The 144179-nt window shown below is 43.1% G+C and overlaps 9 protein-coding genes across 9 annotated transcripts in view; 6 read left to right on the top strand and 3 right to left on the bottom strand.

Moving 5' to 3' along the window:
• Positions 1-11884, top strand: part of abcf1 (ATP-binding cassette, sub-family F (GCN20), member 1) — a 17573-nt gene extending 5689 nt beyond the window's left edge. Inside the window, exons 7-27 of the mRNA XM_080525850.1 lie at positions 413-463; positions 804-905; positions 995-1063; positions 1420-1509; positions 1675-1770; positions 1948-2070; positions 3474-3574; positions 4222-4307; positions 4396-4535; positions 5092-5240; positions 6073-6156; positions 6371-6495; positions 8117-8229; positions 8818-8989; positions 9332-9406; positions 9555-9625; positions 9732-9764; positions 9877-10045; positions 10543-10607; positions 11121-11193; positions 11353-11884. Of these exons, the coding sequence (XP_080381976.1) occupies positions 413-463; positions 804-905; positions 995-1063; positions 1420-1509; positions 1675-1770; positions 1948-2070; positions 3474-3574; positions 4222-4307; positions 4396-4535; positions 5092-5240; positions 6073-6156; positions 6371-6495; positions 8117-8229; positions 8818-8989; positions 9332-9406; positions 9555-9625; positions 9732-9764; positions 9877-10045; positions 10543-10607; positions 11121-11193; positions 11353-11519 (2154 nt within the window). The 3' untranslated portion in view covers positions 11520-11884. The remainder of the gene's footprint in view (positions 1-412; positions 464-803; positions 906-994; positions 1064-1419; positions 1510-1674; positions 1771-1947; positions 2071-3473; positions 3575-4221; positions 4308-4395; positions 4536-5091; positions 5241-6072; positions 6157-6370; positions 6496-8116; positions 8230-8817; positions 8990-9331; positions 9407-9554; positions 9626-9731; positions 9765-9876; positions 10046-10542; positions 10608-11120; positions 11194-11352) is intronic.
• Positions 11869-14629, bottom strand: mrps18b (mitochondrial ribosomal protein S18B; the record flags this gene model as incomplete). Its single annotated transcript, XM_080525851.1, has 7 exons — positions 11869-12494; positions 12726-12785; positions 13147-13213; positions 13366-13434; positions 13718-13815; positions 13925-14087; positions 14549-14629. The coding sequence occupies 7 exons, from the start codon at positions 14627-14629 to the stop codon at positions 12301-12303; spliced, it is 732 nt and encodes a 243-aa protein (XP_080381977.1). The 3' UTR covers positions 11869-12300.
• Positions 14630-19779: 5150 nt separating this feature from the next.
• On the top strand, positions 19780-25177 carry ppp1r10 (protein phosphatase 1, regulatory subunit 10; the record flags this gene model as incomplete). Its single annotated transcript, XM_080525347.1, has 16 exons — positions 19780-19886; positions 20172-20258; positions 20432-20619; positions 20785-20874; positions 21006-21146; positions 21336-21444; positions 21559-21662; positions 21843-21949; positions 22092-22251; positions 22428-22574; positions 22722-22962; positions 23186-23261; positions 23441-23722; positions 24102-24228; positions 24419-24799; positions 24996-25177. The coding sequence occupies 16 exons, from the start codon at positions 19780-19782 to the stop codon at positions 25175-25177; spliced, it is 2529 nt and encodes an 842-aa protein (XP_080381473.1).
• Positions 25178-34294: 9117 nt separating this feature from the next.
• On the top strand, positions 34295-36009 carry agr2 (anterior gradient 2; the record flags this gene model as incomplete). The annotated part of the gene is made up of 7 exons (XM_080525799.1): positions 34295-34412; positions 34660-34723; positions 34888-34940; positions 35334-35410; positions 35512-35575; positions 35720-35803; positions 35960-36009. 7 exons carry the CDS (start codon positions 34295-34297, stop codon positions 36007-36009), a joined length of 510 nt encoding a protein of 169 aa, XP_080381925.1.
• A 2220-nt stretch (positions 36010-38229) lies between these two features.
• tspan13b (tetraspanin 13b) lies at positions 38230-44867 on the bottom strand (the record flags this gene model as incomplete). Its single annotated transcript, XM_080525463.1, has 6 exons — positions 38230-38304; positions 39066-39176; positions 39982-40095; positions 41191-41271; positions 42913-43080; positions 44805-44867. The coding sequence occupies 6 exons, from the start codon at positions 44865-44867 to the stop codon at positions 38230-38232; spliced, it is 612 nt and encodes a 203-aa protein (XP_080381589.1).
• A 3461-nt stretch (positions 44868-48328) lies between these two features.
• Positions 48329-59863, bottom strand: bzw2 (basic leucine zipper and W2 domains 2; the record flags this gene model as incomplete). Its single annotated transcript, XM_080525254.1, has 11 exons — positions 59797-59863; positions 58157-58333; positions 54933-55036; positions 54414-54479; positions 54119-54254; positions 53729-53838; positions 52473-52643; positions 51544-51690; positions 48938-49076; positions 48531-48653; positions 48329-48357 (listed from the first exon to the last, which is right to left on the bottom strand). Exons 1-11 carry the CDS (start codon positions 59858-59860, stop codon positions 48329-48331), a joined length of 1266 nt encoding a protein of 421 aa, XP_080381380.1. The 5' UTR covers positions 59861-59863.
• A 5210-nt stretch (positions 59864-65073) lies between these two features.
• Positions 65074-84765, top strand: LOC308154178 (ankyrin repeat and MYND domain-containing protein 2-like; the record flags this gene model as incomplete). Its single annotated transcript, XM_080527351.1, has 10 exons — positions 65074-65140; positions 65444-65508; positions 67807-67945; positions 68908-69006; positions 69288-69448; positions 72799-73013; positions 74742-74877; positions 83556-83684; positions 83889-84012; positions 84614-84765. The coding sequence occupies 10 exons, from the start codon at positions 65074-65076 to the stop codon at positions 84763-84765; spliced, it is 1287 nt and encodes a 428-aa protein (XP_080383477.1).
• A 3036-nt stretch (positions 84766-87801) lies between these two features.
• On the top strand, positions 87802-88851 carry sostdc1b (sclerostin domain containing 1b; the record flags this gene model as incomplete). Its single annotated transcript, XM_080527350.1, has 2 exons — positions 87802-87926; positions 88409-88851. Exons 1-2 carry the CDS (start codon positions 87821-87823, stop codon positions 88849-88851), a joined length of 549 nt encoding a protein of 182 aa, XP_080383476.1. The 5' UTR covers positions 87802-87820.
• A 24044-nt stretch (positions 88852-112895) lies between these two features.
• Positions 112896-121132, top strand: meox2b (mesenchyme homeobox 2b; the record flags this gene model as incomplete). The annotated part of the gene is made up of 3 exons (XM_080525572.1): positions 112896-113379; positions 117679-117851; positions 120914-121132. 3 exons carry the CDS (start codon positions 112896-112898, stop codon positions 121130-121132), a joined length of 876 nt encoding a protein of 291 aa, XP_080381698.1.
• Between the last annotated feature and the right edge of the window lie 23047 nt (positions 121133-144179).

Here is a 144179-nt window from a genome sequence, read left to right as displayed (position 1 = left end):
TACAACAAAATCTAAGTTAAAGTGATTACAGTGTGTTTTATTGGCATTCTAAAAAAAATCTTTTTAAATTCTCGCGATAATATCGTGGATCGCGATTATTTTGCCCACGATAATCGTGACATGACATTTTCTAATCGTCCCACCCCTACTCTCAACATTCAACATCAGTATCTCCACTGATACCTATAGTATATCATTCCATTGCATTTCATCGTACAATTGTGTATGTTTTTGATCAATTTGAATTGGCCAGGAGGGTTGGGACATGCAAGACACTTGGAATATAATTATATTTCTTTCAGCTACAGAGTGTTTTCGTTAGACAATGTTGGGCCTACGATATGAAGGGTGCAGGGGAAGCTCTCCTATTAAGAAATTGGTTTGTGCGTGTGTCTGTGCGTCTTTGATACAGGAGGTGTCTAAGGGCAGGAAAAAAGATAAACCTAAGCCCAAGAAACCCAAGGTTGGTAACGGAATGTGTTTCTACTTTCTCCATCTTTGCCTGAAAAATACCTCTCCATTCTTTTTATCCCTTCCCCTGCTTTTCTATCAATTTCAATGCACCAGGAACAAAGGCAGCACAACTCTCAAACCGCACACTCCTTTCTTAATTTCAACACATTAACCCTTTTATTTCATGCTGTTCACACTAACCCCTCCTCCTCATTCACTTGAATTACCACCTCATTCATTTGCAGCTCTAACTCTCTGAATGGCTCAACCCTGATTCCCCTCAGTCTGATTTCAGTCCCTAAATGAAGAGGCACTCTGTTTCTCACTCTCTCTTTCTGAAATCAAACCAGGCTCCCTCTGAGGATGAGGAGGAGGAGGAGGCAGAAAAGAAAGATGAGAACGAGAAGAAAGCTGTGAAAAAGAACAAGAAACCAGAAACCAAACCCGCGAAGGTGACAAGCTTTCTCTCTCGTACTTCCTGTGTATGTCTGTCCCCCTGGAGGACTATGAAATGTGCTCACATTTATGTTCATGTACTTAGGCGCTAGAGGAAGATGAGGAAAAGGAAGAGAAATCCCAGCCAAAGAAAGGCAAAAGAGAACAGCCCATGGTAAGTAGAGTAATAATAATAATACATTAGACTTATATAGCGCTTTTCTAGACACTCAAAGACGCTTTACAAACTGAGAAGATCAAGTAGTAATAATAAAAAGAAACCAAAAAATAAATAAAAGAAAGTATAGGGGCTTAATTAAGGTAGTGCTGGGGACACATGGGAAGGGGAGGGGGAGAGGGTTAACTGGTGAAGGCAAGTTTGAAGAGGTGGGTTTTGAGGGCCTGTTTAAATGTAATACAGAGTACAGTTTCCGGCAGTTGCCGACTTGGTTGAACCCCCTGAATGTAGGAAACGGTCATTTGTAGCATTACCTTCTGAACCCATAATGCAGTTCTACTTGTCCCACTTAGAAGGGGAAACCTGCTCGTCCGCCTCGCAGTGAAGATGAAGATGAAGACGAAGACGAGGACGAGAACAGCGACGAAGAAGACACTATGATGGTATGGGTTCAAACGTCTAATCCTGAGTAGGAGTTGTGAATAATCATTACCACCATCAAGCATCTCTGAAGGTGTCTCTTACTCTCTCTCCTTCTGTTGTTCTCCTTATGCTATGTCTCCCTATCCAACTATTATCATCTCTTTCTCTCCCTCTCCAAACGTTAGTGCGCAGAGGACGTTATAGCTGAGCAGTGCAGGGACAAGGATGACGACCCCTTCGCCAACATGAGCAAAAAGGAGAAGAAGAAAAAGAAAAAAATGGTAATCTGTCCACACTGACTCTGTTTAGAGCCTTTGGACCAAGCCCATGCACGTTATGCCCATATTGGGAGCTTCTGTTTGTTTGTAGCTGTCACTCCAAAACTGCGCTAAACTGTTTACTGCATGTATGGTTTCAGAGCTGAATGCCTGTCTCCTTGTGTGTTTGTGTGACTGCAGATGGAGTACGAGAAGATGGTGGCCAGTGTGCGCGCCCAGAACGCTGAAGACGGAGACTTCTCTGTCTCTATAGCTGAGATGTCGTCCAGACAGGCCATGTTGGAGAACGCCTCTGATATCAAGGTGACACTCAAAACTCCTCTAGACCGTCTTCATACAGTGAAAGTGGGAGGCTACTGAAATTACAGTTTATGTTTATTTATTGGAAGGATCCCCATTAGCTATACCCATAAGCATGAGCTACTTTTAGTGGGGTCCACATTTAGAACATACATTACAAATAACATTTGACATATAAAACATACTTCAATTACAAATATCAAACATTAAAAGATATCATACATCATACAATTTTACATTTGGCATAATATAAAACACTTATATTTCTACCGTATTTTATGGACTATAAGTCGCTCCGGAGTATAAGTCGCATCAGTCAAAAAATGCGACATTAAGAGAAAAAAACATATATAAGTCGCACTGGACTATAAGTCGCATTTATTTAGAAATATATTTCACAAAATCCAAGACCAAGAACAGACATTTAATCTGGAAAGGCAAGTTTATTCAACTACACAATAGCATAAAGAACATACCTGGGAGGCTGAATAGGCTAAATGAACATAATGTAACCTCCAGTAATTCCAGGTTCCCCTCAACAAAGAGGCACTGAGAGCGTCTTATAAAAAAGTTCAAGTTTATTACACAGTTGTAATAAAAGGCTGTTCTCAGTTAGCAGATCAGGTGCTGTGTGCTACGTGCTAGGTTCTTAGCTCCAAGGAAACAGTGACATGGCTAATGAGATAGATAGCCCCCGAACACACTGAACAAACAATGCGCCGTGTTGTGGCTGCTACTCGGCGTGCACACCGAATTTCGGACTTCTAAAACTGGCGCTCCACTTCCTCCTTTTCACCCCCGGCCTCCTGTTAACCGTAATCCCTTGACTAGGAGCGCACGGGTCACAATAACAAGCCAGCGACAGTCCAACAAGCAAGTTACCAGTAAGCAAGTTCACCAAGCTACCGTTTGCTTAGCTTCAACAAGCTAATGTTTTAGATAACTTCTTCAGGGGTATAGGAGGAGCATATAGTTGTCACAAGCCCAGAGCGGCCCAGAGCGGCCCAGAGCGCCTTCTGTCGGCTGTAGACGGTAATGTTTACTCCTTGGTTCATGTCAGTCAGTATGCAATTATATATATATATTGATATATAAGTCGCACCTGACTATAAGTCGCAGGACCAGCCAAACTATGAAAAAAAGCGCGACTTATAGTCCGGAAAATACGGTAGTTGGGGGTCCACATTTAAAACATACATTACAAATAACATTTAACATATAAAACATACTTCAAATTACAAATATAAAACTTTAAAATATATCATACATTATACAATGTATAGTACAGTATATAGTCTTTATAGAATGCAAGTGGGAGTCTCCTCAAGATTTACTCCATAGCTAATTTACAGTCACTTGTGACTCTTTCTAAGGACACTTACCTGATGTCTTTTTTTCCCCCTCAGCTGGAGAGGTTTAGCATATCTGCTCACGGAAAGGAGCTCTTCGTCAACGCCGACCTTTTGATTGTGGCAGGAAGGCGTTATGGTCTGGTTGGACCAAATGGGTAAGTCTTTACCGACCCGACCAAAGATTTGTCTTTGTATTTGTATTAGTTTCCTAGTTTGTATTAGTAGAACCTCAGGCACTGATCCCAAAAATTATAGATTGATCCCCCCCCCCCCCATACTGACCGTCTATCCTACTTTCCCCTTAACTGGCAAGTAGCTGCTATACCATCACATACGTAAGAGTTGTACCTTCTTTTTTTTATTCAGTATTTAAGTTTTGTTTTTAGTTAAATGTTTAGCACAAATAGGAAAATAAAGTTGGTACACACTACACAGAGTTTAGGGCCCTCAATCAAGACGGGCAGCTTGTTGTAGCTGTCGATTCCTCACTGTGGCCAACATGAAACTCTTCCCATGGTCTGTTGGTTTTCCCCCATATGTTCAAAGGGGATAGTCAATTCAGTTGGAAGGGACAAACCCCCCCCATTCCTTTAAATGGAAATTGATTGATTGATTGATTGATTGATTAATTGTCAGAGCAGTCATGTGTTGAAAAACCAACCTTTACAGAAGGCTCCTACTTTGGAGTCATTAGGCGTCCTTGAGGCTTACCGTAGGTTTCGACGAAATGTTGAAGATGTGTCTTTGTTGTTGCTGGTTGTGAATGGTCTGGCCCCTAATGTTGTCCGTCTCTCCTTTCCAGCAAAGGGAAGACCACTCTACTGAAACATATCGCCAACAGAGCCCTCAGTATTCCTCCCAATATTGATGTGCTGCTCTGTGAACAAGGTATATGACCTGTCTCTCCCACAATTTCGCTCTCTCTTTCTCTCCCTCTCTCCCCCTGACTCCACTGCCCCTCTGTGCCCGTCCTCAGAGGTGATTGCTGATGACACCCCGGCGGTCCAGGCGGTCCTGAAGGCGGACACCCGCAGGCTGAAGCTCCTGGAGGAGGAGAGGCAGCTGCAGGCTCTGCTGGAGAAGGGAGAGGACAGTGTCGGAGAGAGACTAGAGAAGGTGAGGGGGGGCGGGGGGGGGGCATAGCCAGCACTTGAGTTGAGGGGGGATGGCATCCCCCCTGAAATAAAAACGGTCAATCATCCCCCTTCTAAAACTGCCTTCCCCCCTTTCCATCCCTTATGTCATTTTATCAATGAACGTGGTATTACTGCTGCTTACTGCTTACTATTCAACATTTAGTTTTGCGCATATTGAGTAAAATACTGTGGGTGAGGGGGCACGCACACATGCAATGACATTTTTACCCAGTCACTGACATTGCAGTCACTGACATTGCAGTCACTGACACTGTAGGGATGCTAACATTGTCCCCATATGATAAAACCACCATCCCCCCAGATTTTCTTTTGCAACTTGAGTACTGAGCATAGCATGAGATCTGGGGAAGTTTCGGAGGCCATGCAATATTGAGAATAACGTCAGATATGTCGCTGTATAAGTATCCGTCTTTACAAATTCCATGTCGCAGAATGCTGTCATTCACTGGCTATGACTGACAGTATGACCGAGGCTAGACTGAGTTAACGTCCATGTGTGCTGTTGTCTCTCTCAGGTGTACGAGGAGCTGAGGATCATCGGAGCCGCAGCAGCCGAGGCCAAAGCGCGTAGGATCCTGGCTGGTCTCTCCTTCACCCCCGAGATGCAGAACAGAGCCACAAAGAAGTTCTCTGGAGGCTGGAGGATGAGAGTCTCCCTGGCTAGGTACACTATGTACCATCACATACATAATAGTTGTAACATTTTCTTTTTTTTTTACCAGTGGTTTTATTCAGTATTTAAGTTTTGTTTTTAGTTAAATGTTTAGCACAAATAGGAAGATAAAGTTGGTACACACTACACAGAATTTAGGGCCCTCAATCAAGACGGGCAGCTTGTTGTAGCTGTCGGTTCCTCACTGTGGCCAACATGAAACTCTTCCCATGGTCTGTTGGTTTTCCCCCATATGTTCAAAGGGGATAGTCAATTCAGTTGGAAGGGACAAACCCCCCCCATTCCTTTAAACCCAGATTGATTGATTGATGTATTGATTGATGTATTGCTTGATGTATTGATTGATTGATTGATTGTCAGAGCAGTCGTGTTGAAAAACCAACCTTATATATATATGGATTATATATCCTTACTATACAATAAAACACTGTGCTGTACTCTATGCTATGCTATAAATATCCTAACTTTTCCTATATCTGAACCTTATGTACACAAGGGTTGTCATATTGCACATAGTATTGTTGCACATTCATTTAAAGTATTAATGCATTTTAACATTGAGACATATATTTTGTATTGACTATAAAATAGTATTAATGCATTTAAACATTGAGACAAGAAGCTGTCTTTTGTACCCGCTCTCCCAATATCTCAAACTGTGACCCCCCTCCCCAAGAAAAAGTTTCAGGCACAGGATTTTTTCCCACTTTAAGCCCTGACCTTTACAGAAGGCTCCTACGTTGGAGTCATTAGGCGTCCTTGAGGCTTATCGTAGGTTTCGACGAAATGTTGAGTCTCTGTGTTGTCCCTGTGTCTTTCTTAGAGCTCTCTTCATGGAACCCACTCTGTTGATGCTGGACGAGCCCACCAACCACCTGGACCTGAACGCCGTCATCTGGCTCAACAAGTACAGTGCAGAATTTTACTCTATCTTCCTGAGTTGGTCTTTCTGTGAAACATAATTTCTCACCCTCTTGTCTTCGTAAACAGTTCCTTTTCATGTGGCATCAGGTAGCTTGTTGTGTGGGCCTCTCACCTGTTGTGTGGGCTTGTTGTCTGTCTGCACATGTGAATCATTGAGGTGAGTCGTCTAACATGTGAACCTCTCTTTTAACTTCAAGCTACCTTCAAGGCTGGAAGAAGACCCTTCTTATTGTGTCTCACGACCAGAGCTTCCTTGATGAAGTGTGTACAGACATTATCCACTTGGACATGCAGAAACTGTTCTACTACAGGGGAAACTACTGTAAGTCTACACTGTTACAAGCACCGTTGTAAATGTGCACAAATACCCTCAGTTGGCTTCTCTGTCCATTGAATGTAGTCATCATGAAGAAGCACACAAGTTAGTGATGCGTCTGCTTAGATCAATCAAAAAAAAAGTGAGATCAGGTCCTCTAAAATTTAAAATGATAGAATCTTTTTATGTTCATTCAAGAGTTGTATTCTGCTTATTTACGCTACTGACCGTCTATCCTACTTTCCCTACTGGCATCGAAGTAGCTACTATACCGCCAAATACGTTTAATAATTGTACTTTTTTTCTTCTTTTTGTTCTACCAGTACTTTTATTTAGTATTTTAGTTTTTGTTTTTAGTTAAATGTTTAGCACAAATAGGAAGACAGAAGTTGGTACTAGGCCTGGGCAAACGATCAACATTTCTTTTTCGATAATCACAAGAATTAACGATCAATTATCGATTAATTGATAAGCTTTTTTTTCATTAAAACAACGCCTAGGGCAGAAATAACAAGCATGTTTTCCTTGGGGGAAAAGCGTTATTCTTGTATTCCTTCCAGGCATTCCATTTCACAAAGCATTTAGAAAGAAAAAAATATCTGCGAGCCATAACGTTAGCCCAGTAGGCTGCCCACATGCTGAGTTGCTATTGCACACATTCATTCATTCACATTCAAACTAGACACTACAGTCAGATAACAATCCTCTTAAACAAGGCAGTGAGTAGCCTAAATTGTTTAACTTAAAAACACATTTTACGTTATAAATAAAAATATAGTAAAATAAGTAACTCACCATAGGAGCAGTAAAAAAAACAGTTACTCACAAATAGGAGGATGACTGAAAACGTTAGTGTCCTTAAGAACGTCCAGCTTAACTTAAACTTAAAATCCAGCGAGAGACTGTAGGCGGCAGGCCTACTGGTTCTTGTTCAGAAAGATGATCATGTTAACATGTTCAGGGGTGAGAGACGAACGCAATCTGGTGACAGTCAGGCCAGCCGCAGAAAACACTCGCTCCGAGGCCGTACTGCGTTGCGAAATTCAATGCGAAGGCAAATGCAAAGTTCATTTCTCACACATAACGTGGACAAACTCATTTCCCCTCAATTTATTAATGATTATCGAGCAAAATATTTTGTGATCGACCAAGATCCTTATCAATCAATTATCGATCGTTGATAATTGATGTCCACCCCTAGTTGGTACACACTACACAGAATCCTTTTTAGGGCCCTCAATCAAGACGGGCAGCTTGTTGTAGCTGTCGGTTCCTCACTGTGGCCAACATGAAACTCTTCCCATGGTCTGTTGGTTTTCCCCCTTATGTTCAAAGGGGATAGTCAATTCAGTTGGAAGGGGGCGTTTTTTGTTGATGTATATAAAGAGGTAGCCATCTAATCGGCATAGCTACTATACCGCCATATATGTTTAATATTTGCGGGTGCGGGTCAGGTTCGGGTCGTTGTTTTATCTGCATGATAGCGGGTCAAGCGGGCTCGGGTAATGTCTATGAAACTGTGAGTCCATAAATAGCCGACCCGCAAATCACTACAAGGGGTGATGTGTTTTACCAGTGGTTTGTTAGATGTACGTTCATCATGAGTCATGCTCTGCCCGTCTCCTAGTGACCTTCAAGAAGATGTACGTGCAGAAGCAGAAGGAGCTCCAGAAACAGTATGACAAACAGGAGAAGAAACTAAAGGACCTTAAGGCCGGAGGAAAGTCTACCAAACAGGCTGTGAGTAAATCTCTCTTTCGCTGTGTCCCACTTGACCTTTATAATAATAATAATACATTAGACTACACACTACATAGAATCCTCTTTAGGGTCCTCAATCAAGACGGGCAGCTTGTTGTAGCTGTCGGTTCCTCACTGTGGCCAACATGAAACTCTTCCCATGGTCTGTTGGTTTTCCCCCATATGTTCAAAGGGGATAGTCAATTCAGTTGGAAGGGACAAACCCCTTTTGAAGCCAAATTCTTAGAAGCCAATGATGGCAGCCTTGGCAAATTTGTATTATATTTGTTGATATCCCTAAGTATGTAGTCGTCCCAGTATGTGTGATGTCCTTTTGCTGACCTTTATAATAATAATAATACATTAGACTTATATAGCGCTTTTCTAGACACTCAAAGACGCTTTACAAACTCAAAGATTGAGTAGTAATAATAAAAAGAAACTAAAATAAATAAAAGAAAGTATAGGGGCCTAATTAAGGTAGCGCTGGGGACACATGGGAATGGGGGGGGGTTAAGTTTTTACTCTACCCCTGTCGCTGTATACCTTCTGTTATCTCACACTGTGACATCCCCTTGACTCTCACAGGAGAAACAGACCAAGGAGCTCCTGACCAGGAAGCAACAGAAGGGAAAGAAGAAGGGAGTGGAGGAGGAGAGTCAGGAGCAAACAGAGCTGCTGAAGAGGCCGAAAGAGTACACCGTCAAGTTCACCTTCCCCAACCCACCCCCACTCTCTCCACCCATCCTGGGGCTGCACAGTGAGTACTCAATGTTTCCTTCCTCTTCCCCTCTCTCTCTCACACGCTCTTCCTCAGCTCCAGTGGAATCCAATGGGAGCAGTCCAGGCCAACTACATTGCAGTCAGGTGGTGCACATCAACCAATGGTTGTGCAGTACGCCACAGTCGGCCATCAGATTGCTATGTCATATGATGCAATTAGTTGCATGCTGAATATGTATCCAGGCATTGTGAGATCTGGCAGGCGACAGCAATGCAGTCGGACTGGAATGCGCTCAATTTGATATTTAATCCCGGAGAGGATGTGTACTATGAATGAGTAATACAACGGGTGATACTGTTCCCTCTCTCCCTAACACAGGTGTTGACTTTGCCTTTGAGGGTCACAAACCGCTGTTCAAGAACGTAGACTTTGGAATTGACATGGAAACTAGGAGTAAGTAGAAATACTTTCAGCTTGCAGTCCTACACAGTATATAGAAGGCACCCTAACTCAAATCCCCGGGTTGGCTCTCATATTGTTTGTTTCCATTACGTATCTCAGTTTTGTCATTTGTCTAATGTACGTGGTTTTCTTGTTCCAGTTTGCATAGTTGGACCCAATGGAGTCGGGAAGAGTACCCTACTACTGCTTCTCACCGGCAAATTAAATCCAGTGAGTGTGCATTTGAACGGATACTACACAAAGTCGCCGCTGTGTGAAATTACTGTGTACTGATGTGTGGAGTCGTGAGTGAATTTGCTTTGTTTTCGCCTTTCAGATAAAGGGGGAAATGAGAAAGAATCATCGTCTGGTGAGTAACCCGTCTCCTCTTTTGCTCTTGCACCCTCAAATGGGTCTTTATCAGTGCCGTGCTCTCTGTCATAACCGCCGTCTCAATATAATGTTATTCTGTCTGTCCGTAGAAAGTGGGCTTCTTCAACCAGCAGTATGCTGATCAGTTGAACATGGACGAGGCTGCCACAGAGTACCTCCAGAGGAACTTCAACCTACCCTACCAGGACAGCAGGAAGTGCCTGGGTCGCTTCGGTCTGGAGAGCCACGCGCACACCATCCAAATCTCCAAACTATCAGGTATCAAAAATAATAGTATGAGTTTGTGGTAGAATGTAACAGTGGGTTGTAAGAATTGTTTTACCACTATTTAACTCATTTTATTTTTAGTCAGTAAATGTTAAGCACAAATAGGAAGACAAAGTTTGTACACACTACACAGAATCCTCTTTAGGGCCCTCAATCAAGACGGGCAGCTTGTTGTAGCTGTCGGTTCCTCACTGTGGCCAACATGAAACTCTTCCCATGGTCTGTTGGTTTTCCCCCATATGTTCAAAGGGTCAATTCAGTTGGAAGGGACAAACCCCTTTTGAAGCCAAATTCTTAGAAGCCAATGATAGCAGCCATTGCAAATGTTTTATTATATTTGTTGATATCTGTATGTAGTCGTCCCAGTATGTGTGATGTCCTTTTGCTGAGCCACTCTACCTGTAATGTCATAACGTCATCTGGTAATATGGTGGGTGAAGAGATCCATGTCTGTGTCTAAATCTCCTCTTTTATTTCTCCTTTCTCAGGTGGTCAGAAGGCTCGGGTGGTGTTCGCTGAACTCGCCTGTCGGCAACCTGACGTGCTCATCCTGGTAGGTACCTGTGCTGCCATGTTCAATGTCTTAGTGAAAACAATAAGTAAATAACTCACTCTATTTCCTTGTTCCATGCACCCACCAGCCAAATCTCCAAACTATCAGGGATCAATCATAATAGTATGAGATTGTGGAGATGTAACAGCGGTGGGTTGTAAACATTTTTTACCAGTACTTTTATTCAGTATTAAGTTTTGTTTTTAGTTACATTTTTTGCACAAATAGGAAGATAACGTTGGTACACACTACACAGAATCCTCTTTAGGGCCCTCAATCAAGACGGGCAGCTTGTAGCTGTCGGTTCCTCACTGTGGCCAACATGAAACTCTTCCCATGGTCTGTTGGTTTTCCCCCATATGTTCAAAGGGGATAGTCAATTCAGTTGGAAGGGACAATCACCCCCCATTCCTTTAAACCCAAATAGTTATGATCATTGATTTTGATCTGGAGATGATTTACTGTAGCCTCCTAACTGTCATGTCTATTGTCTCTGTGTAATTTCTCCACCAGGATGAGCCTACTAACAACCTGGACATTGAGTCGATCGACGCCTTAGCAGAAGCCATCAATGAATACAAAGGAGGTAAGCAGTCATGCATACGTATAGCCTGAAACTGGTGCAACCCCTCCCATGATGAATGCTTCTCACATCAAACACATTACTTGCATGCCATGAATGAATGCCGTATTCAGTCTGCTTCTGTCGAGGTAACATACTCTTCCTTTGGTCTTGTCCCACTAGCTGTGATCATCGTGAGCCACGACGCCAGGTTAATCACAGAGACTCAGTGTAACTTGTGGGTGGTGGAGGATCGCGCCGTCAACGCCATCGACGGAGACTTCGAGGACTACAAACGGGAGGTGCTGGAGGCACTGGGAGAGACTCTGGTCAACAAGATCAAGGAGTGACCACAGCAGAGGCCAAAATATAAATGCAATGCAATATAACACGCTTAAAGCAGGCCATATCATCGGCCCAGTGCTGGTGTACTGCAGTATCCTCTAGGCCTATGAGATAGCTACACTCTGGATTAGTGGGCATATTTCACTCTGGTGACATGGGCAATGGGATGGAAAAAAACTGCAAGATGTTGAAGTCACTTGTATAACATATTGAGAGGAAATTGCAATACCTTAACGCTGGCTCCATTTATGTAGAAATAATGCTCTTATTAACAGGGATTGCAAATGAATGTCTGGGATTATATGATCAAGAACAGTATTTGCAACAGACGAAAGAAACGCAAAGACACATAAATGGATTTTGCATCTTACATGTTGTGGTTTATTTGTACAACTTGTTCTTATAATACACAGTGATACAGAACATTTTGACAGGAATTCTCACATGCTCCATAGTATCATAATTACATAAGCTGAAGTTGTAGCCTGTGAGCTTTAACAAGAGAAAAGGGCCAAGTCAGTGTTGTGTGACATGATTTGGCCTGATGTTTAATTAAGCCATGACATTTTAAAGGTAATAGTAGCTCTTCAAGGTCCAAAGATAAACAGACAATCATGTCTGACAAACTCTTTCGATACAGTTCTTGAATTGGTGTAAAAAGCATGAATGTTGGACTGACCCAACAGTTGAGTCTGCATAACAATAGGACATTCCCACTATATCCAGAAAGCCCACATGATACAGTATACATACAGTAAACACATTATCCCACTGATGTACACATGTCTATTTCAGATAGGCCTTGTACATCTTCTTTACTTTAGCCACTTCTTTCTCGTCGGGCTCAATGGTGTCATACCATCGATACCAAGGGTCACCAGTAGTCATGGCTGGTGGAGGTGTGCTACCTACTGCATCATGGGAGTTGGAGTAGTCCTCTCCTGAGAAATTGACATGAGGAACCTGGAAGGCCAGCAATCCTAGAAGAGACACATTGGATAGACCATATTCAAATAGAGAACGTCTTCCTTACATTTATTTAGGATATAAAATTAATATACATTTTTTATTCATATACAATTTTATTAATATAAAAAATGATTTAGGATATAAAATTAATATAACAATTTTAGGATATAAAAATTAGGATATATATTCTCTGCACCTTGTTGACTGAATAATTTGCTTACTCATGGATTGGTGCTACTTACCATAGCTTTTTGCAGTGTCGATTGCCTGGTTTAGTTGCTTTTGCTGTTTCATACACACACCTGGAACAAACACAAGACAAGCAGGAGAGTTATTACACAATAATGTGCTTGGATCATTGTGATGAGTGGAGGTTAAGGGGAATGTCAAGTTCAGTCCTTAACTTAGCAGAGGGCTATTGGCTTTGTAACAAATAGTTTATGTTTTATGCATGCAGAACTGTTTGCAACACTTAAAGTTGTGGGTTAAAGGGCCAGTTGTGGGTGTGTCAATTGTGTTTGCTCAAGTGGTAGTGGGGATTAGTCTAATCAACAAAACTCCCTACTATGAAACCAACATGACCCAGTGATATGTTTAATTCATGGCTTTGATATGGAACCATTAACAGACTTGTTCAATTGTCTCACAAGCACAATGGGGTACCTGTTCGTGTGGGGTCGTACAAAATTCCTGTGTACGGACTGATGAACTGCTGCAACAGTTTCACATTCTGAGGAAAGAAAACGTCATGTGTCATTGATTAACAAGGATTCAATTGAACACAATATAACTCAACCTCAATGATGAAATCACTCGTAAATAGTATGTTTTGCTCTTTTCTTTGTTAAAAGAAATTGTATTACAAAAGGAACTGTAAGAGACCTGATAATGGATGATGACATTGGGATCTCTGCAAATCGGACAGGGGTTCCCACAGATGTTGTGTCCTCTCTGATAAAGAGAAAACAGAAATATTGATGGAAGTTGGTTGGCTCCATAGTGGCTGCTGAGGAATTCAATAAATGCATCCATATTTGTCTAGCTATGTACGCAATACGCATATTGGTCTAATGGGAAAGGACAACTACCAGAGACAGGTGCATTCCAAAGCAATGCCAGACAAAGAAGTAGCAATAATATTAGGAAATAGTCAGCAATCATAAGACAGTAGTCAAAACTAGAGAGAGCGAGAGAGAGAGAGAGCGAGAGAGAGAGAGAGAGAGAGAGAGCCTACAATGCAAGTCTTGCGTGTCTTTTGAGGGGGAATTCCTCCTTTATGGTTCCTCCTATAACCAGACCACACTGGACTTGTTCCATAGCGCTCAATGTACTCTGTAAACAGGTGAGGAAGACCGAATCAATGTCAATGCTGGAGACAGACAGGGTAGCAAAAACAACAGTGAATGAGTAAGTAACATATCATGATATAGAGTGAGAGTACCTTCACTCTCCAGATAATCCCATGGTCTGTCTTTGTACCGGGCTAGAACCTCAACTGCGGCCCCGGCATCACCGTGGCTCTCAGGTGATGCTGCCGTGCACAGAGAGTGGCTGGACTGCACATGTGGAAACACAGCCTGAACCCATACCCTGATAGGTAACGGCTGTTAAGATGGAATAACACATATACAAGTTGACTACAGTCATAATCTATTATATCCAGGTTCTGACCCAATATGATTAGGTGATAGCCATTAGTGACTAGCCATGCATGGTATTTTGTGAAATATGTGCATACTCACCCATATGTAATCAGTCAGTACAGAACCCTAATACGCACAACATGTCCTTGCCATATAGTTATGCGCGGTCTGTTTCAAGTGTCAAGGGTGAAACACGCATTTAGGCATGTTGCATGTTGCATAAAATGCATTGTTTGTGTTGTATGTTGTTCTGTAGCTAGCTAGCTGTTTATTAGCCAACGTTAGCAAGCTAGTAGCTACACTTGCAGATCACTGCTTGTCACAATAAAACTGACAGCTTAATGTGCAACATGTCTATAATAATGTATGGAAGTATATTTGCTTATCAGACACACTTTATAAGAAAATATGTAGACATCTACCTTACTGTGATGAATATTCCGTGAAAATAAGGGTGACACTCGACACAAGATCCTTCCAATGCCTTGCATGGATGCTGCCATTTTTTCCTAGCTTAGGCGAGCCCAGGTTGAAAGGTTACAGGTGAGAGTTGAAGTGGAAGTACTTTTATTAATGTGTTTATATATCAATGTGTTGGTCAAATAATGCGACATTGGTATTGACCCTATTTTATTTTTCGCTTCATTATGATTTTTTATCCTAAAGTGTTTTTGTCGATTTTACTGCCTGACTCTCTTTGGTCACATCATGTATCAGACAGCATGCTTTGTGCAGCCATTTTAATTTCTGTAATGAATGCATACCCAAAAGCGATATAAGATATAAAACCTACGATATAAGATATAAATAAATGTTTTACTTTAAAGTACTTTTATTATTTGGTATACTGTTATTATGTATGCAACACCAGGAATAGAGATGTAAGAGCAATTGGAAGAATCTGTGGAAAACGTGTTCAACGCCATTTTTCAGCCCTTGAAAGGACAATGAAGGTCATTCTACAACATCGCGTGACTGGAAAAACTCCATTTTGTACACGAAAACCCCTCGAATCACGTGCATATGACGTCAAAAACGTCATGGGGTATATAAACAAAGTCCCTCCCTTTTGGAGTCATTCCTGGATTTGTTCTGAGGTGAGTAACGTGTAAAAAGATGTGGCAATTTTAAACAAAAACGACTGCGCATTTAGCAATTTTGTCCATATATCATCATTAGACACCTCTTCCAAGATTCAGGTGTGTATGAACACACGGTGAAAATAGGTAATGAATATATTTTAAATGTGTTTTTCGTTGTGTGTCCTCTTTTACAGGTCTGAATTGTACCGCTGAAGATTGGGCGTCGAGGACTTTGAAATTCTATATTTCATATTTTTTTCTTCAAGTAATGGACATTTGATTACTATTTTTGCCTCAAGTTTGTTCCAGAAGGAAAAGCTAGTAGCTTTTAGCTACCACAACCCCGCCCATAAAAGCAGTTTTCAGCCATTAAGATTCTTATAAAACCATGACGGTTAACGCTATAAAACTGATGTAACAAGATATCTGTTGCTGTAAAGCACAATATAATATACCCGAGACGCTGAGGAGAGGTATTTATAGTAAGTGTTACATTTCAAACGAATTTGAACCTAAATTCATCAAATTATCAAATGTATAGTTGTAGATGTGGGCTAGCCAGTCTCCGTACTGGGGCTAGCTGTAACGTTAGCTTATGAGCTCACACAGGAAAGTGCGGAGTCCAAAAATCTCCGTTTCTTTGTGTGTGAGACGGATTCATTAACCAAATTATGTTAGCGATGAGGAGAAATACACCAGGTAGTACAGTCTTAAATTTATCATAAGCAATCTATTCATAAAGATTGCCGTAGGCGTAGTCAGGAAGCATTTTTTTCGCCTGTGAATTTGGATTTTTTTTTCTCTGCCAAATTGATACTGAATTGAGAGGGGAGAGCTACGTGGAACAAACACCCAGCGCAATCTATACATAAAGATTGCTTAGATTGAGGATTACGGACTTCCATTTACTGGGGGGGAAATGGGTCATTCATCGTGCTAGCTAAACGTATATGTCGTCGATAATGATAGAGAAAAAGACAAATCTACCTAGGTGTTTTGATATATTTATACGGCAATCTGAGGATAAAGATTGCAGGATTGAGATGCTCAGGGGGAAATGTTTCGAAAAACAACTAACAGGCTTTCGGAGTAGCAACAATATGGCGGACTGGTTGTCGTTTTGTCCTGTGAGAACACCAGAGGCAACATGGCTTCACTGTTTCTGGGACGAAAAGTCGGGAGAACTGAAATGCGGAACGAGTTTAAAAAATGTTTTCGCTCTCGCATCGCAGATGTAGCTAACTGTCTTCAGTCGGTGTAGCGACTCTAGTTTTATGTGGTAGCAAATGTGTTGATGCGTCCAGTTTTATAGGCATTCATTGTTCTTTCTACTCGAGGTTTGAGGCTACCCTACGAAGTGGTTAACAAAAACAGGGCAGGGCTTAGATGTATTTTCGGTGAATCACGAGTGTTTTTTTCTTTTTTCCTTTACGACACCCTCCCCCTGAATTTAGTGGACGAGAGCCTAGTTCCTCCTGCTCGGGCTGTGCAATGACAGATGTCTGCTTTCCCGTAGGTCTTATAAAGGCTGCGTGAAATGTCATTATGTAACTGTTATTTATAAGACGCCTCCAAGAAGGCATGAAGGCAGTCATTTATTTGAGGTTATTTCTCCCCAATTATTCTTGTTTTTAGGAATTTATTTGAGGAAGGGGATTTTTGATCAGACTATGAAAAGAAGCATTATGCTTGCAATTAATCATTATTGACTAGGTTTGGGGATTTAGTTTTCCTTATAGGCCAGGGATACGAAGGGATTTCTTGGTGTCGGTCGCAGAAATGTGTTGAAATATGACGTTTGAAGTGCTTTTTACTTTGTAAATAATTATTGATGATATAACTAGTCAGCGAGATGCCCCTTCAATTGAATTCTCGTCTTTAAGAAAATACCCCATAGCATTGTACCTCAGTGTATGAACATCCATTGAATTCCCCCCCCCTTCCTTCCCCCCAAATGAACTAAGCAAGTAGACTCATGTCTTTCAAATAACTTCTCTTTATTGACTGTGTACGTGTGTAACAGTTGTGACATTTACAGGAGTTGTGTGTTATATCCCGTGTTGTGGAGTTCTGAGACAATATAAAACTTCTACTACAATTAAACGGGTAAGACCAAACTGATTTCTCACATCATGTAAAAGTACATTAGAGAAGATCCTTGTACTACTTGGACACCGTAATTCAGAGCATTTGGTGATGACAATTACAACCAAATATTGATAACTAAAACTAATTAGCATAAACATTAACATATACATTATGCGTTGTAAAAGATAAAATGCATGTCGTTAAAGTCCCGCCCCCTTCTTAATCCTTATGAATCAGATGATTTACGCAAAAGTTGTCATAGCCCAAACACAAACTATGCTAAATACTATACTACTAAAATATGTGCGTGAAATATCTTCATAGTCCTAGTTATCCTCCTTCAAACATGCAAATTAAATGTTCTGCAATTGTTTGATTGCTTAGTTGAGATTTGAAGTGAAGACCGTTTTGTAGTGTTGCCTTTATTGAGGCTGGGCCAAAAGACGCCGTCGGATTACATTTATTTATTTTTGTACAACAACTTCATCCACTCACCTGCTCAGTAACACCCATGATTTCAATTATCGTTTTAAATATGCAATTTAATTGACATTGTAGGTATTAATTAACACATTTATAATTAACTCGTTTGAAGTAGGTGAATCTGAATGTTACAGTCACCTAATTTTCTTAGATTATAGTATTGCAGATATATAGGGCATTGTACATTAGTTGTTGTTATTCTGTAAACTAACCTGTAGATGGCAGCAATTTATCATGAACTGCTATGAGAGAAAGTCTTGAGATTAGTTGGCAACCTGTTTTGTTAATAGTACAGTAAATGTATCCATGGTTTTGGACTCTTAATTCTATATAAATTGGCAATGTGAATCATTGGCAATTTACATACTTGTTAATGTGTTATGTGATTTGTTTATGAAAGTACAATTTATGCATTCAAATGCAAAAAAAATTATTTATTATTTTCCGTTAGTAATTTGAACAAGATAGTAGTATTATCATTTATCATAGAGTACCTCTGAGTCCTGCCTGACCAACAGAACTCCTGGGAGTTCTGCTGACACCGGAGACAAAATAGTTATTGGTGACAAAGACTGCGGCTTTTCTTTTCCGTGGAGGTGGCTCTTTCTGAAGGAATCTGCGCATCTCCAGGCTTCACCTGCACCCTCACATGTTCTGTGCAGGTGTTTGTCAGCCATTCTAACAACCAGTGGTTTGCACATAGTTTAACAGTGTACACCTGGAACCTAATAGGTCTTCAGATTGTATGTATGTGTGTTCAACAATTCAACTTTTTTTTGTGTGTAGATTTTTTTATGTGGGATATTTTTCACCATCACATGGGATATATTGGGCATATATTGTTGTCTTGTTGTATCTTATCCCACATCTCCAGAACGGTATCAGTAATGTAGTTTTCACAGCACTCACCAACAATGACCAATTCCATACAATCTTTTTCAGGCTTATAATATTTCAGTAAATAGAGCAGCACATTAACAACTAATGACTCATTTCTTCCCAATATCCTAGTATTCAAGCTAATTTCCAAGACAACTTACACCTCTGTTTTTATTTCATTTTGCTATGAACATGTATGGCTACACACTTTGTGAAAAGACAGTCAATGAGCAATTCTAATGAACCACAAGATTTTGTTCACGCTTATTTGTAAAGTTATACAAACTGTTGAATAAAGCAGCTATTTGAATGTATTACCTTGGAGGAGTCCACATGAACATGAAGTAAACAACAGTGCTGGAGTCTCATCATTTGACAGACTAATGTGCTTAACTGACTCACTGCACCTCTACTGCCTTAGAGGCCCAACTCAGAACCACAGTAGATTATTTTTGCTGAAAGAAAGTAAACTCATAACCTGTAAATACCCCAGATCTTTTGTATGCACCCAAGCCTTGGAGAGGTCTAACAACAGCGAGTTGTTGAACAACAAAGGGAAGTTGACTGCCCTTCCTCTTCTCCCACAGCTATATCCCATAACAGACAAGAGTCAACCCTCACAGAAGATGCAAATATCTAAGTATGAGGGAATACATCAGTGAGTCATGAAGCAATTCAGCAGTACACCAAGGAATGCTGAAGCAACACAGCATTAGATAAGGGCCCGGCCGCTGAACATGTTTTTCTTGTGGGCACTGGGGATTGAACATGGATTGGTGACATTGGCCTCTTGATCACTGCAGTACTGCTTTCGGCGTTGTGGATGGAAACCATGCAAACTTGTGCTTTGGGTTTTTGGTTGTGTTCATCAGACGGGAAGGTTTTTTAATGGTTTAGTCCGGCGTGATTTATTGTAGGCGCTTTTGTACAGGATCTATACCGTGTTTGTTCCACTCAACTCTCCCAAAACAGGCCCTAGAGGACATACCAGTGCAAATATTACATTTGCATACTTATCCTTCTAGATGAAAGATTGCTTTTGTAAGTAATGTACGTATGAGTATGTGGTAACCTGCTTTGGTTGGTGTGCTAAGTTTCCATGTTGTGTGTGTCCCTCAGGAATGGCGGTGGGCCCAGTGGACCCCAGGGAGGTACTGAAGGGAGTGGAGAATCTGCTGGGGAAAGATGGAGAGCTCCGCAGCCTGGAGGGAGTACCCAAAGTGTTCAGGTAAGGAGTAGGAATTGTGACATTCTTAGGAGATACATGGCTTAATCTGACCCCATTTTGATTCCTTAACCTTCAATGTCAACCAGCCTACTATCAGACCTTCTAGAATTTATTTTGAACCTTTCTGCTGAAATGAACAGATTTCTTTAATTGTATTAAATGTTTATAGCTGCATATATTTGAATGCAATTTGTTTCTACTTCAGTGAACTAAATTAAATTGTTGACATATGCAGTAGTAATTGTCCTTTGTTCTGACTGGTCTCTTTCTCGGTTTATTCCACAGTCTTATGAAAGCCACTCACAAGATGGTCAGTAGATGTATGTACCTGAATATCCTACTACAGACCAAATCCCATGATGTTCTCAACAGGTAAGCTCAACACAAGTCTTTTGTTCCTATTGATTTGTTTGCTCTTTTTAGCTGTTGTGTTTGTGACGGTTGTGGTCTTTTTAGTTTTAGAGGAAACTTGAATAGCCCATTTGAGTGTCTTTTACGTTTTGCTGGCCTGTTTCATGATTGTCAGTTGTCCAACCTTCCTCCAGGTTTATCCGAGTGGGTGGCTACAAGCTGCTCAACGCCTGGCTCACCTACTCCAAGACCACCACCAACACCCCCCTGCTGCAGCTCATCCTGCTCACGCTGCAGAAACTCCCCCTCAAAGTGGACCACCTCAAACAGAACAACACAGCCAAGCTGGTCAAGCAACTGAGCAAGAGTGGGGAGACTGAGGGTAAGTCTCCGCACCTTTTGTTTCTCTACTCCTTTGTCTCTACTCCAATGTCCCATTATCTCCATACACAACTCGTAGATAGACCTCTGTGAAGTGTATCCACACAGCGGTATGCCTGCTTTCCAAGGTGATGTGTTTCTAATGGTGTCTCTGTCTCTTGCTCAGAGCTGAGGAAGCTGGCCTCTATTCTGGTGGAGGGGTGGATGGCCATAATTCGCTCCCAGAGTGTATCTGCCAGTGGCAACTCTCCTGCAGGTACAGACTCCTACCGTTGACCCCTATCACTGTCCTTTTCCTTCCTCTTCCATTTAAGTTTGTAGTCCAATGCCTTTGTCACAGCTACTCTTTCTCCCTGTCTGATAACACCTTTTATGTGTCTCTCTCAGATAAGAAACGAAAGAAGGAGGAGGGCAAAGTGCCGACCCGAGATTTGAAGCTTGAAGCAGCTAAGGCAGCAGCAGAAGAGGAGAAGAAGAAGGAGAAGCCTAAAGCCCACGCGCCCAGTCATGCCAAGTCACGCTCCACAGGTATACTTCACTTCACTACACTCTCTCCATCTTGTGGAACCCCTCTTGCTCTGGTCCGTACCATTATTCATACATTGACATAATATTGTCCCGAAGTTTGTGTCGTTTACTTCTTACCCCTAATGTAGATGAGTAAGTTACATCTCTCCTGGTATGTCATGTTCTGAACCTGTGTGTTGTGGTCTCCAGGACTGGAGATGGATACTCCTATCCCCGTCCCAGTCAAGAAACCCCCCCCTGTTGCGCCCCAGCTCGGGGACAAGTACAACATCAAACCCGCTCTCCTCAAAAGACCCAGGTAAACTGCCTTTACAGATTGTCTTGTGACATCGAATGAAACACTGTAGACGTTTGTAAAGCTGCCTCCGGGTGATTTAAAAAAGGTACTTACCTGTTTGTTTTACCCTCACAGCTCTGGTCCAACAGATGTCCCACCAGTGGAAAAGAAATACAAACCTCTCAATATATCTACCAACGCCACCAAAGACATCAAGGTCAAGATCATCCCTGCTCAACGTAAGTCCTCAACAGATACATGTAGGTGATCATTTTTATGGATACTTTTTCTAAAAATCAAGAAAAAAATCACGTCACGAAGATACTGTTTTGGAGTAAGGCTGATAGTGATATCTACCTGAACTACCACTACGTTCTTCCAACAGTCAGTCATGGTTCTAATCAGCCTTTCCTCTACAGCCCTCGAATGCACAGGGTTCTTGGATGCCCTGAATTCTGCCCCAGTGCATCCCAAGCTCAAGAAGAAGAAATCTGGTTCCAAGGCCGTCTCTCCAACGTCTAATAAGGTACTAAAAGCTCATGTGTTACACCACAGAGATAAACCCTTACTCTGATACTGAATGAACCTCAATATGTGGCCTACAGCAGCGTGTGTACTAATGTTCCTGAGCACTCACTGATCTCTCTCTCTCTCTCTCTCTCTCTCAGCCGTGTCCTTTCGACATCAAACCCTCGTCCTACCCAGCCTCCCAGGCCAAGCCCTCGTCTCCAGAGGCCGCTGCCTCTACCACGCCTCCCCATGAGACCCAGGAGCTGGAGCAGCCTGGCACCCCTGTGCCCGTGGAGGACCCTGAGGCCATGGACACTGGTGAGACTGAAGCTCTTTCAAACCCACTGCACCCAAATAGGGTGTATAATACTATCATTTAATTCCCTTACACCTCCGTCTCTTCAAACAGAGGTTTTGGATAACGAGGTATTCTGTACGCTGTTCTTCATTAACACATCTCTCTCTCTCTCTCTTTCTTTCTCTTCGTCTCTTAGGTGAGAAGCCCAATGCTCTGGCAGAGCCTCGCGGGGATGAAGAGAGTCAGCTGACCAAGAAAGGAAAGAAGAAGAAGAGTGTTCGCTGGGCGGAAGAGGAGCAGCTCAAAGAGTACTTCTACTTTGACCTGGACGAGACCGAGAGAGGTAAGACAACAACAGTTTCATGTCAAGTTTTTGTTAAGTAGTATTTCATTTTCAAAGAGATTCAATGTACGGTATGTCTGGTTAACATAACTTTATTTATCGCTCTCTCTCTCTCCCTCTATCTCTCTCTCTCTCTCTCTCTCTCAGTCAATGTCAACAAGGTGAAGGACTTTGGTGAGGCGGCGAAGCGCGAGCTGATGATGGACAGACAGACGTTTGAGATGTCCCGGCGTCTGTCTCACGACACCATGGAGGAGAGGGTCCCCTGGACGCCCGCCCGTCCCCTGACCCTGCCCGCAGTCAGCTACGGCGCCAACAGCACAGAGAAACAAACCCAGAAGGACCGTGAGATGGGCATCCTGCAGGAGATCTTCCTCACCAAAGAGAGGTAAGGGTCCCTGGTCAGAGGTTCACTGAGTGAAGAGACCTCCTCGTTCCTTACGGTGGCTCAGAGGAGAGAAGCTTTTCTGAAAGGGGGTGTACTGACTGACTCTCTCTCTCTCTCTCTCTCTCTCTCTCTTCTCTCTCTCTCTCTCTCTCTCTCTCTCTCTCTCTCTCTCTCTCTCTCTCTCTCTCTCTCTCTCTCTCTCTCTCTCTCTTTCTCTCTCCAGTGTGCCTGACAGTCCTCACGAGCCCGATCCAGAGCCGTACGAACCCATGCCTCCACGTCTCATTCCCCTGGATGAGGTAAGACGCCCTCCATAATGTTATTTTACACACACACACACACACACACACACACACACACACACACACACACACTCACGAGCGCACGCACGCACACTTGACACACACAAGACAACGGTAATCTTCCGAGTCCCTTTCGTGTGTCCAGTTCATTAACTCTTCCCCCCGTCTCTGTGCAGGACTCCACCATGATGGACGACAGTTACATGGAGCCCATGGACACCAGCACCCCGCCTGGCTCAGCCCTGGGCCCCGCCGAGACCTCCAAGCTGCCCCCTGTCCTGGCCAACCTCATGGGCAACATGGGCAACTTAGGCAACTTAGGCAACTTAGGCAACTTAGGCAACCTAGGCAACCTAGGGAACATGGGCGCCAGCGGACGCAGTCCCCAGGCAACGGGAACGCCCGGAGCCCCCGTCACCCCCGCCGTCAACGTACAGGAACTCCTCACCTCCATCATGGTAAGAGAGAGACATGAAATGAAAGAAGCGTTCTACCATACCACACCTCTGAGTCTCTTAGCCTGTCAGGATGAACTTGGTTCACAACTCCCAACACCCTCCCAACATTTAAACAACCCCTCAAAACCCACCTCTTCAAGCTCGCCTTTCCCAGTTAACCCTCTCCCCCTCCCCTTCCCATGTGTCCCCAGCACTACCTCAATTAGGCCCCTATACTTTCTTCTATTTACCTTTTGTTTCTTTTTATTATTACTACTCAATCTTTTTAGTTTGTAAAGTGTCTTTGAGTGTCTAGAAAAGCGCTATATAAGTCTAATGTATTATTATTATTATTATTATTATTATTAACTCTTGTCTCCCTCTTGTGTCTGCCGTCCAGGGTGCTCAGGGTAACCAGTCCACTGAAGACCTGATCAAGCAGCCCGACTTTTCAGACAAGATCAAACAGCTACTGGGTTCCCTGCAGCAGACCCAGAACCAGAACCCTCCAATGGGACCCCCACCAGGTAACTAGAGCTCCACCTCACCATCAACAGACTTATCTCCCATCATATCCCAAGATCTAGATATGATACAATGTTTATACAAAAGTCCAAATAAATACTAAGTCCCTAACCCCCCCCCCCCCCCCCCTACTAAATGTTACCCTATGATAGCATTATTAATGAGGGTATGATTCTTTTCTTGTGTCTTCAGTCACTGGCTTGCTTGGCCACGGTCCCGGGATGAACAACATGAATATGAACAACATGAACATGCAGATGCCCATGAACGGAGGTTACCCCAACAAGCCCCCCGGCGCCCCCCACTACAACCACCCCCCGCCCCCACACAACCACGGGCCCCCCTTCAACGCAGGCGGAGGCCCTCCCCGCATGATGGGACCCCCGCCGCCCCAAGGGCACGGCGCCGACAACGGCAACTACTGGGGGGGAGACGAGTCGATGGGGAGGGGGGGTCCCCACAGGGGGGGCGGAGGAGGGCCCTTCCACAGGGGCCGAGGGAGAGCAGGGGAGCAGGGCCAGGGGTTCAGAGGGCGAGGCCGGGGGGGGCCGAGAGGAGGCCACAACATGTCAGGTGAGTCCAGACGTCCGTTAGTCTGTCCTTACGGTTTTCTTTGGTTGTAGTGGGAGTGTTGTGTTTTCTGCGGGTGTTATGGCAAAGCTGTGACTGCACAACGATATCATTTTAGGGCACCTAACAGGTGCCTGACAGGAACAGGAAGTAAAAAAAAAAGTGTTCTAATTCTCCTCTCTCTCGTTATTTCCCCCAGACATGTCCAAGAGGCCTGTGTGTCGGCACTTCATGATGAAGGGAAACTGCCGCTACGAGAGCAACTGTGCTTTCTACCACCCCGGGGTCAATGGCCCGCCCCTGCCCCCAAACCACCCCGCTTACAACAACCAACACAACCAACACAACCAGCACCCGCCACATCCGCAGCATGGACACTAAAACGTGCCACGTCCCCCCGGGGACTACCACTAGGTGGCGAACAAACTCTTGAATTAAGATGGTTTATACCACTGGAACTGAGCACAGGCCACCACCGAGGCAGTCTGCTACCTGACTGGGTGGTCAACCTCCTCATTCACACTGCTTTAGTCTAAAGCTGCCACTACTGCTCTCCTGCTTAACGTTGACCCAGGACTTCTCTGAAGGCACGAGTAGGAGTCTAGAAACACAGGAGGGGATTCTCGTTCCTCCAGGCCCCACACACCCTCAGTGGCAAGAATGTCTGCCAAGAAATTCTGTATTTCCTGTTCATTTTTTGCTCTGCTTGCTCTGATTGTACGTCAATCGGGGATAGAGGACATTTGCTTACACACACACACACACACACACACACACACACACACACACACACACACACACACACTGAACACACACTGAACACACACTGAACACACACCCTCTCTTTGTAAAAGTAGGTGCTCAATAGCTGTGAGATGATCATTGATAGGTTTGTAGGGGGGTTTTGTGAACATTTTTAACACAGTTGCTTCAGGTTGATGAAGATGTTCCACACTCGATGACCACTATGACAACATTGCCGATTTCGGTTGCTATATCAGCGTGCCCATCTTATATATCGCATAAGTCTTCCCAATCCCTCCCCCTTTCCATCCTATTCCTGTACCCTAGTTCAGCACTGAGTGAAAAGATCAGCAATGAAAACCAATATATATCCAGGATTCCCCAGTATTAAGTCAGACCCCATCCTCATAAGGGGTTTAGGTTGAAATAAGCTTACAGGTCGTTGTGCAGTGTTGCCCATTGTCTCTACAGCCCCATGTTCACAAGACAGGACAGACTGGCAGACCTACTGTCAGGTCCAGAATTAATCCGATTTTCTCCCTCCTGAGTGGAGGTTGCACTGTGTTCAACTGTGGTTCCGCTGGTTTTCCTCTGTTGTTCCTCTATTGTCAGGAAGATGTTTGAATGTCCACATTTTACAATTTACTACCAAGTGGCTTACAGAGATTTCTGGTTTTAGGATTCAAACAGAAGAAGGCAAGAAAATGAATGTTTAAAATCTACCAAATAATTCATACGTAGTAGTTCGACATATTAGACCGTTTGATATTGTTTGCAAGGTTCCCTACTCTTAGAAGGGGGAGTCTTGGTTGTTTTACACCCCCAGAGAGACTATTTTTTCTTGGTCTCATTTCCATTGTCACATTTTCATAGACGAAGACGAGAAAGAGCCTCAGTTATTATAGTTTTTTTTTTTTTTTTTTTTTTTTTTTTAGATCTCAGAAGTGAGAGAGTGAGTTAGGAAGCACTTTAGAAAGATTATAAAAAATTCCAAATTCCAACTGTCTCCCACGGGCCTGACAGGAACAGGAAGTAACCATGGCCCCGCCCACCTCGTGCTGCTTGTGCTGTGTTATATATCTAGCTACGCTTTAGAAAGGCTAGGCCTCTGACATTTCCTGCTAAAGAACAAATGATATAGCATTGAGAACATATTTAATTGACCTCCCCATATGAATGGTCTCCGCACTTAACACTGTCAATGTTTATTAATTTTACTGGACTGATGCTAACAGCCATGTCAAAGTGCTACTTTCCCCCCCCTTGAAGTGACTGGCATGAATGTCAAAGGGTGTGAATACGTTTGCCTGTTAGAAGAGAACGAACAGGGAAAAGCCCTGCTTGGTGTGACTGAGCCTTGTGAACAAGGGCTTTCCTACCTTCCAGTCAGGCTTAGCAGTGTACTCTGTCTCACTCTTTATAAGATAGGGTGTATGATATATAACATATTATGATATATGTTATTGGATTAACACCAGTAACAAGCTTCATCAGCTTTAGACCAGACGTATGTTAGATATCACAATCATGACGGTCATATTATGTCCTTGATGTCCTGAGACACTGAGGGCTTACACACCGGCAGTTCCGAACGCCGGTTCGCGTTCGCGTGCCGAAACCTCCGAACGTTGGCGCTGTCTGGCGAACGATACCACTGGTATGAACGCGGGCTCGTTCGCCAGACATCGCCAACGTTCGGAGGTTTCGGCACGCGAACGCGAACCGGCGTTCGGAACTGCCGGTGTGAAAGAGGCCTACAGAGACACAGTCCCCATACAAGTGCATTTTCTGCCTATGTCTGTCACTACTTGTGTCCTTGGTTGCGCCTAAACCACACGTACGCTCAGCGTGTGGTCAGATTCACCGGCATTGGCTTTTGTTTTAGTTTTGTTATGAATGTTCTGTCAGTGTTAATATGAAGTCCAGCCAGGAGAGGCAAATCATTTTTCTGGGTCAACTATTTCAAGTGTTTTCTGTGAAAACAGTGGCCTCCATGTCTCTTGTTGGGACTGTTATTATGTCGTGTTTTTTTTGGGGTTGGATTGTTTTCTTCCCGTTTTTATTTTGATACGATGATACTGATGAAACGGATCTCTTTCCAATTGAGGTCCAGTTTTTTGTTGAGAGAGATGTTTGTATTTGTGTATGTGTGGAATGCATACACACATGAATACGCATACATATTATCAGTAGAAGTATTTTGTACATGTATTAAATAAATGTCAGAAAATGACTTCCATGTGTGTTGCTTTATGTCTATTTTGGGGGGTTGAATATGAAAACACTCCTCCTTAACCGTAACTGTTTCTAGTTCTTCGTATCTTATTTTATTTTTATTTTAACATAACAGCCATTATTAATATACATCATTTAGCGCTGCAATGGTGGAATTATCCGTATTTATTTTTGATACAAAGTTGATATTGATCTCTTTCTGGATGAGGTCCAGTTTTTGTTGGAGAGAGATTTGTATCTTTGCATCTGTAAATGCATGTACACACATTCATATGTATAAAATGTATGTTTTTACATCTCTCAAATAAATGTCAGAAAAATTAGTTCATGTTGCTTTGTCTTTTTGGGGTGGTTGTTGGGCTGGTAGGGGGGTTGGATAAAAAAGTATACAATTAGCATAACATCGTTTCTTAGATAAGATTAGATAAACATCTTCAAACATTAAATATTAACAGTGTAGATCATGGCAAAGAGCCAAGTCATGACAGTTTACAGTTTTTTCCGATTGCTAAGTCGCAGGGTTCAAAACTGAAGTCATTGTGTTTAAAACTGTGAACACATTCAAAACAGAACGATTTGGTGCATTTTTGCAGTAATCATATTGAAATGTCTAGAAAATATTAGCAGAATATATACAATTAAATTAAATAGACTAATTAGTTCAAACACTTTATTTTCCACTTTTCGGTAGGGTGCTTTGAAGTAAATGTAGCATAACTTACTTTCTGCAAAGAAAAAAGAAAAAAAAGAGAAAAAAAAAGAATACATTAAAGGATAGAAGCAAATTGCTGCGTTTCATTGATTCATTTTTGTTGCCTAATACTTTACAGTTGTACAGTCAACTATTCTGTCTATGATTACTATAAATCAAACCTTTCTTATAATGAAATATTCATTCTTGTGAAAATCATTCAAACTATGTAATGCTCCCTGTTGTTAGTGTTTTGTAGGTCAGAGTGTTATGAATGACTGTGTATACTTTCTGAGTGGACATTTGTTGCCAGTGTATGGTTGAACAGGCTTCTTTTGAGACATGTATGAAGTGTTTTGGTGGTTTGAGTGAGTTTTAGAAATAAGAAGTGTTTGGCCAAGATGCATGTTAGTAATGCAGACTGTATGAAGAGTTTTGACAATGTGACTTCAGTTTTGAACACTGCGACTATAACGGAAAAAAAGCTTTCCAATTCTGTTGTCGTATAGGCCTACTATTGTCCCATTTCATTATGGAATGGAATGGATGGAATGGAATGGACTTTATTTGTCATTGCTACAGTACAGGTACCAAACAACGAAATTTAGGAGGGGTGGCTCCCTGGTGTTAGGAAAGAAAAAAAAATGCATTTTAGAAAAAGCACAAAATCACAAGGCAAGGTAAGGAGCTGGTTTACATAAATAAAGGCTATGTACACAATCCACTCTACTATACTGCACAGATAGTCAACTAGGGTTGTCATATTGCACAAAAATATTTTTTCACGTTATTTTAAAGTGTCACAGTTTGCAAGCTTGAAATGTACATGTTTGTGCCTCAGCACTAGCTGCCATACAATCCGTCCGGACTGTCCTGGGCCCAGAACTTAGGCCTTTGCTGTGTTCAGGGACTTGACGGCCCAGTGGTAGAAGCAGTTCTTCAGTCTGTTTGTCATAGCGGCCGGGGTCCTGTACCTCCTATTCGAGGGCAGCCTGATAAAGTGTACGTGCCTAGGGTGGGTCGGGTCCCTGGAGATCTTGGAGGCCTTCCTGAGACAGCGTGTGTTGTACAGCTCTTCCAGAGAGGGGAGGGGGGCGCCGGTGATCTTCTGTGCTGTTCTCACGACTCTCTGTAGCGCGTTTCTCTCCGCTGTTGTGCAGCTGTGGAACCAGTTACAGATGCCGTAGGTGAGGATGCTCTCCACTGCGCCGTGGTAGAAGGCCACCAGTATCTCCTGCTTGTTGTGTTCTTTCCTGAGGCATCTCAGGGTGTATAGCCGCTGTTGTGCCCTCTTGATGGGGCCTTTTGTGTTGTCCTTCCAGGCCAGGTCATCCCGCATGTGATGTCCCAGGAATCGGAGGGTTGAGACTCTCTCCACGCTCTCTCCGTCGATGAGCAGGGGCTGGATCTCTGACTTTTTCCTCCTGAAGTCTACGATGAATTCCTGGGTCTTTGACTTGTTTAGCAGCAGGTTGTTAACCTTGCACAGCTTGCTCAGTTGCTCTACCTCATCCCTGTACGCCGCCTCATCCCCCCCCGAGATACATCCCACCACGGTGGTGTCGTCTGCAAACTTTACGATGTAGTTGCTGGGGTGGACGGGGGTGAAGTCGTGGGTGTAGAGGTTGTAGAGGATGGGGCTTAGCACGCAGCCCTGGGGGGACCCAGTGCTGAGGCTGAGGGCTGTGGAGGTGTGGGGGCCCACCCGCACCCTCTGGGGGCGGTCGGTCAGGAAGTCCTTGATCCACGCACATATAGAGTGTGATAGACCCAGGTCTAGTAGTATTAATTCCTGCATCCAATATCTTTTCAGCCAATCAGCAGAACCAGAAGCAGAAACTAGCCATTTGGTAGTGTGTCTGGTAGAGCCTGGAGATCCGTGTTCTCAGGGCAGGGCTCAGACCAGATGGTTGGTGCAATGTATGAACAGGAGTGGCTTTTCACCCTACCCACCAGTTCAAATATTGACACGGTACTATGACAACACTTAGAGAGGTAAGGTGACGTATATTTAGTGTTAAGGACACCTCAGCACTCTACAGCTCCAGTGTCCATCCATACAGTCATGATCTGTCGTGTTGTATTGGTGAGAAAAGTAGATGTAACTTTGCTACAGATGATGTGAATTGTACAGGTCTTGTATGAGTAGCCGAAGTGATTTGCAATCACACTCTTGCGATGAGGTATAGCCCTACCTGACAACTCAAGTGTTGTCCTCGGACCTTGAGGATTCCCTCTTGGCCTAATGGTAAATGCTTGGATCTTCCATGTGGGAAACCCCCCCCCCCCATAACCTATGTATGTATGTATGTATGTATGTATGTACGTATGTATGTATGTATGTATGTATGTATGTATGTATGTATGTATGTATGTATGCATGTACAGTAATGTACAGTAATGTAGTATGCATAGTAGTAGAACAGTAAAGCATGTTTTCTTCTTTTGGCTCTACACACCAAAACATGAGCACCAAAGAGGTGTCAATGAAAGTCAAGGAAGCCATTATACGGTTGAAAAATATGAGAAGATATGAAACATAGCTAAAACCTAAAAAAAAAAGGCTTGCCACAATCAACAGTTTAGAACATAATTAAATAGGTAACCACTTGATAGGCCAAGGAAGAGTTCCACAGTAGATGACTGAAGATTGCTCACCATAATTAAGAAAAAACGTCCAAAACCACTGTCCCACAGGAACACTCTCCAGGAGGTAGGCGTGAATGTGTCAGAGCCAAACTACAGAGGCTTCACTGCAAGGTGTAGACACTAGGTGCACTAGTTATCCTCATAAAGGATGGTCAGGTTACAGTTGGCTAAAAAAAGTACCTAAACAGCTTGCAGAGGTCTGAAAAAAGTTATTGTGGACAGATAAGATGAATGATATCATGGACCAGAGTGATTCCAAGGAGAAAAAACTATCCGCCCAAGATTTAAATGGACTGCACTTATCTAGCACCTTATTCCAAAGCACTTTACAATGGCCTCTCATCTACACACACATTCACAGCAAGCTACCATGCAAGGCGCCGGACCACTCATTGGGAGCAATTTGGGGTTCAGTGTCTTGCCTAAGGACACCTCGACACATGGATAGGAGGAGCCGGGGATCAAACCGCCGACCTTGCGATCATTAGACGCCGGCTCTACCTCCTGAGCCACAGCCACCCCAGATTTACAGCATACCAACTCGTCTGTGAAACATGGTGCAGTGGGTGTTAGGTTTGTCTCCTCGAGTGTAAGAAAATGCCTCCAAATTCATTGGATTCATTTCCTGATGATAGGCAAAAAGACATCAAAACTAAAAAAACCTGACAATGGTTACAGTACAGGCCTGGGAGAGCAGCACCAACAAAGATGCCCAGTGTCAGGTGGGGTCAATGGGTCTCAGACTTCAGGCAATTATTGCATGCAAAGGATTGTCCATCAAATACTAAACATGAATGCTTGATTTGGACATTTGATATATCTGTCCTATCACTTTTGGGGACTATGCATCACAAGTGGTGTAATTTCTGAATGGTGAAACCAATATGTACATACATACCATCAAATAAAAGCTGAGAATATCTACCTAAGTAATTGTTTGATTTCAAATCCAAACCTCTGGAGTGTAGAGCCGAAGGAAGAAAGAACGCATTCATGAGCTGCAAAGCCTGCACTGAGACTTGGTATGGTAATAAAGTATTGAATCCAGTTTCTGATGTATGTTTGCCTGTACGTATCTCTAATAAAGGTCATCATCATCATTATATTACGCGACACCGAGTTGGACCTCTGACGTTACACGAAAGAAGAAGAATCATCATTATTATGTCTTACAAATTCTTACTACATAACATGTTCACAAGTGTAACACTTGACTGTCTTGGAATGTGTCCAATTGTGGCAGGCGGGAGAACAGTTTTGGAAAACATCCAGCCATCACAATGAATGATATTTATTTGACCTTTGTCAATATAGATATGTCAACAAGGAACTACTTCCTGTGTGTAAGCCTGGCTTCCTGTCTGGCAGCTATTGTAGATTACATTGGGAATGTCTTTAGCCTAAAATGTTTTTTGTCAGTTTTACTCTCTTGAATGAAGATTCAATATATCAGGTTTTGGTTTCAGCTTCCCTATTTAGATTGTACAGTTCAAATATTTTGGATAGTAGTTAAATATAGTTAAATAGTTAAATATATCGTAGTAAGGGCAGTAGGAGAGAGACATATCAAAGGACTGGCTCGTTCAGTCTGAGGTGTGCAGTATTAGTTGCTGAGGAGGCCCTGCCTTGGTGGTGTCCTGAACAAAGCCTGCATTGATCCACTGCATGTCACATTATCCCTGGGGGAACACAGGGGCCGAGGCTGGAGGGGGGCTGGAGGGGGACACACTGTTGAACTGAATCAAGATAAACCTGAGGTTGGGTAAGGTGACTCACAGAGAGAGAGTCAGTCTTTCAGAGTATTAGAATGAACACACTTAGCTTCAATCAGTTGAGTTTGACCCAGTCATAGAATGGAGCTGGAGGAGGAAGAGAGAGGGGGGAGGACTTAAATAGTTAAAACGTTAAACACACTCACCCATTTCTCAATGTAATTACTGAAAGGAAGGTGAAATCAAATAAAATCAATTACAGTTCGTCTTATCTATCTTTATCTATAGCAGTTTGTCTATATATCCAGTTTTATCTAGTCATCCAGTGCCCCAGGTTGCAACAGCCTAGAGGCAGGGGATAATCACTTACATTAGTCACTTATCTGACTAAGGAGTTCCCTCACTTCCTATCCTCACATCCTATTCAGTCGGCTGCTCAGAGACATTACTTCCTCCTTCCAAGATTCTGTAACTGTGTAGATTCTGTTTCAGGTTACTTGTTTTTTACGAATAAATGCCTAAATGTTTGATTAATATGTGAGCCTATATCTATCAAAAATATTTACATCATGTAAGTATGCTACCAAATACGTAGAAGAGTAGAATACTATTCAAGTAGGATAAAAAGGTACACATTAAAACAATACGGTAAATCCTTCTAAACCTTTTTTTAATCAATCTGTTTACTCTATCAAAGCTTATTCATAAAGAACGTCAACCTCATGGATCTGACGTGAGCCAATCATGAATAGACTAATCTCCAAAGTGTCAAATCAGATTCCTCGGTTTTAAGATGACTTGTCCTTGGCTCTAAGCCAAACCCCACTATACAGCAATACTGTCACACCTTTTTACTAGCACCCATGTCCAAAAACATGAATTTATGACAGCGTAACCATGTCCTACTCTTGCTTAAAAACCTCAACAAAGCGTAAAGAACATTAAAAAAAAATCACATTTACAAGTCTTTAATGTGTGATAAACGAAGGAGAGAGTGGAGAAAGTAGAAGTCTGACAGTTGGGCTTCTACAAACATTCCATGAGAGGAGTAAATGGGTGTGGCTAGCGGGTGAGCAGGTGTATAAAGGCGATCCAGGTAAGAGTAGCGGGACACAGCGGGTACTGGAGCTGCAGTTGGAGTAGACACAAAGCTGCCACTGAGAACAGGTAAGTGATCCGACCCCGACCAACAAAGGCCTCCTTCTTCTCTGCTAGACATCTCTCTTCACCTTCTCTTATCACCTCAATCTTTTTTTTTTTTTGTAAATGGACCTTTCAATATTGTAACCTCTTTCAGGGCAGTCTACAGATAACTCCACAACTACAAATAAATGAGCAATTATTTGTAATTCCATCAAGCTTTCATTCATTCGTTTCTATTTGCTCAAAGGTACTTTTGAGATGAAATGCTAGGATGATAAGAAACAGCCTAACAGTTCGGTGTCTTCTTCCAGAAAGCTTGTCAGGATGATCAAAGAAGTGTTGTCAGCGCTGCTGGTCCTGGTGGCCGTGTCTTCAACCCTGGGAAAGCCTGAGAGCAACGTCCCCAAGAGGGGGAAGAGGATCCCTCAGACCCTCTCCAGAGGTACAACTCTCTCCTTTTCCTCGTTCCCATGTACTTAGCAGAGTTATGCTGTAACAATATACTGCAGCCCCAACATGCTATAGCTGAATAGAAAAAGTTAGTGTTTATTCTAGATATTGATTGTAACGTTTGACCACAAAATCATTTTGTGGTTTTGAGATTTCATGTTTCAGTGATTGCATATGGGCAGCAAATGATGCCGTCAAACTATTCAGGTGTCATAACTCTGACGATCTTTCTCCTGTAGGATGGGGTGACCAGCTGATCTGGGCACAGACATATGAAGAGGCTCTGTTTTGGTCCAGATCACAGTGAGTAAAGGACGTCTTTACAGAGTAGAGATGCATAATGTCCATGTACAACATATTTGTTATTCCTGCTATTGTTTGATGAAGAGAAGAAGTCTCTACCTTGTCCTCTGCCACTGTGAGTGAAAAAATGTCACAATGAAACTAACGATCCTGTGTTTCCATAGGAACAAGCCCCTCATAGTCATCTTTCACCTGGAGGACTGCCCACACAGCTTGGGTAAGGCCTGACCTCTGACCTCTCTAATAGGCTGCCCTTCTGTTACCTGGCCAAAGTCCCTGGCTAGTTTTGAATGGGTACTGGGTTAGTTATGAATGGGTAATGGCTGCACATCAAATGAAAATATGCAAATATCAATGCGTCACATGTTGTCGTAATTATGCGAGTGTGGCGCGACACACCCTGCAGGGCATGCGTAATCAAACAAGTGATAGACAGAACAAATATTCTTCTGTTTGCTAAGTTAGGAAGTCAGACGTTGTAGCCAGCAGTACATCCTGGAGCAGCTATGTGGGGGAGTTGACTATAGAAATACCTTGTGGGTGATAATGAATTACTCTATAATGAATGGACACATCATCAGTAAATATAACATGTTTCTCATACATGCAGCCATGAAGAAGGTCTTTGCCGAGGATAAGGAGATCCAGAAGATTGTTGATGAGGACTTCATTCCTCTCAATCTTGTGGTATGTTACAATTAGTGTCTAGGTACTTTTTCTTTTTCTTTAAAAAAAATTGTGAACAGTACTGATCATTTATGGCTACATTTGTCTCCGTATGATATTAGTATGAAACCACAGACAAGCATCTCTCCCCCGATGGCCAGTATGTCCCCAGAATCATCTTTGTTGGTAAGTGATGTCACTTGGCTGTCATATTGCCCATGAATGAACTAACCATAATCTTGTCAATGACATCATCCATGATGACATCACACACTAATCAATTCTCCCTCCCTCCCTTGCTCTCCCTTCTCCTCCCCAACCTTTCCCTAGACCCCTCTATGACAGTGAGAGCTGACATCACAGGGCGGTACTCCAACCGCATGTATGCCTATGAGACAGCTGACGCCAAGCTCTGTGAGTACAACTATTGGATCTTCTTATTGACTATTTAGTGACTACGTGTTTAAATACATAGAGAAAAAAATGAAAAAATGAAGAGTGTTTTAGTACTTTCATTGGTAAGATACAGCAACTGCTTGAATGTCTTTTAATGTGTCCTTCCCATCGTAGTGTTGAGCAACATGCAGAAGGCCAAGAAGCTGTTGAAGACTGAGTTGTAAAGCACTGGAATGTGACCCATGACCATTGACCTCTGACCTCTTCTTCAAATTCTCTCACTAAGATGCCAATGTCATGCTGTCACCAAAGTTCAAGCATGTAAAATTAAGCACTGGAAAGCTCTTCACTTTTACACAATTCTTTGTTTGAAATTGTATTCTGTTACTCTTTCTTTCCAACCAAATTGTAACGTATTGCTGATGTCGTTTTAATAAATGTAGCCCTGTTCTTAAAGGATGTGTACATATTGACTCTTTATTCTTTTGTTGTTGGCAGTTTTTTTGCCATGAATCTTATTCCTCAATATCATGTTCCAAAAATGCATTGAATAGAACCTGGTTATTTGAGTCTTTCATGCTAATGTAGACAAAGACTCAAGTGACAGGTGCTTTTAAAAGGGCTTTGTGTGTGTTAGTAATATATGGTTAGGTGTAGACAAACATGCCACGAAGGAGAGAGTTTGGTGTGTTCTGTTGACTGGACCTCCGGGCTCACATCCTGGTTGGGCGGTGCCAGAGAGGAACTGAAAGGACTTTTCCTGAGTCACCGGGTTGCTTGGTTACCCAACCTCAACTGAAGCTTTTGTTTCCTAATGAGTTTCTGGCTTCACTAAGCTGTGAGAGTGTGGTGGATTCTGGTTGGTCAGGAGTTGGGGAACACTCTTGCTTCCCTGGGAATCTGTGCTAATGATATTCCTTAAAGCGATTAAAAGCATTCTTTTGTGCCATCCATTTTAATGTGATTTTAGGGTAACTTGAAAATGGTTTACGACTGTGAGCTCGGTGCTTTGCAGTGTCGAGTTGAACTTCAGGAGGGGAAAAAAGGCACATTTATATGCATTGCATGAACTAGTTAGCTTTTGTTGGTGGGTAAGACAAGAGTGACAGTGTATAAAGTTGTTCTTTTCCATTTGTATTTTATTGTGATTACAAAGGCTTGGGTACTTAGTTCACAGAACCGTAAGCTCGGTAGCAGTAGCACACGTCAGCAGAGGATTCATGCAAGTGGCCAAACTCACATTCAGTCAGAAGCCAGGTTAACTGTACAGCAGTGGGTGAACCCAACACACACACACACACACACACACACACAGGCACCCACACACGCACCCACGCAGGCACATGCACACGCACACACACACTCACAAGCAGACGCATACACACACGCACACCCAAAGGCACACATCCACAAGAGAGAGCTGAGCGCACAAAATCTACCACCACACTTTCAAACACATCAGAACACAACCGATAGTCTGTTCTATCATTCAAGTCAGTTATTCACATTTTTTCCCTTACTGACCTCTACAGTTCATTGGGTTGAGGTTCTAACAGCCAGCAGGACCAGTTGACTAGGTTATTGCATTTGCAGAACTGCCTGTTTTGAGGATTTCAGATCCAGTAAAAGTTACACCCAAATTTACAGTACAGAAAAAATCAACAAAGCACATCAGGGCGAAAAACGTTCAATGTCAGCAAACAACAGGCCACATAAATAGTTATAGAATAAACAGCATAAGATTAACAACAGCAGGTTATAGCCCTTCTGTTATTGAGTATCAAATCAAATGTACAAATATATTCACTGACATGTTCTCTGTCCACATGCACACAAAATACTAACTCTTCTTCATCATATCAGACCATCATCTGTGATCCAGTAGTCTTTCTCCATACTGCCAGTCCACATGCTCTAATACACTACTGAGCATAGTGAACAGCTGACCATCAAGGACATATCAAACATATCTGAAAAGGCTGATTTCGTGAGAAAACTAGCAACGTTTGCTAACAGATTCTAGGTATTTAGTGATCCTAAACATGTTGTTTGTTGTATTGAGTGGGCTCTTCAACACTTCAACTTTTGTAATATGCAAAAAAACGAAAATAAAATAAATACGCGTTTTGCTGATTTGCGGGACTTGATAATTGCCGAGTTGCGGCCCAAACCACCAGACCATGTCACTTTTGTCCTCAGAGTGGTCTCACGTGTCCTATTGAGGATAACAGGCTCATACAGCATCTTAACATACATACACCATAGTTCAGAACACAAACCTCACTTTTAAAATCCAAGCACTTCACTTAATACCATACAGGCCTGCTGCTCCACAGGTTAAAAACACACAAGTCACTAGTTTATTTACAAATAAAGCCCATAAAATGTCCGAAGGTGGGAAGTGACAGTGCAGACTACTTGGGTGTCCAGAAGGTAACTTAAGCCTAGAGGAAGGCACTGGGGTTTGCACGGGGGTCCTTCTGATTCCTGTACCTGTAAGTTAGCCACACCCCCAGAATCTGAAACAGGAAGAACCAAACAGCGAGGGGTCAGACATATTGTATGTTCCCTGAGATGGCATTCCTAATGACAGATGGTACACTCCTTCACTCTTACAGTGTTCAAACTACAAATACCATGGTAAGGCCTTGAAATGACTACATTTGAGGCAGAAGTTCTGATAGAAGTTTAAAAGTTGCACAGCAATATTGGATATATTATTGGAAAACAATATTGGACATATGTGTTACATAGGTCTAAATCATGAATTCAGGTGTTGATCATCAAACCTTTCGGGTAATACACACCACACAATTTGATGAGTTTTATTCAACAATCCAATCCCACTGACATACAGAGAGTGAACACTTACGTTTGTAGTGCCAATTATACATAAAAAAAACAGGTCTAAGTACTCGAATACATTTCCTAGACTGTATCTGATAGAGAGAGAGAGAGAGAGAGAGAGAGAGAGAGAGAGAGAGAGAGAGACACAGAGAGAGAGAGAGGCTGGGGGGAGAGGGGGAAAGAGAGAGAGAGAGAGAGAGAGAGAGAGAGAGAGAGAGAGAGAGAGAGAGAAAGAGAGAGACAGACAGAGAGAGACAGGGAGAAACAGAGAGAGACAGAGACAGGGACAGAGAGACACAGAGAGAGAGATAGAGAGAGAGAGAGAGACACAGAGACAGAGAGAGAGACAGAGAGAGAGAGAGAGAGAGACAGAGAGAGACAGAGAGAGACAGAGACAGAGACAGAGACAGAGAGAGAGAGAGAGAGAGCTCACCTCAGTGAAACTGAAGAAGAGTCCGATCCCTCCCACGATGCGCAGCACCTCCCCAGCGTGCTCCTGGATCTTATCAGCACATGGCGTGCAGGAGTGGTTAGGGAAACACGCCTGCAGAGGGCCACAGAGAGACACCACACAGAAGAACCAGTCAGGTAAACGGCTCTACAGCAATGACGCTGTCCCAGTCAGAGAAGTCTCTGAGCCATTGGCCTCTCACTGGCACAGCACCAGAATATCTGAAAGACCTTTTGCTAGCATATCAGCCCAATAGAACTCTCAGGTCTTCTGACGTTGGTTTTCTCTGTGTAGGCTGGTGAGGCTGCATTCTCATTTTATGCACCCAAATTGTGGAATGCACTGCCAGTTTACATTAGGGATGCAACCTCAGCAAATATGTTCAAGTCAAGACTAAAAACCCATCTTTTTAATTTGCATTTAAATGAAAAAATTATTAAATTATGATTATTTAATGATTGGAGCACTTTGAGCTGCAACGTTTGCAGGAAAAGCGCTATACAAATAAAAAGTTATTATTATTATTACTATTATTGATACAAAAAGAGATGTCTGTCTAATAACCTATTACATTGAACGGTACTTATCATTTCGATTAGGACAGACTGTGATTATGTACGTGACATGCACAAACAGGCCATGTGAGACCAGCAGGACGAGGGCCACGTCAATTCAATGCACTTGCACGTATACTGACTTTATATTCATTTACTTATACTCACTGTAATACTGTATACTGTCCCTGTGTCCCACCATGCACTGTCCATACATTCATGTCTTTTGCACTATGCACTATCTGATTAGACACCGACCTGCGTTTCGTTGTCTTAGTACTTGTACTCTTGTCAATGACAATAAAGTTGAACCTAATCTAATCTCGTCATTCTTGAAGTCTTACAGCATCGCAGGTGCCGTTGTAGTCAAAGTGTTTGAAGCCGCAGCAGTTGAGACTCTTCTCCACGTCTCCCTGAGTGGTCCGAGAGTTGTTCCACCCCACCTCCAGCAGCTCATCCTGCAAGGCACAAGACAACCAGTGACTGCCACTGCTACATACAGTAGATTGTGTATATTTAGTGATCTGCAGCACAATATAAGTGTTATATGTCTGCACACTGGGTTAGCAGTGATGCATCAGAGTTCGAATAGCAGTGCTTGATCGCGCTGCTATTGTGGTGTTATGCCTGAGTGATGTGATGTACTATTGCTTTGTTCTATGTCGGAAGAAAAAAAAATGCACGTTGAGTTGATGCTACGACTGTGTCATGTAGTAAATATTACAAACTAAATAATAAGATCAGCGCAGGATGAGAAATCCTAACAAAAATCTGGATGATCTCATCTTATCTAATTCGTGTCTGCTATTTCAGACCCAGACCAAGATTGAGGTCAGCCTGAATAAAAGTTATTTTTTACTCAAAAGCTGCAAAGTGCTTCTAAAAATACACTTGTTCCAGGTGGCAGTCAGTCAGAACAGAACAGACAGACAGACTGCATTGCGGAGTGCTTAAAAGCCTCAGTAAGGTCCCTGGCTCTTTAACATGACCACAAATTAGCTACACTTCATTAGAGACACATCCCACGTAATGGGTGGAATGGGAAGAAAGCTGATATTCAACATTTTCATTATCAATGCTATTTCAATGTAATATAGAGGCTAATGTGGAGAGCTTTAAAACTGTCACAGAGAAAGGTTATTACAATGTGTCTGTGCACTGGTCATCAGTCTTTATTTTGGTGTCACTTAAATAATGTCAATTTCTGTATTGTGTTGACATATAGAGGATGTTTGTTTCAATGTAATTCACATAGGTTGTGTGCATTAGTAGTTAGTCTTTAATCAGGTCTACAAATAGCTGTTGTGGTTTGTATTGTAACTGGAGGTCCTCAACAGTGGAGGCTGGTGAAGGTAGAAATCGGAGGACGGGCTCATTGTAATGCATGGAATGGAATCAGGAATTGTACCAAACACACATGTGTTTATGCCATTCCTCATTCCATTTCATGCATTACAATGAGCCCGTCCTCCAATTTCTACCTCCACCAGCCTCCCCTGGTCCAGCACCTAGAGGAGGGTGGTTGTGATTCAGACAGAGGATATGGCTCCTACCTGTTGGTCTTTGTTGATGGCCAAACAGGCACTGGAAACAGAGAACTGTACTATGAACACCATGAACAAGATGATCATGTACTGGGATTGTCCGTCAAGGAACAGCACTGTCCAATATATTACACACACACACACACACACACACACACACACACACACACACACACACACACACACACACACACACACACACACAGTGACAACAAGGCTAGACATAACTGAGGTAACCCAGTCAAAAGTAGGACAATGACATGACTGCTATACTAACATCACTCTGTGTCTTTTGTGTCTTTGCAAATGTACATCCATCTTAACACTATCGAAATGACCTGCTTACGAAGGCGGTGAGGACATACAATACATACAATAGTCCATGGACTCTATTTATTTTACATTTCTAAACTTCTGCATTAGTAATATGGAATATTCCAGAGTCAAAGTGTAATACACTAGTCATGACAGTCGGTGAAAAGAAGCCTTTCAGTGTATTGTGCCTCCATCACCAAACTGGTAGCAAGCAGAGAGGGTAAGCCGCATCACAATGTGAAATATGATGCGGCTCTCACAGATCTTATTAGATATTCATGCATGAATGGAAAAAGCAGCATGGATTTTCCACAGCATATGGTAGGATACCCCACCTGGATAACAAGTACACTAATTTGACAGTCCTTTTCTCAGTTAAAATACAGTACATTCTGTCATCTGCCTACATCGTTTTGTTTACCAAACACTCCATATGATAAACAACTTATTTGCTCTGCAGCTATGGTTACAGGAGAACGTTACTTTCTTCAAGTCGTTGTTTATGATACAGATATAAGAACAGCTTATTTGTCTGTATGATCCATAGATATATGCACTCACTGAACACTTTATTAGGAACATTCTACTAATACTGGGTAGGGCCTCCCTTTTTTAGGAACACTATACTAGGGTTTCCCTTTATTAGGAACACTATACTAATACTGGGTAGGGCTTCCCTTTATTAGGAACACTATACTAATACTGGGTAGGGCTTCCCTTTATTAGGAACACTCTACTAATACTGGGTAGGGCCTCCCTTTATTAGGAACACTATACTAATACTGGGTAGGGCTTCCCTTTATTAGGAACACTATACTAATACTGGGTAGCTCTCAAAACAGCCTCAATTCTTTGTGGCTTCCACAAGATGTTAGAAACATTCCTTTGAGATTCTAGTCCATGATGACATGATTGCATCACGCAATTCCTGCAGATTTTTTTCAGGTGCCCTTTCAAGCTGAGAATCTCCCGTTCTACCACATCCCAAAGGCGTTCTATTGGATTCAGATCCGGTGACTGGGAAGGCCACTGAAGAACACTGAACTAATTTCCATGTTCATGAAACCAGTTTGAGATTACTTTTGCTTTGTGACATGGTGCACTATCATGCTGAAAGTAACCATTAGAAGAGTGGCTTAGAAGAAGGTAAATTGTGGCCATGAAAGGATGCACATTCCCCACACCATTACACCACCTCCAACAGCTTGGACTTCTACGGTTGTAATACTGTAACAACAGTATTAATGTTCCTAATAAAGTGTTCAGTGAGTGTAGGTATGATAGGTATGACAGCACAACAGCTCAAATGGTCCTTTGGATATGAAGAAAAAAACATTCATCTTGTCAAAATCCTACCAAACGCCCAAATCAATGCCATGGCGTCATCAATGTCCAGACTGCCTTGGTTAAGGATACGAAGAAGAGAAGCACCTGGTGGTGTTTCATGGCTCCGATCAGGCCCACCAGGGCCACGAAGAAGAGGAAGACCCCCACTCCGATGACCCCACCCACCACCTGGAAACTGGACACCAGACCAAACCACTTCCCCCATGCTGCAATGCCAATCATCAGCAGACTCACCATCTGGGAGGGAGGGAGGGAGGGAGAGAGACATAGAGAGAAAGCGAGAGAGACAGAGAGAGAGAGAGAGAAAGAGAGAGAGAGAGATAGATAGAGAGAGAGAGAGAGAGAGAGAGAGAGAGAGAGAGAGAGAGAGAGAGAGAGAGAGAGAGAGAGACACACACACACACACACACACACACACACACAGACACACAAACACACACACACACACAGAGGGTTGGTGGGTGGTAGGGAGATATCAGCCAGTCTGCATTGATGCTGGCTGATACTGAGAGAGGGAGTACTGAATGTCCCATTCCAACTCTGATTGGCTATTCTCCATGGATAGCATTGTCAGAATGTTATGGGTTATAGGTGTATAAGTAAAAGTAAAAGTTAACATGTTATAAGTAATAATAATAATAATAATACAATAGACTTATATAGCGCTTTTCTAGACACTGAAAGACGCTTTACAAACTAAAAAGATTGAGTAGTAAAATAAAAATAAACAAAAATAAATAAATAAATAAAAGAAAGTATAGGGGTCTAATTAATTTTTAGATTACTAAATCTAAATCTAAGCGTCTTTGTAGGACAATCTACTCTGTATATATAACTATTCTATCTTTTCTATATTCTATATCTATATCTATATATATTCAAGTAACCTTGAACCTTGGATAAAACTGAATCAACAGATGTCTAATCACTTCCTGAGTGTTACAGAAACAAGATAAACAAGCAATAAAGCTGGTTAGGACATTAATTGTCTACACAGGAGTTTAAAAGGGAATACATGCACATTAGATCTGACATGTGCAAGCACAATAACCCGTCATCCCCTGTTCATTATTTGATCATTTCAGAAAGTGCTGTTGTGTCCAAGAAAGTACAACCCAGTCTGTCTGTGTGTGTGTGCTGTGTAGATGTTGACCACAAACTGACATACAGGTTATGGTGTGTAATAAAATAAAGGCAGTGATGTAATAGGTACAACGTACACACACACACACACACACACACACACACACACACACACACACACACACACACACACACACACAGCGACAACAACAAGGCTAGACATAACTGTAACCCAGGCAAAAGTAGGAAGGCGTCGGCAATGACATGACCGCTTTACTAACATCACTCTGTGTCTTTTGTCTTGCAAATGTACATCCATCTTAAAACTAGGTCACCAGTCTGCTCTGCTTTATTACCATTCATTGTGTATCTTTCGGTGCTGACTGGACATCAGACCCTATATGTTGGAGGAGTCCAGGATATGTATGTATGGTAGGTAGGTTATGCTCTTATGTCTAAAAACACACCCACCCTATCGCCTATAGTCTTGCTTCTTTTACAACCACTTGATAATGCATCAGGGATGGTAGGCAGAGCAGAACAACGACAGGACGTGGGCTTGGATTGAAAAGTGGAGGAAAAAGGAAACGAGATAGGAAAGCCAGAAAGGAAAGACACTGCAAATATTCAGTCAAATAATATTTTTGACGCGCCGAGGTTACCGCTGTAGACGCAGATCAAATTCCAGACAATGAATCAGTCTGAATAATTGATAGAAGCGATGCCTGCTTTGACCCAGTGTATTGTTTACAACAGGCAACAACGCGACAATATTTCCTATACAAACACTCTCCTAGACCGTATAAAAAGCGGCAATTATTGACGCCCTAAGCATGTTCTTATGTTCCATATGGCAATTTCTAACAGCGCATACTTACAACATAGAGGATATTGAGCGCACATAGGGAGTGTTTGGAGCAGGTGAAACCAGCGCAACCCATCTTGGCAATTTCAGATAATTCCAAACGAATAAAAGGATACCGGAATTACAAAATTACAAATCACACACACACAAAAAGAAGTGGTCCAAAAGCAACATACGGATTCCCCACTAAAAAGGCTGGTAGTGGTGGTAACCAAATTGCATGCCTGTCTGGGAGGGGACACTGGCGAGCATAGTCAAAGGAGGCTGCTCCGGAGCCTCCACAGTTCGCTGATTGGTTACAGGAGCGTGTTTGTCATTCATATGCAAATCATTGCGGAGATGCGGTGGTGGCGGGTGAGCGCGTCTTGGACCATCCAGCCAGCTCGGTGAATGGCGTTTGTGTTCCATCTCTGGGCAGGTGCAGGTACATTCATCCCACCAGATCTGTCTCGTTCTTGGCTATCAAATCGTTCAAGGTATACAGAACAATCAATCAATTATATTTAAATCAATAAATATCCACTTGCTTCTAAAATGAATATGTTTTATAGTCAGAAACAGATCATAAAAAGGCTGCTCTTAACATCTGTTCAGTGCCTTCGGAAAGTATTCAGACCCCTTCACTTTTATGGACTCAATAAAAAAAAGAAGAAGAAAAAAGGTAAACTTATTAAAATTGAAATACATAAGTATTCAGAGCATTTTCTATGACACTCGTAATTAGCTAAAATCCATCTTAATGCAATAATATTAGTTAATGTAATTTTGGAATAGATATCTTTGTTTTTATTGGGTCTCTGATTTGCATAGGAATCAATTGCACACTGTGTAGATTAGGATGTCACTCCCAACTCAGCAAATTTAATAATTTTCTCTTGATCCTGACAAACTCCCCAGTCCCTGCCAGTGACAAACATACCCTTAACTTGACGCAGCTACCACTATTCTTCACACAAGAGATTGTGCAGAAATTGCATTTAATGTCCTGGATTTGCACTAAACGTAATGCTTTGTAGTAAAACCAAATAAACACATTTCTAACCACTTCTTTGCTGCATCACTTGAAGTTATTGTTGCAAACACAATTATGGATATGAGATATATTATTTTCCATTAAGGGGAGATGATGTTGTCCCATCGATTGTGCTTTTTCCTCTTCATCTTTCAACTTTGTTGATTTTTGTAAGTCTCCCCAGGCCTCAGGGTCACATTCCTGAGCAGTTTTGTTCCTCTCCATTTGCTTAGTTTGTAATGACAACCTGGTCCACACTATTCCACACTGATTCCTATGCAAATCAGACCCTATAAAAAAAATGAAAAAATAAAAATCCTCCGTCTTCTAGCATTATGACTGCCAATGGCCCCTGGCCCAAGCGTAGAGTATTTGTCCTGCAATGACTGATGGATAGATGATTAATTTACTTAGTATTTGATGTAAGTAGCTTTGGATAAAGGCATCTGCTAAATGCCCAAAATGTAAATGTAATTCCAAAATTACATGAACTATCATCCTTGCATTAATATGGACTCAGTTTAATTTATTGACTGATTTGTTGATGACATTTTAGCATTTTAGCTCATTTTAAGAGTGTCATAGCAAAGGGTCTGAATACTTTGTATATATAAATGTATATATATATAATGTAGGTCACTAGACAAATCTTATCCATTTTCCATTGGAACACGGCATTGAGGTTTTTGGCCACCTAATTAGTTGGGGTGACAACCAGTGATAATGTATGTCTGCCATTACTCACATTACACCGGTAGTTCATACATGATTCATTATCCTGGTTGAGATTAAAGGAACACAATCCTCTCTGGGACAAACCCAGGGATCTCCCATGCACATCTAAACACAGCAAAATAAAAGAACATCACATTTCAAGTTCAAGTTTCTAGTTTTATTGTTACATCACATTACACATGTGTAAGAGAGTAAAACTCATAGGCTTGGGTTCCTGACATTGCAGCACAAGACAATAAGGCATCAGCCAAGTAGGGGAAGAGTTGCAGACCCAGATGCATCTAATAACAACATAAGATCCTCTAATGAATAAACCACAAATGAACACTCACAGCGTGCAGAATCATGAATACTATCACCCTCAGCTCTCTCTCTCTCTCTCTCTCTCTCTCTCTCTCTCTCTCTCTCTCTCTCTCTCTCTCTCTCTCTCTCTCTCTCTCTCTCTCTCTCTCACGCTCTATAACAAATGACCTTGGCACCATTAGTCTTCGCTCCCATTGTATAAACAAACATGTATAGATAATAATCCTTAATATATAATGTAATACATTTTTATTACAGATGTAACTTGCTGCTCTGAAAAACATATGATTGCAGTTTGTCCTTGTGTAATTTATGTTAAGTTTATGGTCACACCAGAAATCCCTGTCTCCTATAAACTCTCCTATACATTTTTGTTTACCTATGCGCCATTAAACCTAATTTCCATATCTCTGAATCGTGAGCAGAGGTCACCAGATTGCCTCAGCATTCCTTCCCCTGCTCGGTGCATGCAGCAGGTGCGTAAAGGTCATTGGAGGCTGGTGGAGGTAGAAAACGGAGGACTGGCTCGTTGTAATGCATGGAACAGAGGAATGAGGAATGATATCAAAGACAGTACACATGTTTGATACCATTCCTCATAACATTCCATGCATTACGATGAGATCATCCTCCATTTCTACCTCCACCAGCCTCCCCTGATAACGGTTGAGTAACACAAGGACTGGCTAGACTTCATCTCATTATCTCCCATTCTAGCCAGCGCAGACAACCAATCTCTGGTTAAAGGACTTAAGTCAACCACTCTCTGACTTAAAAGACACCAATCAACCAAAGTTGATTCAACGGCAGTACTGTGAAATGTACAGTCTAAATGTTGATTATTACATTATTATGAGATTATTCTATTTACAATGTGTTGTTGCTAAATCAAAGACATATTCGAAGAACCCTTGTTTACCTTCACTTTCACTTTGACTGATTTCAAAGCCAATCTAGAAAGAAAAAAATACACTATACAATTGCATATAAAAACACTTTATTAATAAAAAGATAAAAGCATTGCCATATAAGTTACATACACAAGTGAGTTCCATAAAACAAGAGAGACAATCTACGGCAGATTCTGAGGTCTTTCTCACTATACCTGAACAAAATGAGTAATCGATTCGTTGCTGTATGTTTGCATTTTTGACTTCATATAAAAGGCTATATGGATGACGTCTTCCTGTCCCCTATACTCCTACAGTGGAGCGTAGAGATCCAGTGGGCAGTGGCTTGTTCCTGGGGCAGGACTATAAGGAGTCTATTACCCTAGTTGGACACTATGCAACAGACACTACATGTACACTGACATCAGGCGAGGTTGGTGGAGGTAGAACGTGTTTGACACGTGGTGTGATACGTTCCTTATTCCATTCCATGCATTACGGACCCGTCCTCCGATATCTACCTCCACCAGCCTCCCCTGGACTGACATACAGGTCACAGGCTGCAGACTTCAGAGTGAGCAACTGCAGGCTCCGCCTCTAGTCCTCCTCTCCTTCAGACTCAGATTCTATAGGAGAAACAAGGAGATTATGTCTAAACAGCTCCCTCCGGTGGTGAACATATAAAGTACCCAAGGGAAACTTATTGCTGTTCTGCAGTGGTGAGCTGGACAGAATTTGCCACACATTTTCATCAGGCAGTGTTTTTTATTATATATGATATGAATATGAATAAACGTACCTTCTTCTGCATTCTGCAGCCACTCAACAAACTTCTTCATCTGCTCCAGAAAGACACTCTTCCCTTTGGCAGAGTGGGCGCTTTTGTACCACTTCAATATGGCCTCCTCGCTCAGCACATCAGCTGGATGGAGAGAGAAGGAAAGAGAGAGAGAGAGAGAGAGAGAGAGAGATAGAGATAGAGAGAGAGAGAGAGAAAGAGACAGGGGAGGAACATTTAAACACAGCGTTATCCCTCTTGACATAGGCACAGGAGACAAGAGAACTGAGATGAAGTACTCACAGACACAAGTCAAATGATTGGCAGCTACTTGTCAATCTGGCTCGGCAGTTGACATGCCCTGTCTTTGTGATCATCCGTTCAAACACAACACTGATATAATAATGCTCTCTGTGTGTGGAACACACCTTTGTAGAAGAGCACCACTATCTTGGAGAAGGACTTCATGAAGTGGATGTTTTCATAGCAGTACTCCTGGATCTTGTGCAGCAGGACCAGCTCAGACTGGCCTTGGGTGCTGAACACTGCCAGCAGGGGAGCATAGTACTGGGGTGGGGGGGGGGGGAGAAGAACACTGGTGTTCATGATGATGGACGTATGGACATACATTGTACAGATGGGTTATGAACATCTGAACAAAAATTGTACAGGGGGGTTTCCTTATGGTTCATACAGTACAATATATGACATATATTTAATACTATACTATAAAGTGTAACTGTTATTCCAGGTATGAAGTATGAGAGATCCTGTGAGGTATATGAGCCGTGTATTAGTGTTCCCTGATTGAAGTTGTTATGGGGTTATCTATGTTACATATTTGTTTTAGTGTTGTTTTGGGGGAGATTTCATTAAAGTGTTGTAATGATAACGGGACCTGCTGTGTGGTGTTACATATGGCTGTGAATCTGTACATGTATGTTGTTCTTGTATATACGTAACTGTTCTGTCTATAGCTGTTTTGTACTCTGTACCCCAGAAAGAGTAGTGGCTGCATGTGCAGCAGCTAATGGGGATAAACATATATATGTATATATCAGGGTTTCCGTTAGAAAAATTTGCCGTCGGACATCGTGTCCGGGAAGAATTCGATTTACCGGACAAACGTGATATATTCCGGTCATCATATTAAAATATAATAAAAAAAAATAAATTCAAAATCATATATTTTTTTTATCCAAATCTAATATAGCTGTTTGTCGCGGTGATTACTGTTGTGTAGCGGCCTATATATGCCATTTAATGTCTATTTCTCATCCGATACGATTAGATGCGAGCTATATAATATATAATAATATAACATGATTTGACGCATGCGCGCTATGCCATGCGTCAAATCCAGCGCTGAACGGGTCCAGCGCTGAAGGGCGCCTCACTGGGAACTGAACAGACAGCATCGATCAATGAACGGACTCCACATTACGTTAACTGAAGTTTGTTAAATTGTTTGGGATTAATGTGAGTTTTCTATTTTCTCTTTACAGTTTTACCCTTTTTTTTAAAATCAATAAAACAACGTCATTTCTATAAGTCTCGCTGGTTGGGAAGGCATTTCGTTTAGCTCGGGAGTATGACAATGGGAAGAACATAACTGTTTATTGAGAAACAATTGATAGGCAGTCTGGGATACGTATATAAAGAAATACCACAATGTCTAGATGTATAACATTTTATTGAACAGTAACAGTGCAAGCATGTAGGCTACGGGGAATAGGGATTTTGGTCAGTAGGTCCTTTGTACAGAGGGCGTTTCTCTCCGACAACGCGTTCCCAGGTACCATGGAAGTCATAGGTAGTCCAGCACACTGACAGAGAGACAGACAGACAGACAGACAGACAGACAGACAGATAGACAGACAGACAGTCAGCTTACTTCTACCCTTTTGAGTGGAATTACTCCTTTAATTAGCTGTTAGCCATCTCAAAGCCCCCTGAGCTGCTCGTCAACACTGAGAATAGACCACATTATAGAAACCAAAACACCGTTTTTTAAATCCACAGGGAATAACCGAGAGTGTAAGGAAAGGCACACCCAGCGCTGTCAGTGGTGGGGAGACTTGAAGTGGCTTTGCTTGATTTCCATCACAGATTCAAGGATTGAAACACTGATGAAAATAGGGAGTAATAGTGATGGGATTATTTTAGATTATTTTAGATTAGATTAGATTAGATTAGGTGAGATTCAACTTTATTGTCATTGCAGAGTACAAGTACCAGACAACAAAATGCAGTTTAGCATCTAACCAGAAGTGCAAATAGTGATATAAAAACAAACACTTAATTTTCGGGGAAACTGCTAAAATAAAATAAATTAAATAAATTAAAAAAGAAAGCGACTATTAGCACCGCCGAATGACAACAAACGTATGAGTAATGAGTAAAACAATGTCACTTTTATAGTATGTTGTTTAACTTGCCGTTCGGTCGCCATGGCTCTGGTGTGTGTAGCAGCTTCAGCTAGCTGGCTGGAAACTTCTAGGGGTGCGTTCGTAAACACGCTCTGAGAGCGCCGGAGCGCACGCTGGCTTCGATGTCACAGAGCGACCGAGTCGTTCGATTGGACGAGAGGCGTTCCGCGAGTGCTGATCGGATTTCCAGAGCGTGTTTACGAACGCACCCAGCCAGCTTTAGCGAATTGTATTCAAAGGGAATTATTTTCACCGGACAATATGTCCGACGACTTTTCAATGTGTCGGACTTCACCAAATTTTACCGGACAAAGACCGGTAATTGCCGGTTAACGGAAACCCAGGTATATATATATACTATGTTACGGTACATGTGGGAATACGGTACATGTGAGAATACGGTACATGTGGGAAAACTAGGGTTAGGGTTAGGTGCTAGGGTTAGGGTTAGGGTTAGGGTTAGACATGCCAGCATGTACCAAGTCGACGTTTTATGCTGCCATGTCCCCGGAAATGCCGTAAAAACCGTATTCCCACATGTACCATAACATATATACATATATATATATATATATATAATCTAAGGATAATGTTGACTGACTTACTTTCAGGTGTTTGAGAGCCTGCTCAGTAACCAGCTCCTCTTTCTTGTTCCACTCCACAACGTTCATCAGACAGGACCACAGCAGACCAATCACAGCATGCTCCTGCAGATCACTCCTCTTCATCTCCTCCTTCACGTACACCACCATCTACAGCAGGGACAAACACACATAGATCACTCCTCATCATCTCCTCCTTCACGTACACCACTATCTACAGCAGACACACACACACACACACACACACACACACATAGATCACTCTTCTTCATCTCCTCCTTCACGTACACCACCATCTACAGCAGACACACACACACACACAAACACACATAGATCACTCCTCATCATCTCCTCCTTCACGTACACCACTATCTACAGCAGACACACACACACACACACACACACACACATACACACACACACACACACACACACACACACACACACATAGATCACTCCTCTTCATCTCCTCCTTCACATACACCACCAACTACAGCAGTCCGTTTGTAGACCAGCCTCTAGATTAAACGTTATTGCCATTCTACAGAGTACAACAAAATGTACTTTTTGCTCTGGGCACAGGGTCCACCATAGTCAGCACCCCTGGAGCCATTACGGGTTAAGTGCCTTGCTTAAGGGCACAACAGCAGTGGTAGGCACCTTAGACCAAGCCAGCAACCCTCCAGTCACCAGCTCACATCGAGCTCCCTCCTGAGTCGTGGATTGGACCAGCGACCTTGCTGCGGCCTCTCTAACCTCTAAGCTACCTGCCGCCTCTGCCCTACGGTAGGCCTACCTCTGGTATGGGTTAGGGTTATGGGTAGGCCTACCTCTGGTATGGGTTAGGGTTATGGGTAGGCCTACCTCTGGTATGGGTTAGGGTTATGGGTAGGCCTACCTCTGGTATGGGTTAGGATTATGGGTAGGCCTACCTCTGGTATGGGGCACTCCTGAGACAGGCGCTCCTGCAGCTCTTTCTGCAGCTCCTTGCGGGTTCCCAGGGTCTGCTGCACACGCAGGAAGTCTGACAGCTCCTTCAGCCCGGCCTCGTTAAAGTACTTAGAGAAGTGCTCCACATTCTGCTTGTTGGCAGGGAACAGTTCCTGGAAGAACACAACACAGCCAAGAATGCTACACCAACTGTTCCATTATTTCCCAATAGTTTTGGGACTTTTTAATGAATGATATATCGCCATTGAATCCTTAGGAATGTAACGTATAAACGCCTCATGAGCTTATTTCACTTTAGCCCATCAGAGCCCGAATATATGCTTGTTTTACTCCATTGTTTGTAAACAATGCAAGTGCAAACAAAAACAGTATAGCTTCACAACATGGTTAAAACTATCATGTTGATGACATGGATGGTCAGTCCTTGCATCCATACAGTCTATGCATTTGAGAGTGGTTACATTTCTCCAGCCCCATCCCACAGCTGTTTACCAAAAAAGTGGCACGGAGACCGCTTTGTTATTGTTTGAATCCCAGATTGCCCCTTAATCAGTTTGTACAATGAATGATATCTGAAATATAATCACTATAGTTTATCTTCTACTTTATTCAAGTCTAATCAGAATCCTTGATCAAAGGCAGTTTGGTATATTTTAACTACAATTGAGCGTCAACCCCTTAAAACTGAAGAAAACGTCTCCCTCTAGTGACAAAATAGTCAATGAACACAACAGGCTGACAACGTGTGATGAATTAACACCATTGTACAAAGCAAGATTGTTTACATTCATTGGAATTATTTGGCAGTTTGAAAAGACATAACAGATTTAACACAGAACTCAGCTGAATGTACAGCAGTAGCAGAGGGATTATCAGTGACAGGGGAGGCTGGTGGAGGTAGAAATCGGAGGACGGGCTCATTGTAATTCATAAAATGGAATGAGGAATGAATGGTCCTGTATTGCTCATTCCATACCATGCATTACAATGAGTCCGTCCCCCGATTTCTACCTCCACCAGCCTCCCCTTGATCAGTGAAAAGCTGGAGGCCTCCTCTTCATAAATGCACATCATGCGGAACAGCATGGTACATTGGATGCAGCAAGCTCAGAGCTGTCAGGTGAAAACAATCACCATGGATACGCTCTCTAGACACCAACATTCCGCTTCCAGAAATGAACTTCTAAGTTCTAAGTTCTATGATTTTATTCACCACAAAGGAGACATAATTTCTCACCAGGAGTTTTTTGTCCAAGTTGGACTTCCTCAGAGCAGAGGTCACTGCATTGGCATCTTTCTCTGCTATCCAAGCCTTGAACATCTTCACGGAGAAAGATGCGGAGATACCTGCAAGAACCAAAGAGTGAGAGAGCGGGTGGAAAGAAATCTCTGTAATCTCAAACAAGTGCTGAAGAACAGATTGCATTTAAAAAAAAAAAGAAGCAAAAAACAAGAGGAATTCATGGAAACGCACGCACGCACGCACGCACGCACGCACGCACGCACGCACGCACACACGAACACACACACACACGCACGGACACACGCACACACACGCACACGCACACACACACACACACACACACACACACCCCCCCCCCCCCCCCACACACACACACACACACACCTTCCTTGACGACATTGTCACTGAAGAGACTGGTGAGGATAGGCGGGGACAGCGTCCCATTGGCCAGGAGGATGCCTGTCAGCATGGCCAGCTTGGTCTGCTCAGACTCACTGAACGCCTTCAGGAAGAGCAGCAGCTAGGAGACGACACAGGAGGTTACTGTTATAATGACTCTCACGAGAACGTCTCCTCACTATCAAAACATGTTTGGAGACACATACAGATACAGTGCTCTATATCTCTATTGCCACTCATTTGACTCAAAGAACGTTTAATTTAATGATGAACACTTTACCTTTTTGATTTCATCCTCAAAGGCCTTCTCTAGATATTTGTATCTCCTGATAAGCTTATTAAACACCTACAAAACAAAACACACAGACAGCATTAGCTAGCTCTGATGATCGATAACGGACACAGAATTGGAGCACCACAAGCTGGTTTAAAATGACAGAGTCACAAAGCAACATGGTAACAATCACCAACTTCTGTATAGGAGAAAGAGAGTGAGAGAGAGGGAGAGGGGGGGGGGGCAGGGGGCACTACAGGAGCAGACTTTAATCCTGGAGGATTATATTAAAATGATGTCCTGGTGACACAGTGGATACTCCCAGGGGATTGGATACTCCCAGCGGGGTTAGGGAGGGGGATTAGCAGTCTAATACCATTTCCCAGCGAGTGTCTCATATCTCCCCCCATCGCTTCACCCCCCTTCCCTTTTACCAGCCATCCCTAGGTACATGCCATAGGCTCAGTAGAAAAGTTACAAACATATTGTAGAGAAAGAGAAAGGTGTGTGTGTGTGTGTGTATACCTGAGCATAGCGGCGGAGGGAGGAGTGGCTCTCCTCGACGGTGAACACGCAGTGTGCTGTCACCTTGGTCTTGTCCCCATCGTCGATACGCGTCCCCCCCGGAGCTGAGGGTGGGGAAATTGGGGTCAAGGTTTAACGCTTTCACATTATGTTAGTCATAAGGGCACGGCCTGTCATAGTCACTCTCAACAGCTGACGTCTGTGTGTCACAACAAAGGACAAGGAATGGAGGGGTGTAGACATCCATTAGAGTGATGATACATAAATTCATGATGCTGTTCTATTTGATTCCGTTTTTGGTTTTTGGTTTGTGTGTGTGTGTGTGTGTGTGTGCGCGTGTGTGTGTGTGTGTGTGTGCACGCGCGTGCGTGTGGTGTGTGGTATCTTATTAATAATAAAGAGTTCCGAGCCCCAGGTCCACCTGTACATGATTCACACTAATGAGGTCCAATAGGATTACCCAGCATTACCAGAACACTGCTAACCCACCCCTATCCAATGACCCGAGGCACACACTGGACAGCCATGGGAATAAGAGATCTCTGTTCTTAGAGCATTATCTAAACATCTCTTTATGTCTGTCTCCTTAACAACCGATTAGAATAAGCCATTGTCTGCTGTTTCATCTCTATATTACATTTTAAGACACTGTTTTGTTTTCTAGATGACACAGTGCATAACAGTTGAAGTTGGGGATTGCACTAAAATGCATTATTATTATTATTATTATTATTATTACTACTACTATTATTATTATTATTATTATTATTATTATTATAACTGATAGTAGTTTAAGTATTTGTTATATTATGTTTGTCATCTAAACACTGCCAGTGACTCATTGTTTTAATCTCTTCCTGTTTGGGATACATGACGATATCTGGGATTACAGTTCAACGTGCAGCCAGCTGTGCAACTGTTGACTTCATATCTGTTGTGGATTACAAATCTAATCACTTAAACACCAATGCATTCTACTTTGTTGTGATAGACCTGCTGATTTTAAAATAGCCTGAAAAGTATCCAATGAAATCTTGCTGTCATGTTTGCAGTTGGATCAGACTAACCAGTTTGTAATTAAGAATGCAGATATATAGATTATACACACACCGGCCACTTCATTAGGTACACCTTTTCAACCGCTTGTTAACGCAAATATCTAATCAGCCAATCATGTGGCAGCACCTCAATTCATTTAGGCATGTAGACATGGTCAAGACGATCTGCTGAAGTTCAAACCAAGCATCAGAATGGGAAAGAAAGGTGATTTAAGTGACTTTGAATGTGGCATGGTTGTTGGTGCCAGACGGGCTGTTTTGAGTAGTTCCGAAAGTGCTGATCTACCGGGATTTTCCCGCTCAACCATCTCTAGGGGTAACAGAGAACGGTCAGAAAAAGAGAAAATATCCAGTTAGTGGCAGTTCTCTGGGCGAAAATGGTGGTGGTGGTGTAATGGTGTGGGGGATATTTTCTTGGCACAAATCTTCAGCAACTGCGTGATGCAATAATGTCAACATGGACCAAAATCTCCAAATGTTTCCAGCACCTTGTTGAATCTATGCCATGAAGAATTAAGGCAGTTCTGAAGGCAAACTCCCCATTACAGCTCATGTGATCTAAATGATGTCCACATGGTCTAAGATTGACACCAAACTCATTGGCTTAGCATTTTGTCTTTGTACTGACTTCCTGGCTCTACAATGCGCAAACAGTGACCACTGTTTCCAATTGATGAAATATGACTGTCCTTGTCTTGGAGCAGAACAGTCTGTCTCTTTATCATTAAGTCTCTGGTCACTCCTGAGTGGCTACAGTGCAGTATGTGTGTGATCCTGTAACGTCCATGCTAAGAGTAACCTGATTCCGTCAGAGGCTGGTCTCTGTCATGTCTAGCAGGGTTAGGCTGGTGCTGCTCACCAGGAGTAAGACTTTTAACTCTAATTGGTTTGACAGAGACGGCAATATCCTAGACACAGGCCTGGCAACCAATGGAAATGAACCACTTCTAGTGAGACAAAGAGAGAGAGAGGGAGAGAGAGAGAGAGACACACACACACACACACACACACACACACACACACACACACACACACAGAGGGTTGGTGGGTGGTAGGGAGATAAGGTGAAGGAGTGAAAGGGAGAGAGAGTGAAAGGGAGAGAGAGAGAGAGAGAGAGAGAGCAGGTTAGAAATAGACTGTGTGTGAGTATGTGTGTATGTCAACAAGAGTGGGGTACTGTAGTGGCTTAGGTCAGCACGGTTAAGTTTCATATTATAACTGACCAGAAGTCAGCATGACAGACATAACAATATTGCCTCATGTTGCTCAACACAAAATAATAATCCTTTATGATACAGGGGCGAAAGGCTGTGCATTCCCGGGTTCACCAAGGGGGGGTGCTTTATAGCAAGGGGGTGTTGTTGAGAGTGCCCTCTTTCCTTGGCCGAAATAGTATTGAATAACTGGTGTGTCTCTGTATCTGGTGTCTATGTTCATTGATTACGTAAGGCAGAGTGTTGAGCGTTATTTATAACATCCGTTGGTACACCAAACGTTTATCATGGATGCATGTCCTTTTGATCCCTGCTCCAGAGACACCATGATAGATTAAGATGATAGATCAGATTGCCTTGCTTGGTGTTTCTGCTACTGATCAATGCTCAAGTTGTAATGTTGCGTCTTTGATTCGTGTTCTGTTCCGGGCTGTGTGAAGTAGTTGTGTATTTTTGGCTGTGCTGATCTTCATTTCGGGGGTCGATCGCTGTCCATAGTGCTGAAACGGGTGTCCAGGTGGGGTTAAAGTAAACACACACGGCTTGCACTGGTTAACGGGACACTGAAAGCAGACAGACCGAGACAGACTCTCTCTGTGCTCTGAGCAGAGGATCCCTTTGATTACGGGGATTACGGCGGTAATCTGCCAAAGCCAGCAGTGATCTCTTTGTCCTTGCGTGAGTGAACAGCACATCTCTGGCCTCAGCTGGTCCTGGGCTCTGCCTGGGCACTAAGGAACCGTGTGCATACTGACACTAAAGGGACTGGATGATCCACAACTGAGCTAAGACACTCACTCGGATCTTATCCAACGGGTATTGTGGGAGTTTGTGGAGGCTTCTAGTTCGAACGCACTGCGATAAACAATCTTTATTTATCCAGGTTGTTACTTCTCTGCGAGATAAAAACCTCTTCTGCCTGGTTGTTGTATACATGACAGACACTACTCACCAAGCATGCTCCCCGCAATGAGGATGTCAAAGAGGGTGTCGGCATAGCGACGGTAGTCCAGTCGCGACCCAGTAACATCCAGGAACTTGGCTACAGCATCGAGATCCCCTCCCGCTTCGTTGAGGCCCAGAACGATTGTATCTCGAAACACTGTGGGCTCAAACTTCTCCTTTTCATCTGAGAGGACAAGACGGAGGTGGACGTTAGTAATGGAAATGATCCTGTCCCTTATGTCCATCCACACACACTCTAACCCATGTAGAAGTGTACTATCAAACCTGTTAGACAAAACAAGACACAATCAGCATGGTATAAACCATGTACAATGCGTTACACACAGGGGAGGCTGGTGGAAGAACAGTAGAAATCGGAGGACAGGCTCGTTGTAATGCAAGGAACGGAATAGGAGATGGTATCAAAAAAACGTGTTTGACACCATTCCTCATTCCATAAACATGCATGACTATGAGGCCGGCCTCCGATTTCGACCTCCACCAGCCTCCGCCGATGACACACTATGCAAGTGTTGTGGTTGGCATGCACAATTGGCACAGTTGGCCGGCCACACAGACCTACCTGTTCTGAGGTCAGACCTGTAACCTGTACTCTGTCACCCTGGAATGGGTTTTTGAGTTTTCTATACACTAGGTAGTAGTTTCGGATTACTCACCGAATCTATTGCATTGCAATGTTTTGGCTTGACTAGCGAGTGTGTCATTGATTTTCAACAACGTTTTACATTTTTCTGAATAAAACTAGAACAATAGAACAATTTGATTGGTTGCCGACTTGTTTCCCGGTTTCACCAGCTGCTGTCACATATCTTATTGTCCGAATATGTCCGGTCGATTCGCAGCTCTCTGCCAAGTCAAGTGTGAAACAACAAACAACCCCTGAGGTGTTTCCTGTCACTGTTGGACTCGGATTCACTCAGCCTTTGTACCATGTGGTGTTATCTCTCTATTGATCTCTATTTCACCTTCTATCCTTCCCATGGTGCTTCATCACCTCAACATTGCAAGTGAACTGTGCGTACACTTAAAGTACTAGACACAGTAGTGAATCGGGTCCGCTGAAACTGAACCAGACGGGTCCCCCTTCTACACAGGCTTACTGATCAGTGAGTAACATTCATCAGGACGCCCACGGCTTCTGAGACGTGAGGAAGTTCAGCTCTGCTCCCCTGTCCTGCCAGCACTGACTGAAACACGGTCACACTAACTTGACATGGCAACAACAGCGAGGCTGCTGGGACATTCTAGGAACATGATAATGACTGGGAGAGAGCGGGGGGCCCCGGAGAAGTGTTGGAATGAAAGAGCCAGGGAATGCCAATACACTACAATCTGTCAACACGGCGGAGAGACGAAAAGGAGCGACAGGACTCTCTCTCTCTGTGTGTGTGTGTGTGTGTGTGTGTGTGTGTGTGTGTGTGTGTGAAAGAGAGAGAGAGAGAGAGAGAGAGAAAGAGAAAGAGAGAGAGAGAGAGAGAGAGAGAAACATCATAAAGATGCGATCTCAAAAACTGAGTGTCAGTTGTGTTAAGAAATCGCTTCAATTATTAGTATTGCAACTCAACACCAAGTTGAATTGCTTGCCAACATACTGTATCTGAGTGGACAGCTGTCCATAGTACTCACCCCTTTTCCTGGTCTTGAACCGCTGGCCTGTAAGCACTGGCTTCTGTTGCTTACCGGTATTCATAAAAGTCCTATGGTGAAGACAAACAAGAACGGGAAGTACATGAATAATAATAATAATAATAATAATAATAATAATAATAACTTTGATTTGTATAGCGCTTTTCCTGCAAACGTTGCAGCTCAAAGTGCTCCAATCTATATTATTATATTATATAATCAGAATTAAATTGTTTAGTCATTTAAAGGCAATATTAAAAAGATGTTGGAGGGTTTTTAGTCTTGACATATTTGCTGAGGTTGCATCCCTAATGTAAACTGGCAGTGCATTCCACAATTTGGGTGCATAAAATGAGAATGCAACCTCAACAAATCTCTTCTTTTGTACATGTGGTACACAGAGAAAACCAGCGTCAGAAGACCTGAGAGCTCTATTGGGCTGATATGCTAGCAAAAGATCTTTCAGATATTCTGGTGCTGTGCCAGTGAGAGCTTTATAAACAAGCAGAAGGATTAGCACCTGTTACTAGTACATACTGTGCTATTACATACCAGCAAACTTCTCACACTCTTCACACACACTCTGCCACTCTCTGGTCTCTCAACCACATAAAGCAACAATGTTAACACAGCCCCTTAACACAGTCCACATACACCACTCTATACTGTATACCGTATCGTTCTGTCCATCAACATGGTTACATAGATGGTTTGAAAACAACTTATGTTGATTGGAGCATGAACAGATATTGATAACAAACAGTTTAGGCAGCTTATAGGGACTTTATAAGCATAGGTTTATACATAGTCAACATCAAAACACTCACTAACACTAACGGAACGCTCAAAGCTCTATGCTTACAAGCTGTGAGTTCCTCTTAGCAGTGAGTTAGGATGGGTTTTCACTGGGTGCCCTGTCTGAGAGCTGTCCTTCCTGCCAGCCTTGCTTACTGGGCTATATATAGCGGGCTCATCCCTGCAGTGCAAACTTCAGTCTCTCTCTCTCTCTCTCTCCCCCCTTTCTCTCTCTCTCTCTCTGAGGCATGGGACACGTGTTGTATTACATCAAGGACATGTCCAGCCACAACTCACACAAACATCAACACACACACGCACAGCACACTTTCCAACAGCTGGTTCGGCCTGACTCAATGAGAAACAGCTTGAAATGCTGCCATTTCATTGGAGGGTCTTTGAGAGGAAAAATCTAATCTCAGACCAATCCTGCTTGTCCGACTGCCTGGAGTCCACAGTCCAGGCATTCCAATGGGAATTTTCTGGGTCTGGGTCTGGTCTGGGTCTGGGTCTGGGTCTGGGTCTGGGTTCAGGTGGAAGATCGGAGTGATTGAGCCGTGGTTTGCTGACCATCGTTTGCTGATAGGGAGGGGCTGTTCTCTTTACTGCTCTGTAGGCAAGCAACATGTACACCAAGATCTTGAATCTGATGTGACTGGGAGCCACCAAGTGAAAAGTCAGAGAAGGGGGGTGGCATGGAAGAATTTGGGGAGACTGAACACCAGCATTCTGGATGAGCTGCACAGGTCTGATAGCTTACCTTAAACCTAACTTACACTCTAGCTCTGCTCAATGGCTGACTGCTGGGTTTTGAATCTTAGAATGAAGCATAGAATATGTTCATCATACTGTGCACCTTTCTCTAAACCGTACTAAAATTAAAACTCACATCACACACAGCAACACGTCAAGCACCGGTCATCATTATCACCATGTTGTTTTAGCAGACACTTCCTAGCAACGGTTGCCTGGGTACAAGTTTATCATAAACATTGCTGCCACCTACGCAACATTGTAATGGGATCACAACTGCAGTGGAGACTGGTGGAGATCGAAATCGGAGGATGGGCTCATTGTAATTCATGAAACAGAATCATTCAGGTATCAAACACACAAGTTCCTCCGATTTCTATCGCTACCAGTCTCCACTGGATAACTGGGATCACAATACAATAGTCACATGCAAATCATCAATATGAATGGAACTTGTCCTTTTCTACTTCTCCCTCAACAAGGGGAAGCCACCTCCTCCACCATCTGCAGAACACACAAGTCTGAGTGAACAACAACTTCACCAACTCAATCGGCAATCACAACCAACATGCTATTTGAAGAAAGGCCTTTCTCTTATTATGATGAATGCAGGGATTGTAGGTCCAAATGGAACTTATTCAGAGTGATAAATTATTTGAGAAATCGCACGCACAAAGGGCTCAACTTTAAACAACCTTGAAAAAGAAAATGAAAAAGAAACCTTGAAAAAGAAAATGGTTCAACAGTCCGTTGTTAACAAATCTGGTAATGCACATTAAAGTCGGTCTCCAACAGAAAAAAGATTATGATGAGAGACAAGCCATTACAGCCCTTGGTGGATAAATCATTTATGATTTATGTTAGAGGCATTAAAGGTTTGAAGTGCAACACTATAAGATTCACTTTAGTAGAAAATGAGGAAATGAGGAAGTTGAGCACATATTCGCTTACTGCAAAAGAGGAAAGGCGAACGTGTGATGCATTAACAAGTGCTAACTAACAAGTACATAAACAGTTTGTTAATGTAATATAATATTGTTTATCTGTAATAAAGAGAAGAAGAACTAAAAGAGTGGAGCCATGACAGAGTCAGCATGTGGTACAGCCTCCCCTGGTACAGCCAAGCCTGTTACATCAGAGCATGTTGTGTACACTGTGTGACCCAAATGAAGACTTGATGATCCCCTTTGAGTCAGTCTAAGCTCTGTCACTTTGCCCTGGGGGCTGATGGTAGCACTGTTCAGTGATCACACACTGTGTGTGTGTGTGTGTGTGTGTGTGTGTGTGTGTGTGTGTGTGTGTGTGTGTGTGTGTGTGTGTGTGTGTGTGTGTGTGGTGTGTGATGGGGCAGAGGCAGTGGTTTGAAGTTTTTACTCAAGAGTTGAGTTATCTGCAAAACATAATTCACCTGATGAGTACGCCCACAGATCCCTACTATGGAGTAGAGTTAAGAGGCGTGCCTCACCTCCAATGATGTGGACTCACCTCCAATGATGTGGACTGAGGGGGCTAAACTGTGAAAGGGGGTGAACAGCACCTCAATACAGGGAAGGTCATACTGTCTCTTCTCATTGTGTTGTTGTTGTAGTAAAAGTCGATTGCTTAATAGAGGTGTGTGATGGACAATGAGAAATCCTATCCACTTAATGTGTAAAGCAGCCTACAGTATGCCACCCTACTTAAGGCCAATTAATATCAGAGGGGAATCTATTATTCCCCAAATATTTCAGTTTTTAGAATGATTGAGGACCAATTAATTTGAAGTGTATGCATGGCTGCAGTAATAACACCCCCAGTGTTGTCTATCACTCTCACACATAATGGTTTCACATGTCTGAGCCAAGTGCGTAGTTATTGTAGATACAGCCACCAGCGTCAGTCCACAGACACCACCCCCCGCCCCCCACACGAACACACACACACACACACACACACACACACACACACACACACACACACTCACACACACACACACACACACACACACACACACACACACACACACACACACACACACACACACGCACACGCACACATCACACACACGCGCGCACGGTGTGTGGGGCCATTTGAAATCCCGTCCGTGCCCAAAATAACGCACCCATTATAAAATTCTTGGAAGCAAAGTCAATCAGGGCTAAAATATGGTGAACGGGAGACGCTACAGTCTGCTGTGCTGTGTAGCGGCCTGACAACAATTTTTGAAAGTGTGTGCGCTCTCAAGAGGGTGCCAAAAAAGCGCACGGACGAAGGAGACATTACTTCATTCTCCATAACTGCGCTTCTTTATCGGAGTCTGTGGCAGGGAATGAGCAACCATTCACAGTGGATGGACATCGAGGCTAAAACTGGTCTCCATGCCGACCGGTCTGACAGCAGCGGAAAACGATGTCAAGTGCAGCATTCGGCGCGGCGCAGCGAGCCCTTTTAAAGCGCTGATCTGGCGCGGAGCGAAATATACTAAGCGCCACATAGGCCTACTCACGTCGCACTACTACTGCCCGCCTAATTATATTGGTGTAAAGTGCACATTTCCTATGAATTTTATAGATCACTGGTAATTTGTATAGCCTACGATTAGAAGACCTGGGCGTCGTTATCCAATTCCAAATATCAGCCTCGTTCACAAGCATTGTGACTGAGTTGACTGAGCGCGACGAGGCGTATCAGAATTGCTTTTTCATGTGCATATATTACATCCAGTGTTGCTTCAAATAAGCATTAACAATTGGTCTTATTGTGCGAATGACATCCACATTTGCGCCTTCTTCTCTAAAACCATGTCGCACACCCTTGGCCACACCTGCGGCGCTATAGGCGGGCAGAAGCAGCGAGCGGCACTATGGTCCCATCCACACTCTTTCTTTCGTTCCACCTGTTGACTCACAAACATGAACCCGTTTTCTCAAAAATGAATTCATTGTGAGTCCTTCCTAATTGAAGGGGCAATAACTATGCCTGATAGGATATTAAACAAAAATAAAACAGAAGTTTCCCTTTATATGCTGAGGAGCTCTGGCTCTAACAAATGCATGTGTCTTATTAACTACTTCTATGAAGAAGTCTGCAACTTCACAAGAACCATTTAAGAGAGCATAGAAAAAAACGATATCTTTACAATCTCACTGAATTATTGCCATCAAACCTCAGGCGGATCATTTATTTGGATATATAAGAGTTTCACAAGTCGACTTGAAAGACAATAGAAACAGCGTATACTACTAAATGACTTACTTGACAGTGGCTGATCCAATAACAAGTTGAAATGATCGGTGAAAAGGTAACTTACTGATGATCTAAAGCACTGGATAGACAGACTGAAATACAGGCTGCATAGTCCATTATCCATTTGTATAGGGAAGTCTATTTTATTTAAGATAAAGATTATATCATGAAGCAGCCATAAACAAATGAACACATTCATCAATAATTGTTAGGATGTATAAAGTGAATGATATGACATGCATTTGCTTTCTTAGGGGGATTTCTTTTCACAGATATTTACGCAACAACTCCCCCCCCCCCTCTGTTTTTCGCAGTGGTATATTCTGAGGATGGCTAATCTCTCCGCCGTCATGGACCGTTTTGTAAAGGTGAGGTCCTTCAACTTTTCGCCGTCATGATTACACCTTTAGCCTGTCAAATTAAGTAACATGAAAGAGATAAAAGCAACCGAACCAAGACAGCACTTTTGCATTCAGAGACCACAAGGTAATATTTCAACAGAGAATGGCTGCGCCAAAGAAAGGAGATCTCTCAGCTGCGGAGAGGGAAATATTGCAGGTTATTGCTGCAGGTAAAATGATATTGAATCTATATATAATATAGTTGAATATATTGTATACACTGCTTTCTATAAGTTTCCCCCCTTCAGTAACTTTGTTACATTTCTTTATTTTGTCACATAATGATCTTGTTATCTTTATTGAACATGATTCATTATATTCATTATATTTTGATGTGTGTCAAATTTCAATCATTGTAAGAGAGCAGTATTTCATTGTCACACAATTTCTTGCCAAAACCTTTTTATTAAATTAATGATAGTATGGATATGGGGAGAGAATGATATTCTGTATCTGAAATCTCTCTGAAACAGGGGATGTGCAGGAGGTTGCACGGCTGCTTGGATGCAAGGATGTTCGAGTTAACTGTCTGGATGAGGTATGAGATATGACAGTAAGAACTTCTGAGTTGATTCACTGTACTTGGTAAATTAAGGATTAAAATCAATAAAGTAACATTGTAAGGGTACTGGGAAAGAAAGTATTATGTTATTATATAAATAATAAGGTATTACACTATCAACAATGACATTGTCAACATGAGTATTGGTGTATGGTTATATTTTGTTAACACATTCACCCTCAACCCTGTGAAGGCTGCATAGGTATACATATGAGATTTGTCCAGTTAAAATCATCATTGCCAAATACAAAATATCTGGTGGGCTACCAGACACCCAATTATAATGATAACAACAACAACAACAGAAACTGCAACAACAACAGCAGCAGCAGCAACAACAACAACAACAATAGATATTGTTTAAAGAGAAGAATGATTTATTTCAGCTTTTATTTATTTCATCACATTCCCAGTGGGTCAGACGTTTACATACACTTAGTTAGTATTTGGTAGCATTGCCTTTAAATTGTTTAACTTGGGTCAAACATTTCGGGCAGCCTTCCACAACCTTACCACAGTAAGTTGGTGGAATTCCTACTGACAGAACTGGTGTAACTGTGTCAGGTGTGTAGGCCTCCTTGCTTGCACACGCGTTTTCAGTTCTGCCCACACATTTTCTTTAGGATTGAGGTCAGGGTTTTGTGATGGTCATTCCAATACCTTGAGTTGTCCTTAAGCCATTTTCCCACAACTTTGGAAGTATGCTTGGGGTCATTGTCCATTTGGAAGACCCACTTGCGACCAAGCTTTAACTTCTTGGCTGATGTCTTGAGATGTTGCTTCAATATATCCACATCATTTTCGTCATTATCTTGCGCATGATGGCATCTATTTTGTGAAGTGTACCTGTCCCTCCTGCAGCAAAGCACAACATAATGCTGCCACTCCTGTGTTTCATGGTTGGGATGGTGTTCTTCGGTCTCAGACCAGAGGGCATTACTCCATAAAAGCAGAAATCAAAGTCTAGCAGGAAGAGTAGCCCATAATAACCCATATAATGATTGTCACGGTTAATTTAAATCTAGATGTGACCACCAAATCTCAAACCTGCATGCAGTTTGTGACGCAAAGCAAGCAGCACAATGATGTAAGATCTGCTCATTGACAAAACCTTTGGTCAAACGCTTCAGTGTTCCTTGCATATGTCCTTGTCCTCTTCAGTGTTCCTATTGCATGTTCCCCATTGTTATGGAGACATATGGAGATGACTTGAGTGCCGGATCTACTCCTCCTCCAAGACACTTGATAATACATCATGCCAGTAAAACACAGGTTCCTTCAGGGGTCTTTGTTGTGGGAGTGGAATGGGTAAAAACAGCAGTTCACAAGTGTCCCCTGTCTGTCAAAATCAGATGTGGCAGCAGAGCTTGACATCGCAAACCATCCAGTCTCAGCTCTGCCTTAAAGTGCTCACAGTATTGATCATGTCCTCCCTTAGCTAATAGACACATACCAGGTTGTGTTCCTTCAATGTGAATGTGACTGATGGGAGTTAATAAGTGCAATGTTTCGGTCAAAGACTTTCATCAGTCACTTATTACGCTAAATTAGTTTTTAAAATTGTAAAAGGTACATACATTTATTTGGCAGTTGGGAATAGCGACTGTGCTTCAGGGTGAGAGTTACTTTTTGATGAAGGCTGCAGCGTGACTTCAATAACATGATTTTCTCTTAGATGATTAAGTTATCACTCATAATCTTCTGCTATTTCACTGGCCTGAAATGCACCAATTGTTTACTGCCAGGGAAAAACATATAAACGTATGCATGTACAGTATATTAGCCCCACACCGTACTGATATTACAATGTTAATGTGTAAAAGCCTCTCTCTCTCTCTGGAACGCCCTCCCCCCTGACCTGAGAGCCGTTCCCTCAGAACTCATTTTTAAGTGGCAATTAAAGACGCATCTGTTTAGGCAGGCCGGTATTCACCTTTAGCCTTCTTAGTGTTCCTGTTTATGTTCTGTCTATGTTGTCCCCTTTTTTGTTTTTAATCATTAATGTTTTGATTGCACTTTTCTTATTTTTGATGTAAAGCACCCTGTGCATCCGTGCTGTGAAGGGGCGCTATATAAATAAAGTTGTACTTACTTGCTTACTTACTCTCTCTCTCTCTCTCTCTCTCTCTCTCTCTCTCTCTCTCTCTCTCTCTCTCTCTCTCTCTCTCTCTCTCTCTCTCACTCTCTCTCTCTCTCTCTCTCTCTCTCTCTCTCTCTCTCTCTCTCTCTCTCTCTCTCTCTCTCTCTCTCTCTCTCTCTTACCCTTGTCCTCAGTATGGCATGACGCCCCTGATGCATGCAGCCTATAAGGCCAATGCAGACATGTGTATGCTGCTGCTCCAACATGGGGCAGACGTCAACTGTAACGAGCATGAGTACAGCTACACTGCCCTCATGTTTGCTGGCCTGTCAGGTCAGTCAATGCATTTCCATAGAGTAGATTGACCTACAAAGACGCCTAGCCTTTTCTGATCCAACGGATCCACAGGTGGGTCCGAAGTGATATAAAGAGCTTACCTCGATCAATTCTCTTCATCGATATCACATTTTTTTCACAACTTTTCATGCTATACAATGCCACCATTTTGTTTCCGAGACGGTAAACACGGCCGAAGTCACTTCCAGTTTTCTCCAACTGGAGAATGTGTCATGTCCGGTTTCAACGCCGAATTTCCATACCATTGGTCGGCCAATCCAAAAAAATCCCAAAAAAGTCTGATACATGAGAAAGGTCAAATGGCACAGATGGTGCCAAAATATCTCCAAATGGCCTAAACATATCAAAATTTGGTGTCCGCCTAAACATACCTGTACTAAAACAGGTACAAAGTTGCATTTGCTCACATTACTAGCATCTACTTTGGCACAAGTACTAATAAGACCCTGGAGTACTGATTCCTAGATGATTTGGGCTTATTCAGTCAGGTTTCCAAGGTGATATTCACTGTAAAAGCTGTTGTTTTTCGAGCAGAAAACCAGAAAAATGAGGTGGATAAGAAGAGGCTAGACTTAGATTTAGTAATCTAAAAATGTAATTAGACCCCTATACTTTATTTATTTTTGTTTCTTTTTTTTATTACTACTCGATCTTTTCAGTTTGTAAAGTGTCTCTGAGTGTCTAGAAAAGCGCTATATAAGTCTAATGTATTATTATTATTATTATTATTATTATTATTATTTCCATAGAGAGAGATTGTACCTCTTCATATCACTATCTGGTCAAACATTCTCATCAACAAATGCAAATGTGCTGGCTAAGCTAGCAGTAATCAAGATTCATCATTAAAGAGTGTAGCAAATAAAATAAAACTGATTACAGATGTATGTAGACAATTGACCACCTCATTGTCTCTCCCTCCACCTAACTACCCACAGGGAAGACAGACATCACCTCCATGATGCTCGATGCCGGGGCGGAGACAGACGTGTTGAACTCAGTGGGCCGCACAGCCGCTCAGATGGCTGCTTTTGTGGGTAGGTGGAGCTACACCCATGACCTAGAGCCAGGGTACCACTCAATTGGCATCAGTCAGGGCAAGAATTGTGTGATGATCTGACCAGGGGAGGCTGATGGACGGAGGTAGACATCGGAAGATTTAATCCACACGTGTTTGATACCATTCCTCATTCCGTTCCATGCATTACAATGAGCCCGTCCTCCGATTTCTACCTCCACCGTCCTCCCCTGGATCTGGCCCCTGGCTTGACATCAACGTTGTATCAACGTTATCTATTGCCCTTTTCCCAACCTGCAGGCCAGCACGACTGTGTGACTGTGATCAACAACTTCTTCTCCCGGGCGAGGTTGGAGGTCTACACCAGACCCCTGGGGCTGGAGAGGGAACCCAAGCTGCCCCCCAAGCTGGCTGGCCCACTCTACAACATGATTATGACCACCAACCTGAACCCTGTCAAGGTGGGGTCTGGGGGCTTTGATATTGAGTTGAATTAGATTAGATTCACTTTATTGTCATTACATAGTGGACAATGCAACAAAATTATTGTGTGTCTAACCAGAAGTGCAACAAATAGCAATTATATTGCAGTGATAAGTAGCAGTATTTACAGCAATCTATACAGTAAAGTGCAAATGGTGGCGTGATGTGCAATGTCATACAATGGTGACTGGATGTACAGTGCAGTGGTATATATAAATCGAGATTATATACAATGTGCAATTGTACAGGCTATGATACATATGATACATACAGTGCCTTGCAAAAGTATTCACCCCCCTTTTACCTATTTTATTACATTACAACCTGTAATTTAAACATTTTTTGAATCAGAATTTTATTTGATGAATCTGCACAAAATAGTGTTAGTTTTTAAATGAAATGAGAAATATATATATATAAAAAAAGAATTTAAAAAAATAAAGAACTGAAAATTGGCATGTGCATATGTATTCACCCCCTTTGTTATGAAGCCCCTAAAAACTTCTGGTGCAACCAATTACCTTCAGAAGTCACATAATTAGTGAAATGAAGTCCACTTGTATGCAATCTAAGTGTCACATGATCTGTCAGTATATACACACCTTTTCTGAAAGGCCCCAGAGGCTGCAACACCTAAGCAAGAGGCACCACCAACCAAACACTGCCATGAAGACCAAGGAACTCTCCAAACAAGTCCGAGACAAAGTTGTTGAGAAGTACAAGTCAGGGTTGGGTTATATATTTTTTTGCTTTAGCAGTATGCTTGGGGTCGTTGTCCTGCTGGAAGGTGAAACTCCATCCTAGTCTCAAATCACTTACAGACTGGTACAGGTTTTGCTCAAGAATATCCCTGTATTAAGCACCATCCATCTTTCCCTCGACTCGGACCAGTTACCCAGTCCCTGTTGCTGAAAAACAGCCCCACAGCATGATGCTGCCACCACCATGTTTCACTGTGGGGATGGTGTTCTTGGGGTGATGGGATGTGTTGGGTGTGCCGTGTGCGCCAGACATAGCGTTTTCCTTGATGGTCAAAAAGTTACATTTTAGTCTCATCTGACCAGAGCACCTTCCTCCATACATTTTGGGAGTCTCCGACATGCCTTTTTGCAAACTCAAAACGTGCCTTCTTATTTTTAGCTGAAATTAATGGCTTTCTTCTGGCCACTCTTCGATAAAGCCCAGCTCTATGGAGTGTACGGCTAATTGTGGTCCTATGGACAGATACTCCAGTCTCTGCTGTGGAACTCTGCAGCTCCTCCAGGGTTACCTTGGCAGGTTTGTTGTGGTGCCATGTTTTTTCCATTTGATTATGATGGATTTGATGGTGCTCCTGGGGATCATCAAAGATTTGGATTTTTTTTTATAACCCAACCCTGACTTGTACTTCTCAACAACTTTGTCTCGGACTTGTTTGGAGAGTTCCTTGGTCTTCATGGCAGTGTTTGGTTGGTGGTGCCTCTTGCTTAGGTGTTGCAGCCTCTGGGGCCTTTCAGAAAACGTGTGTATATACTGACAGATCATGTGACACTTAGATTGCATTCAAGTGGACTTCATTTCACTAATTATGTGACTTCTGAAGGTAATTGGTTGCACCAGAAGTTTTTAGGGGCTTCATAACAAAGGGAACATACATATGCACATGCCAATTTTCAGTTCTTTATTTTTTAAAATTCTTGTATTTCCCATTTCATTTAAAAACGAACACTATTTTGTGCAGATTCATCAAATAAAATTCTGATTAAAAAAATGTTTAAATTACAGGTTGTAATGTAATAAAATAGGTAAAAAGCCAAGGGGGGTGAATACTTTTGCAAGGCACTGTATATGATAAATATGTAGTGTACTATATAGTGATAGTATACAAAAATACAAAAATACAGGCTGTGGGCTATGATACACAGGGATGGGCTATGTACAGCATGATCTACACAGAACACAACTGTTACTGAATTGCATTCATCATTAGAACTGACAGTAAACCACTGACGCATTTTTAGGCCAGTGAGATATATACTGTATCTGAAAATTAGGAGTGAAAACTAAATCATCCAACTAAGACAAAATCATCTCACTCATAATTGTTTCATCTCAGTTTAAGGCAAGTAGGCTGACAACACTAAAGACCGTTGCTCGATATGAATGATCACATTCTTAATAGTGCTTTTAGTTCTGGTGTTTATGATACATGGAGGAAGCGGACAGCTGGTTTGTAATTCATCATAGTAGAGTAGTTTCTATAGCGACTTTAGGAGAGTGTTGGAAGCACCTGTATTTTCCTGGAACCAGGAACATTTCCTCCTCATTTCAAGCAGTGCACTCTAAGTGTTTTGCATAATGTTTGTAATGGCTATAATTGAATTTGGTTATAGTCGAATTTGAGCTAATGGACTAATGGAACATGACTGAGTCAGTAACACTGGGATATAATGGAGTATAATGTAATGAAATGAGAGGATTGAGATAGATATTCTTCTCATAGTGGGAGCTTGAACAGCCTACAGTAGTGACCTTTGAATTCCTCACAAGTCCACATGATCCACGCTGGCTCTGCTTCAGTCTGCAGCCAACGACCAGTGTCCTTGCCACTTTAGGTTCATCTAAATATATCTGACTGACCTGCTGGCTAAAGTACATTTTTACAACATACTACAATGTGCAGGCAAAGTTACTCCCTACTCCCTGCCTCACCCACTGTACACCTTGAGATCTACCATGGAGATTTGGTTACCGTCACGTTTCCTTATGAGTGCTTTTAAGTAGTAGCATGTGTAGTAGTAGCATGTGTTTACATCAAGAAGGAAAGACTCAGTACTGATGTATTGTATGGTTCCTGCAAATGGGTCTCACTGTGAAGGTTGTTACTATATCTGGACTTAAGTTTGTTTGAAACATGACACAGTGGAAAGTGGTCATTTGTTTCACTTGAAATGCTTTAGCTGTGACATTCATATCTCCTTGCTGTTACAGCTGCCGCCCATACCGGAGCATAGCAGAAAGATATAGTGTCATATAAACAGTGTACCTTACTAGGAACACTGGGATGTGATTAATGGTTACTGGCTGAATGGAATGTCTTGTCGAGTAGAGTGATCATATCTCTCTCTCTCTCTCTCTCTCTCTCTCTCTCTCTCTCTCTCTCTCTCTCTCTCTCTCTCTCTCTCTCTCTCTCGCTCTCTATCCATATTGTGGTGCCAAGAACACATTTTATTGTTGTATAGTAAAAAGTGCATTACAAATGTAATACATTATAATAATAATAATAATAATAATAATAATAATAATTATTATTATTATTAGCTAAATCAACCCCCCCCCCCCCTCTCAGATGGTGATGCTGGTGAAGGAGAGCCCGTTGCTGGTGGACGTGGCAGCTCTGGAGAAGTGCTACCGTGTGATGGACCTGCTCTGTGAGCAGTGTGTGAAGCAGCAGGACATGAACGAGGTGCTGGCCATGAAGATGCACTACATCAGCTGTGTGCTGCAGAAATGCCTGGCCTTCCTCCAGGAGCGAGATGGCAAGCTGGACACTCTTATCAAGAGGTGGGCACAGGGCCATGTCTATGCCAGCGGGTATAAACAGTCTATGCGGTTGTTTAGGGCCACAACCACTAGAGGGGGCCACACTTTTGCCGTCGATTTAACGCAAGCTACCACCCGTCAATCAAAAACTCTGCTACCCCCGTCAATGAAACACCAGTCAATCCAAAACTCCACTACCACCCAGCCACCCCCCACCAGGGACGTGCCGTCCATATAAGCAGAGGTAAGCAGTGCTTACCCAACGAAAAAATAAAAAAGGACCGTGAAAATATTAAAATAAAAGTGCATGTAACCATTTGTTTGTTTTCATTAAAAGAGTCGTATTTTAGGTCCCAGGGCAGCAGGAGTCATTCATTTTGACATCGCATTTTTAGCGCCACCTGTAGGAGTAAGCACTTCCTACTCTGCATTGCGTTGCATATAAGCACTCCTCTCTCTGCTTTCCCTCGCGTACATTCGAATGCGTGAAAATGTCTTCTTTTTTTTTTCCCGATGCCTCAGCCCGCTGTTTAATGTGGCCAGGGGAAGCATGCTTACAGCCAATCAGTAGGTCTTTCATTCCGATAAGAGCTACTGATTGGCTCTCATCACTTTCAAGTTCACTTAACATTTCACCTTACTTTCTCTCGCCCGGCAGAATAGCTTATGCCAGCTAGCTCAAACAATCTAAATAATAATAATCAATAAGAATAACTTGCTTGATTTTGTGAATATGGACATTACTGTCAGCGACCTAAAGGGATTTCGTAGACTGGACTGGACTGGAAAACAGAACTACTGGCTAAAGGCCGCCCGGGAGAGTCGCTAGGGGATACAGCAAGCCTGGTATGAGCGGTTTATATGATTTATATGATTGGCGAGGCTGGTGGCGATCTGTGCTTGTTTATATGGTTTGATGTGATGTCAAGTGCCTGTGTGACAAAGTGTGAAAAGAAAGTGTGTTGTGAGTTTACTATGGAGGATGGAAAGGGTGTGTGTCTGTGTTGTGCGTGTGTGCGTTTGCGATGTTGAAACTGGACTTGTAGATTTCAGCAGGCTGGCTACTTGAAAATATCTTTGAACAATGAGCACCCCTGATATAGTCGAAACTGGCAACTGTTTTTTTTTGTTTTTGGTAATCTGATCACAAAGTGACACTACCGTTTATTAGCGGGTTCTAGGGCATCAAAATTGCATTTCCTTGAAACTGCGTTCACTGATAGCGTGTATGTGTAATTACGTGTATTTCTATATCTTATGCTTACCCAATCTAAAAGCTCACGGCACGTGCCTGCCCCCCACCCACCCGTCGATGAAACACCCGTCAATCAACAACTCCACTACACCAACGAAACGTGGGGGCAGCAAAAACAACAAAAACATTCTTGCTTAGGGCCACAAAAGTCCTAGGGCCGGGCCTGGGTGGGCAGGTGCTCCTTCTCTCAGGGCAATGTGCTAGCCATGTCCTTAAAGACCCCCTACAGAGGGGTGCCCATGGGTGTGTGTCATGTGGTATACCTGGCAATCTGAACTTTTCAGGTAAATCGACACTGTAATGAATATAGACTGTGTGTGGCAACGACCCCCCCCATCTGTGTGACTGATGTTGTAGAATCCAGTTAGAATGGAGGTGCTACTGTGTTATAATACTCTTCCCCACCAAGACAACTTCCATGATTCAATGGATATCAGATTATAATTAGCATACCATATTAAAAGTTGTGTCCTTTTCACCGTCTTGTCTCGAAGCCTGCTGAAGGGGAGGGACGGCGACGGCTTCCCACAGTACCAGGAGAAGTTTATCCGTGACTGCATCCGGAAGTTTCCATATTGTGAGGCAACACTTCTTCAGCAGTTGGTGAGGAGCATCGCTCCAGTGGAGATTGTGAGTGGACCTCTTGTCTTCATATAGGCTTTCACCACTTTTCCTTTGATAAAAGGCTAGACTGATCCCAAGTCAGTGTGTTCCTGACAGTGGAGGCAGGTGGAGTCAGAGGATGGGCTAATTTTAATGCTTGGAACGGAATTAGGAATAATATCAACCACATGTTTGATACCATTCCCTATTCCGTTCCATGCATTACAATGAGCCTGTCCTCTGATTTCTACCTCAACGAGCCTCCACTGGTTACTTTCTCGTGTATATTTGCGTCATCACTCTCTCTTGGCCTTCTTTCAGCTCTCTAGCACATACTGCCTTCCTCTCTGGCCCACCTCCACAATAAGGGCTTGATAGAAACATGTTTTCTGTCAGTCAACAGAGCCACTGGCCTTTATATCCAAACACTCCTTAATCAACGAAATAGACCATTCACAAAGAGGTGCTGCTCAATAGACTCACTTGAAATGTCACTTCTATTATGTTCTCTTTCTGCAACACTTCCTCACAAAACATTTGTGACAGGTTCTGGTGAAAAAGTCCTCAAGTAGGGCATTTCTTTGTTTTTTTCCAGATAATGAAAGTGCAGATTGTAAGCTTTCAAATGATGTGTCATACATTGAAATTTGAATGTTGGTACATGAATTTGAATGTTGGTACACCTCAAACCATGCCAGAGAAACTCGCTCTGAATCAAAATACACACAAAACAGCTGCTAGTATCAGTGGCGGATGGTAAATCTTTTTTTTGGGTGGGGCACAGGTTATGGGGGCATGCTCCACGGGGAAGAATATCAACTTTAAAATCTGGATTTACAGTCGATTTTAGCATGAGAATATATATATAACTTAATTATTTTTATATAGAACTTATTAAAGGGCAAACTGCAAACACAACAAAAATATAATGCACAACAACTGACAAATCAACTGGAATAGTCTTTGTTAGCAGAGTAGACCTAATGTTAACAGAATGGACTTATACCCTTTGTCTATCTGTGCAGCGGTAAGGTGAATAATTCTAGCAGTACTGTCCAGACAGTTGTCTTGTTTAGCCATTCAACTAGGCATTATTTATTCAATGGAGAAAGACATGGAACACAATGCAATTGTGATAATAAATGTGTTCTTTGTTACTTCTTTAATTAAATTAAAGTGTACCTTTCTATTATCATACAATATTTCCTTGAACATGTAAACTCTATAATCATACAGTTGTCTTTCTATTAGTTGTCTCTGTCATACTGAACTGTTTGTTATCATCCTGAACTATCTCTGTTGCTCACCTCACCTCAGTTCTGTCTCTATTGCACTCCTCTCCTGTTGTCTGTCTCTCTGTTGCTCTCCTCTCCTGTTGTCTGTCCGAATATCGTTGTTAAGTCGCTACGTGTTTCCGGGTCCAAAGTTGGCTGAGGCGCTGTCTTCGAAATGCCGCAATAATAATAATAATAAATTATATTTATATAGCGCTTTTCCGAGGCTCAAATACCCTGACAATATGGGGGAAACGGGAAAGTGCTGTGTCCCTTGTTGTATGAATAAATCCGAGTCTAAAAAACAATTAAACTGTCATTCTACCGCTGTAGTACACTGGTATTCTGGTGCGGAGAATTTCTGGTTTGGACCCGAAAATTGCAAAACGTCACGTTTGACGTCAGACTTAACAACCGGTTATTCAGGACTCTCAAGTCAAGGAAGCATATTGGGACCTTTACTGTTCCTAATATATGTGAATGTCATCAGCATGTGATTGCAATTTGTTCCTGTTCGCGGATGACTCGGCTCTGCTGGTCTCTGTCAGGGACATATTGCAGGTGGAAAAAGCGCTAAGCACTGAACTGAGTAGAATCTGCATCTGGCTAGCTGACAATAAACTATCAATACACCTAGGTAAAACTGAAACCATCCTATACGGATCCCCATCTAAACTCAGAAAGGCTGAAAATTTTAAAATAAAAGTGGGTAACATTAATATCACAAGAAAAGAGGATATTACATACCTGGGCTCCATCTTAGAGGCAAATCTTTCCGGAGATAAAATGGCAGCAAAAGTAATCAAAAAAGTGAACCATAGAACTAGATTCTTGTACAGGATATCCTCACTTGTCAGTAAAAACACACTGAGGACCCTATCAGGAGCTCTCATTCAATGTCACTTCGACTATGCCGTAACATCATGGTACTATAGAACCACAAAGGCCCATAAAACAAGACTCCAGACAGCCCAAAATAAACTGGTTAGGCTTCTGCTAGGCCTCAACCCTAGGACACATCTAACCGCTGCTCATTTTTTTAGCCTTGATTGGCTACGAGTAGTTGACAGAGTGCAGCAGCTTGCACTGGGCCTGGTCTTCAAGATACGCTACACCACAAAGACACCCAAGTACCTGTCAACATACTTCCAAAAAGTGAACAACGTCCACACATACAACACCAGAGGAAGCTCCACGAACCACGTTCAACCGCGTTGCACCACAAACAAGGGGTTAAACTCGTTTGCAAACTATGCAGTAAAAATGTGGAACGCCCTTCCTATAATCTTAAAGGAGTGCAAAACACTGCCCACCTTCAAAACCACTCTCAAAAAACATTTACAGGAGGCTGCAATCCGTAACTGGACCCTCTAAATCAAAAATCAGATTAAAAGACCCGAACTACCCACTGTACATACTTTGTGTTTTGTCCCCCGCCCCCACCTGTGGTCTATGTCCCCACCTGTCCTACCCGCTGTACATACCTGATGTTTTGTTGTATTGTATATCTAGTATTGTTCTTCCCATGATGGATGTATTTTTATCTTGTAGATAGTAATAGTTATTTGTCTGTATTATCTTGTAGATAGTACACTGTGATGTCCGGACTGGACTTGTAAGTAATAATAGTCGATAGAGAACGTGGTCCATCAAACGCAGGTTTATTCTTTTCAGCATGAGTATAGCAGCAAACTACTCAACATAACTTCTCAGCATGAATGAGTATGGCAGCCAACTACCCAGCATACACTTCAACTTCCTCCTTAGTCTAACACGTGATTCCGTCTTAAAGGGCAGGACACAACATTTCCCCCTTTCTGGAAAAGAGTTACTTGTACTAACAACAAGGCAAGCAAAAAATGAAATGGTAGATTCAGCATGTATAAACAAAACAATATCACATTACCCAATCAATATCACATAAGGAAACTTAAATATTATTAATCTAGGTAATGACAGTCTAATACAATAACAATAGACCAAAGTAGTGCAAACAGTATAAGTGCAACAATCCCCATACAACAGGAATACAATTCAACAACTGTCAGTGACCCATTATTAGGCTATTCAAGAGACATAGTCCTTTAGCCATCCAGACCTCTGGATATTACGTCTAGGCCTGGGTGAATGATCAACCACAGGCTCTACAGTGTCTCCGTCTGTGGTTGCGGCAGTGTCTGGGAAAGCAGTGAGATGAGAGGCATTCCAAGTCTTTCCATCACTCAGAATGTATGTGCTGTCCCCCACCTTCTTGCTTATGGTGAGAGGATCGCTGTACCTTCTGTGACCTTTCATCACATGCAGAGGATTCTTAACCCGCACTTTGTCCCCTTTTTGAAAAGCAGGAGGACGTGCACCACGTTTGGCATCAGTGTAGGCCTTCATCTTGCGCTGTCGTTCACTGACTCTGTGGCGAATGTTCATCGTCGCCGGAGTACACTCAGGAGCAGGAGGTAACAGAGTCAGCTTGGTTCGCATGGGCCGACCGTGGAGCAGTTCAAAAGGAGATGAACCAGTAGTGGCATGAGGAGTGGCACGGTAGACCTGGAGAAAGTCTACCACAGCTGGTTTCCAAGGCTGATGTTGCTGAATGGCCAGCTGGATGGTTTGTTTCAGCACCCGATTGAACCTTTCTATGGCCCCATTAGCAGCAGGGTAGTAGAGAGAAGATCGGCTGTGTGAGATTTGTCTGTCTTTCAGGAAGGATGTGAATGATGCAGACGTAAACTGCACACCGTTGTCAGTGACAATGTTCAGCGGGTTCCCATGCCGGCTGAACACAGATGACATAAAGGCAAGCACAGTGTTAGTAGTGATGTCTCGGGTGAAGGCTACCTCAGGCCATTTACTAAAGTAGTCAGTCATTGTAACAGCGTATCTGCAGTCTGGAGCAGCTGTTTCGAATGGGCCGACTATATCCATGGCAACCTTTTGCCATGGCCCATCAGGAAGTGGTACAGGTTGCAGTGGACCTGGACGTGGCTTTGCTGTCTTGTCATTTGACTGGCACAAGTGGCAGGCACGGATAGCACTGAGCACCTGATCATCCATTTTAGGCCACCAGTACAGTTCACGAAGTCTCTGTTTGGTCCGCACCACTCCTTGGTGGGACTCGTGAGCAATGGAGATCAGTGCAGGGCGGAGAGCGTCAGGGACAAGCACTCTGGAGCCTCGAAATATGAAGCTGTCCTTCACAGACAGTTCATGGCGGAGTGGGTAGTATGGTAGCAAGACAGGGTCGAGACCTTTAGAGGAAGGAGGCCAACCACTTGAGATGATGACGCGGAGCATTGTGAGCTCGGGACATGAGGCACAGGCAGAGTCCAGGTCAGCAGCAGAGAGAGACTCACTAGTAGAGGTGAGAAGAGCAACGTACTCCGTGTCGTCGTCAGCCGGAGCAGATGCAGCAGGCAGAGGTAAGCGAGACATGCAGTCGGCAGGTGCGTTGTCAGAGCCTGGACGGTAGGTGACATCGTAGTTGTAGGACATGAGACGGGCAGACCATCTTGCAACACGTAGACCAGCGCGACCGACACCCTTTGTAGTCATCAGTGTCGTGAGCGCTTGGTGGTCCGTCTTCAGAGTGAAACGGCGTCCCCACAAGTAAGTGCGCCACCGCTCCACAGCCCAGACGCAGGCCAGGGCTTCCTTTTCCACAACAGCATATTTGCGCTCAGCCGCAGAGAGAGTTCGAGATGCAAACGCAACAGTTCTCTCAACGTTGTCAGGGCCCACTTGTGACATCACAGCACCCAACCCGTAGTCAGATGCATCTGTAGATATGATAGTGTGCAGTGCAGGATCAAACAATGCTAGGGCTTGGCTCTTTACCAGCAGTTGCTTGACCCTTTCATAACTGGCTTGTGCTTCGTCAGTCCACTGAAATGCACTGTCCGTCTGTCTCAGGCATGCTCGCATAGGTTCCACCACAGTGGCATGGTTGGGCAGGAACTTAGAGTACCAGGAGAGCAAGCCGAGGAAGGAACGCAGTGTAGTAGCGTCAGTGGGTGCTGGAGCCTCAGCGATGGCCTGTATGCGTACAGTGTCTGGAAGCAGACCATCAGCAGAGACAGTGTGACCCAGGAATGGTAGACTGGGCTCACGGAAACGGCATTTGTCGTTATTAAGCTGCAAGCCAGCAGATTTCAGACCTTGCAGGGTAACTTTAAGAGCCTCGTCATGTGTGTGCCTGTCACTGCCATGTATGATGACATCATCAATGTAGTACTCCACACCCGGCAGGTCAGCGAGAATGATGCTCATCATCTTCTGAAAGGCAGCTGGCGCTGATGCCAGTCCATATGGCACACGGCAGAACCGATACAGTCCATCATGGGTGATGAATGCCGTTAGGTCGCGTGACTCCTCAGCAAGAGGCACCTGGTAGTAGGCGTTAGCCAGGTCAATGGATGAGAAGATGGTGGAGCCTTTCAGGCTGGAAAGGAGCTCATCCATATGAGGCAGTGGAAAGGCGTCAATAATGACCGCCTTATTGGGCTCACGCAGGTCGACACACATCCTTATTTTTCCAGTCTTCTTTTGTATGACGACAATGGGGGACACCCAAGCAGAAGCGTCGACAGGTTCGATCACTCCAGCAGCGAGTAAGCGCTTCAGTTCATCAGAAACTGCGTCTCTGACAGACAGCGGTAGCCGGCGCAGCTTTTGGCGTACCGGTGTGACAGAGGAATCGACCTTCACGCGGTGCACAAAGTTTTCTGCACACCCTACAGCAGCGGGAGCAGATGCAGTAGTGCACTGGAGCACAGGAGTAGGCAGAGATGCAGAGTCATTAGGAGGCACCACTTTGTTGTTTGCAATATGCACACTTAACACAGTCATTAGGTCCCTCCCCATCAGTGAGGTCCCCCTCTCCACAATGAAGAAGGTACCTGGAGCAGTGCGGCCATGGAGAGAAACATCAGCAGACATGCACCCCAGCACTGGAATGCTGGTTTTAGAGTAAGACACCAGCCTGGCAGTCGGTTCAGTAAGTGCAATGTTTTTAAAGTACTGTGCGTAGATGCTCTGTGGCAGTATAGAGACAGATGAACCAGTGTCAACCAGCAATTCCACTTTACTGGACTGTGAGTGTTCTGAAATAATCTCCACAGTGCATGTGATCTTATCACTATTACGTGCAGAATGTTCAGTATATAACACTGTAAATTCAGGGAGATCAACCTCACGTACCTCCTTGGTGTGTGTCTGTGTACTGCGACACACCTTGGCAAAGTGACCCACTCTGTTGCATTGTCTGCATGTAACTGATGCAGCTGGGCAGTTAGTTGCATTAGCTAAATGTCCATCTGATCCACAGCGGTAACATGTTTTCCGCTGTGAAGCCTCCCCAGGCTTTGTACGCTTACCCCACTGTCCCCCTTTTCGTTGTGGAGTGTGCTGCACCGCCTGCACAGATGCAGCCCGCGGCTCACAGAAGGCCTTAGCTTGCTCCGTAGCAGCCTCAATCTGTGTAGCAGTTGTCATGGCCCTTTCCAGTGTAAGTTTATTGTCCATCAAAAGTCTTTCACGGATCCGCGGGTTGTGTAGATGTTCAACTAGCTGATCACGGATCGCCTCATCCGCACGATCGCCATAGTCGCACGTAGCTGCAAGTTCACGTAGTGCAATCACATACTGAAGGACCGTTTCATTCTGCATCTGTACTCTCTTACGGAAAGCATGGCGTTCAGCAACAGTGTTTGTCTTGGGCACAAAGTACTCCTCCAACGCAGTCATTGCAGTATCGTAATCTGCACCTGTGTTCGGGAGCGAGTAGAATAGACGCTGTCCCTCGGTGCCCAGGCAGTGTAGTAAGACGGCTCTACGCCGTGCAGCAGGCCAAGCATTACCGCTAGCATTGATGACCAGCAAATAGTTCTCAAAAATGTTCCGCCATGTCTTGAATGGAATGGTGGGCTCACCAGGCGCAGGCAGGAAAAAACAGGGAAACGGCACGTTTACAGCCATTGTAAAAAACTAGTAACTCCGATTACTCGTCGCCAATTGTGATGTCCGGACTGGACTTGTAAGTAATAATAGTCGATAGAGAACGTGGTCCATCAAACGCAGGTTTATTCTTTTCAGCATGAGTATAGCAGCAAACTACTCAACATAACTTCTCAGCATGAATGAGTATGGCAGCCAACTACCCAGCATACACTTCAACTTCCTCCTTAGTCTAACACGTGATTCCGTCTTAAAGGGCAGGACACAACATACACATTTTTTTTTCCCTGTCTGTCTTACATGTAACGATGAATTGAAAATCAAGGACCCCAATTGAAATAAGCCAGTGGCTTTCTTGGGTTTTTATCCTTTTAGTTGACCTTGTATGTAATATGTACTTTCATGTACCTACTTCTGCAAATCTTCTAATAAAGTTTTCAATCAATCAATCAATCACGCATTTTTAAATTTTGACTACCCCTAGTGGTAGTGGCCCTAGGCTGCAGCCTAGGTAAGCCTATAATCTGCGCATGCTCGGGGCGCATTTTTTGCAACTAGGAAGTGGGGCTGCGTTGGAAGGTGGGGGCGGCGCCCTAGGGGCGGTGGGGGCGGCGCCCTAGCGCCCTCTATTGGCCAGCCGCCACTGGCTAGTATCTATCAGCTAAAAATGAACATTTCTATGAGCATCTAACTGCATGTTTAGCACATCACAACATGCTGATAGAACATCAACATGCTAAACACATAACTACACATCATTAGATGATCAGTCCCTGCTTTTGCACACATCCTAAAACGTAAGTTTGTTTATAAGCCATGTATCACTTACCCAGTAGCCTACGGCAGACGATACAGTGAATCCAATTCACAAATTATAAGTATTTAGTGATCCTAAACTGTTGTTTGCTTGTGTGGGCTCTTCAAAACGTCAACTTTTGTAATAAAAAACAGAAAACATATTTTCTTTAAAAAGAAGCGACTTTTCATTTACGCGACTTGAGAATCGCAGACATGCGGATCTTTTCACCAGACCGTGTCACATTTTAATTAACTTATTAACTGAGTAATAATATAATGTGTGGTATCAATGATATCATTTCCGTGGAGGCTGGTGGAGGTACACGTGTTTCATACCATTCCTCATTCCATTCCATGCATAACAATGAGCCCATCCTCCACCAGCCTCCCCAGTATCATTACATGTTAGTTTAATAGGGCACACAAATATAAGAGTATTGACTACATAACCCAAAATCTTAGAACAATCTTGCTTTCTGAACAACTGTTTCCTATGTTCTCCTTTATTTGATATTCAGCAGTCCATTATCCTCCACTTTCTTTTAACCTGCTTAATAATCCTGCTTAATAAACAAGAGTATGTTTAGAGCTGCAGTTTGTTTCTCTGTCTCCAAGTAATTAAATGTAAATTTTCCCGCATATCACTCTCCTCCTGTGTTGAGCCACTTCTGTGCTTGTTTCCAGGGAAACGACCCAACAGCCTTCTCGGTGCTAACCCAAGCTCTCACAGGGAAGATTGCCTTTGTGGAGGCTGAGTTCTGCTCCACATGTGGGGAGAAGGGGGCAGAGAAGAGGTGCTCCCTCTGCGTAACGGTAGGGAAGGGATTTCTCTCTCCACACATCTTGTCACAAACTCACACTATCCTAGAAATTGTATTGTCAGTGTACCTGTAGACCTATATATCTGTCTGAATCATTCTGCTCTCTTAGAATTGAGGTGTGTTGGTGTCTGACACAGATGACATGATGTCTAATTTACGGGTTCTGTTTTGTTTGTCACTTTTGTTGACTCTCCAGGTGACGTACTGTAGCTTGTATTGTCAGAAGCTCCACTGGTTCGCCCATAAAAAGATCTGCAGAGCTCTCCAGGAGCAGGTCATGGGTCCGGGGAAGGACAGTCCCAGGCTGAGGGAGCTTACTGGTAAACTATGTCTTCACATCCTTTATGTGCACCACTAAATGAATAGTCTTGTAGTGCAATACTGTGTAGCATTGACACACTTAAGAGTTGTCTCCAAAGTTATAATAATAATAATAATAATAATAATAATACATTAGACTTATATAGCGCTTTTCTAGACACTCAAAGATGCTTTACAAACTGAAAAGATCGAGTAGTAATAATAAAAATAAACAAAAAATAAATAAAATAAAGTATAGGGGCCAATTAAGGTAGTGCTGGGGACACATGGGAAGGGGGGAGGGGAGGGTTAACTGGTGAAGGCAAGTTGTGTTGGTTTTGTAAAGAGTGGGCATACACTTGTAAATGCCACTGTAAAAGTTATCCCTCCTGGTTCTAATCTCATATTCCCCCATTTTCCTTACTTTCATACATATCTTTTTCATAAATAACCAATTTTGGGTTGTCTCTGGAGTCTCTTGCGTTCAGCTTCATCATGACCTGTGGAAATTCTCTCAGACTTTATCTTTTTTTGCCAACTCACACAAGAAGCCTTAGAGTAGCTTGAGGCGCCCCCTTGTGGTAACTGTACTCTGTTGCTCTGTGTTCTCCATCCTAACAGATGATGAGAGTGAGATGGTGAAGGAGGCCACCAATTACCTCCAGGAGCTGTGTGTGAGGTCAGAAGACCATGTGCCTTCAGGAGGCCCAACAGACCAGCTTGGCTGTCCCTCCTCCTCCTCCTCCGAGGGACCCTCCTGCACCCAGGAATGAGAGGGGAGAGGACTCCTGGCCTGGGCCACACCACCAACCATATCTACCTATAGAAGATGCTTCAGCTTCACTAAACAGCCAGCTGGAGAACAGTCTAGTCTGGGGACTGTATTACTACGGGTCCATGCAGGTCTGCTTTGTTCTGTTCTGTAGGCAAGGGTCCATATTCTGTACTGTGTTTGCATCGATGTGGAGTGCTGCAGTTGTGACAGAGGAAGGAAGCTCTGTAGAAGTGGGGAGTTGAAGTCGAAGGCCTCCTGAAGAGAATGAAGATGTATATCGAGGCACTTACATATAGTGTATGTTCTTCCTGCTGCTTAATGGTTTCTATGGAAGAATGTTTTTTTTAAAGGCATAGATTCTTAATCTTTTTCAAAATGTGTGCCTTGAATATTTAGCTATAAATACCATGGATTATGTGCCATATTCTCTCAACACTGAAACTTGATTTTAAAAATTCAACTATTTGTATTGTGATAAATGTACAGAAAATTTCACTCATGTTGAAATGGGATCACCTCACTACACAATGTCTGCTTTAAATTGTCTTTTAGTTTAGTCTTTTAGTTATGACTTTTAAAGGTGTGTTATATTTGATTGATGTTTTGTACTGTGTACTGTTTTGTACAATCAAGTTTTTGTTTTAATTTGGTTGACATGGATGTCTTCACTGTAATGTCTCCACAAACCATGCTTGTGGATGTAATCAAACCTTTCCTGGTTGCTAAGCATCTGCACCCAAGTGTCTTTTATTCCTGAATGCCAGTTTAACTTTTTCATGTCAATAAAGAGTGCCTTAATAGTCTTGATTTGTTTTATAAGACTTGTTTGTGAATGATTCATATACATTAGAATACTAAGACCAGGGGATGCTAGTGCATGGAATGGAATGAGAATTGGTATCAAACACACCATTCTTCATTCCATACCATTACAATGAGCCCCTCCTCCGATTTCTGCCTCCACCACTCTCCTCTGACGAAGACATGGTCATATACATTTTCCATTTTGTACATATGGAATGATTTCCCAGATTGTAGTTATAACACTAGGTGGCAGGTTTTCTCTTCCATGTTCCATACATACTCTAATGCTTGTAGAATGTCTGGTCAGACTTTGCTGGTAGGATTCACCAGAGCCATTGTTGTCATGTTCATGCTGCAAGCCTTTCTCTGTAAATAGTGCATCTACTTCATCTGTGTAACAGACCAACTTCAATGGTAAATTCTTAAAGTTATAGTGATTCCCCAAAGTGGTCGGTCCACCAAAAGGTCCCCAAAAGCACTTGATTAACAAATAGAAAACCTTAAACACCACTGCTCTTAATATAATTTTGGTGAACTAAATATTTAATCTATAGTGGTCGGTTTAGTGGATAGTGAGTTTCACTGGTGATCAGGTCAAGGTCATGAGTTAAAATCCCACCTGGGAACCCCACCACTAGTGTGCCCTTGAGTAAGGCACTTAGCCCTAAATTACTCCACGGAGACTGTCCCTGTAATCTGTAATTGTAAGTCGCTATAATGTAATAATAGATTTATATATACAATTCAAATAAAATAACCCAGATGTATCCTAACATGAAATAATGTACAACGCTGTACGTACAGTAATATCGTGTTTACGTGCATGGTTTTGCATTAGGAGGAAAATATAAGCCTTCTGTCTGGACTTTTCTATCTCACACGTGAGGTACATCCTACAGCGATGCTGTGGAATTCTATAGAGCTCCGGTGAGCATTGTGTCATGTTCCACAGCTCTGTGTCCCACGGGAGAAACAGTGGACCCTGCCACTATGGGCACAACTAATGACCAGTCATTGGCCCCTGTCATATTGCCTGTGCCCCCACCCCCCTCCCCCGCATAAAAGGTTGATCTCAAATTTCCGGTTTTTGAGATGTACAAATTAGCGAATGCTGCGTGGGATCGAATAACTTTGATAGTCCTCTTTCAAGCCCCCAGGATCATTTTCTCAGCCTTCCCTCAGCATTCCCAGCAAAAGATGACTAGCACAGCTTTTTGGGGGTAATAAGAGATCATTTTGACAGCAGGGGGAAAAAGGCATGAAAAAGCTACCCCTTTACAATACGGCGTGAGCTGGACAGTTTTAGAGTGGATTTATTTTCAGTGGTATCAAAGGGAACCATAGCTGAGGAGAATTTGGGTAAATTCATTGTCGGAGCCCTGGGAAAGGGGTGTAAGAGGACACCAGGTTCTTGGGGGCACGGTTTCGGCAGGATGAAGGGGGGATAAGACCCTTTGTGTTGCCACTGTATGATTTTGGATAATGCACATACATCATATTGGTGAGCTCACCTAAGCACTTGACGGGATGGGATGTACTGAATAACACAATTTGTTGGCAAAGTCATCCCAGCATTGTGAGTTCCCAGCAAGGTTCACTTCCTTAGAAGTCATCATGTCCGATTGATTCTGCAGGCTTTGAGGTCATCCTTGTTACGTGAATCAATCAATTCAGATAATTGAATAGGCATTGAACTTATGAACTGTATGACTTTGAAATGTCTACGAATGGTCATTATGCTCAAGTTGTTATTACAGGATTAGAAATTGTTCAAACCCATGTTGTACACATTGCCATTGGTTTTCTATTTATAGGACATAAAATCATGTTTATTTGAGTTTCTAAATGCGAATGTGTTGACTGACTGTTCTTTGAAGTTGCACTTAATCAGTTAAGTACAAACGCTACCCAAAAATGATTACTGATGTTTGGCTTCTCCTGCTTCAGTGGGCGTAACCGTGCGTAAAAGTCTTCGAATTCGAAACTGCTCAACGCGCACTGAAGTTGTTGCCACAACAAGGGGCGGGTATATAAACGACTGAAGGACAGGTGAGGTAACATAGTAAGGACATAATTCCTCTGCAGACAGCATATACCATTGAGAGAAGAAGGCACCACAACTCACTGCCTCACTCACAGTCTGACGACGAGGAGGTGCAGCTATGTTTCCAACCACGTGTGGGTACCAGCTCCTTATTTTCTGCCTTTTTATAAGTAGCTGTCAAGCTGTCAAAAACGACGCCACGGAGATGTTAAAAGCGCAGGTGATCACTCCCGCCGAGGATACACCAAGTAATGTATCAATGAATCAAGCGCGTAATGGAGGAAGACACCAAAGCAGCACTACGCGTGAAGGTGAGAGACATTTCTTGTATGTTTGGTTATCGAATTGTTAATTCCAAATCTGATCAGGTAAACATCCAGTCACTTATCCTTATAGTTGGAAACCCAACACTTTATGGCTAGATTCAATACAAATGATTGTCAATGACAATATCAATGTATGGAACAGTGTATAATCAATTGATGGATAATGTTAAAATGAGTGAAGCATGAGTCATTACGTGGTTACCATATACCCATATACCCTTTGGATAATACCAAAATACGTTTTTGAAACGTTTAAAGCCAAAGAGTATGAGACATAGGCTGATATAAGGTACATCTATAGCTGGACAGTCATACTGTGCTGTATTTTCCTGCCCTACAGTTCATCATAGATGTATACATTCTAGATCCCCTCTGTAGAGGCATATGCATTAGTGTTAGCAATTGACATGCATTATGTACAGTAACTGTGACAAAATAAAGCATCTGTCACCTCCTTCCCCTCTCAGCCACAGACCAGAGTCAGATGGGTTGCAGGGAGCTGAGATCCACCAAGTACATCTCAGACGGCCAGTGCACCAGTCTCAACCCAGTGAAGGAGCTAGTCTGTGCCGGTGAGTGCCTACCCGCTCACATGCTGCCTAACTGGATCGGGGGGAGCTACACTGGGAAGTTCTGGAGCCGACGGGAGGCTCAGGAGTGGCGCTGCGTCGTCGACCGGACCCGGACCCAGCGCATCCGGCTACAGTGCCAGGAGGGCAGCTCCAGGACCTACAAGATCACGGTGGTCACCTCCTGCAAGTGCAAACGCTACACCAGACAGCACAATGAGTCAGGGCACAAGTCAGAGGTCCAGCCCCTGGACCAGGCCCCTCCTGGCCCCAAGAAGAGGAAGGGCCAGGGGAAGAGTGGACTCTCTGAGGACTTGGCTGAGAAACAGCCCAAAAACTAAGCCCTGCCTGGGAGGTTTTTTTTGCCCCCTTTATAGGATGACGAAAGGTGTCTGACTCCCCTCCAACACAAATAAACACTAATCTTGTTTAGGAGGTGGTTGATTTTTTGGTTGAGCGGGTATTTATGATGCCTGTGATGGATTATGCAATGATCTCAGTGCAACTGGTTTGCCAAAACAATTACCATTGTGGTTGTGTGTACTGTATGTTTGTGTTTGTGTGTGACTAGAATGAGACGTTCACATAACATGAGAAACCATGTTTGACAATGTAAGGTGAATGATTCCCCATCTTCTCAAAATGTTGTTCAATGGATACTGCCTTGTAGCACAGAAAACAGAAACAAACACACTATCTCTAGTGTACGTGTAAATAAATAGTGATTGTATGGTTTATGGGTTATTATCATGAATGACGATGACAATGTAATATATTTTTTTGATTTTGTACTGGGATAGTTGTAGAAACAAGTTCATTTTTTAATATTGGCTAGATAACATGTAACCACTGTCACAAATCATTGCCCTTTGGAGAATTGAATAAATAGTATTAGTATTGGTTGGTTTGCATGATTTTAAAAATGTCCCTTTGCTTAACAGGACTAGTTGCTATAAACATTGGGCTGCAGCCAATGGAGGCAACTACATAGCAAACAGGAAGTCATTATCAAGGCATTAGTCAGTGAAGACTTCCTTTCAGCATGAGAAACCCTACGCTCTTATTGTGAAGGGATACCCTCTCCTCCAGGCTAATGGGACTTGTTCCAACAGCGGCAACATGTTAAGAAACCTTGTATCATATATCCTGTCATTGTGCTAGTAGTATACTATAACGGATGCACTCCTAAGTTATACCTTTCCCAAAGAGTGTCGAGAACCCTTAATTACTCCGCCCCTCCCCCCACCCAAATAAACATGATAACAGGTGATATAACAATGGATTGTCAGGATTATTCTTTACTGCAAATAAAAAAAACATTTCCATTAACGAGGTAGAGTGTGGTGCGTTCCAATTAGCAGAAAGAGGAGGAGTCACAGGCAGGCATCCATGGCTGGCCTGGTTGACAGGCAGGGAATCTCATAAACAGCACTACAGCACTTGCGTCATTGATGTGGTGGGGCTTGTAAAACCTCCTGTCTGTGTTAGTGTTATTATGCCTGACAACAGATCACCCCAGAGTAACAGTGATAAGAGGACCACCTACATTTATTTAGGAGCTGAACTACCAGAAGCACACAAACGCACGCGCACACACACACACACACACACACACACACACACACACACACACACACACACACACACACACACACACACACACAAACACAGAGAGAGAAACACACTCCAAGAAACACTCCCCAGTGAGCCATGCACTGGCCACAGTCCATTGCAGTCATGTTTGCTTTTGATTTATTTACTCCCGGTAAACTCATCGTAGGACTAGGAGCATGTTTGGAGGAGTAGTTCTCACAAACACTGATAATGAATAGTAAAATAATGAATTTTGCTCCCTCCTGTTTAGATGAAGCTCATGTTGACAGTGTTACTGTTGCAGAGGAGGATGTTCATGTCCGTTTTGTGTTTTGTGCAGCGGGGAGAGGACAGGCAAATTGGATGCCAATGTGAATAGGCTAACACCACACAAAGACATAACATCGATTTAGTCCAAAATTTCTCTCTGGCTGCAACCGAACCAAAACTGCCCGCAACGTTATAGATAGATAGGCTATTATGAAACGTGAATGTGTGGAGGTCCAAGTAAGTTGCTCAATTTCTCAATCACTGTAATGACTCGGGGGCTTTTGATGTTGGATGTTTCGCGATATGTGGCCTCTCCCTAAGCGTGCCTTCTGTGTCTCTGTCTTTAATCCAACAGTGTGCAATTTGTTACTTACCCTGTCAACACAGGAGCGCCTGTGCCAGTGCCTGCGCCGGTGCCAGTTGCTCAACCTCTGCGCAACTGGCACCGTTACCCTTACCTCTCTATTTAACCCTGACTTTTTTGAGGACCGTGAAATATCCCGAAATCTCATAATTACATGCTTATGGAAGCACTTCTAAGGCCTTGTAAATACTTTATTTCGACAGACTCCACGTCCTGCCCTATACCCCCCCATGGGTTATATTGATAAAATCACTGGAGGTTTCCCCGTGAAATGCAGCGGACATTTCTACCTGCATAGCCCACCTACTATACCTGTGGAGGAGAGGGTGAATACGTGGGTGGTGTGTGTTGTCGACCTTTCAACCCCGATGGAGTAACCCACCCAATAAGGGTGTCAGAGTTGGACAGAGCTGGGGCCCATGTGGTAACAATCCTTAACGTAATGAGGCACAATTAATCATGACATAATTTGCTGCTATTACCAGGCTCTCCGCCAATTCAGTCTCCCCTCCTAGTCTCCCAGGGCCAATGCTAGCCCAGCACTAATCTTCTTTTCAAACCTAAGAATACGCAGGGTAGCAGCAGCAGCTCTTGTGATCTGACACTAAAGAGAAAATATCCAAGCCACATCGAGCAGCAACACACCATCAATCTACCTCCTCTGACTCCCGAACATGATGGAACAGAGAGAGAGAGAGAGAGAGAGAGAGAGAGAGAGAGAGAGAGAGAGAGGGAGAGAGAGAGGGAGAGAGAGAGAGAGAGAGATCTTGACCGTAACTCAACCCCATTTACACAGCATCTGAAAGGTTGAAGCCCCATCAACGTACTGTACAGTGGGAGGCTGGCGGAGGTAGAAATCGGAGGACGGGGCTCATTGTAATGCATGGAACGGAATGGGGAACAGTATCAAATCTGTATCTGTTTGATACCATTCCTCATCCCGTTCGTTCCATGCGTTACAATGAGCCCTGTCCTTCGATTTCTACCTCCGCCAGCCTCCACTGGTACTGTAGGTGGATGGCTAGTGTAGTTCTACATGTGTGTTCTGAAATCAATAGCCTGAGTGTCATGGGACGACTGCCTAATGCTCCGAGAGAAGGTTTAATCTCTGTTTCAGACACACCTGTTTCTCATTCATCCAGGATGTTTTGGAGGGATGTCTTCATCGTTGCACCACACAGAATCCCCTCGCTAAACAAAGACTCTCTTGTGTCTTTTAGACGACATAGCGGAGGTTCCAGGGTTTCTGTTTCTAATATACCCTATTACAGAACTGTTAACTGTAATTTCACTTCATTTTGCAGCATAGGGGTAGCAGATCGGTTGAATGTACAGTGGCAGTTGGACATCGGTTGGGGCTCAGATTTAAATTGAGGGGAAAAGCTTGTGTCTAAATCCACTTGGATCCAGGGTAAAACAGTGTAAGTTGAGTGTTTTGGGGTTATTTCCCCAAATGTTCTTCCCCATTGATATTATAGTCAAGGCATTCACTTTTAGATGAATATACATGCAGATATAGCCTAGGTGTTTCCTTATTGGATTTACTGAAAATATGTAACATTGACAACAAATTGTAATAATGGTCCCATGAGTGATGCCGGTCATACTCTACCCCCCCCCCCCCCCCCCACCCTCCCCCTATCTGCTATTTACTCCCCCCCCCTTCCCTTTCCCCTCCCCCTCCCTCCCCAAACCTCTGCTTCCCCCGCTGTCTCTCAGGTTTCATCCCTCTGCCTGTCACTCAGGCATCGTTGCCTCTGGCTTGATCACAGAGACTACTACAGAAGTTAACCCTTTGAGGGTCTGGTCTTAATTAAATTACCTTCTGAGTGCTGTTGCACACTCTGTGTGTGGCTCAGTTGGTGGAGCATGGCACTCAATTCCCATTGGGACCATATATACGACACACTTAATGTAAGTCGCTTTGGATAGAAGCGTCAGCTAAATGGCATATACTACAATCACCGGCCACTTCATTAGGCATACCGGGTTGGACCCCCTTTTGCCTTCAGAACTGCCTTCATTCTTTGTGGCATAGATTCAACAAGGTGCTGGAAACATTCCTCCGAGATTTTGGTCCATATTGACATTACAGCATCTAGCAGTTGCTGCAGATTTGTCGGCTGCACATCCATGATGCGAATCTCCCGTTCCACCACATCCCAAAGGTGCTCGATTGGATTGAGATCTGGTGAATGTGGAGGCCATTTGAATACAGTGAACTCATTGTCATGTTTAAGAAACCAGTTTGAGATTATGTGATGATGTCTACATGCCTAAATGCAATGAGTTGCTGCCACGTAATTGGCTGATTGAGATATTTGCCTTAACGAGCAGTTGAAAAGGTGTTCCTAATGAAGTGGCCGGTGAGTGTATATATCATATATATTATTACACTTTCAGAACCAATTTCCTGGCTTTAAAATGGCATGGTAATTAGGGGATGCATTCACTCCCGAGGAAACATACATTCTCTATCCATCGTATACATCGTATACATCCATTGTATATATCCTTTATCATAAGCTTACAGGATCTTGGCATAGACAGTAGCCCTTCTCCAAGTACTGATAAGTTGTAATGGAATTCTCCATAAAGTGTTTATCATTCATAACCACTGTTAGTTGTCACATGATGAGTTGGGACATGCCACGTACTTAGCTTGTCTTTAAAGGAAACATACATACAGTCAAATACTGAAGGGATTCCGTAGATACATTCTGGCAGAGAATTGCATGATATTCAAATGAATTAATGTGTTTAAAAATAATGTATTTAGTCTATTTGTGGTTAGGAGTTGACAGCGTTGGCTTTACTTTAGAAGATAATCAGCCTTGTCTGCATACAGCTAGAGGGGATTATCCTGATCAACCCACAAACCAAAGTCTAGAAAATATGATAAAGTGATCTCTCTTTCAGACCATAATTCATGTTTTCCTCATTATCCTCCCCGCTTCACAACACCTAGAATTGGCTACCACCGTTCAATGCAAAATATGCTTTTGGATCTTTAAATACATTTATTTCAAGTATTTTGTCATTCTCACTGGCACCTGCACTATTTTCCGTCATTATTATAAAGTGTTGGTTTTGTCACTTCATCTGAAAAGTGGGGCATTTTTGTTCAGTAATGACATGGCAAGGAAACTGGCAGCAATACTGAGAAAAATATGTCAGATGCATGAAGAATTATGTTTTTTTGGCCGAGGTTTAACTGATGAATGAACATAAAAGTGTGAGTGAGTGTGCAGCCATTGTGTGAGGAAAGAGGCCCTACTCATGTTCGTATCATGCTCCTCTTTTCTCTTAGCTGACACAGAGCATACGATATCTGTCCGGCGAACCCTTGAGGACATCGAAAGAGAGATATCAACAGTGGGTAGTTGAGTTGGGAGTTTACATTTCACCTCCTTACAGATGTTACAGGGCTGACATAACAACAAAGAGATACCTGAGACACTCACATGACGGTCTGAGTGAAAGGCTAACAACCCAGCAAGGTTCTCATCATCTGAATCTGTGCATAGTGCATGGAACGGAATAAGGAATGGTACCATTACTATGAACCGTCCTCCGATTTCTACCTCCACCAGCCTCCACTACTTGGTACTCCTCTGTCACTCATGTGGTGATTTGTCGTTGACCTTTCCACCCAGACGTGGTCACTACTGGCCAATCCTATGATGGACTGACTGTGAAATCAGAATGAGGCTGCCAGAATTAAATCATTTCTGTGATCATTATCATCTCTGTCTGTGGCTGAACTCTCTTTGGCCTGTAAGTGATTCCAAAAACAGAGGTTCTGTTTCAGGTGACGTTCACAACGTCTGGAACCCGCCTCCGTCGAGGTCACCTCCAGTTCAGAACCAGACCCCTGGATATACCCAGAGACAAGGATTTCATTACATATTTGTAATCTTATTAATTGAAATAATTCTCTGAGTTCCACAGAACATGAATGCATTGTAAATATTTATTTTATGTGTCAGGCAACATTATTGTGGTAAGAACGCTCGTTGAGCAATCCTGACAGGCACGCTGTCCGCTGTTGTTTTTGCAGTTATGCGTGTTTACTTTGATTCAAATGAGTCATCGACTCATGTCAAAGAGAGCTGATGGCACACATTGTGATACGTGCTGTACACTAAGTAGTTTAATGCTGTCTAAATACCTCTCCCTAAGAAACTCTCTCTCTGTCTAGAGTGCCTACAGTGGTACTGTATTAGGAAAAACATACCGGTTTATCTAACATTTACTGCTAGGATAATCAGAAACAGTACACTTCAGTATCATTTGGTTTAATCATACAGTATGGTTGATTGACATGAAATATGCAGTCTTGTCATTATTAGAGTTAAGCTGAGGGTCAATGTGTCAGAGATGCTCTTTTGCTTCACATCAACACACCGTTCATAAGCTTCTTGGCTTGGAGGCGATGTGGAAGGGTGATTCAACACATTACTCAGCCTTTGGTCTTTGAATCTCTCTCTTGATTAGTCTTTTCAGGAGGGCTAGTATGTGTCTTTCCAGGGGTGCTATCGCAGGTGTGCATGAGAACCAGGGTCAGCTGCAGAGTGTGTGTCAGAAGGTGTGTGTGTGTATGTGTACGTGCATGTGTGTGTGTATGTGTACATGCATGTGTGTGTCTATGTGTGTGTGTGTGTGTGTGTGTGTGTATGTGTATGTATATATGAGTGAGTGTTTGAAAAGGAGTGTGTGTTGCTTCGCTTTGTCTCCTGGATGATGATAAGCCTCTTCCTGCATCCTGATGGCGAGTGTTCCGATGACATCATCACTCATCGCCACAAGAGATCACTGGAGCTCTGCTTGGGTGGGCCGGATGACATCTGCAGCCAGATAGCTAGCTGAGCCTGTCCAGGGTAGCCTCTCTCTCTCTCTCTCTCTCTCTCTCTCTCTCTCTCTCTCTCTCTCTCTCTCTCTCTCTCTCTCTCTCTCTCTCTCTCTCTCTCTCTCTCGCTCTCGCTCTCGCTCTCTCTATGGCCTCCCTCTTTCTCCCTCTTCCTTCTCTGAACTCACAAGTCCCTCAACAGTTCTGGAGGATGATTCACTTTTTGGCTGGATATTTTATGTTGTTTTTAATGTTTTTCATGTTGTTTTGAACACTCTCTTGTAGCCTACTGCGGTAGGGCTTGTAGTCTACTGCGGTCCCCATGGTATCCTCAGAGCAATTAATTCCTGCTGATTTTGCGGTACTCCAGGTCCCCTCCTCAGTCTTAACTGTGCTACTATCATGGAGGGCCCTATTATATCTGGACAGGGGGAGGTGTGTCATAATTGGAGCATGACTGCGGCTGGAAGTTCTACCAAGGTCTTTGCGAACCCCTGGGATCCTGGGTGACCTCTATGAAGTGGTGCGTAGGCTCTGCACTTCCTGACCCCCACATTGAAATCCCATCTGAACCTCAGGTGAATGGTGGAGTGGTTTTCTTGGTGTGTGTGTGTGTGACAGCGAAAGGAAAAAAATAAGTTATTTGTAAGTAAAACATAAGTATTTGAAAATAAATAATATTGGAGTGTATAAATATAATAAATCCCAGATACACTGTAGAGTGTAGACAGTCTTGGAGGTATAATCACATATTTCCACTGGGATTTTGGCAAAAATAGAGGGACAGATTGAACATGAATTGATTGATAGTTCACATACTTGTTCCTCAAAAATACCAAACATTCATTGGTGACTTGAACCATAAGACCATATTTCTTCCAGCTGGTCCTCAAACATCAGCATTCTGTTTATTTTCCGTTATAAATAGAGGTTATTGAACTTAGAGACTGCGCTCTTGTTGAATTGTGGACACTTGACCTGACCCTGACCTCTGGAAGATCAAATGCATTTTTCAGGAAATCTGTTCATCTTTGTGGCTGATATATATACTGTATATATGAATAAATGATACTATACAGATACACACAGACTTAACCACCGCACGACATGAAAAGCTAAAATGAATATGTTATCACAATCTCCACATGTGAAAAAGTATGATTACAAAAACAATAAAGCATTACCAGGAGAAACAGGTCTTGAAGCAATACGATTCCTGGCACTTTTTCAACCTGGCTTCCTCAAAATAACTCTTAATGAGAGGAAATGTTATACACCATAATCTGATTAACAAGGTATTTTGTTTGGAGTCAAGCAGAAAAAAATGGCTGATTATAACATGGCTCATTGCTGTTGTACTGAGGGATGGATTGGCAGATAATAGGGTAGAGAGAGAGAGAGAAAGAGAAAGAGAGAGAGAGAGAGAGAGAGAGAGAGAGAGAGAGAGAGAGAGAGAGAGAGAGAGAGAGAGAGAGAGAGAGAGAGAGAGAGAGAGAGAGAGAGAGAGAGAGAGAGAGAGAGAGAGAGAGAGAGAGAGAGGATGGATGGAGACTTTCAGTTGTTTTCACTTTAAAACACAGCTCAGGTACTGGACTTTTGGGGACTTTTGAGTGCAATTTGATATCAATTCGGCTAGGCCTTGCTGGCGTATACTTTTCCTTGCCTAATAATTCATTTAACGGAACTAATATTTTAATTAAATCATTCTTTAATTCAATAGTTTTCATTTACCTCATGTCTACAGTATGCCTGCATGTCCAGAGGATAATAATGAATCCCACCTGGGAACACACTAGTGTGCCCTTGAGTAAGGCACTTAGCCCTAAGTTACTCCAGAGAGACTGTCCCTGTAATCTCTTCTAATTGTAAGTCACTTGGGATAAAAACGTCTGCTGAATGGTTAAAATGTAAAATGTAAAACAGTAGTAGTAAGCTGCTATACACAGACCCAGGTTTCTGTACAGTAACAGTTACTGTATGGTCAAACAAAAAGAGGCGTGAGATGGGAAAAGAGGCAACCACAATGGTGACATTGTACTGTATATCAGAATACATGTAATCATCTATTGAGACAAGCCTTTGTATTTCTCAGCTAAAAAGCTTCAGCCTACATCTAGCCTATGTGATAAGATGCTGCTAATGGGTTTCCAGTGAAACCTGTTGGTGTCCCTGTAGGTGGAGAAGCTCTTAAGGAATGAGCTCAGCATTGATAATCAGCGAAGATGAAACTACCAGAGTCTACTATTTCACATACACACACACACACACACACACACACACACACACACACACTCACACACACACACACACACACACACACACACACGCACGCACGCACGCACGCACGCACACACACACACACACACACAGACACACACACACACACACACACACACACACACACACTCACACACACACACACACACACACACACACACACACACACACACACATGAAGGATACAGGGTACCCTGTCCACGAGACTGTGTATTGTGAGAGACACATGATCCTGAAAGACAGGAAATGAAAAAAGTTGTGCTATTTGTTCCGCATTATGTATTATATGACATAGTTGAATACACTACAAGCACCTGATACCCCTGTTCATCCCCCATGATGATCTCATACTTCTGGATACCTGCCTTTTACTAACCATGTTCTGAAATGACAGTTGTCCCACACCTATGCACATACATAGTAGATGTATAGGTGAGAGAGCCTTCTCTAAAGACTCAAACTTATGGGAGATAAGATGAGTCAAATGTGAGCCAATGGTGCGACAGATGTGATTTTACCCGTTATTGGAGGTTACCATGGTGACCAAAAGTGACCTATCGGTCTGTCGCTTGAGACTGAATAGAGGGGTTGTCATGATGATGTATGGAGTGTTGTTAGTCCCTGCAGTGAAAAGTCCTGATGTTTACACACACACACACGCACGCACGCACGCACGCACGCACGCACGCACGCACGCACGCACGCACGCACGCACGCACACACACACACACACACACACACACACACACACACACACACACACACACACACACACACACACACACTTAAGAGGTCTGCAAGAGAAAGAGAGATAGAAAGAGAGAGAGAGAGAGAGAGAGAGAGAGAGAGAGAGAGAGAGAGAGAGAGAGAGAGAGAGAGAGAGAGAGATGAACATTAGAATCACTCTTGGCCTTTATTCAAAGACATAATGAATCATAATAATGTAAGCCTCTTGGTAGCATAAAGCATCTTACTCAGAATCTGAAAATTGCATATGGCGTACAAAACCAATTTGTGGTGCCGTTCAAAAAAAAAAAAGATTGGCAAAAGACTTGACATTCTGGGTGTGGAAATCATAGCAATGCTGTTGATGCAGACTAATGCTGAAGCACTCATCTGTCCGGTCAAATATTCGGAAAAACCTTTGGCCAAATATTAGGTAAAACATAAGCCAACATCTCCAATATATCTCCACAGGGAAAATTGTCAAACCTCTCCTTGGACCAGAACCTGACTACAGGAGCTTAGTGGGGAATGAGACTGAGTGGTTTGGTATGTGGTAATGGAAAAAGGAGCATTGTGCATGTTGAGTAGGGGAGAAGAACACCATGGATAGAATACTTTCTCTATGACCAAATATTACTGCAGTTCTAGAATCTGTTTTGAGTTACAGAAAGGGCTACTTTGCCAAATAGTGTTTTGAGCCTTGCTGACAGTCTTGGCCATTGAGAGTAGTGAGCATAAGATACCAATTAGAAAACAATAAAAATAAAGACAGAACGTACTCACTTCCAAAGAGTAATTTGTCAAATGATTGAATGTTAAAATTCTCATAACTACTAATGTGTTATTGGGTTGTCTGATGTCTCATTGAGTGGGTATGGAGGAAGAGATTTGTTACTGTCACTAGACCTTTTAGAAAGGACCTACAGCATAGAAGCACACATATTTAATGCGGTAAAACCTTCTGGCTTATATCTAAAGGATTAGTCCATTTCTAGTCTCTGTACAGGAGCCTGTAGGCCTACTGTATGATGTTGCACCTATACAGTACGGGCAATCCTTTGTGGTGCCATTTGTGACACGGTCTAGTGATTTGGTACGCATGTCGGCGATTTAATGCGATCCGATTTAATGTTCAGACTTTTCTTTCGAAAAAATTAATGTGAATACATTTCAGCAATGTTGAAAATCAATGACGCACTCGCTAGTCAACTAACACAGCTTGTTTTGTGAGCCTGCTAACAATGTAAAGTAGTGTTATAGTTAACTAGGTAGCAGTGACGAATCCATTGCGTTGCAGTATTTTGGCTTGACTAGCGAGTTTGTGTTATAATTTTCAACAACGTTGAAATGTATTTCCGTTTTTCAAAATAAAAGTCTGAACATTTTGATTGGTTGCCGACATGAGGATCACAGCACTAGACTGTGTCAGATTTTGTCTGGTAATGTAAAACATTTCCTGTCATTTGCTGTTGAAAACATATGGATATTGACATCATATCAAATTCCCACCTGTTACACGCCACAAATGTTTAGTTTAGAAACGGTCACGCTGATATTTCTGCCTTAAAGTCTTTTTGAAGGAAGGAAGATTATGGAAAAGTACATAATAGGCTCTTATGTACTCACATTGTTCAAACATTCCAAGAGGAAACCATTATAAATAGAGGAAGCAGGCCTATTTAAAACCAATTGCAAAACAACTTGTCCCATGGAATAAAAATGTGTAAACACTTCATTCGTATGAGAACACAACACGGAACTCACACATGTTTGAGACTCCACAGCAGCACACATGTGTTCATTATTCTCCCAACAAAAGTCTGCTTGGAGTTTGCTCTCTGACCACAGACTGAAGGGAAGTCAAGGATAGCATTCACTCGTTTTGTCCTTAAAACTGGTGGATAGAGTTTTTTTGATAGGTAGGCGCTCTCTGGTTTGGTATGTTTTCTTACCTTTGGGAGAGCAGGGAACCTGTGATCATTGGTCACTTACTCAGTCAAGAGTAGCTACAGGCCCAACTACATTACAGCATATAAAACCGTAACAATAATATGATCATTCAAGAGATAACAACCACCTCATTCAATCGGTCATTGGTATAAAATAGTTGCAGTTGGGTATGTATCCAACCTTCCAAATAATAAATAAAAAACGAATTGCCAAATGGTCAATTTAAACTGGAGACAATACACAGGAGAAGACTAACTTTAGCTTTCCTCTGATTGTTATCAAGGACAAGTATATCAAGTGTTGTCACTGGGAGATATTATCCTCGCGATTGATGACAGAGCTAACTTGTGCCAATTTTTTTGTTGGGTGTAACCCTAGGACGCCTGTCTTTAATCAGCATACCCAGTGGCAATGTGCTCAGAAACATGATTATTATGACTTTATAACCGCAGACCGTGATTCTGGAGCTAAAGCAAGCGTCTTGATAATGCTGGAGAAAGTGTAGAGGAGTAGACAGAGCCCCTCAAAACACATTCGCTACAGTATCATGCTTAGCAGTGCATTTTCAGAATATGTTTTGCCTCACCAGAGTCTCTCAATGTTGCATTATCAGTAAACGCTAAATATACTCTCCTATAACAATATAAAGTATTGGATTGTTGGCAAAAGGCTCTTATCCTATTTTGCAACAATATAACTAATTAAAAGATGTAGGTTGTAGGATAATGGCGGGGCTGTTTGTAGGCTATGAAAGATGAAAACAAGTTGGCTCCTGGGGGGCAGGATTGACTGGTAAACTCGTGAGAAGCCAAAAAAGCAATAGACTATTTCAAAGACAACCTATTGCGGTGTGTTGCTATGTAATTTATGTAATTGTTGAGGAGTGTCTCTTAGCAACTTAGCATTGCAGTCTCACATTTTATGTGTAGTGAGTTTATTTTTTGTTTGTTTGGGTTGTATCTACCTAGGACAGGTAGAAAATAGTTTTTTTGGTGAAGGTTTTTGCTGTATCAGAGAGGTATGCATGTGCAATGGACTGCATCTACTCACTAATGGTTTCTCCAGCTTTAGAGAGTTTGGGAAAAGATCTCTTGGAAAACTTCTGTACACTCTCATTATATTTGACTGCTGCTGTCAGCCTCATGAAAACTCCCACTCTCTTACGAGGTCTGAAGCGCCCATTCATAGTCAAAATGATCTGACTGAGTTTTATGGTCGCTTTTTTTTTTTAAATAAAAAAATCTTTTTTCTCAGATCATTCTGCTATAAAGTAAAGCATGTCATAGGTACTGTCACAGAGTTTACAGCCTAAGACCTGTAAACTCCTTCTACAGGTGCAGGTCAGTTGTAGACTTTACTCACACACACACACACACACACACACACACACACACACACACACACACACACACACACACACGCACGCACGCACGCACGCACACACACACGCACACATGCACAGACAGACAGACACACACACGCACACACGCACGCACGCACGCACACATATGCGCGCGCACACATATGCGCGCGCACACAGACAGATGCATACACTCAAATACATATACACTTCCACGCATGCACACACGCACACACACACACAAACACACACACACACACACACACACACACACACACACACACACACACACACACACACACACAAATACAGGTTTTTTCTTGTCTCTCTTACTGTAGGTTTTCTGTTTAGCCCTCAATGTATCTATAATAGATTTATTGGATTATAGTGACACCTGGTGGAATAAAGGTGCTGGTTTGAAAATACTTTTTCACTATTGTTTGAACCAGATTATGTTAAGATAAGTGTTTTTAACCAGGACTTTTATGTAGGACCCAAACGCTAGAGCCCCAATTTAGGGACCCCTGGAGTTTTGGCAACTGCAACTCCCCTTGATCAAATAGCACGCCACAACCTATAGTCTATACACTGTCACCTCTGGTGTGCTTATAGGATGGTGTTACTTCAATTCAGTTCAATTAAAAAAAAAATGTATTGTCCCTGAGGAGCAATTCACTGAGCACTGTTGTTCTATGATTAACCTCTCATGGTTTTGTGGGCAAGGGTCAGGGTTCAGGGGTCAGGGTTCAGGACTAAGTCACAACAACAAAGTCAAGGCAAGTACAGTAAGACCACAAAGCTGTGGACAGATGTAGGAAAGACTAAACTAGCCCTTCTAGAATACTCAGGCATTGGTCTCCCTGGTTAGAAAAGAAACACAAATACAGCTACGAGGAAAAAGGGAGCTGTTGAAGGAAATATGCCAATGCAGTTCTGTTATTTGGCTCTGAAAATATACAAAATCGAAAATGAATCAAGAGAAATGGGCCAGGACATCACTCATTACAGCAGCCGTTTCTTCTCCACACTGCTCCTCTGGCTGCCAATAATAATGCAGCGTGTTAGGCCTCTGTGTTGTTTGTTATTGATGCAGATTGCTATCGAGCGTGGGAATGAATGGCCGAATTGTATGGAAATAACGATGGCCCCTCTCTAAAACACAGCGCAGCACAATTTGAGTGGGGGGGTTTCCTACAGTAGTTAGCCGCTTTCCTTTCTGTGATCATACAGGGAAAACAACTTTGTGTTTCTCTCCTCTCCTCGGCACTGCTCTATTACAGTAAAAGCCTTCTGTGGATAAGTCTGTATATTTAAAAAATATTTCCCAACCTGAAATACTGCATCAATGCAGGTTATGGCGGAAGACTTAAAGCATTCAGTTGGAAAGTCTTTTTTTTATAGTATTAGCGTATGTTTTGGAGCGAAAATCCATCAGTCTGCAGTCATTTCCACTCTCAGCAGGTCTGTGTTGTATGAGTTATGTATCTGAGGCAGGATGGAAACCGTATATGTGGTGACATGTTTAGGTGATTTCACTTTCAGATGAGTCCCCTTCTGGCAAGAGAAACCCCACTGACAAGTCATCATAGAATTGCGTGGAGTCATATGCCCTGGGTGATTCCGTTGCAACCTTTGTCAAGATAAATACATTGGCACTAAGAGATAAAAGAATCATTTGAATGTTCACTTCCCTGCCATAACAGAAATAGTCTTCTCTGAGATGGAAAACGCCGTGCCAGACGGTGGTGTCGTCAAAGCCCTGTCAACACCATTTCTGTGAAATGGATTTGCAGTGTGTAGATCTGGCAAACTGTATTATGGTAATGAATGAACAACACTCCACTCCTCTGACATGGTGTGGCCCATGGTCCTCTGACATGATGTGGCCCAGGATTTGAAATGCCCCATATGTCTTTAATATCTATCTCTCCCTTGGAAAGATACAGAATATCACCAAGATTGCATAATTACAGTATGTATGATATTACATTCATTCATTGACATACAATAATGCCCATCACTACAGTGTGTGTGTACTGTATGCATGTGCGTCTGTGCATGTATGTGTGTGTGTGCGTGCTTGAGGTGTGTGTTAATGTGTATCTGTGTGTATGTGTGTATGTGTGTGTGTGTGTGTGTTTGTGTGTTTGTGTGTGTGTGTTTGCGTGTGTGTGTGTGTGTGTGTTTTTTTTTGTCCTTTTGGGATTCTCACAATGGAAATGCTCACATTTGTTTTCACAGACATTCCAACAACCTCAGGCAATGCTTCACACCATCCAACAATACAATACATATTCACAGGAGACTCACAGTACAATACAATACACATGAACACACACCTCAAGCATGCACACACACATGCACAAGCGTACCTGCATACCGTATACACACACACACACACACACACACACACGTGCGCACACACACACACACACCCACGCACACGCACACACACACCCACGCACACGCACACGCACACACACACGCGCACACGCACATGTGCACGCACACACACACACACACAGACACATACACACACGCACACGCACACGCACACGCACACACACACACACACACACACACACACACACACACACACTCCCTGATTTGGACCAAAGCCCTAAAAAATACACTACATACAGACAGACTGATGTCAAGGTTCTAAAGGGCTAACCCAGCCCTATATGTGGCTTAGCTACACAAATTAGAGTCAGGATACTACAGCAAGCCTAAAGATATATTGAAGCAGAGGTTTACCACTGCTGGCTGATCCTTGTGTAATCATATATTGCTAATTGAAGACAACACTAATGTGTCATGTAAAGCCTCCATGTTGCTACTGGATGAATGATACCCTACTGGGTGGAAAGTTCAGAATGTGGGCATTTTTCATCCTGCCCAAGAAAGACATGTTATTTCTGGCCAAATGATGCCTTATGGATGACGGCTGTCACACACAAACACGCACACACACACACATACATACACGCACACACGCACACGCACACGCACACACACACACACACACACACATACACACACACACACACACACACGCACACACACACACACACGCACACACACACACACACGCACACACACACACACATACACACACACACACACACACACGCACACACACACACACACGCACGCACACATACACAGACACACACACAGACACACACAGCGGAAACTGGTGTTCCACAGGCCCCAGATGAGTGACCAAGTAGCAATTGCCTATTATAGCCTAGAGCTAGCCATGATACATTCTAATACAGTCTACGCTAACACTAATTTGCGATAGGCTACGGCTTATGTGTCCCTACTTGTGATTGGCTGTTGGGAAACCAACCATATTATACTTGATGGGTCTCGGCTCAGACCCAGAATGTTGGTACGGCCGCAGACTTCTGGTCGTGTGAGCCACGCCATAAATCCATGGCCTCCACATTAGTTCATGTCTACATCACACAAGTGATTTTGTCAGCATACTGCTGCTTTGGCTGAGGCCAAATACTATCCAACCACTGCTGATGTCATTTCCTGGTTTTAGGCGCAGATATTGCTGTGGGATGCTGGGTGGGGGGGCCGAGAGGGGGGGGGGGGTTGTAGGGGGCCTGTTGCAGGCTGGTGGCGGAGTGGAGTTGGCCCAAACTGTTCTAATTAAAGATGTAGGAAAGAGGCCCCTCGAAAGGGCATGTGGAGCTCCCATCTCTCGACACGAGAGCGTCTCCAAAATGCCTCACCGCAAACTGAGAGGCTGTCGTGTCTGAGCATGCTGAGAGGAGGGGGGGCGGGAGGAGGGGGGGCGGGGGGTGGGGGGGACAGAAGGCTGGAGGGTGATTTATATTCTTACACTATGCTTTATGTATGGAGGAAAGATAAGGCCAGAGTGTATGGGAGCAGTTAAAATGCTTCCTCTTCTTCTGACCCACCCTAGGATCTTATTCCTCACCCCCCCCCCCCCCCCCCCCGTGAGTCATTTTGACTCTCACCACAGTAGTTCAATTAGTCACCCCCCCGTCCCCGTCCCCGTCCCCGTCCCCGTCCCCGTCCCCGTCCCCTCCCTCTCCTCTTACCAGGCACTTTATATAAATAGTGATTGGAGCTACTTCAATTGATCTCAAATGGGATTTGTTGAATCATCCCCTCTGGATAAATCCTTGTCGTCGGAGAGGTGACAGGAGAGAAGGCTTTAGTAGACGACTCTCTTTCACAAAGTGGAAAAAAAACATGTTGCTCACTTTGTTGAGAAGTAAAGAGGTGTGAAGTGGAGCGTGCAGGAAATGGCTGAGCGTGTCGTCCGTCCTGATAGTAAATAACCCCCCCCCCCTCGTCCCTGAGCCCACCATGTGTTTCGCCTCCTGTAGCGCCATACCAGGCTCAACTGTTTTACTGGTGGAGGGAAGCCATATAAAACCCTCTCTGCTCTGCAAACATAAGCCATCTTGAGAACGAGACTTGACATGCCGTTCTTACTATCCCGCTGCCTTCCTTGAGACTGAATAGAATAAAAGGAATGTGCAATTCAAGGTGATAGAAGCAACCAGAAAAGGAGATAAGGCACCTCGCTGTTAGAATAGGATTTACAAGGGAAGAATGCTAACCGGAGGAGGCTGGCGGAGGTAGATGATGGAGGATGTAATGCATGGAATGAGGACGAAACCCACGTAACCCAAGTATGCTCGAAGTATGCTCGAAGTATGCTCGAAACCCAAGTATGCTGGACAGTCTTGAGTTCCACACAATGATCTCAAAATAGAATTGAGCAGCATCTGCGGACACATCGGCTTTGTAAAGTGGTAACAGTCATTTAACCAAGGCCCTGTTATTGAGTGATTTAATGACTGAAAACATCAGAGAATTGGCTTGTATTGGCTTTCACACATACAGATCCAAGAGAACAGTGCAAGTGCTGTTCTTTGTCCGAGGGGCTGCTGTGCATGTTCGTTGAGTAAGATCTGTTGATGAAAGTGGGATCATAGAAACACCGTAGAGATTGATGACCTGTTTAGCCTTCATCATCACTACACTTCATCACCATTTAGAGAGTCAGAGAGTATGGTCTGAGAAAGAGGATTATCTCAGTTTAAATCAAACCGAGAGATAAACAAATTGCTAAGATCTTGGCGGAAAGTTCTGTGTGTTTGTGTGTGTGAGTGTGAATCTGTTTAACATACATGTGTAGCATTCATGTGCACTTGTGACTGAATGACGGAGAGAGAAAGAAAAGAGAGAGAGAGAGAGAGAGAGAGAGAGAGAGAGAGAGAGAGAGAGAGAGAGAGAGAGAGAGAGAGTGTGTGTGTGTGAGAGTGTTACATTTAAGGTTTCCCCTTAATTAGTACGTTTTTTGATTAATCAGCCCCTTTCAGGAGTTGAATCTTGTTCCATGTAAACATGGCACGGTGGTGCGACATGGCCCATTTGCAAAGAAAATGGTGCATTCTGGGCTGTTTGATTGTGGGTTCTTTGGGAGAGAGTGTTATTTACAAGGCCCACCGCGAGCATGGCATGACGCTGCGCAGAGTCTGTGTTTACAGTTCATCTTCCAGCAGAATTAGGATTCCACGGTAAGGGCAAAAATAGGAAATTGTGTCCTGATTACAGAACAACAACAAGGACCGTGTACATGTGGCTCAGAAACGTGGGCAATGATTTACGGCCCAGATTAAAAGTTTTAGCCTTTACTGGTATGTTGTTTAAAAAAGCTGATTTGAAAAACCTCATGTATAAACAGGTGGGATTTCCTCACAATGGTTGAGCTTTGAGTGTGTTGACCAGGAAATGCTTGTGTTCATACTGATTCATTCATTGCTGGTACGATTCAGTTCAAGCTATAACACAGACAGAGAAGATGTTTTAATGGCTTATTATTATGCTTAAACATGTACGGTAAATGTCAGATCGCTATAGGACCAGCCACTAGTATTGAAGGAAGAGGTATAAATCGGAGGACGGGCTCATTGTAATGCATGGAACGGAATGGTATCGTTTTGGTTTCCACCGATTTCTACCTCCAACAGCCTCCCCAGCTGATGTTATTATCTTTCTGTTCTTGATAGGCATGTAGTATCAAACTGTTTCAGCAGAGGGCAGCAAACCCATACAGTACCTCATAGTCGCACCTTTTGGAGAATGTTAATATAATCCTCAGGCAATGATCCAGACACCCTACTATGGACCCCATATCCTAACTGATCTCTGATCACTCCACAGCAAGTCTATATCATGTCTGCCTGGTGGTGATCTTAGAGCAAGATCTGATCTGGGCACAGAGAGAGTGGTCTGGTAGGCATGGAACAGAGACTAGCCCTGGATGAACCACAAGGAAATATTTCAGTTATGAGAACTGATGATCAAAACATACAGTATCAATGATTGGTCTTGTCATAACTGCACGGGATGCATGCAAAACATTTTGGAGGGATAGTTTTGTTAAGTACCCCGTCATAAAGTGGTTAAATCAGATTTTAAAGTCATTAGTCTCAGATCTATGTGGGGGTAACAGCACTTGCTCAGTACAAAGTCATTGGAAGAATAAAAACCCATTTAGGAACTTGGCCAGGGTCTGAAGAACCTAAGAAGAGGAGGAAGCCATTAAACTATAAGTTGTCAACTTCACTTTTCTGAAATATTGCTAATATTATAACGACATGGTGTGTTGGAGGTAGATGGAGAAGTTGGATTGAAAAGGGATTTTCCCCCCCTCATTTATGATCATAACTGCTCAAATGTGCCAGTGGATTCTGTGTTAGTTAGAAACAAATTAACATTTTAAGACGTTTTGACAATGTGAGGTATATGCAGAATGGAAAACTCTTTCCTGATAGAGGTGAAGAGAGAATGTGATTCATTCACTGGAGTCAGACAGTCTTAGATCTCAACACTCTCACGGTCGACTGCACAGTCTCAAATCTCAGCTGGGTTTACACATTATTACTGTGTCTCTCACTGGGAATTGTGTTATCTTTATGTTATGATTCATAAGGTATATATATATACAGTACCAGTCATACGTTTGGACACACTTCTCCATTCAATTGAATGGGAAAGTGTGTCCATACTTTTGACTGGTATGTATAAGTTATGAATCATAACCTATATATAATTATTATATGTCCCTATTATATGTCACTATCTAAAAGTCACTATTATCAATCTGTATACAGCACCTAATTAACAATTGTATGCAGGTACACTATTCTGTTCAGGACTACAGTAGTCTACTGTACATACATTTGCTGATAGTTATTGTAGATGTGTTGGAAATAATGATAATCAAAATGTCATGTCTTTGCACTTGTGATACTGTGAAAGACACACAGATAGAAACCTTTAATAACACCATGCCATTCAGTGATAGAAATTCATGTATACAATGCTAATATATCATTATATTTCACCATGCAATTACAACTATGAATTATTAGTTCAATATAGAAAAAGACTGAAATACCATGACAGCATATGCTTTTAAAATGCATTATCTTTGTGAAACAGTAGCTGGTGTCTAGAAAATGAAGACATACTGCTGTTGGATCTATCTGATACCATGTCTGACAGGCTGTTCTTCGGTTCCAATACAGTTAGTGTGTTACTGCGAAGGGCTGCACACCCGCCCACTCACTTTATTTTATCACAGAACAACAGGCTTTATTTCAAATTCACTGAGAAATCGTCCCGTGAAAAATGCTCTTTGAAGCTCAACAGTAAAAGCACCACAATAAAGGAATAAGACAGACCAAAGTTAGCTTTTCATGACTATTCTTCATTTGGAAAGTTGACGTTTGAAAACTCATTAAAGTAATATCCGGCTGTTGAAGAGTGCATTGAAATGTAAGTTCAGAAGGACCCCAGAATAAAAGAAAGCCCACAAGACAACTTCATAAACTATACAGTACAGGCATTGTAGAAGTACTATTTCTGAATTTTATTGTATTTTATACTGTAAATGCTGAGGAAGATAACAACAACAGACAATAAATCAAGTAAAGTTTTGATAAATATGTAGGACATACATAATATTGTAATTCAACTTCATAACTGGTTTGATTCAGAAATGTACATGTACTATGTGGTTTTCTAAAGTCAATTTATACAATTGTATAAAATAATTGTGAAAGATTACAGCATTTTTCTTCTTATTTCTAGAGATTTGTCAGGAGCTGCTGTCCCTAATGTATACCAGCAGTGGTGTCTGAGACTGGTAGGTTAATCACAGGCTACTGATTCCTTCTCACCCACACTGTAAACCAGGGCTGATTGACAAAGCCAGGTTGCAGGAAGATTAGATGCAGTTAAAGTCAAAATCTAACATCATATTCACAGAGCGAAAAAAACATCTATCATAGAGTCGTAACATACACACACATACATACACACACACACACACACACACACACACACACGGAACGCACACACGCACTCATGCATGCACACACACACACACACACACACACACACACACACACACACACACACACACACACACACACACACCTGCAATGGGCTGCAGTGTGAAAGGACTCACCTGCGAAAAAATTCCTCCTCCCCATGGGAGCTGTCAAATTAGTTGTGGAGTATTACGGAGGCTTAGGGCTGAGGCGTGGAGCGAGAGGGTCTGAGAGGGTTCACGGGGCTGGGCTCAAAGCACATCTACCCCTGGGGGCACTGCTGCCATGGCACAGGGAGGCCTGGCCGGCACAGCAAAAATGAAACCATATGAGCCTTAATACGCACAGAGGGCCTACACCGATGGATTACTTTACAGAAGTACTAATTGCCCTAATTTGTAAGGTAAACACAGTGTTTTTTTTTCTCCTTTTCTATAACTTAAAAACAAGGACCACCGGATGTGGTGCTCTCCTCTACTGGACTGAGAGAGCCGTGACACCCGTGGCTGCTTTTTTCGGTGGTCTGTTAAAGCAATTTCCTTCAAAATGAATCTAATTTCCTCTCTCGTCTCGGCTTCATACGTGCGGTTTATCCACCACAGTCGCCTATAGGTTTAAAACAGGGCACACAGGCATATCAATAGATGCTTTTAAGACACCAAGCGTGTTGAAAAGGAAATGAAATGAACATATTTTGTAACACAGAGGATAGTGAGTTTGTTTGATTGTTTGTTTGTTTGAGATTGAGTCATATTTATTGTATTTAATCATAACCCTGACTGATCAAAACAAATGAATATTGACTCCATGGTACGAAGTCATTAACATTTGAAATGCATTCATCTATGATCTGTAGAATAAGACCCTACTGCTAATGTTGATTATTTATTTATTTATGTTCATGAAATGATGAAAAGCATAAAATCAACTTTTGAAATATGTTTCAAATTATGTATAGCATACTCTGCGCTTGGTACTGAAATGTATAAAGTTTATGAGATGTGACATGACACCGTATCAAAGATCTTATTTTTACATGGAAACTCAATATTCTTGTTCGTAAGATTTTCTTCAGACATAATTTCCACCACAACTGAGTTGTTGCCTCAGAGATATTTTGATTTTTTCCCTTGATACCAAATATATTTTCCCTTGCGGTGAAAAAATCAGTAAATTCAAATGAATAGCTGTAAAAAAAAGGAAAAAAAACAGTCAAATGAATCACTCACACTAACAATAACATTCTTTTCATTGTGCGAAATTACTTTTTCTCACTCTATTGCATTTCAATAACACACTTGTAATTTTCCATAATTAGTTGCTGCAACTGTGTTGCATTTCAATGAACTTATGTGAATGTGGGTTTTTTCCTTTGGCAGAAAGAAAAGTTCAAAGTATTTAGCACTTACGCCTACTCTTGAGGTTGAACCCCCCCCCCCCCCCCCCCGACACACACACGCACACACACACACACACACACACACACACACACACATACACACCCAATGAAAAGTAGAGGATGGAGGAAAAGAGTTCTGAAAAGATGCATATTGAACACTCAAAATGCAAATTGTTGTTGAAAGCTAATAAAGGTTGAATGCTTAGGACAGGGGGTCATGTTAACATATTTCTACATTTGCATAATTCAGAAAAAAGTGCATAATTGTTGATACCCACTGCAGTCAGATATTCAATGACGCAATGATGTCAAAATGATGTCAAATATCAAGGCACATTTCACATTCACAAGCATCAACCCTACATGCAGTACACACACACACACACACACACACACACACACACACACACACACACGCACACACACACACACACACACACAGCAAATTATGCGTGTTGGACCCCCATATCCAAAACCTGTAGGCTGACGCAACACATTTCTTAGAAACAGTGTTGACGGGCTCAGATAGCCCAGGTCCAAAATAAATTGCCCACTTTTCCTGAGGCAAGGCCATCGGAATGGTTCAGATTTATTGTGCGTTGCGTTTCGGAGGAAGATCGTATGCATGTGGTCAATAGCAGTGAGCCAGTGACCCAGCCTCCCTCTCACGTTACGCCCTATATATAACATCCCCCCTCGGCCTCCTCCTCCCACCCTCTCTTTCTCTCTCTCTCCCTCCCTCCCTCCCTCTCTCTCTCTCACACAACTTCCCTGGAACCACCTTCCCTCTCCTTCCATACTGGCCTCGGCCGTCTCTCCTGTCACCCGAGATCCTCTTCAGACACTCACTGTTTACCCGCGCACCGCCTGGCAACTGTCCGCATGCTCGGGATTACCGGAGGCCCTTCCTTTCAACGCCACCGTCTCTGCCTTCCTTCAGCACTTTTCTCTGGGAAAGTAGGGGCTGGAGGTGCAAGGTGAGAGGGGCTGTGGAGGAGTGCTGTGAATTCGGGCTCCCCCGCCTCCCGACCTGTTCCACTTTGCTCACTCTCACTCTCTCTCTCGCACCCTCCTCTCTCTCTCTCTCGCTCTCTCTCTCTCTCTCCCTCCAGCCGTTCTCTCTGGCTCCTGGGCTTTTGGGAAGTGTTTTGGCTGTGTCTGGACGGGACGGGGGTTCCGTGGCTTTCCTTACGTGCGGGCAATGGATCATTCTCTGTTCGGCTGCCTGCGCAGTCCTCATGCCCCGGCGCAGGGCCTGCACCCTGCCTTCACGCAGTCTCCTCTGGTGCTGCACGGGCGCTCCGACCACGTCTCCTACCCGGACCTGCCCGGCTCCTCGCCCCCCTGCGGGTACCCCGGAGACGAGGGTTTGTTCGGTGGGCCGCACCACCGCGGCCACCTGCCTCCCCACCACCAGCAGCATCCCCACCACCCTCAGCACCAGTCTGGCTGGCACATCCCTCAGATGCCCTCACCCAACACCCGACACGGCCTCTGCCTGCCACCCCCGGACGCCCCCACCCCAGAACTGTGTGCTGGGGCCCCAAACGTGTGCAACACCAACCAGAGTCTGGGCGGCAACGACCCTACAGGGGCTTTGTGCGTATCGGGGGACTATGGGCAGCAGACACTGTCCCCGGAGGAGCCGGACAGGCGGAACAGTAAAGGGAAGAGTGACAGCTCAGGTAAGATGAGGACACGCATCTCTTCTCCTCTCTTCTCCAGGGTTCAGTGAGTTTAGTGTCAAAGTTTTGGTCGCTCCTGAAAGAGTTTCATGGCATTCAGAGGGTGTGTATGCTGGGATAGACTGAGTGAGCTGAGACTATTATTCTCATTCGGGAGTTCACTCACTATTTCTGCTTATGTAGATTAGGTCCACTAGCGATCTCACAGATTTTTTATAAAGAAGATATCAGTTTTGGTTCTCAAAAACACTGCACATTAAATTTGTTTCATTTGCACGATCTGGACAATGTTACATGATCGTTGAAAATGCTCTTATTGACTCTGCATATGGCATTGACAAATAACTTTGAGAGGCTGGTGAGAAGTTATGCAACAATAAAAGTGCTAAACTCTTATTGTAACATTTTAGAACTGATTCATATTTTAATCACACGAAGGCTAGTTGTACCTGTTCTCTTAATTTATTAAAACATCATCACAAACATACTTTTCATAATTTCAATAATACTAAGGGAATGCACGTTTGACTGATAAATTCAATCACCAGTACACCCTTGAATTATCCCTAATAATAGACTAATAATAATAATAGATCTCGCTTGCAAGAACAAATAGATTTTGAGTCCTATGAGACTAAGAACTGAACTTGTGAATACATTGCTGTAAAAGCTGTGCCACAGTTTACAGTATCTCTACACTCTATTGATATTAAGATACAAGACATTAAATTACATACACCAAAGGTAGAATTGGTTCAACCTTTATTTGATAGTAAGTAATGTACTGTAGATAATAACAGTAAACACTATTAGATGGCACAGTCGTGAACTTAAATTTGGACTTGGGCTTGATTTTACGCTAGTGTAAATAATGAGCATATATACTGCTTTATTTTGTTTAATTTCTCTAACAGAAACTAATATTCAATTAACATTCAGAGATATATTTATTGTTTCAAAGCAAAATGTGAATTAATGATAAATCAAATATATAGGTGTATTTAAGTATATTTGACTTTACAATGAATGTATACTCTGTTTATAATCAAATAATAACCGAAACAAATATTTTGTATACTTTTTCATAATACATCAAGTTGAGTGATAGCAGTGAGATGCTGGTATAGAACTGTACATAGACTGAAAGAGTTAAATAAACCTGGTTTAACTGTAGAGCAAAAATGTGTACAGGCTAGATTTATTTATTTTTAGAAGACTTGTGTAAGAACACAAACCGCTCAACTCAACAGAGCTTGCAATTGCCTATTTACTACTACTTACTTATTACTATGCAACAATGTTAATACAACAGAAATGACAGCGGTACTACACAGGTATAGGGGCAACCTGTGAACTTTCATATACCATCACAGTCAAAATAATGTGTGTAGGAATAACCAAACATCTAAGTTTGGAAGGTATCATATATCGCTCCATCTCCATTTGTGTCAACAGTTGTTACAGACACTTAAGACTTCCTCTCCTCTATGATGATCAAGGAGCTGATTTGCGTCTGTGATTGGCTGCAATGTTGACACATTGATATAGATTATCTTACCCTCTGGGGCCAAATCCACCAATGTCATTTGACCCCAAGTCCAAAATACTGTAAGTGTATTTACCTGTTTTCCTATAACATTCTTCTCAAACTGTGTTCCTTTATGGGCTTTTCTGCCACAGGCAAGCTTTTCTTTGTCCCTCTCTTCAGCCTCCATGGCTTAATTTGCAGTGACATTTCCCTCCAGGGCATTAATGGCCTACAGGTGCAATCTTTGTGAAGCCTGCTTTTAAACTGTTACAATGGCCACACCTGGGCTTTTGATAGGCCTAAACATACGCTGCATTTATGGCTGCATTTATCGCTGCAACATACCTGGCTAGCTGGCACATCTGTGTGCAAAACCAGACTTTAGGTCAATGGGGAAATAACCAATAACACTCTTAGAAATTACTGCCAGGCTGAGGCATGGATAAAGTGGAATTAAGACATACTTGGCCATTTTGGAAGAAAACCACTCAGATTTTCACATTTGATTTGGCAGAGATTTGCAACATAGTGTGGCGTAGCTGAAGGGTTCTCTGTGCTTGTGACGACGTTTGGCACTGAGAGAGCACTTAGGTTGAAACGACTGACTGATCTGTACCCTGGGTGGTGTCTCAAAATGAAAGCCCTGTGTCACCGTTAAAATGGCGGACGGCTAAATCGGTTGCGTGCAGGACACCACAGCTCCTGTTAGGGGCACCTGAGGCCCTTCACGTGTCGCTGGCACATAGGTCCACCTCTCTGATGGTGACATGTATGCGAACACGAACACAAGTTTCGGTTCAGGTCGTCGGTGGAAAGTGCACGACAAGAGCACTGCTGTGAACTCAAACACTTCCACTTCTACAGGATCAGGTACTATGCTATGTCTGGGTAATCCTCTCAGTAGGGTGACCAACCAATCAATAGTGTTGTAGTGAACTTTCCATTTCAAAATGTCTAACTCTCATTGAATATTTACACCAAGATGCTATGTTGATTGACAGGTTAAATACTCTTAAGGATATCCAGAAGCTGCCATGGGGTTTTAAAACACCCCTAACCTAAATCCAATTTCCGTACCTTAACTTTGCTGCTGGCCCTTACAGAAGTACGCACTGTACGTTATTTTTTTGGCCATACTTTTTTATTGTGGAGTAACTGTAGCCATATGCCAGGGATGCAGTGATGATGAAACCCAGACCATTTTGACAATAGAAGGCAAAATACAAATGTAAGACAGATTGACTTACAAGAAGAAGATGAGATCGCTATGGTAACCCTCACGACCCAATCAGGGAAGTTACTTTCTCTTTGAAGAAATGTAGATAATGAATACAGTTTTTTTCTAAACAAACAACAACATTGCAACATGCAGAACAGTAATCAAACAATAATTATTTCTAATTAAACATATTGAATTTGAAAAATATCAGTTGTGTCACAAGAAATGACTTCCAGAAACATCTTTGTTCAATATTGCATCTTTATAAACAGAAATGTTGTTAACAGAGGGTGTGCCTATGTATGGCCTCGTGATGTAGCAATGTAGCAGGAGAGAGTCTCTTTACTGACAATACTGGACTTGTCATCGACATCTAACATTTCCTGTTAACTATTGGAATGTCAGCTGGATTTATGTGCGGAGGACTGGAGAACAGCATGTAAATGGCCATGCTGTTTTGAGGCTTTCAAGCATGATGCTCAGAAAGTCCCATTGATGTTCCCCCAACCACATCTATACTGAACAAAGAAAGGGATATTCAAGGGAGAATTGTGAAGCGGGATTACATGAAACTGTTTTTAATTCTCCTGTAGAATCCATTTGAAAAAATCTGGACAATCTGTCCCAAAACAGCTGGATAAAAAAGAGCAATTTGGAAATCTTGTATTGATTGTCATGTCCACACACACGCTCAGATTAATACACAATCTCATCTGACCCATGGATGCAATGATTAAGACTTTGGAGTGGGCCTGTAGGCAGGTTCCACAGCAGGCTCCATTTTGTCTCCAGGCCCCTGGGTGCTCAGCTGGTCTGTGTATCTATTGTTCAGGCTGCAGGTGACTGGTGGGAGGTTGGCGGTTCACATGACCACATACTGTACCTGATTGACCCTCCCCTCTCTAAGGACCACCACAGATCAGCTCTTCAAATCACTGCATTACTTTTGAACAATTGAGCAATTCAGTTGAACTTCAGTAGGGCTTCAGCCAAAACGGACAATTTAGAAATAACAACTTAATTTGTAGTCGAGGATATTATTCTAAAGGTAAGATTCCAGTGAAGCAATGGAGAGAGACGAGCAAACAATTCAAGCAATTGAATCAAATGATTGTTACTTAAACCAACTCTCACGTCTATTTGTAAGTGGGAAAATGGGAGTTCATCGTTGCATTATTGCACCGGTTCTTCTCACATTACGAAAAGTGTTGCAACTTAATAATGAGAGGGATCACATTTTGTCTGATTTGGAGAGAGTCAGAGCTCCGGGAGGGAAATGTTCTGAGGGAGCTCCAGTGTGGTGGGAACACACAGTACAGTCCTCCCTGCCTGGCCCCTCTCCTGCTCTCCCAGACACTTACAGTGTGTATGACCAATATGCCTATAATAAAAGGTGATTGGCACTCCTAATTGTTTTGCTTTCGTTTTATTTTTGTTTCAGACGAGGGCCCTGTAGTTTATCACACGATCACATTTTTTTCAACCCCTTTCTCTTTCTTTCTTTTTTTGGCGACTTTACTGTGGCTGGAAAATGTTCTGTTTTTCATTTCAGATTCCCAAGACGGGAGCTATAAGTCAGACGTGAACAGCAAACCCAGGAAGGAGCGCACGGCGTTCACCAAGGAACAGATTCGGGAACTGGAGTCGGAGTTTGCGCACCACAACTATCTGACGAGACTGAGACGCTATGAGATAGCTGTCAACCTGGACCTTACAGAGAGACAAGTATGTGGCCTGTTTGTGGTTGCTAGATGACCTCACATTCTTTACTGATACAGTACAGGAACTTTAGCCCGTCATTTAATAAGAACAACCGTGCAGTTAATTTCTCCCTTTGATCCGATTTTTTTTCTTCTTCTGAAAACAGCCATCCTTGTGTGAAAATCAAATAAAAAAAGGAAACATAGTTAAAAAAAAAATTAAAAAATACTGTAATTACTGTAATCGCTCACAGACACATTAATTCAAAGACTCATCGAACCTGGAGAATTCAGAACCAAGCTCACGTTAAAAATGGATCTGACCGCACTTGATATGGATTCTATTAAAAACTACACAGGCTTCAACCCTAGAAAAAAAAAAGTGTATGTTTTGACATCAGCAAACGGTTAGACATGTCTTGCTAATGCTGTGAGACTAATCGATTCCAAACCACTGTGGCTCTTTGATATCTCAGTGCCGCTGGTTAGGGTGTCTGTGCAGCGAGGCTCTGATGTCGTGTGTCAGAGACCAGATGTTTCTGTTATTCCCCCTCAGACACTAATATGAAATACACTGTGCATTAGATCTGTAGCAGCAAGAGAAATCCTCTTCACTTTCTCCTCTCCTCTTCACTTTATGGGGTTTAGCGGATTTGTTAATAGGCCTACATCTTGTCTGTGAGAGCCACGAGAGCCTTTTTAGTGAATAGCAAGCTATCCCCTTACCAAAATGTAGTGTGTTCCAGACTTTTTATTTTTTTTACTTTGTTTTATTACTGAATTTGAATACGCACGCTCTCAGTATTCACAAATGCAATAGTTGACTACCTCATGTGATATTTAAGACCAGGTTTGGCTACTCTGTAGTAGATACACATATGTTTAATGCATATCTGATATCTTTTTTTTTGCTAAAAAGAAAGAAAGAAAAAGAAAAGTTCCATTGTTTATCTGCGTAAATCATTGCACCATTTTGTGGCAACGCTTTCATCCAAAGCAACCTACAAACTCAGCACACCCGCAAAAGTGCTTTTGAAAATCTGTTGGATAACTCCAATCAAAGTGTCTTGGCTTTAGCAGCAGCCAGGCAACCCACCCAGGATTTAGGTCTTCCTGCTCGGAGCCCGTTCCCTTACCACTCCCCCTCACACTGGCTGCCACTTCTAACATTCCCAATACAAGCCCAGTAAATCTGTGTGTGTGTGTGTGTGTGTGTGTGTGTGTGTGTGCGTGTGTGTGTGCCTGTATGTGTGTGTATGTGTGCCTGTATGTGTGTGTATGTGTGTGTATGTGTGTGTGTGTGTGTGTGTGTGTGTGTGTGTGTGTGTGTGTGCGTGTGTGTGTGCCTGTATGTGTGTGTATGTGTGTGTATGTGTGTGTGTGTGTGTGTGTGTGTGTGTGTGTATGTGCGTGCGTGCATGCATGAGTGTGTGTGTGTGTGCGTGTGTGTGTGTGTGTGGGTTGATCTTAGGCTTTAACCACTTTAACATCCTCACTATTATCTTACAACATCTACCTCCCGCTATTAACTACCATATAGCTTTACAAATTATGATTGCGCAATTGGGCTGCTTCCAAGGGACATATACAGTGGCAGAGATTTCTCTACAGGCCACTGGACACGTATTCCCATTTTGTCTCACACCTGAGACTGGAAATGAATGTGTGTGTGTGTGTGTGTGTGTGTGTGTGTGTGTGTGTGTGTGTGTGTGTGCGTGTGTGTGTGTGTGTGTGTGTGTGTGTGTGTGTGGTGTGTGTGTGTAACAACACATGGACAATTTACAGTAGTTATATGAGGTGGTCAACCTAAACCGTTTATTACAAAATGAGCCACACATGCGTATGTTTACCCAGTAAACTTAACCCTCGGTCTTGAGTGGCAGGCCACTATGCAGTGCTCCCTAAAATAAATCCTACAGGAAATAGGTGTCCTGTGAGAAAGCAGGTCGCTCTTAGAGCGTACAGGAGGCGGGGGGGTCGGGGGGGGGGGGGGTGGGTAGGGGTTCAGTGAGTCATGGGGGGATGGTGGCGGGGTCGGACGGGAGGGTGGGGGGGGGCGAGTAGGGGGTGTGTGATGGTGTGATTGAGGGGGGCGGCCCCCATTCGCTCGTCCCGATCCGATCAGTCCGTTTTAGGCAGCAGCTTTAGTTCATTACTAAGGGAGACGTAAATACTAAACAAGCTGTGGAGTCAGGGAAAGTAAGGCAGGGCCCCGGGCCAGCGGGCATCCATGACCCACGCATCAGCACATACCTGGCCATGTGGAAATAAGACGCCCCAACACTTACCCCAACACCCACGCCAGTCGCCTGCCTGCCTGCCTGCGTGCCTGCTCACTGGTCACACTGCCACGCTTGCCAATACCCCAAGGGGCCCAAAAAACCTCAACCACAAAGTCCAACTGCTGTCCTATCTGTCCCATTTCCAGTCGCATGCAGAAAGGCGTGCGGCCGAGGAGTAACGATCTTTAAAGATAATGACTTTTCCCTGACTTTTTTCTGCCCGGTCTGTATGAGATGAGGTGTTGCTGGGGGGTGGGGGGGGTTTTTATAATCCCATGGCGTGTGAAGAGGGATGTGGGGGGAGCGAGTGCTGCGCTGGCAGAGGTCCGTTTCACTGAGCCCGTAAATCTCTCAGTCACACCACACTGATAGAGGAGGGTTCACACGAACAGACTCAGGACATTAGGTTTCCTGACGCACTGGGGACGATAGGGTTTTACTGACGGGGGTCTCGGTGCCAAGAAATGGGCCCGGGAGACGCCATGACAGGACGTATCCACAATGGCATCGAGTTACCTCACCGCCCCCCGAGTCCTCTCCCACTCCATCTCCTCTCCCCTCCCAGAAGCTGACCCCTAGGCTTCGAGGGTTGCTTTGCTATTTGATATGCTGTTGAATATGTTTCAAAAACACTTTAATTAGATCGCTGTTGCTATTGAAAATGGGTGACCGTCCAGCAGCCAACCTGCAAATGATACTGTAGGACCGACCATCTTAACTGCATGACTCTATGACATTGATACAGTTCACCTTCCACCACTATCTCCCCCCCTGCTAAGTTACCCCTCCCCCTCTGCCCCTGCAGGTGAAGGTGTGGTTTCAGAACCGTAGGATGAAGTGGAAGAGAGTGAAAGGTGGCCAACAGGGGGCAGCAGCACGGGAGAAAGAACTGGTGAATGTGAAAAAGGGGACGCTGCTACCATCTGAGTTCTCTGGCATGGTGGGAATGCACCACTCGGCCAGCTCCCCCGCTAACGAGGACAGTCACGACAGCGATCAGAGCTCTGAGCATGCTCACTTATGACCCCCCCCCCCCCACACACACACACACACACACACAGGCCACACCCACTCATTTTACAGACCCCGCCTCCTCCTCTCTCAGGAATCAGCCACAGGTGTTCTTACTGAAGGTGTTTGATGATTATCAATGGAGTGGGGAAGAAAGGTAGAAATAAAAGGTAAGAAAGAGAGAAAGAATAACTGGATGTGTAAGATATGTTGAATAGACATGTAAAAAAAAAGAAAACAAAGTATATGCTTGTGAGCAACACCTCCCAAGACTGTTAATTGGGATAGAATCTGATATTGTGAACATTCCACACATGCCTTGCATTGATAAAATGGCTTGGATTTTGCACTGTTGAGAACTCGCTTAAATCAAATTCTACTGTATTTACTCAGTTTGGAGTAAATAAATGAAAACGTGGCGTGAACGATCAGCTTAAAGTAAACATGCTGTGGAATTGAATACATTTTTCAATCGAGGAAGTACGTACAGTATAAAAGCTGTAACCGTCAAACTAACATATTACCCTCATTCCTACAATGGTGTTTTACTGACACAATTGAATGATGCCTATTGGTGATCATCATCTGTTTGTTGATCCATTGGTTTTGAATTTTGCTTCCTCTAAGTCTTAAAAGTTTACTTATTGAATGAATAAATAATTATTTCATTACATGAAAAGCTGGAATATAATATTTTCTGAAAGCAAATAAAAGTGGATAAATCAAATCCTGTTGTCTTTGTCACATTCTTGAGACCAATTGTATCTTTGCCTATAACCGCATTCTGTATGCAAATGCAAAAAAAAGATCTAACATTTTCATAATATACAACCACATTAAGTATTGTAAACCTAGCGTGTCTTTGACATCTGTATGAGTGTGCATTCTAATTTCTGGAGTGGCGTTTTGGCATTAGAGCTGAAGCCTCTTGTACATGACCAGCTGGTTATTCAATAGCTCCACAAGTTTGGATTTAGCTGATTTGTGGCTTTCCAGCTCTCTCAGACTCACAGACACAACTTGGATGAAGTGGATTTGTGTTCAGTTGTGGTCAAACACCAGGCCCTGCATTTTCTCTCTGCGGAAGAGAGATGGTTTTGATTAACTGTCTGATTTAGATGTTTGTATATGACATATTCTGATCAAAGCGGTACACAAAGCCAATTCTCTTCAGGAAATGGCTCACTGTTGGAGGGAAAAAATTGGAAACGTATTCATGAAGCTTCTTCCTTTGCCAAATGTCCAGCTGAATGGAACATACCTTTCTAAACAGTGTGATGCATTTGACCCTTTAGAGTTAAAATCCATTCAGTAAAGTCGAATAAATGCAAGAAGAAATTATTTTATTAAAAAAGAATTAATAAAGCTTACTTGATAGACAATACACTTGATATTTATTTTTCTCCTAATGGTGGTGTTAATTGATGTTAGGTCACATGTTTGTTATTCAGAAACCACACCCCAACCCTAATGGATTAGAATTCATCCTGGTTGGATAATGACATCATACATGCAATTATCTATGGTACGTTAGGTAACACTTCATAATGTCCTTTCATATGCCATTATAATGTTAATACATGTTTGTTAATGCTGGAAAAATTGTAGTGGTACTGGCACTCATTATTTATTCATACTTTTTACACTACTTGAAGTAGTTTATTGATGGGTAACGTTTTCAGTACAGTAGGTGATGATAACCAATCCACACAAAACAATCTAATTACAAAAAGTATTCTGCCTGTGGGGAGTGGAGGATAAAACGTCTGTTGTTTTGGAATACCTCTGGCCCAAGTAACTTTTGATCTTGGATGAACCCTCTACCTTGACCCCTTGGGGAAAAGCTTTCCTTTAGCAGGAAGGGTAATGTTGTCATTACAACCTGCCATGCCAAAAACAACACAGCCAACTAAAGACTTTTCCACATTGGATTTGAGCGTCTACTTTGCTTTTCCAACAAAATGATTTAGTATCATTCTCAGCATAGCGTAGGTGTTGATAGATGATGTACACAGAAGTCTGATACCCCGAAAACGATTGTGGATATTGTGATGTCACTCTTGTACTGTACCTCAATATGTTTAAACACATGTGGATCCAAATGCATAGTGCAAGAATCTGTATCTACACAGGCTTTCACCTACGCAATGAAACAGATACTGAAATATTGGTATTTTCTAACACATTTTTTTACCTCTGCTCAGTGTCGGAGTTGCTTTGAGAATAACAATGACCATGGATATGCCTGCATTGGTTTTCTCACAGTTTTTACAGACGGTTTGGGATGTTTCCAGGACATGGTTCATCTGGGAAAGATTTTTAAAAAGCCATCTGTGAAAAATCTACAACTGCTACATGTTTATTTAAATAATTAAGCATAACTTGAAGATCAGATCAGACATTTTGGCTGATATTGCATTCCAGGGTTTTTAAGAAGACCAATAGTGTATCTTACGCACTTTCTCTTGGATTTATCTCCTAATAGTGGTGAATCAAAATTAACCACACAGCGCTCTGCCAAGCAAATGCTATTCTCAAGTCTCAAGTGATGAATGGTTCAATATCTTAAAATTCTTCATATATTGGTAAATTGCAGGGTTTATTACTGTTTATACATTAAATGATAGAATTTGTGTAATAACATAATAACAATCCATGCAAGTCTAATACCATACTCTGTCAGTAGAGAACAGAATATGAGAGACCAAGGAATTGACTCGTGCTCAGGAAATTGTTCAGAATCTGCAGATTATAGCCGGATGATATTGGATGACGAAATGCAGGAAACCACAAGTCCTCCAATAAACTGGCAGGGGACCATGAGTGACAGCTGTTAGATCCATTTAGAGCTTTATTTATTGGCATAAAAGCCACTTTTACAATAGCTGGTACGGAGAAACTGTCTGCCTGGGCCAGGAATAGGAGGTAAGAGTGCAAAATGTGACTTCACACCTGGAGCGATAGAGCACTGAGTCACGCATATTATACCCAGGCCAAATAGGAGACTTACTATGATAAAAAACAGAGGCATCATTGATTCCAAATGTCTAATGTGTTCTAGAAAAAACACTGTATGGTTCTAAAGATAAGTGTCCATCTGTGCTTGCCCATAATTGGCTTGTTATTAAGCCAATCAGTTTAATATCTGAGAATTCTCTGTGCACTGTATAACCCTGTCATTAGTTTTGGATATAGGACCTACTGGGCCCAGTAATTCAAAACGTTTAATCTAGATCAGAATGATCCACATTATGTTTTGCTATCCAGGATCAGATATATCTGGCAGATTTTGAGTAGGGGAAATCAGCCAGCTTGATCTGATCCTGGATAGCAAAAAGGAATGTTGATCTTTCTGATCTAGATTACAAGTTTTTAAATGCTTGGCCCTGCTCACATTTTACCCATGGTCCTAAATATACTACTTATATAATGAACATGACACATTCAATTATGCTAAGGTTTGGCAGCCTCTACTCACGCATGATTTTAATTTGTTGTTTAATATGACGCCATAAATACAGAATTAAAAAGGGATCTGATTCAAAAGCAGCTCTCCAAAGTATCTGATTTCTATTATAAACTCATACACTTTTAGGGGTGCGTGTGTGTGTGTGTGTGTGTGTGTGTGTGTGTGTGTGTGTGTGTGTATGTGTGTGTGTGTGTGTGTGTGTGTGTGTGTGTGTGTGTGTTAATACTATGTGTGTGTAAATAAAACGTTGTTTTTCTCAATTGTTTTGGCACATTTCTTGAAACAGTACCGGTATTCAAGTTTTCAAAACAGTTACCATGTTTCCCTAAACAGTTAATATGTTTACCAAAATACCAAATTTCTTTTGTAAAATGCACTATAACTCTCAAAACTTAGAATACACCAAAAGCAAATCAGTGCATCAAAACAGTATATTTTTCATCGAATGAAAAGTTAAATCCACCATTAATTTTAACATGACACATTAAATAGTAACCATCAATATAACCATCAATATGCATTGCAGGTTGGATAACTTTCATTTGAAAACAAAGGTGAAAAACAGTAAGAATTGTACTCAGCAGAAAAAACGTACTGTAGTATATAGTTTATGGTAGCACCGCGCCTGTTACAGAGAATATGATTGCTTACAATAAATATAATTCTAATTAATCTAAAACAGGTAGTTCAAACAGGTAGTTGCAACAACAATACTTACAACAATACAAAATAAAACAAAATGTGCCAACAGAAACGTTTACAGTAATCTATTCTCTCCTGTCTGCCAGGCCTCATGTTACGTTATTGACATATTTATTTGTGATTACAGACTGAATGTTGCTGCTGAGCAATGTGAGTTACAATAGAGATTCACTGTAATGAGAGAAATAGCTATATGCTGTAAGGAAATCATTCTGTTTTGTTTGACAGCACTTACTCAATTGATTTTTGTGTTGTTAAGTGGTGTTAAATATTTAGCAAATTTGCATTTTGTGTGAAAGCAATGAGAAATGACTAACTGTTTTCCTGAAAGTTTTACTGCTCATTTATGTTATTGCAGTGGCCTTGTGAACTTCAGTTTCATACAAAGGGTGTAAGCAGTCAAGAACAACTGTGAAATAAAACACTTCAAGTGATAAACTCTACAGGTTCTGGGCTCAAGTCACTTGATCACTTGATATACTGATATACAGTACTATCCACCGCAACACATTCCAAGACAGTCCATTTTCTCTTCAGTAAGCAAGACTACTAAAATATGGCAAGAATAAAGCACGATAGTGATAAAACATTTTCCACAATATGGAAGAATTTCTCTCCTTTTTATGACCCAAAGACAACATATCGCATCCAACTTACAGCTCTGTTCTGATCATGCCTGCTTCAACTCCAGAGAGACTTACATAACAAAAGGAAGTAGCTAATTGATTGAAGTTGACAGGAAATGAACAGTACAAAAGCCCCCCTTTTTTTTCTTCTAAAAGTGGTGAATCTGCACATTTGAAGTTTTCTCCACCAGTGTTCACAGCCCTGTTCTCAGTTGTCATCCTTTGACCTGTCAGTGAGTCCACTTTGAAGGAAAACACAAACATCTGTTTCACAAATGCTATCATTTTCTATGCAAGACTTGAGCCCAGAACCTGTAGACCTGGAGTGAAACTCCATCAGTCTTAACATTTGGCACCAACATTACGAGCAACATTTGAGGTTCAATGACTTTGTTAAGTATACTCTTTTGCTTTTGTAAGGAATTAATTACAGTAGTTTTTAATCATTGTACTATACTGGAGTAGTATTGCACACATTTAGTATGACGGAGAGAGAGAGAGAGATAAAAGCACAATTAAAAGAGAGAGAAAACATTATTCTTTACACACCCCTCTCCATCATAAATAAGGTTATTAAAGGGATTAAAAGCAATTCTGAAACTCAGAATTGGTGAAGTAATGAATGATTTCTGGACCCTTGTGCGTCCACCAGTCTCTGTCCATGATTAGCGAACGAGACGTTGGGTCCTACTGCCCTCCCACACACAGTCACTGACTTTAGGTCATGTAACTGGGGTTACCCCAGGGGCTGTGTGATCCCTGGAAGCCACTGTCAGACCTAGTCTGGTGTTATATGTGCCCCTTGTGAGTGGGGACAATAGTAACAGTAGGCGAGGGCAAATGAAACACCTTAAAAAACTAACAAATAAACCAAAACTCCAAACAAAATGTGGAAGCCAAAAATGTGTGATTTTGCTGTGTCTTTTCTTGACATTTAGCCTCTTTAAAGTTTGGATTATGTTAATTTCACTTTAAGCAATAAAATATCATATCTGCTCAGTTTTAATAAGATTGATGACTTTCTCTTGTGTTCCAGCACTATTTTGCAGTTATTATTATATATATATATATTTTAAATTACTTAACAACTGTGGAGTCATTTATAAATGTTGGCTACGCAAAAAAGCATGTGTACACTACTTTGATGCAAATTTGGGGATTTATGAAAAACAAACATCGTCAAAATGTACGATCCTCCAGGCACACTCAGACCCACGCGTGCACATAACCTGGAGAAATTAGCACCTGCGACTTCAATGGCAGAAGGATGAAACTCGAAATTGATACCATTGTGTAAAATAAATCTAAATATTACCTCTCACATATTATATATGAAAAGTTCCCTGGAGTGCACACAAAAAATATATGTGAACACTGCATGTATCTGAACTGTACATATCTTCGCCCTTGTCCTGTACATATCACACTGTACATATATCTTTACTGTACATAACATATGATATATATATGCATGCACATATATTGACTTTTTACATTCATATTCATTGCACGTACTGACTTCATATTCATTTACTTAACTGTACATGTACTGAGTGAATTTCATCTCTCTAACTTGTTCCTGATTAGAGAAACTCAGGGTGTTACAATTGATCCCTGTTTTGTCCCCAGTCTCCCCTACAGCTGAAATAAGTCACTGTGCCATGAGAAACATCAACATGGTCAGCTCCCTCTACTCAACGGGCTTGGAGACTGCCTACTGGCTATGGAAGATATGCTTCTTACTTGTGCGTGGTCGGCCACGGCCAAGTAGCTGAGGTGGGCTGTGAACTGTCTATCAGGCCGGCCATTAGGTTAGTAACAACAGCGCTGTTTGTCCAGATTTCTGAGCGGCATTCTGTTTATTCGCAGAATGTTCATAGTGACTGATGATGTACAGAAGCACTCAGGATGTGTGTGTATAACATTGTGAGATAAATACCTGTGGGAAACCATACATGGCCACTAACGGAAAGCTGGCTCCAAGCAGAACGCAAGCTTCTGCCCAATGGTGATTGATTCCTGGAGCAGCCGGTTATCATCTGAAATGGATTCAGAACATTCCTAATCAACAGCTGGTGATTTCTGTGGTTAGGAGTGGAGAGGAGCCTATGTATTAGACACAGTGACACAACATCCCAGCAACATTGAGGAAACTTTGAGTCCCATATAGATCTGACCTATATATAGGCTTCCTACTTTCCCCCTCTCCCTCCCTCCCCTCTATCTCTCCATATCCCCCCTCTCTGTCTCCACTCTCCCTCCTTTCCCCTCCCCCCTCTCCTTCCCCCTCTCTCCATCCTTTCCCCTCTCCCACCCACCCCCAATACTTTCCCCTCTCCCTCCTTCCCCCCTATCTCTCTTTATCTCCACACTCCCCCTCTCCTTCACCCTTCTCTTCATATTTTCCCCTCTCCCTCCCACCCCCAATACTTTCCCCTCTCCCTCCCCCCTATCTCTCCATATCCCCCCCTCTCTATCTCCCCACTCCCCTCCTCTCTCCATCCTTTCCCCTCTCCCTCCCCCCTATCTCTCCATATCCCCCCCTCTCTATCTCCCCGCTCCCCTCCTCTCTCCATCCTTTCCCCTCTCCCTCCCACCCTCGATACTTTCCCCTCTCCCTGTCTCTCCATATCTCCCCCCTCTCTATCTCCCTCCCCTTCCTCCCTCTCCTTACCCCCTCTCTCCATATCACCCTCCCTCCCTCCCACTCTCCCTCCATCTCTCTCTCCCTGGCCAGGCTCTGTGCCGAGATGTGCACCTGCATTAGAGCCAGACACAATCCCCTGTCAGCTGAGTAGTGCTGTGAAAGGCTTTTTTAATAAGGCATTCGTGTAAGATCCATTCCCCCCTTGTCTCCACATTGAGAAGACAGCAGAATACAGCAGCTGGCTGCAGCACATAGAGAGTGATCTATCTATCTACTGTAGGCCCAGGACTCGTAGTACTTGTCGTACTACTCTGTGATATGGATGAGTCATATGTGCAATGTGTACGTCCTGACAAATGACCAGTGTGTTTGATGTATCACTCCAGGAATATTAAAAAGCATATTGCCGGGAGGCACAGCGGCCTGCCAGATGAAGTTAGTGAACAGCATGCTACCAGGTTTACATATGCTCTCAACCATGGACTTCATGAGATTGTTGGCCAACAGAAACAGGGAGACGACGGCTGTTTGTGTCCTGGGGTTCAGGGTCTTCATCCTGCAGACGTACAGTAAGCAGCAGCTTGGCAAGAACAGTCCAGCACAGCCTTTGGGACGGAAAGAAAAGCAAAAGGCTTGTAGCGCTATCGTCAATACGATGATAGGTCAGGAACAAATGATTAGTCCAGAGAACCTGATCAGGTCCCAAGCTCGGCTAAAAACTCAAAGTTCCACAATTCATTTGAGCTGGGTAAATCGGCCGTGAGTTTTTCCCCCCAGAATACCTGGAATAGCATTTAAAACATACTCAAACTATATTCTCTTGTGATTATCGGAGGGTTTAAGAACTTGATAAACGCCCTATTGCACTTAATGTCTTCATTGATTGATTAATTGATTGTGTAAATTGTGTCTAATTGTGTACTAATGTAGCGTATTGTAATTTTATATAATGTATAGGTCCTATAGTCCTAGGCTAACGTAATGCAATGCAATTTAACTGTAATGTATTTTAATGTAAGCTGAGCTCCCCTGAAAAAGAGACCTTTGTCACAGTGGGACACCCTTTATAAATAAAGGTGTAATCTTAAAAATGTCTGAGTTGTAATTTCTCGGAGTTGTAATTTCACAGGTGTCGACTTGTGTAACTCGAATGTGGTCTAGTGTGGACTACACATCATCGGCCAACAGTATACAGTAACCTGAATGCGAAGGCCTGCTGTAAGACTATGCAACAGTGTGTTTAGACCCTCAGATCCTATAGATAGTTGTGACCTTATCCACTCCCCTGGGGACAGTCTCTCAGTGGCTCCATCAGCTAGAATAGGAGGCTGGTGACAAATGAGTACACACAGTTCTGCTTCGTCAGTGAACCCCAGTCTATAGGGAAGACGACTCTGGAGATGAAAATGCACACAGATCCTGATTTACTGCCCTACTCCAGATGGGTTAGAAGGATCCAGATGTCGGATGGTGAATCTTTTTTTCGGCGGGCAGGTTGTCCTACAATACCTGCACCTTCCCTACAAAGAGAACATAAATAGTTGAGATGTTAACGATGTCCCGGTAGGGGGGTGAATCTGGAAGAATGCAGACTCCGAACACAGTCTCAGTTGGTAAGCTCTTGACTGTATGACCAACGAGCCAGAGGCCTGAAAATCAGATCATGGCATGACCGCTATACAAGCAGGACCAGCTTGAGATGTTGGAGTATATTTGGAGCAGGATCTTCTGAGTAATTCGAAGGATAAACAGATTTGATGTCTCTCGTTTATCTTGTGACAGCTGTCACGGTTTGGACAGTGATGTACGCCAGAGGATTCTTCAAAGACATTCGTCCGGGGGTGTTTTTTTCCAAGAGCTAAAAAACGAAGTCTCTTTTCAAGCCAATATCAATATCTAACAATAGACTTGTTATTCAAATTAATATCAAAAAAAGGTTTGCAGGCCGTTTCGGTGTTATTTCACTGACCCATGAACACAGTCATAGACAGCGATGTCATCCCACATTGCACTTTTGATCTGTGTCAAATTCCATTTTCCTAGGGTTTTCCAAGGTCTCCCCTAATCCAAGACTATTTTTCCCTATTTCCCCACCGTATTTCATTCAGTTCGGCCCCAACATATCCTTCCCAGTTGCTGTGCTATTTTCCAAGGTTTGGTTTTCCAGTCATCAAGGCCTTTTACCACTACCGAAACCTTCTTCTTTGCTGTCACACCGCCACATGCTGTCACTGCCCTGCTGGCTTTTCCGACCACTGGTTCCTGACTCTGCACCAACACTCGGCACGTCTGTCATTCTGGTGAGGTTTTTTCGGAAAGGCGCAAAACAGCCAGACTTCAGGGAAGTGGCCTCTTCCTTTTCCTCAACGCATTTGAGGCTGTTTTCTGTGTGGTGACATTTATAGAAGCAGAGGGATAGAGGATAGAAAAAGAGAGATGGGGCAGAAACAGACAGAGAGAAGGAGAGGGATGAGAGAGCGAGAGAGAGAGAGGGGGGGGGGGACAGACAGAGAGAGAGAAAGAGAGAGAGACACACACTCACACAAACACACACACACACACACACACACACACACACACACACAAACACACATAGAGAGAGCGGGAGAGAGAGAGAGAGAGAGAGTCTAAATAAAGGGGTTTTGGTGAAATGGAGACTTGTGGTGGGGCAGTGGTTGGGGACTAGTCCTTGGGGACTAAATAAAGCATAGGCAGTGCAGACAGAGGGAAGTGAGAGAGAGCAGGTTGTTGACAGACAAACCCTCTCTTCTGGCCCTTGGTCGCTCGCCTACCCAGGAAGTCTGGTGGTGTGTCCTATGGCTGTCTGACAGGCTGTGCAGAGAGGGGTCCCAATCCTTTGACCACTACCCTTTACCATTTAAACCCATTCAATCATAATGAAGGGACTGTATTGTTGGGTAACAGGCTACATGTCAAATGAACACAACTAGAGACTAAACACAGTGGACTTTTTTGTACTGTATTGTATTGTAGAATCATATTATCTATTTAACCATGTTTTTAACTACTGAAAACACTACCAAGCCACTACAAATTTTGTTGAACTATCACCAAGTTACAGAAAAATGTAGTTAAACTAATAGTTGAGCTACATGTAGTAGAACTGCTCTCCGACACTGGTAATCAGGACCAGTGGCGTACCGCAAAATCCCGAGGCACCCCCGCAAGGTGGCGGCGGGGGCCCTTTCGCAACGGAGGTAAAAAAAAACGTGTGTTTTTTAGAGTCCGACAGTGTTTCCTCTATATGCATTTATTCGTGGCGAGCCGCCACAAATACATTTTCTCCGCCACTAATTGATTCAGTCCACTTTATGACCGGAGAACAGAAAAAAATCTGATTTAAGCTAGTTTAGGCCGCTTTCAGATCTACATTTCGTTCCGATTTAGGATGTAGTAAGTTACAATATGTTACAATGTTGCAATTAACCTCGTCGGCGACGCGCTTGCAAAACAGTTTTGTGATTGGTCCGAATTTAGCGGGACATTTGGATTTCTGGAAATCCCTTCCCTCTCTCTTCGCCCGTCGCCCGTCCCTTTAATCCCGTAAGCGTATCCTAATCGAAAATGCAACATCATCAGCGACGACCTTGGGTTCTTGCATTTACTGCTGTTCTCTGGTTCATGTTCTTATACCAGTGCTGCTCACTATAGAGTATTTTAAATGAACATTCGTAATGTAGTCTAGTCTCTGATGTTCATGGTCAACTAAATCAGGCTATTTTGTGAAACAAATAATGTTACCGAGCAGCCTCGCATCTAACGCTAGCTTCGAACTATTGATAGCATAAACGTTGGTAAATGTCACAAACGACACAGTATTGTCAGGGGGAAAGAAGGGGAGTCGAATTTTTATTGACAACGGATTTACATGCTGGAAAAACATGCAGCTAAAATTCAGGGAACATTTGGACAATAAGAGACACAACAGAGCTGTGGTCGCGTGGTCTAATTACAGGGCAATATGCGCGGGGCAAAAATAATCTATTGCCTCCCAAATCACCACGAACAGAACGGCGGAGGTACGGGTAAACAGGGCACATTTTTTAAAAATGTTGCCACCTTCTATTTTTCGGTGAAATTACGTCTTTGTATTGAGCGCCAGTGCGTGTTGCATACGCTACGCGTGCGAAAAAAGAACACTCCGCCACTAATGTGAAAAATCCTGGAGGAAACACTGTCCGATGCATTATTGAAGATTCGAAATTTCGCAATATGCACTCTACATTCTAAATGCTTGACTTAGCAAAAGGTACAAACAAGTGAGAGCAATGAGAGGGGGTGCTAGCAACCAATGTTAGGGGGCCCCCTAGTGGCTGGGGCCCGTCCGCGGTGCGTCGCTTGCGGGCCCGTCCGCTACGCCACTGGACTCTGTATGTCTAACAGGGTCCACTGCTTATTCTCCATTGGAGAATGTGTGCGATGGAGATGGATGTGTTCTCTTATTACCACCGTGTATATCAGTCAGTCAGGCTGAGGCTGGTCCTCTGTAGGCTGTAATATCAAGCCCTCTGATTGGCTGTAATATCCAGCCCTCTGATTGGGTGTAATGTCCTCACTCTAACAACCCCCCCCCCCCCCCCCCTCTCGTCTGACGTATCTGTGTAATCACTACACAGAAAAACATTATTTACTCTTATGTAATGCTGCATGGCTAACCAAGTTAAACAATAACAAAGCTAACCCTTGAGAGAAATCTAGTTTATCAAACTAAATAACAGCTATAACTAAAGCAATATATCGAAACTACATCATGAAATGATCCATACCAGTTCGCCTACAGAGCCCACAGGTCCACAGAGGACGCCATCGCGACGACTCTCCACGCCACTCTATCCCACCTGGAGAGGGGAAACAGCTACGCGAGACTGCTCTTTGTGGACTTCAGCTCTGCCTTCAACACCATCCTTCCAGACAGGCTAGTGACCAAACTACTAGACCTGGGACTATCACACTCTATATGCATGGATCAAGGACTTCCTGTCCGACCGCCCCCAGAGGGTGCGGGTGGGCTCCCACACCTCCACAGCCCTCAGACTCAGCACTGGGTCCCCCCAGGGCTGCGTGCTAAGCCCCATCCTCTACAACCTCTACACCTACGACTTCACCCCCGTCCACCCCAGCAACTCCATCGTAAAGTTTGCAGACGACACCACCGTGGTGGGCTGCATCTCGAGGGGGGGACGAGGCGGCGTACAGGGATGAGGTAGAGCAGCTGAGCAAGCTGTGCAAGGTTAACAACCTGCTGCTGAATCAGTCAAAGACCCAGGAAATCATCGTGGACTTCAGGAGGAAAAAATCTGAGGTCCAGCCCCTGCTCATCGACGGAGAGAGCGTGGAGAGAGTCTCAACCCTCCGATTCCTGGGGGTGCACATACAGGATGACCTGTCCTGGAAGAACAACACAGCAGCCACCATCAAGAAGGCACAACAGCGGCTCTACTTCCTGAGAGTCCTCAGGAAGGAACACAACAAGCAGGAGATACTGGTGGCCTTCTACCGCGGCGCAGTGGAGAGCATCCTCACCTACTGCATCTGCAACTGGTTCTCCAGCTGCACAACCGCAGAGAGAAATGCGCTACAGAGAGTCGTGAGAACAGCCCAGAAGATCACCGGCGCCCCCCTCCCCTCTCTGGAAGAGCTGTACAACACACGCTGCCTCAGGAAGGCCTCCAAGATCTCCAGAGACCCAACCCACCCTGGGTACGAACACTTTGCCCGGCTGCCCTCGAAAAGGCGGTACAGGACCATGGGCGCAAGGACAAACAGACTGAAGCTCAGCTTCTACCCCAGGGCCATCCAGGCCCTGAACATAGCAAAGACCTAGGTTCTGGGCCCTGGACAGTCTGGACGGATTGATGGCAGCTGCTGGATTGAAAAAATCAGGTGTAGTGCTGAGGCACAAATGTGTACATTTCAAGCCTGCAAACTGTGACACTTTAAATGAATGTGCAATAACACTATGTGCAATATGACAACCCTAGTCGTTTTATCTGTACAGTATAGTATAGTGGATAGTGTACATAGCCTTTATTTATGTAAACCAGCTCCTTTCCCTTCTTGTTTTTTTAGTTTTTTTTTCTTTCCTAGCACCAGGGGAGCCACCCCTCCCAAATGTTGTTGTTTGGTACCTGTACTATAGCAATGACAATAAATAAAGACCAGACCAAAACTAAGAAACACGACTGCAAGAGCAGATTACTCTGGAGTCCAATGTTAACAGGATGGGTCATTTATTACACGAAGAGGCAAATTGCTGAAACACTTTGTGGAACATGTTTCTAGGCCAATAACAAAATGTTGTCCTTATGACACTGAAATGATGCTCACTTGCAACACACAGACCTGTGTTGAATTTAAAGAATAAATATTTGTAGAACTATACATTGGTCTTGGTCTTTTCTGGTAATCTTGCTGCAAAGTGTCCATTTCCTCAAATTGTGATGGATGTATCCTCTGATAATAAAAAAGGACACATTTAACACAGGCAAATAATGATAATAATAATAATAATAAAAAAGAATTAAAAAACACATATATCTATATAATAATTCTAATATAGCCTAGTGTTCTTTGAAATTGAGGATGGTACAGTGTACCTGGTTTGTCAGGCTCCATAGTATAATGTATAATGTGGTATAATGTTATGCAGTAAACTAGACAGGGTTGCACCCATGGGGAGATAGGCCTGTAGTCCACCTCTTGTGATCCACTAGTTATAAAAAATGTATTTCATAAGCTAGCTGTACACAATAGTTCCTTATGCAATTTATTCATATTTATTCACATATTACAGATGTGTTTATATTTCTACTCCATTTAGGAATTATAGATAATCTAGGACTACTAAATCGTATCCAAATCCTTCAAACTCCCTTATTCCATGAGCCTTGTAAATGGTGAATGTTATCTCATGGAATAAGGGAGTTTGCAAGTTGTCTTAGACTTGTCTTGACTTGACCTGTTAGATTGTCTAAGATTGTCAAGACTGTCTTCTCTAGCTAAATATCACCATCATTTAGACTCAAATTTAGAGTCTAAGCTAGCAAACATACTCACCTTGATGTGTTCTTCAGTTTGTTTTCAACAACTTTGCTGTGGAAAGTGTATTAACTTTGAGTTTGCACAGCTCACATGTGAACACATAAGTCTATTCGTGGACTTGGTTAGTTTCATAAATACGCTTCAGTATGGCCACAGTGTTCCTGTGACGTTGTGGTCTTGGTCCATACTATACTGCGACTCGTACAAAACAGTTTGTGTTAAGGCGCGCAACTGAGTTAAATCACAAGACTATTGAGTCAAGAGAAAGAGAAGCACAAGGCCTGGAATAATAATGAATCCTTCCTTTTTATTTGCTGTGTGCTTTATTTATTACATTTTTGGGGGGGGGAGAGTAGTGATAGTAGTTAGCCACACCGCTACATGGCAAAGAAGAAAAGTCGTTAATTTATTCAATGTGAGAACACAGATTAAGTGTAAAACAAGCTCTAAACAGAGACTACAATGGAATAATGAACCACTCAGGGTCAAGCCCTACTGAGGGTCAAGCCCTACTGAGGGTCAAGCCCTACTGAGGGTCAAGCCTGTTCTCTAGTATAAAGTGTTGGACCAGCATCCTAATAGAGGGGACACCCAGGAGCCCTGTCTGAAGACTGTCCTGTATGCTGCTCCAGGTTAAGACTAGTTAGACAGCATACTAGATTGAGAAGGACAGGGAAGAGAAGGGGGAAACATTCAGTAGGGCCGGACAGGTGCAGCGGCAGGCGCCGGCATTTGAAAAGGAGAGAGCTTAGAGTAAAGTAGAGTATCGTAAAGTTGAGCTTCGGGGGGGTGGGGTTGAGGGGGGTGGGGAAGGGGGGACTATAAACAAATGTCATGGGAGATATAACGTTAGTGACCAGTATTTTCCTCATGGCCACAGAGCTTAAAACACTTTACAGGCTGTGAGGGGAATCGGACTCAACCCGTCAGGACGGTGGCCCGGGGGAGACATGGTGCTGGAGGACGGTCTGGGAGGAGTGTGACATACCTCAGAGGTCACCACTGTCACGGAGGCTTATCAGGTCATTGACACATGGACTTCGAAATATTATTGTTTCGATAGAAATGTGTCACCCGGTACGAAAGGGCGACAAACTATTCTCATCTCGTTAGCTTTTTATTTAATGAGCATTTCAGCATCAGTCCTGACCTCACGGTATTAGTACCGCACAGTGTTTTAAAGAGAACACGAGCAGGGACTCTCTCAAATAGCTCTAAAAGGAAATGTTTCTGCTGTTGGAAAACAGATGCCTTTTTGTTTTCTTACATATAACCTGCCACAGAAAGCCCTTCAAACTCAGGAGAGTATAGTAGTATATAGTGTAGAGAGCACCTATTCACGCGGGTTATCCTGTAACACCTCCTCATATGTCTCTGAAAGTGTGACCCTTCACCCTGTGACCCAGGGTCCATCTAAGCAAATCATCGCTACTTCCGAACGCCTTCAGCCGCAAACCTGTCCAAATCTCTCCAAACATCTAGGGCCTAGGGTTAGAGATTTCTTACACCTGCTTTAGGTCTCTCACGGCCTGTTCTCTCACATCACTACAGTTATTGGTCTTAGTAAAATAAACTGTGGGTATTCCTTTCAAACTGAAATAATGAAAACCCAAATATGAAATATGAAATGTATGAAAGAAGCACATTTGCTAATGGTAGTCCCTTGCACATGTTTTGAGTGGTCTTTCATCATTCTCACTACCCCCACACACACATTTCAGGAGAGAGGTCTGGCATGTGTTAAACTGTCCGGAACACGAGAGAGGAAAAGTGGGAGAGAAAGAGAGGGAGGGAAAGTGGGAGAGAGGAGTAGAGAGAGAGAGAGAGAGAGAGGGAAAGTGGAAGCGAGGGAGTGAGAGAGACAGAGAGAGAGAGAAAGAGAGGGAAAGTGGAAGCGAGAGAGTAAGAGAGAGAGAGAGAGAAAGTGGGCCAAGACAGTTGGGAAGCTGAGAGAAAGAGAGAAAGGGATGGGAGGTAGGAAAAGCTTTTATACCAAATGAAATAAAAACAAATGATGGCACTTCTCAAGGCCTTTGTCAGCGATATTATTACTCTCAATATCCAACTTCTCTTCTCTGTTCACCCTCCATTATAAATCTACGGTGGATAAAATAAAATAAATTAAAAAACACAAAGACCGCCTGCGTTCTGCTCTGTTTCCCTGGTGGTCGCAGTCACGGTCACGGTCAGCGCGTGCAGTCGCAATGTGACGGTCCCTGTGTGGCGTCTGTCCGGTCACGGTGCCGTCCGGGTCACAGCACGTCTGTGGTGTTCTCCGTTCAGCGCAAACACAACTCTGTACATCCCCTTCCATCCAGTCCAGTCCAGTCCAGTCCAGTCCAGTCCAGTCAGTCAGTCAGTCAGTCAGTCAGTCCAGTCCAGTCCAGTCAGTCAGTCAGTCAGTCAGTCAGTCCAGTCCAGTCCAGTCCAGTCCAGTCAGTCAGTCAGTCAGTCCGTCCGTCCGTCCGTCCGTCCAGTCCAGTCCGTCCATTCCAGTCCAGTCTAGTCCAGTCCAGTCCAGTCCAGTCCAGTCCAGTCCAGTCTAGTCCAGTCCAGTCCAGTCCAGTCCGTCCAGTCCAGTCCAGTCCAGTCTAGTCCAGTCCAGTCCAGTCCAGTCCAGTCCAGTCCAGTCTAGTCCAGTCCAGTCCAGTCCGTCCAGTCCAGTCCAGTCCAGTCTAGTCCAGTCCAGTCCAGTCCAGTCCAGTCCAGTCCGTCAAGTCCAGTCCAGTCCCTACCAAACCCCTACCGAGACCAGACCAGACCTCGCCCATGGTGTGGCTGGGATGTTATTGTTTAAAGAACAAACCCCTCGGCCCAGATGCAGAGGGGGCTCAACCCCCCGATGGGGAGGCCCTCATAAATCTTCACTGTGACTCGAAGTTTCTGGCCGCGCAGGTTGGAGGGCGGACAAAAGCACCAAACTGCTCAGGATGTGGAGAAACTGCATTGCAGCAGCGCAGAGAAGCCCAGGGGTACACGGAATAACATCAACAGTGGCCTGGACCCCGCGTGCATCGCCAGGGTTACAGGGGGTCGTGTGACATATGTGTGTGTGTGTGCGTGTGTGTGTGCTGCGTGGGGGGCAATAGTGTAATAAGTGAGGAAGGTTCCGGCTGTCTGAGTTGAACAGGGTGGGGTGCGTTGGGTTATAGAGGCTATGATAGCTGTGCTAATTACTGGCTGATTCAATAGTGTAGTGGTTACTTAAGACCCCTGTGCTTTAGGTTTCTCTGTGTGGTTCGCTGAGGAAGTGGCAGTTTGAGCACACTGCCACTAGGGGCAGTATGATCTCACCCACGGCTGTTTCTCTCATAGGCTAGACTGCCCTCATGTGCTCTCTCTATAGTACCGTATGCTCCCTGTCTGCAACACACACACACACACACACACACACGCACACACATGCACGCACGCACACATGCACACACACACACACACACACGCACGCACGCACGCACGCACGCACGCACGCACGCACGCACACACACACACACACACACACACACACACACACACAGACACACACACACACAGACACACACACACACACACACACACAAACTTCACAGTCTGAGAAATATAAACCAAATATCTAATGTCAGATATAATGGTAGGAGTCCATTGAGAGACATAGATGAAAAATAGCACCGTCCATATTGCATATTCTGCTTGCAAAAAGTCACTACTTAAAACTGTGGAAAATGCTTCCAGTTACTGCATGATGGATCTCCTGTTTGAACTACTTCAGCATGGGCACAGGGAGAACTTCAGAATCAATCATGCGTACCGCCATTTTCCCTCCTTCCAATTTCCTACCTTCCGCTTATTTTCATTCCCTCTGTTATGTGAGTTGTCAATGACCTATTATACAGATTAATAAGGCAAATCCTTAGCCTGCCTTAGGTCTCATGCTGAGGTCCAGCTCCTCCGCTCCTAAAGAGTGGGGTGGTTCTTCTGGCTTTTAGTGGTGAGAGTCTCTGACTTCCACCGAATATGCACCATGTATTTTTGGCTGGCGAGCGGTGGAGACAGCGTGAAGTATTGCGATGACAGAGAACGGTTTGTCCAGTGTCCTGGGGCTTAAGCTGCTGTTTAAGTTGGCGCCCTGTGTGAGGATCTCATGTGCCAAATACCAAAAGCTCTCACACCCCATTGATAACGTGACTGACAGGGCATCCAGTTACTCAGCAGATTGCAAATCAATGCCTCATTTGAGGCCACTGCTGACTACACAGAGGCTACACTTTTACATGATTAGTGGGCATGGGGGGCTAGCTGTGTCATTTTCAGAATGTCTGCTGTGTGAATTGTGACCAGATATGACTCGTGTTTTTAAAACAGTGGGCTTGTACAGTACACAAGTGTGTGTGTGTGTGTGTGTGTGTTTTGCGCATGTGTGTATTCATGTCTGTGTATTTGTGTGTGTGTGTGGGGGGGGGGGGGGGGGGGGGGGGGAGTGGGGTGTGTGTGTGTGTGTGTTTTCCTGCCTGTGCATATGTCATCGTGCCTTAGTTGCCAGTGAAGCGACAGGGTGCTGGCACTGAGGATCTGCAGGCTTCAGCATTTCTTCATTCTGTGAGCTTCCTGTAGCATTCTTTCTGATCCCCCCCTCCAACCCTCAGTATCCCCCCCTCCAACCCTCAGTACCCCCCCCCCTCCAACCCTCAGTATCCCCCCCCTCCAACCCTCAGTATCCCCCCCCCCCTCCAACCCTCAGTATCCCCCCCCTCCAACCCTCAGTATCCCCCCCCTCCAACCCTCAGTATCCCCCCCCTCCAACCCTCAGTATCCCCCCCCTCCAACCCTCAGTATCCCCCCCCTCCAACCCTCCGTATCCCCCCCCTCCAACCCTCAGTATCCCCCCCCTCCAACCCTCAGTATCCCCCCCCTCCAACCCTCAGTATCCCCCCCCTCCAACCCTCAGTATCCCCCCCCCTCCAACCCTCAGTATCCCCCCCCTCCAACCCTCAGTATCCCCCCCTCCAACCCTCAGTATCCCCCCCCTCCAACCCTCAGTATCCCCCCCTCCAACCCTCAGTATCCCCCCCCTCCAACCCTCAGTATCCCCCCCTCCAACCCTCAGTATCCCCCCCTCCAACCCTCAGTATCCCCCCCTCCAACCCTCAGTATCCACAGTGTCCCACCGTGCAGGAGAATAAGGGCTGCCCTGCAGCAGAGCCTAACCCTGCCGACTTCCCTCCGATGACACTCCACATCAATCTTCCATGAGAAACTTCAGAGAAAAGAAGAGAATCAATATCGATGTGAAAAGCTGCGCAACAGGTTTATTCATCATGCATGGAGAGAGACAAAATAGCCGACCGGATGAATCTTTGAAAATAAACAACATCTGAATGCAGTCTTCTGACGGTTCGGCACAGTTTTATAAATGTTTCAGAAGTGCCTCTCCAAGATGCTTCTAATACTGACCCAAAATAACAACAACACATCAATAACATTTAAAAAAAACAACTGAAGAAGACAATATTCTGTCAGTGGTTTTAAAACTTTCCAGATCCATGAAAATGTTAAGGCTGCCAAGTCATGCGATGCGCTGCACACATTTCAAAGCTACTTTCACAAACTGCCATTCTGTTTGCTTGGCAAGGCTTTTCTGTGTATTTCGCTTGGCACAAAAAAACCTTGAAAAATGTAGTAGTGTATACAGTACCAGTCAAAGGTTTGGACACACTTTCCTGTTCAATTGAATGAGAAAGTGTGTCCAAACTTTTAACTGGTAATGTATGTAGTGTAGAAACTGAAATAATTACAACAACGACATAAGCTCTGCTGAATTCATTCATTATATTTCGATAAGAATTAGCATAACAAATGTCTTTTAACAGCAAAGAGGCACTTTAATACCGTTTGTGTGGTCTCTGAAAGAGATAACCTCCGTGGTTTTTGTAGTACTCCCTGGAAGGGAAGGTCAGTCCAGTGTCTCTGGCGCCCAAGGCATCAAGCTTGCCAGAGCTCCTACAGGAACACGGATGGGTGGTCTGGAGCTAGCTAGCTCTGGAGCCCACTGAAACTCAATAGCCATGTTACAAGTCCCAAGGAAACAGGACGAGTTAGGCCAAGGTGATGCAGCCATTATCACAACAGAGTGGAAGGATGTAGGCCTCGGCGTTCAGTCTTACGACTGTCTGCTGGCCATCTGTGGGCGCGAGTCCTCTTTACAAGAAGCCCATCATGGCTTTCCATAAAACAGGCTCACGCTGAGCCAAAATGAGAGGTAGTCTGTAAAAAGTCTCACATCACAAACCGAAGAAGATTCAGCCAATGGGGTCTACACACACCAGTTCTCAAACAGCTCATGGAGTTAGCACTCTTTCGCTAGCTTGATTAAGGTACTGGAAAAGACTAAGTAGGTAACGATAGAGTAAGGGTTCAATCGTGACGAGAAGTACACTTAAAATACTTGATGTTTTATACCATAGTGTTTCTAACCTAACTGTGCAGGAGAATTCTAACCTAACTGTGCAGGAGAGAATATTCTAACCTAACTGTGCAGGAGAATTCTTCACTAATTATTTAGTTTTCACTCCACCAAACTGTCTCTCTGTTTGTTCTTTCTGTGGAAGGAATACAATTACTATACAAATAGTATGAGGCAAGTGAAAACGAGGGAAGGCAAATAACCTATTTCCTGTTTTCGTCTCTTTTAGCTTTCCTTCAGAAGTCGTAGAAATACCATGAGGCCAGTTTGTGCCAGAGACTTTTGACATTTATGACTGGCTGTTTATGTCAGTTATTGCTTGGATCTCCCATGTGTGATGTCATAGGTTTTGCTGTAGTTCATCCATAGCAGCCAGCATTGTTGGGGTGTGACTGACCATCCCTTGGAAGAGACTAGTGTTGGAGGTCCAGCTGGACCTCGTCTCTCTTTCCTGCCCAGACGACCCTAACAGTTGCACTCAGACTCTTTGTGGACTGAATGCTCTTTTGTCTCTAGCGCGAGGAAACAATAACAGCGACTATTGATAGATGTTGCCACAACAAGTCAGCTAATCAACAGTTATATATAATACACACATAAGATGAATACGGCTACTGTATCAGCGACCAAAAGACAGAGACAAAATGTGGCTAATGCTAGCAAGATAAGGTCAGGAACACATTGCTATTCAATTGTATTCAAAAACCCAAACGCCCCGAAGAAAAGAAATCAACCAATCATAATGACACCAGTAATCCAAAACAAATGAATTATCATGGTGTCTTTGGCATTGGAGATTGAAAATCCTTATAAAGCCCACAGCTAGAATAGTATATCCAATACACATTTCCTGCGTGCCTGTAGGAGACCGAAGTGTTGGCGGGAGAGAGGCAGTGATCCTCCTCAATGGTTCTGGTGGGAGGCCTAATGGCCACATGGGCTAGAGAGAGACCTGTGTCTCTAGTAACATGAAAACAATAAGCCTTTTATTGTTGCACAGAGAAGCACCAGTGTACTCTTTCATTTGAGTGGGTGTGTGTGTGTGTCTGTTTTTGCAGTTTGTTAGCGAGCCTGGGGAACAGGCTAGAATTTACAGCTTGGGGTTTATCTTTCAGGATACTTTTCATAAAATTAATCATAACTGTAATCGTTGAGAGAGTTTATTGGACACACAATTTATGCTTTCCTGTCTATTCGGTGGCGAAGCCATTTTTGACTCTAATGTTATCATTGAAAACAAAACTGCTTCTGCTGCTTATAGGGTTTAACCCCTTCACAGCAAATATTGCACTTTTAATTAATTTATTTTATCTATTTTGGCTTACAGTACATGAATGGACACACAAGAGTCGCACAGCAATGCGCTGTACAAGAATAGAATGTGTTTTAAAAACAAGAATAACATCACTTGAAAGGACAAAGCTTCAAAGCCCCAAAGCAGCGAAATTACTTGTTGCCATTGACTTTAAGGAAGGCCTACACCTACTGGTTACTATGACCGCAGTACATATTATGCTGGCTCAAGTTCAAAGCCCCAAACGTTCTTGTGCGTTAAGAATGTCGGTGTGTCTAAATACTACATGACGATTGTATTGATGTGGCCGGTCCATACATGTAAACAAATCTATAAAGGACAAAGACCAGTGTCTCCAGTTCAGACATGCACACAGAGAATAGTGGTGCCAGACCGGGTAGATCAATTTGGTCAATTGATTGGTAATACAGCAATACAGATGTTCAGTTTCATTAAAATATTTGCTATGTCTCCAGTACAGTCTTAGTTCAGTTTAACTACCTGGTTCTACCTTCCCTCAGGACGATCAGAGCGACCTTCCTGCTCTTCCTGCCTCCATTGATTCCTCTCTACCACGGGGGACGCAGGGCGCTGGTGGTCCGCCAGGAAGATATGATGGGGAAATATCTGTGTCAGCCATTTCCTGTCCAAATTATCTTCAGGACACATCCATCACGGAGGCTCTCAAAGCTACATAGCTAAAGTGGAGCGTTTGGCAACACGCGCAGCTTAGGCGAGCCTATATCATATGTTTATTTCTTTTTGGTGGTCCAAAATTATAAAATGTTGAATTATACAGTACGTTCCTAAATGATGGTCTA

This window comes from Nansenia antarctica, assembly GCF_963989245.1.
Source record: "Nansenia antarctica genome assembly, chromosome: 3".
In the NCBI taxonomy this organism is placed as follows: Eukaryota; Metazoa; Chordata; class Actinopteri; order Argentiniformes; family Microstomatidae; genus Nansenia; species Nansenia antarctica.
Note: the sequence above shows the minus strand (reverse complement) of the source record. Positions and strands in the feature narration are given on the sequence as shown.